At 41.8% G+C, this 144179-nt stretch overlaps 1 protein-coding gene across 1 annotated transcript; it reads left to right on the top strand.

Annotated features, from left to right (window-relative positions):
• Positions 1-105210: 105210 nt before the first annotated feature.
• On the top strand, positions 105211-106849 carry LOC147425360 (expansin-A10-like). The gene is made up of 4 exons (XM_086500738.1): positions 105211-105367; positions 105551-105692; positions 105781-106093; positions 106183-106849. Exons 2-4 carry the CDS (start codon positions 105560-105562, stop codon positions 106484-106486), a joined length of 750 nt encoding a protein of 249 aa, XP_086356864.1. The 5' UTR covers positions 105211-105367; positions 105551-105559; the 3' UTR covers positions 106487-106849.
• Positions 106850-144179: the final 37330 nt, after the last annotated feature.

The raw sequence follows: 144179 nt of genomic DNA, 5'->3' as shown, positions 1-144179 counted from the left end.
GCGATCTGAATTTTGGGTTTCTAATGGCGTAATGGTACCATGCTTGAAATTTATTTGGCACGATACAATCCGTTGATAGTAACCTCTTCTTTTTTTCTCCATCGCACGTGGTCGTGATAAGCCATTGTACTTCCACTATGGTCTGAAGATGCTCATCCATTATAAGGTGAGAAAGTATATCCACCCATATCGCTGTAGGTAGAATGCCAGTCATCTACACACACACCCATCATTCAAGTTACTTAGAACTGATAAAACATATGTTAGAACTCAAAGATTATAATTTTAATACAATTTAAATCATATCAAAATTGAAATTTTCCAATTATATATGATAAAAGGTTACATGCTACTTCGAGGAAGGTGAAAAAATACAAAAAGTTCCAATGAACCAATTTGTGGTTCCTACAATCAAGGTTCTGCCCTTGTATTTACTTACATCTTGGGTTTCAAAGTATAGAACTTTTACTTGTGCAGTGAGATTTACATCCTCTTTCTCATACCATTCTTCTCCTTGAGAGGTATCTATCGGTGGTAATGCATGAAACCAATTTACATGGGTGTGTCATTCATTGACATCATCAATACAAAACTACATACTTGGGTTCACCACCATTGCATATGCTTGAGAAAAATCCCAAACACATCTAGGCTTCTCATAGTCATCGAAAGTGATAGTGACATTGTGAGGATTGAAGTTAAGGATAGGTCCATAGACTCTACTAAGCCAATCTTGAGGTACATAATAGAATCCATTGCTGCTATTTGACTTCTTCCAGACTCGGATTATGATTTTCTCACAGAATCCATATCTTTGATTGAGCATTAGTGTATTTATACTAAATATAATTTTACAATGTGGTATATCAAGGAGTAAGCATAGATAAAAAAACATATCCTTGTACTTTGATATCGCCCTCCTAAATCTTCTCCTTGATCCATAGATGTGGGTCGACTATGTATCTATGAGGCACTTGGGTTCGGTGTTCAAGTTGTGCTTTGACACACAATTCCCATGCTACATAGGTGTTTGGAACAAGATAATCTCTAGTTCCCTTTGAAGCTCAAACCACTTTAACTCCCCAATGAACACTGAATCCAACCACATAGTTGAAAAAGAAATTCCACGTAAAATCACTTGGGACTTCATCTAGATGGTTAAAAGATCCACCTAAAAACAAGACAAGGAGAGATAAGTGTTAACTGAGTCAACGTCGTCAGTTAACAGGAGCTGCTAAAGACCAAAGACGTACGGATGCACATCAAGGATGAATACAAAGAAGCAATGAAGATTGGAGTTACACATTTTCCACGTTTTCCCAAAATGGTCACGTATTGTAAATTCCTGAATTATTTCAAGCCATTGTTATATTTTAATGTGTTACGGGATCAATGGCAGGTCCAAGCTGTAAAGAATAGGTCAATTATTGTGCATAGGTTGCAGATTCAGTAAGTGGTGGAGTCCTAAAGGCCTTGGGCGCCCGGATGTTGCATTATTTTACCCTAGGTATGTAAGGTAGTATGTAAAAGAAATTGGGGTTCTCAAGCTCATTTGTTGAGAGAACTCTTTGGTGAGAGCTCTTGAGGTCTGTGGCTATGGAGTCCTTGAGCTTCTCCTTGCTCATGAGACTTGATTAACACTCATCAATGATACATTCTCTTTCACTATGCCTCTCTCATGCTTCTTATGATTAATCGCCTATGATGCTTAGATTAATTAGATCATAACTAATTAGTGGTTAATCCCTCTCTAATCTTGCATGATTGCCCTCTTTTGTTTGTGTATGCATGTAGGTTTGATTGGAGTGTGGTGCTTGATAGATCTATATGTGTGTGCTTGCGATTAGTGTGTTGCATGATAGGATTATTGTTGTGTGCGTCTTGAAATCTTAGTGTGTGTGATTGGGTTGATTAGAGGTGAAGAGAAGTGGATGTGGAGATTTCCCTTCATTGTGGCTTATCTCCTCCATAGGCTGAGAAGCTCACCTCATAGAGTTAACCATTTGTGTTTCCATGATTAGCTCACTAATCGTGTGAGTGTTTCCATGCCCTAGCCGCGTAGCTCATCCCTCCAGATTGATAATTTTATTGTTCATTGGATATATTGCAACGATGGAGCCCCCAACAAAAGGACATGTATACCAAAACTGAGTGTATGCTCTTTATTCAAAATTTGATTTTTATGATATATTACAATGTTATTGATGTTTTGGGGTTAACTCTCTAAATACTCTTTTAACTCTCATGAGTGGATATTCCCTTAGACATCCCACACTACAATGTGGTCTGTAGTTATCTTCTAGTTTTTTTTTCCTATGATAGCTACAAGTGCTTCAAACTTCTTGGGAACCTTGGTACTCCTTAGCAACTGCGAGTGCATTGCCAAGTAGTAGTACATATCTTCTAGGCCCAGCCACATCCTCAGTTGAAGTAGTCTAAGTCTGGCAAACCAATCCCTCAAGCTATCATCAATATAGATAAAGAATTAGCAGAAATATTCTTGATGATGAGTAAGGTAACTATGGTCAACACTCTTCCAAGAAGTCGTGATTCCTGGCATTACAAAGACTTTGGTCTCGATCTCTAGGTAAAAGAGTTCTTTCGCATCCCTCCATAACCGCGTAGCCATATTGTTGAATACTATGGCCAAAACCTCGTTCCCCTTGCTAAAGCATTCACGTCACCTTAGGAGCCATTTTTTACTACAAAACAAACATTCAAAGAAATTATTTAATATAGTTATTGAACACTTCAATCACTTCATCATAACTCAAGACCACATGAACCCATACAAGAAGACAAGTCAAGTAGGTATCACCAATCAAAGTCACTCATAGATGCATCATGAATACAACATTCTTTCTCAAATAGCATGCATAAATGTGTGCATGATGCATAATTAATCCAATTAGTATCAAGCTTTAAGCTATTCCCATAACAAACCCATAACCTTAGCTCAAACCTTGAGATGTAATACCAAATTAGAGATACCCCTCCCGAGGGGTCTATGCAAAAAACACAATTTAAACTTTTATATAATTTTAGATATACAATTTCAATATACATCCGAGTTGTGAAAGCGTTTGTATAGCGGAGGAGTTCTCAGTGCTTGACCTAGCATGGGGCTTATGCGATGAGCTGGTCTACATCCAGAGGCACCTAGCGACTAGTGCTTTCTCTGAATGGATGGTATGAATGAAAGCGCACTCAAGAAAAAATAACATTGTGGAGGGTGAATATATGTATACATCACATTGCAAGGGGGGGGGGGGGGGGGGGAGAGAGAGAGAGAGAGAGAGAGAGAGAGAGAGAGAGAGAGTACTGGAGGGTGAAATAAAGTGTGTAAAGACACATGATAATGATAATAGAGAATCTTTAAATGCCACATTTAAATTAAAAATTCAATCATGATGATTAATGCAATAACAAAATCTGGGTATACCATAACATCAAAAATATAAAATGACTAGTAGAGCATTGGACCTTGTGTAGGGATCGATTGGTCTATCCATCCACTTCCACTCTACTATGAACATAGAGCATTTCAATTCACTGGGAGCGATCCAGAGTACCTCCAACCTACCTAAGCCAGAAATGGGCTGGGGCCGCTTTGTCTCACTCTATGAACTCAAGCTCTGAAAGGATCTCAAATACCAGCAGGTGGTAAGGTATCAGCACCAACTATACCAGTTTAGGCACCACACCTCTTTGATGCCCAGCATCATGTGTTCAGGCAAATCCAAGGTAAGATCCCCAATGCGTTAGCCATGTAGGTTGTTCAACCCCCGACGTGCTAACCGTGTAGATGAGCCTAATAAAAAAGAAGACCTACGAAACATCCTTGATCCAGCAAGGCCCCACATCTTCGACCCTTTTGTCTAAGGATAAGCGATGTCCTAGTCTTGTAGAGACGCTCCTATGAGAAACATAACACATGATTCCAATCACAATAGCATCCATCATATACACAAATGATCCTTTCCAAGTAGTTAGACTGTACACAGTCTCTACCCTTACATGCCCACCATAAACCATCAAAACCACTTCATGTTCCAATTCAAATCATAAACCATAATGCAATCACATCACATGGGTGAGCACTCTACCCAACTCATGGTGATGCACATCCAGTCCTGCAAAACCACTTTAGTACATATCATGGCTGCAATAATTTTAGCAGCACATCCATATCCCAAAAAACACCCAAGAGCCACACCGGCTTCCACCATCAAAAAACACAACCATAATCCATAAGGTATCTCAGCCCTTGATCATAAACCATATTCCGTACCGAACCAACTCCCACACTTGGAGTTTGACATATCCACTGCAATCAAACTGATCCCACACACATGGTTCTTAAGACATGAAAATTTTACGCATAAAATAAGTCCAACCGGAAACTAAACATGATATCAAAATCCAATTTTGATAGTACCCAATCATCCGTAAGTGTTGCACTATGATCACACCTCATAGAGCTAGTTTTGACCTAGAAGGGTAGAAAGCAATATACACATGCACATGAGACATCCACATCCATCCGTGAGATACCATACACATCATTCCATCAACATAAACATAATGCAAAACAGCCCCGTCACTTTGTTCAACCATAAACTATAACATCACCTTTATGCAAAAAACAACTTTTTTGCCATTTTTAGGTGCATGCATAACACACAAATGAAAGTATTTAATCTTAAACCAATGCATCAATCTCAGCCCTATAATATATACTAACACGTTATCACATCACTTTGCCCATATGAGACTCATGCAATAAACGGAAATACGAAAAGAAACCCACTTTATTCATATCTGTCTGTATAGTTTGAGTTGGATAACATATAAATTTATGAACATCAAAACAATTGAAATCAACTCACTAAAACAACCCATAAATCATATATGAACAGCTCATCCAACTCACAACGCCATACGGTACTCCCCCTTGATAGTATCCCTACACGCGTAGGTAACCTCGGACATGAAATAGTAGAACTAAGTAATTTTTCTCATCCGATGAATCCACATAGTGGTTCTCAAAGCAGCATGGGGTCCAAAATTTTGACAGTGCAGTGGACAGCAAGCTGTTTTTTGACCATAACTCTTAGCTCGTGCAATATTTTCACATGACACCTAGGAGAAAGAATGTTTTAAATAATGTGTTTTTATCTCTGGTTTAAATGGTTTGACCTGATTCATAGAGATTTGTGAGATATGGCCAAAACAGTGTTCCTACCGCCTACGTGACGTAAAACGATAAGCACTTTTTATGTACACATGTGACCATAAACACATTGTTTGCATAAATCAACATGCTAAACATGATGAAATGATCATGGAGCAACCTCATACACACTTTGAAATTCCATACATGCCCTCGTATATGAAAAAGCAACCACTGAGAGGGTAGCTACTTAGAAAACGACATAGAGAGAGAGAGAGAGAGAGATGATGGCTATGGAGTTTAGAGTTTCTTACCATCCTTTAAAATTGATTACAAGCTATCAAGAGGCTTATTTCTTTGCCGCAAGAGAGCGGTGATGAAACCTAAGTAGAGGTTTTCACCACGAAGTCGTTGGAGAGCTCGCACACCGTGAAAAGAGAAGAGAAGATAGTAAGCAAGTAGAGAGAGAATGTCCTTCTTCCCACAAACTAGAGAGAAGATCTTATGGAGATGGTGATGGAGAGCTTGCACCACTCCACATAATATATACGTATGTTTGTGCAATATTTAGATGCAACTATCGGCACTGAAAATTGAGGCATGCAGGTCAATTTATAGGTGTTCTGCCAAGCCAGAGTGATGCTCAAGGCAGGCAGGTAGTGCTACCTCTCCTGCTAGGAATAGTTGCATGCTTTTGGGCACTTTGCTAAAAACATGGCATAGATTTTGACAGTGGACTCTCCCACTTACCATTCAATTTTCACAGTAAAAATTGACTATCTAGCTAGCATCCCGATAACTAGTGTGATTGTGACTAGACTATGCTACATTGTGATGCCCCGAGCATGGTGGTTCTTGATGTAGTGGGAGCTTGAGGAGAGTTTTGTGTTGCCTTGTGTGAGTCATCTTATGCTTAGCAACTTGAGCCTTTTTCATGAGACCACTCAACCAACATCATAAGAGTCCACCCAATGCCATGCCTTGCTTTTAGAGATCTTCGTGACAAAAAACATGCATGAGTTCAACATTGGTGATTTGTACAATAAACAAGATTTCTAATATATATTGTACTATTTTGCAAGTATTTCTATCTAGCTTGTGTTTTCATAAAGGCATTGTGCCTTTGCTTGGGTCGGACGTTCGATGTTCGGCCACCCACTGACCACACTAACCTTATTCTTTATATACCAAAGAATAAGGAGTTCCTCACATCCTGGAGGTTTGCTCCACCCACACAGCACGGTCTTGCTTCTCCCCTTCCCCGCATGCATTGCACCACACTACGCACATAGGTATCCATGCACGGGTGCACTCACAAGTGATATTATAGCTTTGGCTTCGTTATGGTTGCAGTGTTACAAAGAAGTGAGCTTTTGGCTATGGTGATCTTGCTTTTGGTGGGAGCTTGAGTTTGGTGAGCAACCACCAGATTTGTGCTCATGGAAGCTTGAGAACATTCCCAAGCTTGAGAAGAGAGTGTACTGCAAGTGTGTATGTCTTTTTTTGCCAACCATATTCATAGGAAGAATGCAGATATGCATTTCTATAGGTCAATTTTTGGGCTCCAAAATAGTGTTTTTTGCATAATCCTTTGCATACAGAAAGATATTCTTGCAAGGTCAGAGTGTAAATTGGGGTTTTGACATAATTCAAATGCGATGGTGATGTCCATTTGGACTGATTTTGACTCTCTAAAATTTCTACAACAGTAGCCTATGGTTTTTGTATTGTTGGAGTTCTCTTCATACCATTTTTGCCGCCAGATTTTGTTTGTTGTGCATCAAGGATTCCGCACATGATTTGTTCTTAAGTGTGAGAGTTGTATTGGCAGTAGGTTTTCTCTCAAGTGGGAGTATATGATGCATATTGAATGCAAACATGGCTTATATGCATGGTCATATGTGAATATCTTCGTGAGCATTTGCCAGACACGGTTTGTATAGATTTTGTGCATGTTTTGAGTGCGGTTTAATGTGCATTTTGTTGCTCATTATTTTGAGTGGTCAATTGTTGTTGGTTATTTGGGTTTGATAGTCATTTTATTGCCAAAACTTTGGTAATTTTTTCCCATTACTTTTATGCACATGATTTGATGTAGTTTAGGCTATGATTGCAGGTTGCACTCAAGGCTTTCGTGCTATGTTTTTTGTAGATGGGAGATTAGTGCATGTATGCCTCAATACCACACTCAGTGTGTTGGCAATTAGCTCACAGGTTTTGCAATGCCTTGTGCAACATGTATAGAGCCCGTGTATTGACATTGCGGGAGCTTTATGCTCATTAATTTTGATTGAGGGATTCTTGGATTGTTTGCCATTGTGTTTGGAATTGTTTATCTCCTTGTTTTTTGGTGGCATTTTTCTCCAGCTACAGAGGATATTGTGCCTATTTTTTGTCAGGTTTTATGTGTTTTGTGATAGGTGTGTTTTAGCCAAGTTTTGGCTTGTGCCTATGCGGATGGTCATTTTGCTTGTGCTCTGATTGGTCACAATAATTTATGCATGATTGGTTCTTGGTTTTGGTAAAGGTTTTGCTCTTTATGCGATATTTTCCATAGTTTTGGTAGTAGGTTTTGATCAGTTGGTTTTCTTTTGCATTGTGTTGAGCGGTTATGCTCTTGTGGACAATGTATTTACACTTTGTGTAGGTTAATCTATAGAATTTTTGTGTGCTCAGTTATGGCATCTTATAGTGACAGTTCATCATTGAATACACACGTTGTTGTGCCAGATAGATCTTAGAGGCATAGACATGTGGTTTGCTAGCATTGTGACAGACCAGGACACATGAGGAGATGTTGTTTTAGGCGTTGGAAACATTGGAGGATTCCATTGGTTGTTGTTGAGAGTACGAGTGTGGTAGACACTCCTATTTTCGCACGTTCACATGGACATGCATGGACTTTGTCTCACAATGGGCAGCTGGACAGCAGTGCTTTATGCCAAGTTACTCCTCGCAGGGAGTGGTTTAGCACGTTTTCAGCTTTGAGACAGGATAGAGTTCATGTTGTGGGTGACAATCATTTTCACTTTGCCAGTGGGAGTATGCTTGTGCTCCATGATGTTCAATGTGTGTGATTCTCGTAGGAGTTTGATCTCCATCTTGTAGCTATGGGTGTCAAGTTCAGTTGAGTGATGAGTCTTACTTGATGAGAAGAGTTGGCTTGTGATAGAGCGTGGTGCTCGTTCTACTCTTATCTATGTTCTTGGTATTAGAGATGTCATAATCTTTGTGAATCCGTGGCCATCACAGATATTCGCAGTCTAGTCAAGTACGCTTTGCTAATGAGCAATGTGACACTTCACTATTGTGCATGCAGGGTTTGACGATAGAGATGTAGAGCAAGATAGATTTTTCAGTACAGGACTAGAGCAGTCATCAGTGGTGGTGACAGATTTTGATGATTAGCAGTTGGGGAGCAGAGCAATGAGTCACTTGTGCGAGATGGCATAGTCTCAATTACGTTACAGTCATGTCAATGAGAGACTAGACACATGTCTTTCATGGATGAGCTCTAGAGTGTTGTGCATGACATGTCTGTAGATGTAGAGTTAGAGTGTCCATGCTCTAGCGAGACACCGCAGATTGATCCTCTTAGACAGAGATGCCCCCTACCACGGACATTAGCGATATGGAGTTCTTTGATATGCTCATGCTAGAGGCTGATGAGTTGATGCTAGGACACATAGTTCTACATATGGATGAGAGGGATGTAGTCATCCCAATGTTGACCACAATGCATCCATACACAATGAGTAGTTCTAATGATGCAATGCATGCAAATAGTGCAAGGGAGGTTAGTATAACTAGGTTTGTGTAGATTTTTTCAACGTTTGGGCATCTCATGTATGACCTACTAATGTTGAGGCCTGACTTAACAGCTGCAATGGGAGCATTTGTAGCAGGGATTATCAATCGTACGGTGAATAACACTAGCATGATGCATCATGGAGCTATGCAGACCATACAGAGTTGATTTACATGTAGGCTCTAGCGTGGATACGCACGCTCGCCTATCAATAGAGCCAATATGGCTACATGTAGATCAATTAAGCAAGCTAGTGTGTGTAGGTTGAGAGAGTCTCTCGCCTATTTTCTTGTAAACACTAGTTGTTTAGCTAGTAGCACCCACTTATTGGCACATTCGCCTTTAAGTGGGAGATTGTTGGGGTAAAGGCGTTGTGCCTTTTCTCAGGGCTGGACGTTCGATGTTAGGCCGTCTAGTGACCACACTAACCTTATTTGTTACCTAGCAAAGAATAAGGATCTCCACACATCTTGAAGGTTTGCTCAACCCACACAGCATGGTCTTGCTTCTCCCCTTCTCCGCACACATTGCACCGCACCACACTACGTACACATGTATCCGTGCACAAGCGCACTCACAACTTGAACTAAAAGATGTGAAAATATACATTCCTGTGAGATTATCCACATCAAATAACCATGGATTTGAAGCACCAATGTGCAAGATACGATAAAGAAGGTTGACAGAGACAGTCATGTATAAGCTCCACCATGTCACAGATTAGAAGGTTAGGTAAGTTTTGAGAGAGAGAGAGAGAGAGAGAGAGTGCACACACACACACACATAGGGGGAGGGGGAAGAGAGAGTTGCACACACACAGGGGGAGGGGGGGAGAAGAGAGAGCTACACACACACAAGGCGGGAGAAGAGAGAGTTGCACATACACGGGGGGGGAGAGAGAGAGAGAGAGAGAGAGAGAAGAATTTGGGAGAAAACTATTCAAAATTTAAATTCGACATTTTAAGAGGAGAAAGAGAATAGAAAATGATTTGGAATGCATAGATGTAGGAAAAAAAGCTTCAGGTATTTTTTTCATATTGGTCAAGTTGAAAATGGGTCCAAATGAAAAAAAAATTATATCATTTTTTTTTGCTCTTGGTTATGCACTTTTTTTTATAATGTGATATGAAAAAGGAAAAGGGAAGATTTTGAATGTGGGGAGTTATGTCATCTCACCTTTTCTCTCATCAATCTCAAAACGGAGAGAAAGAATTTTGGAGAAAACTATTCAAAATTTGAATTCGACATTTTAGGAGGAGAAAGAGAATAGAAAATGATTTGGAATGCATAGATGTAGGAAAAGAAGCTTAAAAGGTATTTTTGGCTTTCTAAAAGAAACCCTTAGTGTTGTGTTGAGTTAGGGAGACTCCTTTCATTTCACATCACATGCTGACATGATGGAGACTTATCTGTCATTTCACATCTTAACATGTCTTTATTGTTTTAAAATGCTAAAGTGAGACTTCACCTTGCATAAATTTTAGTAAATTTTACACACACACACATGTTTTTTTTGCATTCTATTGTTTTAGAATGCTAAAGTGAAGCTTCACTTTGCATAATTATAATAAATTCTATACACACACACACATATCTATATATATATATATATATATATTAATTAGTTCTTTTTATTTCACCTTTCATTTCACAACTTCACATGGCTTTACATTTCTTGCATTTTAAGCTTGATTCCAGTAAGTGTTAACATTCGAGAAAGTCTCTTTTATTAAGCGACTACTGATCGAGTTTCTTCCTCACAAAAAAGAAAATCAGAAATACTAGCAAAAATTTTGAGATTTGCAATTTTTTTGGACGACTTTCTCACATATTTCATCGGTTTTTCTTTTGTTTACCATGGTTTGCAGTTAGCTAGTCTTGATTTTCAATCACCTCAAGACTAAGCTAAGGCAATCCTTTCCCAAACACTGATACCAATTTAATTCAACCTAACAATTTTATCACTTTCTTATTGTTTTTGAAAACCGTCGTGACCCTTTCACTTGTTTTCATATTGGTCAAGCTCAAGCTGAAAGTGGGTCCAAATGAAAAAACAATTATATCATTTTTTTTCCTCTTGGTTATGCACTTTTTTTATAATGTGACATGAAAAAGGAAAAGGGAAGATGTTGAATGCGGGGAGTTATGTCATCTCACCTTTTCTCTCATCAATCTCAAAAGGAGAAAAAGAAAATGACTTCTTAGCTCCACCTGTACTTGGGCCTTTAAAAAATGCTAGAGAAGCTTATGAAAAAGTAGCTTAATGAATGAACTTGTCCTTTTAACCATACACAATATTAAATTTAAACCCTTAAAGTTATGGATTTTTATATGGACCATGCAAAGTCCATATTTTTCTTAACGCCAAATTCTTAGTGAAGCAATTACAAAGTAAAGACAATATGAGTTAACAAATCCATCTATTATTTCAAGAGGCAAACAAAAGTTTAGAGTAAAATAACAACTTTTGCTGCAATTTTGACCATATTGTTCAACATTATAGAGAATCAAGGACCCCTTATAGTCATAGTTCATCAACCCCTAAATTGCAATAACCATGCTAGCAATGATTTTGAGAGCCATATCTACTTGCAACAGCATCCACAACAAACCTACCCATCAGTACATAATCAATAGTATTCTAATATGTGTGAAGGCAAACCAAAAGAGAGGTCCAATACCCAAAGTATAATCGAGGTGTCTTTGTATGTGGATGTTCATGGATTCATCTATGTGTTTATGCATGTTACTATGTCATTGAACACAAATAGCCACAAAGTTTTGAGGAGTGGGACATATCCACCCATAGGAATCTAACCCAATTCATTAAAGTTTCCTCCCCACCATCCCACTAGTGCTCCCATTCATATGTTTATTTTAGTCGATACTCTGCTTGAAGCATGTGTGTGTGTGTGTGTGTGTGTGTGTGTGTGTGTGTGTGTGTGTGTGTGTGTGTGTGTGTGTGTGTATGTATAAAAGACGTGTGCCAAATGTGGTGTGAGGTTGTCTCTACAAGTGTAGTCCCTTGTGATGCAATAAGTTTGCATTGGCCCAATGCAATCACTTTTGTTTCATATGCTTCAATGATGTAACCATGCAAGAGAGCTAACACATTTTTTATTTTTTATTTTGCAAAACTCTCAATTGTGAGTGAAGTATATTGATCAACCTAAAAAATTACAAGGTCTTGCCATGCTCGTGTTGAGCCATGACATCATACAGGGACCAAAATCACAACGGCTATCAGGGTAGCAAAGTCCATTGCCATGTTCTTCTGATATCTTTTAATTACCGATGGCTAGTATTTTCCCCCCTCCTAGGCATGCCAACTGTTGACAAAAAGGCACAAGTAATCCTAGCCCAATCCTCCGAGTGTTGCTTGCGTCCGAGTGTCCATATTAGCACTTTGCTTTCTTGTATAATTTCTGCGAAGCTTGCCACCTCGAAACCTCCTTCAAACACACAACGGTTCCTTGCCTGCCATATATTATGAAAGAAAAAGTACCGGACAATTTGAGTGCCGATGAGGAGGGCAGGACTACCCGAATTCTTCCCTCCAAGGAGTAGATCGGTCTTGAAGAAACCAATTTTCCATGTTCTTTGGACCCACTTGCATACTTTCCCTACTAGGCCTTTGATAGTTGGGCAATCCATAAAGAGGTGGCCTAGATCTTCACTAGCGAGCCTGCACCCCAAGCATCGATCTGACCCAGTCCCTCTCTCTTGAATCTTCACTCCCGTTGGTAGAGCACCCCAGATTACGTTCCATAAAAATACCTTCATGTGCTGCGGAACCTTAGGCTTCCAGATGTTCTCTATTACTTGCTCCCACCTTTTTTCCATATCTTGTTAAGGGGGACTAGACCAATCCTTCTTATGCATCATTGTATGATAAATGTTTTTAGGATGGGGTTTCCATAGGAGACTGCTTTCGGGCCATTTCCAGGCATTCCAGTCCACCAACTCCGAGTCACAAATCAGCATCACTATATTGTCAAGCTCTTTCATCACTTTGTGGAAGCAAGACCTCCAAGCTATTAAGTTGGTACTGGGCGACCAGAAGATCAATGGTTTTCCAACTCTTGTTGTCGCTGTCCTAGAAGTGCCCAAGTCGATTCAGACCCTTGTTATTCAGTTTCCTGGCTGTCTCTATCCAATAGGAAATTTGTGGCGGATCTGCAACTTTGGACAGCCAAGGGGACCATTGCAAAATGGAGTTCTTGAAGTACCTGGTTTCTTCCCCCCACTTTAAGACTCCTGCTACCCTATTGCATTTTCTTACCAATTCTCCTGAGCTGCCCCCCAGTCTAAGGGTAGACCATGCCGGGGCTAATAGTTTACTCCACCCCTCTCCATTTACCTCCTTTTGAGCCAAGTGTAGCCGCTTCCATCATATCTTTGATCATGACAGCCCAAACTTGATCCTGTTTAGCCAAGGAGACGGAAAATTTGGTGCAACAAGCTTCTGCATGGGCCACCGGGTTGAGAATTCCGAGGCCTCCTTGATTCACCGGCCGAGCAACTGATTCCCACCGGGCCCATTGCCAAGGCCTGGTGGATTTCGTGTTTTTTTTCCATAAAAATCTTTTTACTGGTTTTAGGAACTCTTTCCATTGACACTTAGCCATCTTCAGAAGCGGGCTAATGAAGGCCACATAAGGAATCATGAAGGCATTTATCACTTTTATCCAACTTTGGAATGGTAGAACAGCATACTCCAAATCTACTCATTTTTGTTTTGATTTTTTCAAGCACCCACTCAAATCTTTGCTTGTGAGTTACGTCCACCCCCAAGGGTGCTCCCAGATGTCTGAAGATATTCCCTTTTGTGACAATCTCCCCTGACTAGTCAGAAGGGTCAATTGAGTCATTTTCCGATAGGGAGATCACCCTTGACTTCTCAATATTGCACTTGGACCCCGAAGCTACCGAGAATATTTGTACAATCTCTAGAGATTTCCTTATGACCTGTGGGCACACCTTCAGGAAGAGGAGGGAATCGTCTGCAAAAAGTTTTGCTAGGACTTGGCTATTTTTGGATAAAGCCAGGCCTTGCAACTCCCCTCGTTCTGCACTAGCTTCAAGTGTCGTGATTAAAGGATGCGATCCTATGGCGAAAATCAAGGGGGCCAAGGGGCATCCCTGCTTGATAGACCTTTTAACCTCAAAAGATCCCACAATTCTATCATTGAATAGGATCTTAGATTGGCTTCCAGCCCCTAGTACACGTACCAGACGACATAGGCGAGGCCCAAAGCCCAGAGCTTCCACGACGGCTTCTATATATGACCATGTTATCCTATCATAAGCCTTATCCAGGTCCAACTGCATCAGAATGCACTCTTGCTTTGTGACAGTTGCGTATTCGATGCCTACCATTGCTGCCTAGATGTTATTGTAGATGGACCTTCCTTTGATGAATCCATGTTGATGGGGAGAGATGATCTTGTTTAGTAAGGGGGCAAGTCTGAGGGCTACTGCTTTAGCATTAATTTTGTATGCCACCGACATCATCGTAATAGGGCGCCAATGTTTCAGTTGAGAACAACAGATCTGCTTTGGGATGGGTTTGATAAGCCCTCTCTTTACACGTATCTCCATCGACCCTTCGACAATGGCTTTATTGTCCAACCTTGTGATTGGCCCTTGAGACCATCCCAAAATTCTCTAAGGAATTCTACCGTCATCCCATCCCAACCAGGGGACTTTTGCTTGCCAAGGGCTTGCAATGCAAGAGAGCATTCGTCTTCAGAAAATGCCCTTTCCAAGCTATTAGCGTTTGAGTGGGGAATCTTCTTCTTGACACTCTGAAGTAAGGTCCCTCTGGCTTCTTCCACTTCTTGGGACCGGATCTCTGGCTATCCAATGATTTGACTAAGATAGCTCAACATCAACCAGCCATCTCATCTTGGTTATGAACTGTTGTTCCTTTCTCATTGTAGAGCGAGTGGACGTGGCTCCGACTCTTCTTGATTTTTAAGGCCCTAAAGAATTGAGCTTGATTAGAGGCCTCCGATTGCAAGAAAGTTTCCCTGGAGAGAAGCCTTGCCTTTCCGATATCTTCTAAATGCTCATTAGCAAGGTTAGATTTGGCTTCGAGCCATCGTTTGTGCTCATCCTCAGTAGCCAACCCATTGGCTTTTTTGGAGGTAAGCAATTGTACCTCCGCAGCAAGATGCATAAGGTGTCCTTCCCTAGATTTCTTGATATGGGGGCTCGAGGTTTTGATTGCTTTCTGGATGCTCCGAGCAAAGAGGTCCCATGCATTGTGTTTGTTGATGTCGACATCTTTTTTGAGCTTACCCAGTGCTTTCTTGGTTAGATTCCTAAAAAGAGGGTTTTTGAAAAGGTGTGCACCTGTTACCAACAGCTTTTTCCCGCCTCTTGGGGTTTGCTCCTCCCCTGTATTCTTCTTAAAATGTGTGTGCAGAGGTTTGTGATCCGAAAGGCTTTTTGATGGGACTACCTTCATCTCCATCAACGGCAGAATCAATCAGCTTGGTGTGAGCAATAGCATCTGTCCAGCCCGGAGGCATTGCGGGCATACTGCAGGCTTGTATAGGTGAGACCAGGCATGCTGTTCCATGGGCCGATTTCCCATAAGTTGATCATCGCCCACTTTTCGCAAAAACTTTGCCATTTAGACCTTTCTGAGCCAGCCAAAATTCTGGAGGACCCTGTTCTATCCCTGCTCTTTTCTACCATATTGAAGTCACCAACCAACAACCACTCAGCTTCAATAGGAGTATCTCTAAGATGCATCCATAGTTTAGCTCTATCTTTTGCATTGCAAGGGCTGTACACATTCACAATAGTGAAGGGATTCCCTTCCCATCTGATTCTAATCCCCAAGATTTTGTCGGAAGGGTGGTTTAGAACCACCTTCGGCTCTAATTCTCTGTCCACAATGCTGAGAACGCCACTAAAACCATTACTTCCTTCCCCATATAATACAAGTTTCTCTCCTAAAACCTGCTTTCTCTTGCTATGGGCATCTAAGTGGTGTTCCTAGATGGCCCAGTAGTTGACTGCCTTCTCCTTTTTTATTTCCTCTCAGAATAGGGTACTCTTCTTACGGGTTTTTAACCCCTTTACGTTCCAAGATTGGATAGTGAGAGACTCCATCATTAATAAGGGGTTCATTGGGATAGCGGTACAAACTCTTCAGCATCAGAATCATTCCCCCCCCCCCCCCCCCCCCCCCCCCCCCTCCTTGGTCTCCGGAGAATTCGGGGGTTCGAAGTCAGGGGATTTCTTTTCCTGCAGGGCTGCAAAAGGATTGTGCAGCGGGACTGTGAAACCTCCTCCTTTCAAAAGGCTGGAGGATGGATTAGATCCTTTCTCCTCAAGTGTTTTCACGCCTTGAGGCACTTTGGAGTCTCTTGCCATTGCCTTCACTCTTTTGGCTCTTTTCAGACCAGGGATTTTAACAGTCGTCACCGTTGTCACTGTCATAAATTTCGGGGTATCAACGAGAGTAATGATTATATTATTATGGCATGCACCTTTGGAAATTTGTTGTATGGGAATCAATTCCTCCATAATCTTTTCCTGCATTTTTGTACCCATCATACCTTCTTTATCCTTCCCTGCATTTGCCTCTTCGTTACTACCTCCTTGCTTCTCCATCCCTTCCATCGGGGTTTTCATTTCACTGGGGGCCTGTGCTGACGAAGCTGCAGTACCTTTAGACTTCAAGGGGCAATCCTTGGCGAAGTGTCCAAAGTTGTTGTATTCAAAACATGCTCCAAAATATGTTCCAAAGTTGAGTGGAATAGTAACAAGCCCAGCACCGACATTGATAACCATGCTCTTAGGTGGCGTTTTAGACACGTCCCAACCTATACAAACCCTATTTGAGGTTCTGCCAAACCCTCTCTTGTTAGGTATAAACAAGGGAGTGCCCAGTTGACTAGCAAGCATTCTGAGATTATCCCACAGCCAGCTAGGCAGTCCCGCAAACTCAACCCAGACCGGATGAAATCCTTGTAGAGATTCAGCCGAGTCGAACACTGGCTCCCAAGGCACCACACACACTGTAGTCCTATTAAATACTAGGGGCCCTTTGTCAAGGATCTTTTCCACATCGGAGGCCTCTTTGAATCTCACTGAACAAAATCCTTTAGCTAGGTAGAAAGTACTTTCAACTGCTCCTCCATGACCAAGATTTTGAGGGCCCTGTAGCCATTAGATCATCTCAAACCTGTTCGGGATTCTTCCACTGAACCCAAATATAAGCATTAGCTTAGCTTGCCTGGCTAACTGTTTTTTGATTAGCATTGGTGGAATCGCTATAGTAATAGCCTCGGCAACCTCCACGTGATGTGGCAAGGACTATTTTTAGAGCAGAAAAGGCCCGATCTGCCAGCCCGTCTTCAACCAGCCCACTGCAATCTATTTGGGAGCAAGTTCTCTTGTTGTTGTTAGGGTCGGATGTTAACCCTCACGGCACACGGACACCCTATGATCTATAAACGTTGTATTATTTAGAGTCAGGTACCGGGCTTGTCGGACCAATAGGAAAAGGGTAAGAGTGATCGCCAATGAGAGGCGCACTCTAACTGGGACATTCAAGGGATTAGTTGGCTAAGCATGGGCGCCCAAGTGTGAATGGGGTGAGCTCATATAAAAGCCAACTAAACCTAATTTTTACTCATTCTCTCATTTGTGCAATAGAAGAGTGCTCTTGCTCCATCTCCATCTCCATCTTCTTCTTCTTCACCTCCTTGTGTGTGTGTGTGTGTGTGTGTGTGTGAGAGAGAGAGAGAGGGAGAGTGTGTGTGCGATCGAGCATTACGAAGGCACGACGGCGGCGAAGCGGTTGAGCGCGGCACGACTGCAGCTTCTTCTTCATCACGGCGAGGAATCCACCACGAAGGCGAGCATAGAGCGGTGAGTGACACACCCTTTGCTCTCTTGAGCTTGCTAGTTTAGGCTTGTTGTGTGCTTGGAGCCGTCTGCGGCTCGCACACGGTGTATCGGCAAGTCCCTTGCTTCGACAGTGCGGCAAAGAGCGCACACCGGACTCGATCATTTTGTTGACTTCCTTGAGCTCTTGTTGAAGTCTAGCCCTTGTATCCTGCAGTTTTTCGACATCTCCTTCACTCGACAGCTCTTCTGCTGAGCCTTTTCCACCATCCTTAGAGTTAGGCCCCTTGAGTATGCTAGCAAACGAGATGCCTGGTCTGCGAGCTGTAGATACACTTGATGCCTTATTTACGTTCGTACAGATGGGACCCTGAGGAACCCTGTCTTTGAGGGTTTTAACCTCGAATTTGAACCCTTGAGCTGAGCCCATTTTCTCTCTTGTTTCCACTTTCATGGTTGCAGACTTTGGCAAGTTGGAACTTTACATTTCCGTGTCATATACCGGTTTCAAGGCCAAACCGTCGCTTTCATCCATCGGCGCTGCTAACCCCATTTCAGGTGCTTTACTCGTCGCTAACATCTATGAGAATTTTACGATATCCTCGCTTATTCCTAGAGTGTCGGGTTCCATGAGTAAATGACTCACAAAAAGGAGAGAAAGAAAGACCCCCTTCCAGCAGCAATAAGCTAAGGCATAAGTTCCCAAGGAAAAAAAAAAACAACTATTAACTAGCAAGCCAAACGATTATTGTGCAGCAAGATGTAACGATTATTAACTAGGGCTAAACCACGATCATAATGCAGTAAATAATCGTGATGGCAAAAGAACAAAAACGACGTTGTTTCGTTCAGGCTCTAAAGACATTCAGTAGAGGTAGGGATGAAGGGAGACGTTGATAACTTGTGTTAGCGCTGGAGCACACACCATACACAAGCTTGAGTACAATCCCGCCTGCCTTGCCACTAGCATACACGTCTTGCTGCTCTAAATGCAGTTCGTAAAGTTACAAAAATAAAAGGTGGCATAACAATACAATGCGCAGTCCGGGTCATCTGTGCAGGTCTTACCCCCCTCTTCCGCCTTTTGCGACCTCTAAGAGCTAACACATTTTAATAATGTAACGGAAAACATGGTGAAGGTTCACATCAACATTTCCAAAAGAAAAAAATGAGAAAGAAGGCATTGTGCTAACTTGTATCCCACTTAGTATCAAACGTAGGATAATCAGAAGGGGGTGAAGGGATTCTAGGGTACGGATGCTCAGGATGAGCCATCGTCACCATGAAAAGCTATGCCTTTTCCTCTCGCACTCACTCCTTCATCCTCGCTGCTGACATCCCCAAATGTTTCCCCATTTGGGGAAAACCCCAATGGCCTTGCATAAGGCTTTGGAGAATGGGATGGCCCTTCAGGGCCAGGGAAACCTTGTTGCCTCTATGGTGTCCACGAGGCTTTCATTGCATGTCCACATTGCTCAAGTAACTCCTCTAGCCCATCCCCTTCCTAGTGCTCCAATTGCCATCACCCAACTGCTTCATGAGGGAGAAGTGCTACAACACAGATTCCAAGTACTAGAGGCCTACAATCTTTACTAAGGGAACAACTTTCAACCTCTACATCATCTTCACCACCGCCCACAGTTAATGATTCATGCCCCCATGCCTTCATTGTCCTATGGAAAAGCTATCAAAGGGCCTCATGATAGATTCAACAATCCTTTGTTTTGACCAATTCAACAATCTACTTTAGGTATGGGCTTCATGCCTCATCTGTTTCATAACAATGATTGGAATACTCATGAAGAAGAAACAAAAATTGCATGATGAGGATGTAAGGAATAACTCTCAAAGACCCTAGTTTGCCTCTACCTCTCAAGCATAGGTTAATCTTGATTTGTTTAAATCTCCAAAACACACTAATGATGCCTATCATATTTCTCATAATGGAGAACATAGTGACCCAGAAAGCTTTGGAAAGTAACCACATCAAAAACAAGATTTGAAATGTTGGCAAAGCCAACTGCTAGATAGGGTTGTTATTGGGCTCTATCATGGCCTAGACCCTCTCTTGAAGCCTTAAAGAACTGGGTCTCACTCAATTAGAAGGACCAAAATCTGATTCCACAACACATCCAATATCTTCTTAATAATTACTACCTCTTCTTTTTTGAGGATGCTAATAGTGCTTTGCAGGTGATTGCAAAAGGCTAGAGGCTCATTAACAATACTTCAATCTCATTCTTTAAGTGGCACAAGGGCTTCAATCCCAAAGGAGAAAACCCCACCAAGGCCCCTGTATGGTTTGGTTTCCTAGATTTACTAATAGAATTTTACCCCTGGCTGACCCCTGGCTGAACAACATTGAAGGAGGCTCGAGAAAGGTCATAGGACAAAAAGCTAGAGGAGGGATTAATCTCAAATGGGACCCCCAACTATTAATTGAAGTTAATTGTAATAAATCCCTTAAACTAATGGTCCCTATCAAGGAATTCTTAGGGAACCTTCTACATGAACAAAGGATTTTATATAGAAACCTACCTAATTCATGTTTTCGTTTCTTTCAACAAGGCCATTTGATTAAACATTGGCATGTCCTGAAATAGGGTCAAGCAGTAGAACAATGCATCAAATGTCATAAAATCTAATATCTAACAAATCCAAATGATTTTCTCATATTAAACTGATCATTTAATGTGGGAGAATAAACGAGAACAAGGGTTAGAATATAGACATGTGCTTATGGATCTATCTCAACACGGGGCCAATGTTAAAGGGGTCTAAATGAGAGATGGTTTGTCAAAGAGCAAGGCTAGCTAATGGAGCTTAAAGACCGTAGGGTTAACTTCATTAAAGACCTCCAATGGTTAGTGTTAAAAGTCCTTTGACCTTAGGCATTATGCTCGAGGTGGGAACCCGGCCCAAGCTTGAGGTGCTTGTCGTGCTTGCTGACTAAGGTGCTTGAGGTGATTGGCGTGCTTCCTGACTAAGGTGCTTGAGGTGCTTGGCGTGCTTGCTGACTAAGGTAATTGAGGTGCTTAATGACTATGGTGCTAAGGTGCTCCATTACTAAGGTGCTTGAGGGGTTAAGGTGTTCAAAAAGTCAAAGCACATCCCTACACAAGGGGGGGTGAGCCCTCATTGTAGGAGCTAGAGAGAGAACACACAAACCCTCACACAAGGCAAGCTTCGTCTAAAGAAACCAACTAGGACACTTGTCAAGTTCCTCTTCATGTTGCCCTCATGGTATGCCTAAAGCCTATTGGTTGGCCTCTCAAAGGGTCCAATGATAATTTAATTAATTAAATTAATTTTTTATGCATTTATCAAGTCCTCTCTCTCAAAGGCGAAAGGAGGACACTTGTCCCAAGGCTAGCATGCTTGCTTGATCTGCACTCTACATGTGATTGGCTAGGCTTGAAGGGGTCCAATGAGCGTCCATCATGAGCTAAGAGAGGGGGTCAACCAAAGCAAGGAGGGGGCTAGCTTGAGGGGTATACTCCCACACTCTCTCTCTCTCTCTCTCTCTCTCTCTCTCTCTCTCTCTCAATGTGTGAAGTGCAAAGTGCAAGAGCTCCATCTCCTTCTCCAAGCTTGTAGAGAAGTTAGAACCTACACCAACACTCTTGGCTATGAAATGCAAATCCAACCGAGAGCCATGCTCCAATGCTTAAGCTTGCCATCTTCTCCATCTTCATTACTATGCTATTAAGTATGCTAAGCAAGAAGACTGATGATAAGTGAGGAACCATTTCTTTCTCCTATGAATGTTTCTTCTTCCTCTTCCCTAACCTCATTCCCCACTATCTCTCTCCACCTTTGAAGGTGTTTGAGGCCTTGGAATTGAGGCCGGGGATGGTTCATGCTTTTTACAAAGTCTATGTTATGCCCATGATGCATGAAGCTTTTTATATTCATTGCATCACCTAGGTCACAAGGAACATAAATATTGTATATGTACCAAGTCTCTCTTGATGGGAGAATCTATAATACAAAAGCCTATTGGAGGGGGGATCGGCTCCACATAAATCCAGTCCTCAAGTGTTGTCAAGTTCTCTAAACTCTCTCTCTTGCAAAAGTATTGTTCACGCCAAGTTAATTAAGTATTTTGGTTATGTTGCTACTGCTAATTAAGTTCACCCTCTATGTTCTCAAAGTAGTCTCACAAAAATGCTCCTCTAATTCGCTTAATTCTGCTATTCTCAAAGTTCATAGGCCATTTCCATTACATCGAGTGATCCTAAGCAAGCTCCCCAAAGAAATTTCACCAAGTCAGTAGAAAAAACGCTATACTAAAGAACTGAAGAAGAAGAACTAAAACTAACTCCAAGTCCAATTATTTTGACGTTCTCTTAGAAGATGTATTTGAGCCTTACAATGTGGAAGCTAACCCTATCTACAATAAAACTAAATCCACAAAGAAATCTAAAGGTATTCCCAACCCCAATAAGGCTACTCAAGAATAAGAAGGCGCCAACTTACAGTCCAGTTGAGAAGACTAGCGAACTATCTGATTCTAATAGTGAAGAGGAATGCAGCAAAAACTTTCAACAAGGTACTCAAATGTTACAAGACTAGGCACCCTCCTTTTGTATGTAGCTAACTACAATTGGGATAGCTGGCTTAATGGTTAATTATGTGTTGTCTATTTTATTTTACTAATAGTGAGTTGATGATGATTTTTAGATTAGAATTCTAGGAGTTGAAAAGGAGATGCAGGAAAATAATAACCCTCTCGGCCATTTTATCCTTGCACAGTATTTTAGACTTTTTATTCAATACGCCACTATGGCTACTGTGAATAGCTCTAGTGAGAACTCACCCTTAGGGGACATGCGATAAGTGATGTGCTCCACTCAAGTACTAAAGTGGACTAGTTGTAAAGAGGGGCCTCGAATTTTGGTACCCAAAACTCAAATAATAAATTAAATATGAAACTCCACAAGAAGGGGTGCCGTGCAGTTTGGGGCTATGATTTTAGGGCATTCACTTGCAAGATTCTCTGCTCTTCCCTTTTTGACTATGTGAAATCATGTTGTGTACCCTTTAATTATGTCTACATCTCTTACACTTTGTCCTTGTCAATTCTTTTCTCCTTGTGTGTGTGTGTGTGTGTGTGTGTGTGTGTGTGTGTGTGTGTTGTCTAGTCTAGGTGTGTACCCTTTAATTATGTCTACATCTCTTACACTTTGTCCTTGTCAATTCTTTTCTCCTTGTGTGTGTGTGTGTGTGTGTGTGTGTGTGTGTGTGTGTGTGTGTGTGTGTGTGTGTGTGTGTGTGTTGTCTAGTCTAGGTGTGTGTGTATACCTGGAAATTGGGAGAGATGGTGAGAGGTTGACAAGGAAGGGTGCAAGCAAAGTTGGAATTGGAGGCAACCGTTATCCCCATCATCTTTCCTCAGTGGTATCAGAGCAAGGTTTTGAGTTAATTGGCAATTGATTTTCAAGTTTCAACGAGAGATTTGCAGATCGGCATCATCAGATTTGCACATTAAAGCTTAATCAAAGAATTAATTGGTAGTTTAGCCAACAATTTTTTCTTAACTACAAATGACATCAAGTATGTGCAGCAATTAATTCCGAGCAACGACTAAATTTTCTTGGATTCATGAATCTATGAGCTAGGAAAGGAGTGAAGAACAAGATCTGAAGAAAAACTAATGAGACGGACAATCCGGCCTGGCATCAAAGAGATCTGAAGGAGATTTATGGGTTGGGCTCGACATCATAAAGAAAAGAAGAAGGAGTAACAAATTTGGCTACCAACTCATTAGGAACTTGAAGTGGAAGGAGGTTAAGAATGGCTTCGATAGCCTTTAGAGAGCTTCCAAAGCTTACGAGGTCAAATACACGAGGTCAAGATCGTTTAAATGGAAGAGGGGAAGGAGAGAATTCAGGGCCATCTTAAGATTGCCCCAAGGATTAGCACCCTTAGCGATTAGGACCCTCGGCGAGTTCAATCAGTTCCTCTTCACAAGATGCCACCGCCGGAACCAATCCTTGCATGCAAAAATCTTCTCGTATTGATCTCCATCAAGCCTTGCAAGGCTAGTACCGATGGAGGTGCCCTGTAACATTGAGCATTTTCTTTTCCTTAAGGGCAAGCTGAAATGGCATGCAAAGCTTGCCATCTCCTCTTTCCCTTGAGAACGCTGTCTCTACCACTGAGTCTCACCATTGACCGTCCCTTTCACACGCTTTTAGCCTTAAAAGGCGTTGCCTCACTTAGCTTACAAGTGGTCGGTTGGCCAATGAGCACCAAATTCACCCCTTTCAAGAGACTATTCACCCCTTACAAAAGACTATTCACCCCTTTCAAGAGACTATTCAACCCCCCCCCCCCCTATCCCACTCTTGGTCCGCCTGGCTTCAGGAACAAACCACTTACTTGGCTACCGCACTTACGAAGGAATTCCTTGGCTAGCGGACACCAGCAATTCTCGGCTACACATTCTCTATATTCTCTCCGATCGCCACTACAATCTCAAAGGTAATGAATTAATCGGAGATAAATACATATATATCATTCCAATTGGAGCTCTTTCAAACTCGCCTTGTCTAAGATTCCTCAAGCTACACAGATTTCAATTACCCTCAATTTTTTCGCTCTGCATTACTCAACCAAAGATAAAACCAGATAAGGGAGATCGGACGCCAAAAATTCAATTGACTCGGATAGTACCCAAGAAAAATGGAAAATTAAGAGTATGTGTGAATCTCCAAGAAAGTGAATGCAGCTACCATTAGAGACAACTTTCCTCTTCCAATCACTGAGCATGTTTTAGAACGAGTTGCAAGAAAAGAATCTTACAGCTTTTAGATGGCTTTTTGGGATACAATCAACTTTTGGTTGACCCCAAAGATCAGCATAAAACTGCCTTTACAACTGAATGGGATATTTTTGTCTATCGGGTTATGCCTTTTGGGTTAACTAATGCTCCTACCACCTTTCAAAGATTGATGAGCCATGCTTTTAAGGAATATCTTTGAAATTTCTTGGAAGTATATATGGATGATCTATGTGCACATTCATCAATACGGGCTGAACATTTTGATCAACTAAAAAAGGTATTCAAAAAATGTAGACTTTATAGGATTTATTTAAATCCTAAAAACTACACATTTATGGGTACACAAGGAAAAATTCTTGGACATATAGTGTCTGAAAATGACATAGCTACTGATATGGATAAAATTCATGTTATTACTGAATTACCTAGACCGACAACAATCAAAGGGGTTCAAGCTTTCATGGGTCATTGTGGATATTACAGACAATTCATTTACATGTACGCTATAATTGCAAAACCTATGTACAACTTGATTACACTCTTTGAATGGACTGATGAGTGTGAAGAATCCTTCATGAAGCTTAAGCAAACTTTCACTTCAGCCCCAATATTGAAAGCACCGGATTGGAATAAGATATTTCACATACATGTAGATGCTTCCAATTTTTCCATTGGGTGTATACAAGATCAACCAAGAGACGGAAAAATGGATTTTTCTATTTCTCTTTTTCTTCTATACCGAGTCAAAAAACTTTTCCTCCCCTCCTTTCATGAGTAGTTTAGCTCTCACATGTTCTTTTTTCAACCCCGAGTCATCTGAGGTAGCTGAATGTTCTTCTAACTCATCTGTTGCATCATGGTAGAGGTTTGAAAAGACTTGTTGTGCTTTCATTAAGTCCTTGGATTTTTGAATTTTGTCTTCAATGTGAAGGGTTGAGATCATTTGTATGGGAATTATGTCATAGCCGTCCTCATTGCAAAATTGAGTAGGCATAGACATATTTACATACACATCCATTGTTGCTAAAATTTGAGTCCACTCAAATGGCTCAAACAAATGCTCCAAAAAGGATTCAAGTACATATCATCTATGCAGTCCCTTTCTAAAATACATTCTTCTCGTTTTAAGCTCCCATTTTTTGAGGCTCCACACATCCAAATAGGTGTGTCTTTGTTCAACCAATATGGAAGCTTAGTTTCAGCCGAAGAGACCGGGTCAAATTCTTGTATGGGCGTTTTCATGACATCTCTATAAGTGTGATCCTTTAGATTAACCCTTGTTATTGATCCCACTTGCTTTAAGTACAGGTAATTGTTTCCCCAATACCGAATGAGTTGTACTTGTCGCATGAAAGTTCTTCCTAAGATGATTTCATAATTGAGTTTCTTTCCAAATTCCACTATTGCAAAAGTATGCTGATAATCAATTCCATAGGAATTAACTATCACTTTTTCAAGCAGTCCTAAGGGTCTTTCGATATGTCCAATCAGCCAATTGCAATTTCATTTGAGTTTGTCTAATGGTTGGTTTTCCCCATGATTCCCATACTACTTTCGTGGCTATGGCTATGTCTGCCCCACTATCTAGTATCGCCATGGTTTCTATATTATTATATCTCACTGGAAGGGTTGTGGTTCCTTCTTTCTCTTCATAGTATTCTCCGACTTTATTTATTGGGACGGAATTTATCTCTTTGTTATCCAATTTGTATTTTAATTTTCCTAATTTTTTGCGATTAGCCCTGTTATCCCCACCTTCTCTAGAAGTTTTTGTAGATCATTCCATAAATTTGGTTTTATTTTTAATAGTTCTCCTAAGGTAAGAGTGCATTGAATGGGTGTAGACATGATTGAATGGATGTTGTCTAACTCTAGGGTATGTTCCACTCTTTTTATCTGAGTGGTTTTACACACTATGGATTCATTTTCATTATCTCCCAAGTAAGAGGGTAGTGTTTTCAAAGTCATTGGTTTAGAAATTCTTGAAGCTTCAGAGCCGCAATCCCCATACAAGGATACATCCATGTCCATATCAGGAGGTAGATTGTCTAGCCAAACTTCCTCTATAGGAGCTGACTTCAAAGTTAGGCTCCCATCATTAATCTCTCTAACTTTTTCTCATAAGTGGGCCTGGCCAGTCTTCTTCTACGAAAGAAATTCCATCTAAGGCATCTTCACTGTCAGGCACTATGAGTTTTGGCTCTTTAGTTTCAAGGTCAAATTCTACCACCACTCCAAATTTCTTGTTACTGGTTCCTACCACAAGCTCCTCAGGTTTTTCTATACTCTCGAACTTGGGTTTTTGTTTTTTGAGCATCTCTTGAGTAATTCTTACCAGATTTTGATAAGCTTCAAGCTTAGCTCCTTCCATATTTGGAGAAGGATAGTTTTTCCATTTGTTCTCCATATTTTGGCCTGCTTTAAGTCCCACTTGGTAAGCTTCCAAGGCTGTATTGATTGGCTCAAAAATTTTGTCTACCAAAATTGATCCTCTAGATTTCACCGTGGTTTCCTTGAGTTCACTTCCAGTTTCTTTCACTTTTTCCTGGAATAGTTTCTTGGCAATCTCCTAGATTTCAATCCTTTGTTTTTGTTTTCTTATCTCATACCTTTGGCTTCTTCTTCTCTTGGTCTTTTGAGAGGAAATTTTAGTATTCTCCCATCATCATAGGAGTTATGTTCCTTTTTCTTAACCTGGGCTCCGGTGATTACCTTGATTGGAACAATAGGTTCACTACTGTTTTACCCTGTTTAAAGGATTGTTTGGACAATCTTTGAGGAAGTTTCCTCCCTCTTTGCAGCATTGTGTATAGAAAGCTTCAACTAGCTTAATGTTCTTGTCAAGCTCTGGTCATTCACTTTTCCAATGATCATCTGCACCACAGCTATGACAGTTTCTAGTTCTTGGCTTAATCATGGGTCTTACCATCGGAGGTCTAACACCTTGATTAGCTACATAGTATATTGCTATAAGCTCCGGTGTAATATAAGTTGCAGGTTCTTCCATTGGTGGTGGATGTGAATTATACCACTCTCCGTCTACCATTATTGTAGATGGACTAGGCTCAACATAGGGTGTAAGAGGCACTAATGCTTGTTCAGCTATGACTCCCTCTACATGCATATACTTTATAGGCACTACATTATGTCCAGGATATGGAAGTTGTTGACCCAACACGCGTTGAGTTCTTTCCATACCCATCGGTGATCTTTGAGCTTGGGACATATTAGGCTGATATTTGTGCATGGGTTGTCCTGGTGGCCTCATAGGCACATATTGAACATTTTTGTCATACTTTGGTCAGTAATAGCACTCATTGGTCTCATGGTTGGTCCATTTACCCTCGATTGCACACCATTTTTGCGGCCTAATTGGTTGTTCATGTTGAGGTTTCCCTTGCCCAAGTCCCCTCATAGGTTCTTTTTGCATGTTATTCATCAATTTCATTCATCCTTTTGAGCATGTCTTCTATGGCTGTAAGCAGTGCTACAGCACCCGTTCCCACTTGTGCTAGTTTGGTGGATGTTGTTTTCTCACTTTGATTATCCTTAAGGACATCTTCTTCATTGAAAATATCAAAATTGTCTCCCAAGTCACTGGCATCCAATACACACTCTTCTAGGGTCATATGTTTCTTGCTATACAATATAGCATGAAGTTCTTTGTTTAGCAGTCCCTCTAGAAACAATGATACTAATCTTTCTTCTGCAGGTATTTCTAGTTCTGGGCATCTTGCAATGTATTGTTTCATTCTAGTTGCACAATCCCTAATAGACTCACCTTGTTTCTGTTGAAGCTATAGATTTGAGCTACCGTATTATGTTTGATCCCTGTTTTGGAACATGCAGCTACAAATCCTTGAGCTAATGTATTCAAGTCCATGATCAACCTTGGTGGAATGTTTTGGAACCATGTCAGTTCTTTTCCTTCCAATGTCATTCCAAATCCCTCAAATTGAGTATGAAAATCAAATATGTGTTTTGCCCTTAGCACTTCCAAAGCTTGCTAAGTCGATATATGGATCCCCAAATCCACTGTATTTTCTGACCCATTTTTGAAGATCAGCTGGTCTGACACGTCTATTTGGTTCAACTCCCGGTCTCCTTGCAATTGGTCCTGTCCCGAGTCCTTCAAACCAGTCTGTTGGAAATAGTGACTCATGTAGCCTTGAACTGGCTTTAGTGTCACCCGGTTTTCTTCGTGATGAGGTGTCATAATAATCAATATCTAATTCTCCTAAATGATTTCCTCATATTAAACTGATCATTTAATGTGGGGAATGCCAGGGGAGAAAAAGCTAAAATATTGGTTAAGCTAGCAGACCAGCCACAGTAGGGATCCAAAGGAGGGAAAATAGGGATCCAAAGGGGAGGCCATCTGCAAAAGAGCCATGTGAACCAATGGGCTAAAAAGACCCTAAGGTTTAGCCCATTAAGACTTCCAAAATGCTAAGGTTCCAAAATTCAAAGGTTGTGTCCAAAGGTCAACCCTAGGGAAAATTGGATGCTTTGTGTGTGCCCTAAAAGTCTTTGCACATCCCTACATGGGAGGGGGCGAGCCCTAAAGGTAGGGGATGAGAGAGAAAGCCACACACACACACACACACACACACACACACACACACAGAGGCTCACTTTACACAAAGGGAATGAGGTACACATGTCAGCTCCCTAGGCCAGATGCCCACAAGGTGTGCCCAATTTCTATTGGATGACCCTTGAGGTGGACCAATGAGAATTAAGCTAGAGTAAATCTAGTTTAATTAATTTAAAAACATTTAATAAAAGAAACCAATGAGAATTAAGTCTCCTAGAAGACTATTGGGTAGTCTCCCAAGGGGTCCAATGAGCATTAAGGAGCCCCATGGCTTGCCTGATTCCTATTGGCCAGGAGGCAAAGGGGTCCAATGAGAGTTTAGTTTAATTATTTATTTACCTAAAGCTCTCACAAAAGGGGAAAGGGGGACACATGTCAGAAGGCTATCACTTATGCTGCTTAATTGTAATTGGCTTGACTTGGGGAGGGCCAATGAGGCTTCAGCAAGAGCAATTAGCAAGAGGGCTCACCCAAGAGAGAGAGGGGGGCCTGATTTTTGCAAGGCATTATCACACACATACTCACACAAGCTCATGTGTGAAGAAAGAGAAGACTATATCTTCCCAAGCTTTAATGGAGAACTCATCACCTACTCCAAGCTTGTGAGATAGAAGCCTACATCAACACTCTCTTGGCATGTGGATGCAAATCCAACCAAGAGCCAAGCTTCAATGCATGCTCATCTCCTCTACCAAGCTAATTACTAAGCTAAGCTATGCTACATATGAGTGATTATGTGAGGAGATGTACATCTTTCTCGTAAGATACTCCTTCTTCCTCTCAATCTACTCTCATACCCTGCTAGCTCTCACCATCTTCGAAGGTGTGTGAGGTCTTGGGTCTGAGAACGGGGATAATTCAAGTTGTGTTTGTTAAGTGTTTTGCTTAGTGCATGAAGTTTCCATCTTCATTGCACTAGCTAGTCTTGAAGGAACACAAAGAATTGTATTGTACAATGTCTCTCTTGATGGGAGAAACCATAATACAAATCCTTTTGGAGGGGGGACCGGCTCCATGAAAATCCGGTCCTCAACTGTTGTCAATAGCTTAATTTCTCTTTCTTTTAAAAGTATTGTCGATGCTATCTAACTAGGTGTTATGCTTTTTGTTGCTCTCTCCACCCAAGCACTCTTGTAATTCTCATTAAGAATCTATTCTAATGAAATGCCCACTATGTTCATGCTAATTTCCGCTACACATAAGTTATTAGGCCATTTAATGTTACATTGGTATCAGAGCTCAAGGTTTCTCTTTTCTTGCTCAAGAAGGGAGGTCCTCAAGCTAGCTACAAATGGTTGGTATTATTAATTGCCTGTGAGTAGGTAGAATAGGGATTTTTCAGCCTTGGAGTGCGCCTGCCTTCGTGCAGTTAACGGGGCATCACCGTCAAGAGCTATGGTCTTAATAGTAGAGTCCTACGGGGCTTGCCTACGGCTTAACCACTATTGAGCTATTAGAAGCTTGATAGGAGCCGGTGATGTTTTGGTGTCGAAAGACCCTCTCTTCTATTCCTTGCAATTAATGGTATTCGAGCCGCGGGTACAGTAGCTTGAGTGCTTTTTCTAAAGGGGTAAAGAGGAGTAGCAACTAGGGCTTGAAGTGCCAAAGTACACCTAAAACGTTTACACCTAAAAGTTGTTAGAATGGCTGACAATAGTAAAGAGAGTGAAATTAATATTGATAAGTTTGATTTTACTCTAGCTTAATTCTCATTGATCCACTTCAAGGGTCATCCAATAGAAATTGGGCACACCTTGTGGGCATCTGGCCTAGGGAGCTGACATGTGTCCCTCATTCCCTTTGTGTAAAGGGAGCCTGTGTGTGTGTGTGTGTCTTGCTCTCTCATCCCCTACCTTTAGGGATCGCCCCCTCCCATGTAGGGATGTGCAAAGGCTTTTAGGGCACACACAAAGCATCCAATTTTCCCTACGGTTGACCTTTGGACACAACCTTTGAATTTTGGAACCTTAGCATTTTGGAAGTCTTAATGGGCTGAACCTTAGGGTCTTTTTAGCCCATTGTTGCACATGGCTCTTTTGCAGATGGCCCCCCCTTTGGATCCCTATTTTCCCTCCTTTGGATCCCTATTGTGGCCGGTCTGCTAGCTTAACCAATATTCTAGCTTTTTCTCCCCTAGCCTTCCCCACATTAAATGATCAGTTTAATATTGGCCTAATATCTTATGTGTAGCGGAAATTAGCATGAACATAGTGGGCATTTTATTAGAATAGATTCCTACTGAGAATCACAAGAGTGCTTGGGTGGAGAGAGCAACAAAAAGCATAACACCTAGTTAGATAGCATCGACAATACTTTCAAAAGAGAGAGAAATTAAGCTATTGACAACAGTTGAGGACCGGATTTTCATGGAGCCGGTCCCCCCTCCAAAAGGCTTTGTATTATGGTTTCTCCCATCAAGAGAGACATTGTACAATACAATTCTTTGTGTTCCTTCAAGACTAGCTAGTGCAATGAGAATTAAGCTAGAGTAAATCTAGCATTTTGGAAGTCTTAATGGGCTGAACCTTAGGGTCTTTTTATCCCATTGTTTCACATGGCTCTTTTGCAGATGGCCCCCCCTTTGGATCCCTATTTTCCCTCCTTTGGATCCCTACTGTGGCCGGTCTACTAGCTTAACCAATATTCTATCTTTTTCTCCCCTGGCCTTCCCCACATTACATGATCAGTTTAATATGAGAAAATCATTTAGGAGAATTAGATATTGATTATTATGACATTACCTCTCTCTTGAAATCATAGTCCTCCTCGAGTATGGTGTAGAGAAGATAAAGCATGTTCATGAGTCCTTTTCTTAGCAGGTAGAGGATCCCTATGTTACCCTACGACATCATTCCACAATGGATGACTAGTCCATTTGACGCTTGAGAGCCTGAGGCTGCCGCAAGCATGTCTGCACATTAGTCCTATCAGTCTTCCATAGTAGAGTGACAAGCTCTACTTGGTGTTTGGGAGACGTCCTCTCCGCAAACTTGATCTAAGCATGCATACTACTTCATTTTTGTGCACAAATAAAGAAAAAGAGAGTCTTATAGGACAAAAATTTTGTTCATTTTTAACATTTTGTAGATTTACTTACTCTTGGAAATCATTGTAAGCATTGACAAGGTTTAGGTTATCCTTTAATTGTATGCCTTGCATCCATCTAGCATCTTCAAACGGATAATTCTTAACCTTAATAAGATATCGTCGGATAGTCTTACCGCCTCTTAGTACCTTGTCTTCATGTCGGAGAATGGACTAGGGCTGCAGCACCTCTTCTTGGTCCTCGATCTCCGGTGGGTCTTCAATAGTTGGTTCTTGAGGTGGCTCTCCTTTGTAAGGCTTTATTAGGCTCACATGAAAAGCATTGTGTATGAGCCAATGATTGGGCAACTTGAGTTGATAGGCCATCTCTTTGATTGGCCTAAGACTCTGAAAGGGACCATAGTACCTTTTTGCTAGTTTAGCATAGTACTTTTGGTGACCCGTAGGATTCTTGCCCGTTGTGTGCCTTAACCGAGCCTTGGGAAACTTTAACAAGACCCAATCGTTTTCTTTCAAGGCTTGGGCTCTTCTGTGCTTGTCAGCAGCAGCCTTTTGCCTTTGCTGTGAGATAGAGATAGCATCCTTAATCTTTTGGAAAGATTATTGTAGGTCTCGGATATACTCATCTGCAGCGAAGATCTTCCCATGTACCTTAAGTAGCAAGGGACTTTTTGATCTTCCCTCAATTACCTCGAAAGGTGCTTTTCCCGTGGAAGTATGTACAGTGTTATAGTAAGCATACTCCACTAAGGGTAAGTACTTCTCCCATTGGGATCTTTGATCTACTTCCGTTACATAGGCTTTTAGTAGATCCAGAATGGTTAGGTTAGCTATTTCACTTTGGCCATGAGTTTGTAGATGATAGGCCGAAGAGAAGTTTAGCCTTGTTCCTAAATTCTCAAAGAGACCCTTCCAAAAATTACTGGTCATTCTAGGATCTCTATCCGACACTATGGACATGGGCAAGCCATGGTACTTGAAAATTTGTGAAATAAAGAGGGTTGCCATTTGATGGGCTTTGATAGTCTTTTTGACAGGTATAAAATGGGCTTGTTTACTAAACCTGTCTACTATCGTCCATATTCCCGTATTCCCATGGATAGACTATCCTTATTTGATGATAGCCACTTTTTAGGTCAACCCTACTGAAGTAGGTCGATCCTTGTAGCTTATCAAATAGGTCTTCTACCCGTGGAACGGGAAACCTATTCTTGATAGTGATCCTATTTAGTGCTCTATAGTCGACACACATACGATATGTGCCGTCTTTCTTTTGCACTAATAGCACAGGTGAGCAAAATGGAGATGAGCTTGGACTAACCATACCCTTCTCAACTAACTCATGCACTTGCCGCATAATCTCCTCTTGTTGAGCTTGAGAAACTCTATAAGGAGGTTTATTAGGCGGTGAACTTCCTGGAAGAAGTTCAATTGCATGGTCATCATTACCTCGTTTAGGAGGTAGCTCACAAGGGATGTCGTCAATATAAACATCTTGAAACCCCTTGAGAAAATTGGATAACTCTAATTCCTTTTGGTTGCTTTTATTTTCTTTTGCTAAAGCATTAGGTTCATTTTGAGAGTCTTTAACAAAAATCATGTACACGGAAATAGAGCTCTTTATTGACTTGTTGAAAGCTGGTGTATGTACAATGGGGATGGTGTTACCCATTTCCTTAGCATCTATATACATGTCTTTTTCCCTGAACTTAAAGGAGATTCTCCTTTCAGGAAATTTAACATCGGCAGCCAGGCGGTCAAACCATGGTGCCCCTAGGATTACATCCTCATGCTTGAGAGGAGAGATAAAGAAGTCCTCTTTGTCCACATAGCCTTGGACATGAAGCCTCAATTTCCCGATTAAGGGAGTGACTGAAGCTTCTTGCCCCTTGAAGGCACTGTCTGCGGGTAGGACATCTCCCATCTTGTAGGATTGTATTCCTAGCTTGGTGGCCAACTCTATAGATATAAAATTGTGAGTAGAACCAGGGTCAAAGAGAATAAAAGCATCATGTTCTCTTACGTTTCCCCAAGCATGGCATAGAGGAGAGGGTTGCCATTTGATGGGCTTTGATAGTCTTTTTGACAGGTATAAAATGAGCTTGTTTACTAAACCTGTCTACTATCGTCCATATTCCCATATTCCCATGGATAGACTTAGGCAATCCAAAGACAAAATCCATGGATATGCTCTCCCATGGTGAATTAGCGATTGGCAAGGGTTGAAGCAATCCAAGTTGCTTCCCTCTATCAAATTTTGTCTTTTGGCATACCACACATTTGGAAACATACTCTTATATGTTAACTTTCATGGTAGGCCAATAGAAATGTGTTTCAATTCCCTTTAAGGTAGACTGAATCCCTCTATGCCCCGCATAAGGTGGAGCATGAGATTCATACATTACTTTTTCACGTAGTGAGTTAGTAACGCATAGTCTATTGCCATAGAGAAGATAACCATCTTGTAAAGTAAATGGTTCTTCTTTCTTCCCTAATGGAAGGGCTGAAATCACATCTCTAAAATCGGGATCAATAGCATACTCATCTAACATCGAAGATAGATCATTGTGAGTTGCTATGGAAACCGCATTCACTCTCGGCCGTCTTGAGAGTGCATCAGCTACTTGATTATGCTTGCCAGCAATGTGAGCAATATGAAAATGAAATTGCGAAAGGAAATTTTCCCACCTCATTTTTTTGTCAGAGAGCTTGGTCTGCGTCATGAAGTACTTAAGCTTTGGTGATCCGTTCGCAGAATGAAAGGAGTCCCCAATAAATAGTGCTTCCATGAGTCTAAGGCATGTAGAACTGCAAGGAGTTCCTTTTCGTATATGCCTAGAGCTTGCTCAACAGGGTCGAGCCTTCGACTCTCATAGCCTAAGGCGTGCCCTTCTTGGAGCAAAATAGCTCCAAGACAATCACCACAAGCATCGCATTGCACCTCAAATGGTTTTGAGAGATCCGGTAGTGTAAGCACAGGTTGAGAGATAAGCTTTTCGAAAGCATTGTTCTCCTTAGCAGACCATGTATACCTAACGCTTTTCTTTGTTAGGTCATGTAATGGTCCAGCAATTTGTGAGAACTTTTCTATGAAGCGTCTATAGTATGCACACATACCTATGAACCTTCTTAGTTCATGAAGATTCCTTGGTTTAGGCCATCCTTTTATTACCTCTTAGTCAAGCCAATTACAATTAAGCAGCATAAGTGATAGCCTTCTGACATGTGTCCCCCTTTCCCCTTTTGTGACAGCTTTAGGTAATTAAATATTTAAACTAAACTCTCATATGGATCCATTTGGATGCAATCTGATAATGTGACCTAAATACTGAATCTCTTGCAAGAAAAATTCACTTTTCTTTCGATTAACATAAAGTTTATTCTCTCTTAAAACTTGAAATATTACCTGGAGGTGTTGCTTGTGTTCCTCCAATGAATTAGAGTAGATGATAATATCATCAAAGAACACTCCAGTGAAGGTTCGATGAGGCCTGAACAGCTTCTCCATCAAGCGGTTGAATGTAGTTGGTGCATTGGTCAAGCCAAAAGGCATGACAATGTATTCGTAAAGACCAAATGTAGTACGAAATGCGGTCTTTACAATGTCTTGATCAACTATCCTTATTTGATGATAGCCACTCTTTAGGTCAACCCTACTGAAGTAGGTCGATCCTTGTAGCTTATCAAATAGGTCTTCTACCCGTGGAACGGGAAACCTATTCTTGATAGTGATCCTATTTAGTGCTCTATAGTCGACACACATACGATATGTGCCGTCTTTCTTTTGCACTAATAGCACAGGTGAGAAAAATGGAGATGAGCTTGGCCTAACCATACCCTTCTCAACTAACTCATGCACTTGCCGCATAATCTCCTCTTGTTGAGCTTGAGAAACTCTATAAGGAGGATTATTAGGCGGTGAAATTCCTGGAAGAAGTTCAATTGCATGGTCATCATTACCTCGTTTAGGAGGTAGCTCACAAGGGATGTCGTCAATAAAACCATCTTGAAACCCCTTGAGAAAATTGGATAACTCTAATTCCTTTTGGTTGCTTTTATTTTCTTTTGCTAAAGCATTAGGTTCATTTTGAGAGTCTTTAAAAAAAATCATGTACACGGAAATAGAGCTCTTTATTGACTTGTTGAAAGCTGGTGTATGTACAATGGGGATGGTGTTACCCATTTCCTAAGCATCTATATACATGTCTTTTTCCCTGAACTTAAAGGAGATTCTCCTTTCAGGAAATTTAACATCGGCAGCCAGGCGGTCAAACCATGGTGCCCCTAGGATTACATCCTCATGCTTGAGAGGAGAGATAAAGAAGTCCTCTTTGTCCACATAGCCTTGGACATGAAGCCTCAATTTCCCGATTAAGGGAGTGACTGAGGCTTCTTGCCCCTTGAAGGCACTGTCTGCGGGTAGGACATCTCCCATCTCGTAGGATTGTATTCCTAGCTTGGTGGCCAACTCTATAGATATAAAATTGTGAGTAGAACCAGGGTCAAAGCGAATAAAATCATCATGTTCTCTTACCTTTCCCCAAGCATGACATAGAGGAGATCCTTTGTGGTGAGTTTGGTGAGTCTCCTCCTCTTGGATTTCAACCAACGAAGCTCTAGGAGGATCTTGGCGGTTGTTCTTTTGGGGACAAGCGCGGTACGCATGCCCTTGTTCGCTGCACTTGTCTACATATTTGTGGATAGATTCATTGGGAGAGAGCTTTAAGCTTCGCCATTCGATGACTACTTTTTCTTTGACATCGGTGGGCAAAAACTGCTTCATAATGGAAGCTCTTGATGGCCCCCCCTTTGGATCCCTATTTTCCCTCCTTTGGATCCCTACTGTGACCGATCAGCTAGCTTAACCAATATTCTATTCGATGACCCTTGAAGTGGACCAATGAGAATTAAGCTAGAGTAAATCTAGTTTAATTAATTTAAAAACATTTAATAAAAGAAACCAATGAGAATTAAGTCTCCTAGAAGACTATTGGGCAGTCTCCCAAGGGGTCCAATGAGCATTCAGGAGCCCCATGGCTTGCCTGATTCCTATTGTCCAGGAGGCAAAGGGGTCCAATGAGAGTTTAGTTTAATTATTTAATTACCTAAAGCTCTCACAAAAGGGGAAAGGGAGACACATGTCAGAAGGCTATCACTTATGCTGCTTAATTGTAATTGGCTTGACTTGGGGAGGGCCAATGAGGCTTCAGCAAGAGCAATTAGCAAGAGGGCTCGCCCAAGAGTGAGAGAGGGGCCTGATTTTTGCAAGGCATTATCACACACACACTCACACAAGCTCATGTGTGAAGAAAGAGAAGACTATCTCTTCCCCAGCTTTAATGGAGAACTCATCACCTACTCCAAGCTTGTGAGATAGAAGCCTACATCAACACTCTCTTGGCATGTGGATGCAACTCCAACCAAGATCCAAGCTTCAATGCATGCTCATCTCCTCTACCAAGCTAATTACTAAGCTAAGCTATGCTACATATGAGTGATTATGTGAGGAGATGTACATCTTTCTCGTAAGATACTCCTTCTTCCTCTCAATCTACTCTCATACCCTGCTAGCTCTCACCATCTTCGAAGGTGTGTGAGGTCTTGGGTCTGAGAACGGGGATAATTCAAGTTGTGTTTGTTAAGTGTTTTGCTTAGTGCATGAAGCTTCCATCTTCATTGCACTAGCTAGTCTTGAAGGAACACAAAGAATCGTATTGTAAAATGTCTCTCTTGATGGGAGAAACCATAATACAAAGCCTTTTGGAGGGGGGACCGGCTCCATGAAAATCCGGTCCTCAACTGTTGTCAATAGCTTAATTTCTCTCTCTTTTGAAAGTATTCTCGATGCTACCTAACTAGGTGTTATGCTTTTTGTTGCTCTCTCCACCCAAGCACTCTTGTAATTCTCATTACGAATCTATTCTAATGAAATGCCCACTATGTTCATAATAATTTCCGATACACATAAGTTATTAGGCCATTAAATGTTACATTTAAGACTTCCAAAATACTAAGGTTCCAAAATTCAAAGGTTGTGTCCAAAGGTCAACGCTAGGGAAAACTGGATGCTTTGTGTGTGCCCTAAAAGTCTTTGCACATCCCTACATGGGAGGGGGCGATCCCTAAAGGTAGGGGATGAGAGAGAAAGCCACACACACACACACACACTCCCTTTACACAAAGGGAATGAGGGACACATGTCAGCTCCCTAGGCCAGATGCCCACAAGGTGTGCCCAATTTCTATTGGATGACACTTGAAGTGGACCAATGAGAATTAAGCTAGAGTCAATCTAGTTTAATTAATTTAAAAACATTTAATAAAAGAAACCAATGAGAATTAAGTCTCCTTTCAAGAAATTTAACATCGGCAGCCATGCGGTCAAACCATGGTGCCCCTAGGATTACATCCTCATGCTTGAGAGGAGACATAAAGAAGTCCTCTTTGTCCACATAGCCTTGGACATGAAGCCTCAATTTCCCAATTAAGGGAGTGACTGAAGCTTCTACCCCTTGAAGGCACTGTCTGCGGGTAGGACATCTCCCATCTCGTAGGATTGTATTCCTAGCTTGGTGGCCAACTCTATAGATATAAAATTGTGAGTAGAACCAGGCTCAAAGAGAATAAAAGCATCATGTTCTCTTACCTTTCCCTAAGCATGGCATAGAGGAGATACTTTGTGGTGAGTTTGGTGAGTCTCCTCCTCTGGGACTTCAACCAAGGAAGCTCTAGGAGGATCTTGGCGGTTGTTCTTTTTGGCACAGGCGCGGTACGCATGCCCTTGTTCGCCGCACTTGAAACACCGGTTATCCTTACGATAATGCTCAAGCTCTTCAGGAGAGAGTTTATTCTTACCTTTGTAAACTCCCTTCTCTTTAGCTTTGTTGGAGTTGCCCTTAGGAGACTTTTGGATCAAATTGATGGCAAAAGTGAAATAGCTAACCTAACCCTTCTCAATCTACTAAAAGCCTATGTAACGGAAGTAGATCAAAGATCCCAATGGGAGAAGTACTTACCCTTAGTGGAGTATGCTTACAATAACACTGTACATACTTCCACGGGAAAAGCACCTTTCGAGGTAATTGAGGGAAGATCAAAAAGTCCCTTGCTACTTAAGGTACATGGGAAGATCTTCGCTGCAGATGAGTATAGCCGAGACCTACAAGAATCTTTCCAAAAGATTAAGGATGCTATCTCTATCTCATAGCAAAGGCAAAAGGTTGCTGCTAACAAGCACAGAAGAGCCCAAGCCTTTAAAGAAAACGATTGGGTCTTGTTAAAGTTTCCCAAGGCTCGATTAAGGCACACAACGGGCAAGAATCCTACGGGTCACCAAAAGTACTATGCTAAACTAGCAAAAAGGTACTATGGTCCCTTTCAGATTCTTAGGCCAATCAATGAGATGGCCTATCAACTCAAGTTGCCCAATCATTGGCTCATACACAATGCTTTTCATGTGAGCCTATTAAAGCCTTACAAAGGAGATCCGCCTCAAGAACCAACTATTGAAGACCCACCGGAGATCGAGGACCAAGAAGAAGTGCTGCAGCCCGAGTCCATTCTCCGACATGAAAACAAGGTACTAAGAGGCGGTAAGACTATCAGACGATATCTTATTATGTTTAAGAATTATCCTTTTGAAGATGCTAGATGGATGCAAGGCATACAATTAAAGGATAACCTAAACCTTGTCAATGCTTACAATGCTTCCCAAGAGTAAGCAAATCTACAAAATGTTAAAAATGAACAAAATTTTTGTCTTATAAAACTCTATTTTTCTTTATTTGTGCACAAAAATGAAGTAGTACGCATGCTTAGATCAAGTTTGTGGAGACGACGTCTCCCAAACACCAAGTAGAGCTTGTCACTCTACTATGGAAGACTGATACGGCTACTGTGCAGACATGCTTGCGGCAGCCTCAGGCTCTCAAGTGCCAAATGGACTAGTCATCCATTGTGGAATGATGTCGTAGGGTAACATAGGGATCCTCTACCCGCTAAGAAAAGGACTCATGAACATGCTTTAACTTCTCTATACCATAGTCGAGGACGACTATGATTTCAAGAGAGAGGTAATGTCATAATAATCAATATCTAATTGTCCTAAATGATTTTCTCATATTAAACTGATCATTTAATGTGGGGAAGGCCAGGGGAGAAAAAGCTAGAATATTGGTTAAGCTAGCAGACCGGCCATAGTAGGGATCCAAAGGAGGGAAAATAGGGATCCAAAGGGGGGGCCATCTGCAAAAGAGCCATGTGCAACAATGGGCTAAAAAGACCCTAAGGTTCAGCCCATTAAGACTTCCAAAATGCTAAGGTTCCAAAATTCAAAGGTTGTGTCCAAAGGTCAACCCTACGGAAAATTGGATGCTTTGTGTGTGCCCTAAAAGTATTTGCACATCCCTACATGGTAGGGGGTGAGCCCTAAAGGTAGGGGATGCGAGAGAAAGCCACACACACACACACACACACACAGGCTCCCTTTACACAAAGGGAATGAGGGACACATGTCAGCTCCTTAGGCCAGATGCCCACAAGGTGTGCCCAATTTCTATTGGATGACCCTTGAAGTGGACCAATGAGAATTAAGCTAGAGTAAATCTAGTTTAATTAATTTAAAAACATTTAATAAAAGAAACCAATGAGAATTAAGTCTCCTAGAAGACTATTGGGCAGTCTCCCAACGGGTCCAATGAGCATTCAGGAACCCCAAGGCTTGCCTGATTCCTATTGGCCAGGAGGCAAAGGGGTCCAATGAGAGTTTAGTTTAATTCTTTTATTACCTAAAGCTATCACAAAAGGGGAAAGGGGGACACATGTCAGAAGGCTATCACTTATGATGCTTCATTGTATTTGGCTTGACTTGGGGAGGGCCAATGAGGCTTCAGCAAGAGCAATTAGCAAGAGGGCACGCCCAAGAGAGAGAGGGGGCTGATTTTTGCAAGGCATTATCACACACACACACACACACAAGCTCATGTGTGAAGAAAGAGAAGACTATCTCTTCCCCAGCTTTAATGGAGAACTCATCACCTACTCCAAGCTTGTGAGATAGAAGCCTACATCAACACTCTCTTGGCATGTGGATGCAAATCCAACCAAGAGCCAAGCTTCAATGCATGCTCATCTCCTCTACCAAGCTAATTACTAAGCTAAGCTATGCTACATATGAGTGATTATGTGAGGAGATGTACATCTTTCTCGTAAGATACTCCTTCTTCCTCTCAATCTACTCTCATACCCTACTAGCTCTCACCATCTTCGAAGGTGTGTGAGGTCTTGGGTCTGAGAACGGGGATAATTCAAGTTGTGTTTGTTAAGTGTTTTGCTTAGTGCATGAAGTTTCCATCTTCACTGCACTATCTAGTCTTGAGGGAACACAAAGAATTGTATTGTACAATGTCTCTCTTGATGGGAGAAACCATACTACAAAGCCTTTTGGAGGGGGGACCGGCTCTATGCAAATCCGGTCCTCAACTGGTATCAATAGCTTAATTTCTTTCTCTTTTGAAAGTATTGTTCATGCTATCTAACTAGGTGTTATGCTTTTTGTTGCTCTCTCCACCCAAGCACTCTTGTAATTCTCATTAGGAATCTATTCTAATGAAATGTCCACTATGTTCATGCTAATTTCCGCTACACATAAGTTATTAGGCTGATACCAATGTAACATTTAATGGCCTAATAACTTATGTGTAGCGGAAATTAGCATGAACATAGTGGGCATTTCATTAGAATAGATTCCTAATGAGAATTACAAGAGTGCTTGGGTGGAGAGAGCAACAAAAAGCATAACACATAGTTAGATAGCATCAACAATACTTTCAAAAGAGAGAGAAATTAAGCTATTGACAACATTTGAGGACCGGATTTGCATGGAGCCGGTCCCCCCTCCAAAAGGCTTTGTATTATGGTTTCTCCCATCAAGAGAGACATTGTACAATACAATTCTTTGTGTTCCTTCAAGACTAGCCTAGTGCAATGAAGATGGAAGCTTCATGCACTAAGCAAAACACTTAACAAACACAACTTGAATTATCCCCGTTCTCATACCCAAGACCTCACACACCTTCGAAGATGGTGAGAGCTAGCAGGGTATGAGAGTAGATTGAGAGGAAGAAGGAGTATCTTACGAGAAAGATGTACATCTCCTCACATAATCACTCATATGTAGCATAGCTTAGCTTAGTAATTAGCTTGGTAGAGGAGATGAGCATGCATTGAAGCTTGGCTCTTGGTTGGATTTGCATCCACCTGCCAAGAGAGTGTTGATGTAGGCTTCTATCTCACAAGCTTGGAGTAGGTGATGAGTTCTCCATTAAAGCTTGGGAAGAGATAGTCTTCTCTTTCTTCACCATGAGATTGTGTGAGTGTGTGTGTGATAATGCCTTGCAAAAATCAGCCCCCTCTCTCTCTTGGGCGAGCCCCCTTGCTATTTGCTCTTCCTGCAGCCTCATTGGCCCTCCCCAAGTCAAGCCAATTACTATTAAGCAGCATAAGTGATAGCCTTCTGACATGTGTCCCCCTTTCCCCTTTTGTGAGAGCTTGAGGTAATTAGATAATTAAACTAAACTCTCATTGGACCCCTTTGCCTCCTGGCCAATAGGAATCAGGCAAGCCATGGGGCTCCTGAATGCTCATTGGACCCCTTGGGAGACTGCCCAATAGTCTTCTAGGAGACTTAATTCTCATTGGTTTCTTTTATTAAATGTTTTTAAATTAATTAAACTAGATTTACTCTAGCTTAATTCTCATTGGTCCACTTCAAGGGTCATCGAATAGAATATTGGTTAAGCTAGCTGATCGGTCACAGTAGGGATCCAAAGGAGGGAAAATAGGGATCCAATGGGGGGGCCATCAAGAGCTTCCATTATGAAGCAGTTTTTGGCCACCGATGTCAAAGAAAAAGTAGTCATCGAATGGCGAAGCTTAAAGCTCTCTCCCAATGAATCTATCCACAAATATGTAGACAAGTTTTGGGACGTACAACTCAAAGCCACTGTCTTCAAAAAGTTGGATTTTGGAGAGCAAAAGAAACAATTTTGTGCGGGCTTAACCGAAGAAATGGCGGAGTATGTCAACTCCTTAAGACCACGTACCATATCGGCGGTAATACACCACACTATGGTCGCCTCTCGAATCAATTTCCGAACGGGGGCAAAAAGAAATAATAAGCCCTCGGAAAACAAGGGTTCCAATGAGCCTAAGGGGATCCGGGACGGGCGTGCTTAGCGCTTGAAGGAAACCTTTAGTAGAGCCACTCGCTCTGAACATGGAGCTAATGATGTAAATGAGGGGGGTGGAGAAGTACATTCCCTATTCATGACCAACGTAGACCCTATGCCCTTAGAGAGTGTGCACGTGAATACTTCATTCACTACACCCCCTAACTCTTAAGAGCTATTCCCCTCCGAGGTCAGATTACCTGATGGTAGAAGCCTTGCTAAAGTATAAGAGGTTGAGCAATATATCATCGCGGCTAGGGAAAAGGAAATTGAGAGCTTACGCAAGGCGGAGCAACGAAGAGAGTTAAAAGCAAAATCTCCTATGTCAATATCTTTGCTAGGAGAGCAATCGAGTGCTCCAAAATTAGCGACAACTAAGGGTCAACCCATAGAGAGCCACATTGCATCTAGTTCAAAGGACACCCCTAGCACCTCAAGCCTAGATGGAGCGTTCCTAAATGAGAACTGGGAGTATGAACTACAAACGAAAACTCTAACTAACCTATAAACAGATTACACCTATCATGTAGGTTGGTTAGATGTCCTACAATCCACAATGGGTGCTACTAGTGTGGAGGATCGACAACAAAGAGTTTGTGAGGTCATCCATAGAGTCATTGAGCTAGAGAGACAGAACAAGGGGATCCACATGCCTTCAACGGGTCTCATGAGATTCTTGAATACAGGGAAGGCTAAACAACTAACCTTATCGCAAATGGAGACTCCCTCGATAAGTCCGATGGATCCCCCATATGTTGTTTTGCCAAGGGTCTCAGTGCAATCTGAGCCTACAAGTGATAGCTTTACTTTTCTAAGTCTAGCTCATCTTTCCCTTGATGACACCACGGAAACCATGCCTACCCCAATGATATTCATGCCAAGAAACACGCCATGGACCTCATTTGTTAGTAAAGCACCGCTACATGGTAGCTCAATGCCTGCAACAATACCTACAAGTGTGTACCAATCGTATACACCCATGGGGCCTCGTACTCATGTAGTCCCTACCCCTCCCATTGTTTCAACAACCTATGCTCCACAACCACAACACCCAAGTTCTTATTTCCATGGGACTCTATCGGCTAGCATTAGCATGTCACATCAGACGTCTGCTATGCCTAGGGCCACACATATGAACTTTGGGCCACCACATGGCACAACATCGTACCCAACGTGGAACCCAAGGGCTTCCTATGCACCAAGCCCAATGCCAATATTTACTCCACATGTAGTCTCTGGAGCACCTTCACCCACGATGCCTACTCACTTAGGTGACTTGGCAACATTTGCTCAAGCTATTGGTCGATCTATTGCTGAGAATATGCGTAACATGCCTGATAGAGAGCCTAGAAGTAAGGCAGTACAAATAGCCAAGCTCACACAAAAATTTACTGGAGACGGGGATGTGAGAAAGCATATCGAAGTGTTTGAACAAATATGCAATTCTCTAGGAGAATACAATGACCTGCATAAGAGTAATGCTTTAAGCCTAACCTTAAGTAGGAAGGTAGGGAATTGGTATAGAACCCTAAGGGTGGAAGAAAAAACAAATTACCCTACTCTTAGGAGATTGTTCTTGAAAGAATACATATGAGAGGGAGTGCTTTGGGGTGTAGCCTCTCAGCTCCAGAAAGCCTAACGAGAGGAAGGAGAGTCGGTGAGAGACTTTATTAGTCGCTTGAAGCATTTGAATTCTCGTTGTAATCCAAATGAGCGCTTCAATAATAATCAATTGCTTGACAGATTCATTAGGGGATTACGACATGAGGATATTTACAATGGTCTAGTCATTAGAGGTATCACCACTTGGGAAGCAATCACCACACAATGCAATCCAATTGGAGGATAATTTAATGATTCAAGGAGAAAGAGTGTCTATTGAGCCTAAATCTATTAGCTCGCAAGCATCGGGGCATCAGCCAATGACCCTAAAGTCTATTGCTAAGGAGCCAAAGATATATGAGATGACTTTAGCAGATCTCAAGGGCTATTCAAGAGAGTCTTAGAGACAATCGTGCTCCACAAAACAATCATATGTATCCAAGAAGGGAGCAACAATGGTGCTCAGTATGCTATGGACCACATAGTACCAGTGAATGCCCTACTTTTAGAGTAAAATTCAATGGGAACTGCAATGCCTGTGGGAGGTATGGTCATCAAGCTAAGGATTGCATAGTATTTAAGCACGCGATGACTAGTAGACCAACCTTAGCATGGACATACACACCTTTTGTGCCTGCATTGATGTCGGCCCCACCTCTTGAACAAACAGCACAACACATGGTCCCTATGGCCCAAAATGTTGTTCAAACAACACCCTTACCACCTCCAGTGCTAGGACTGCAACCACCACATCCGAGAATTACTTCTGTGAATCAAGTGGGTTGTGAGTCATCTATGGCTTGTTTGGAAGGCTGTGAGGAAGATATAGACCCTAATATTGCCTATGGGATGGATGCGCTTGAAGAAAGTCCACAATACTACATGGAGGACTATTGGGGACAAGTCAAACCTGTCTATCAAGTAGCTACTCTTGCGGCAAGAGGCCAAAATATCAATTACACTGCTAAGAGACCACCTCTTCAATGCTATGAGTGTGGAGGTCCGTATCAGGTGGCCGAGTGTCCTATTAGGCTACAAAAGAACGCCACACTAATGCAAACCAATCAAGCGAGCACGTCTACAATATCGATACTCATGTGTAATCGATGTGGCATAGATCATTTGATTGCCCAATGTCCAAATAATCCAAATGCACCAAAGATCACGCCATTAAACTTGATTGAGGTTACCGAGGAGCCATCACAAAGTACACATGTGGTACCAGTAAATGTACTCACACGATCGATGCTCCAAAAACAAAATTATATTTTTGAGGAAAGAGACACGGCATCAATTGCCCAATCTCAGAAAAAGAAGAAAACACGAAGGAAGAGATCGCAAAAAGCAGCGAAGTCAGACCCCAATTCAAAGACCAACATAGGGACTAGCGACGACCCCATATATATGAACGACGCTGAAGAGGATTCTGATTTAGGTGAAACCATGGAGACCAAAACGACCACTAAGATAGAAACAACAAGGAAGATCTTCATGAGCCACAATGGCCAGGATCCAAGAAGAAGATGGGAACTTATCCAAACCCTACAGAGGAGATCGAGTGAGTCAAGCAATTAAGGAGTTTGGTAGAAGATACAAAGGGATCTAGAACCAGCACCTAGGCAGATCCAGATTACAGACATCGTGTTCCCTACACAACAACAACCTCACCAAGTCCATATACCCCTAGCTATACCTAGTGTCATCCAAGAAGAAAGTGACTTAAATTCATGGGAAAGTGGGCGTACTCACTTCTTCATGGAAAGAATGTTTACAGAGGGACTACTTGATCCTATCAAAGAAATGGAGATCCCATCTTCCCCACGTCAAGGGGCTGAAGCCCAAAAGGTGCCGTTAAACATTGCCAAATTGATGGATTTCATGTCTTTAGAGGTTAGAACCACCATCATGTCCAAACTATATAAAGATCCTAAGCTAGTCTCAGCTCTTCGAGCCTTCCTCAATGGAGAACTGAAGTTTGGGCTACCACAAATTGCACAGATGGATGGAGATGGGGAGATGCCAATAGAGGGGGAACACTTAGATCCACAACCCAACCTAGATGAGAACCTTGTTATAGAAATACATGCTAACAAGTTGGGACAATACTTTGAGGGTGATGAATCCAATGCAAACATACCAATCACTACTAAGGGATTAACCGTGAAGGGAATCCTTGATGCTGGCGCTGGGGTCAGCATTGTGACTAAAAATTGATGGGAAACTATGGGAAGACCTCACCTTGCAACCACAACCATAGTAGTGAAGATGGCCAATGGGTCTATTGTTAAACCTATTGCTAGAAGATCTAAAGATCAAGGTCTTTGGAAATAAAATAAAAGTTACCTTCATTGTTATGGATTTCTCCAAGCACACTATGGCATATGAGATGATCTTAGGACGTCCTTTCATGAGGAAAGAAAAAATGGTGCATGACTGGTCTAAAAACCATGTCTACTTGCAGTTCCAAGATTCTGTTATTCAAGTAGATCTTGTAACTGGTCGAGCAGATCCTCTAGGAAATAGTGATAGCCATTTTTTGGCTCTCTGTGATGCCATAGTGAGTTATCCCCCCCTATCAAATCACTCAAACACTGTGGTTACCCTCACCCTTTCACTGTATATAGGTGCGCGTGAGTTAGGGGACTTTTCCCATATCTCCTTACTGAAATAAAAAACCCTCAATTAGCTAGGCATTGGGCTAGTTGAGCCAAAAATAAATTAAAAATATAAAAAATATAAGTATATTATGGCCCATGCATATGTAAATATTTCTTTGTATATAGGGCCTAAATAAAAGATTTTTTCATAATTATTTTGGTATTTATTTAAATATTTTTACCTAGGTGTGTGTTATTTATGCTCTGTACATTGCCTCACCATTACCACAATTTTTCTTACCATTTTTCATACTCTTTATTCCATATAGAAATATTTTCATGTACGCTTCTCTTATATTTGGTGTAACTCCACCCCAACAAAAATCCAAAAAAAACTAGTTTTATTTATGTGTATATTTTTTCACTATTGTGATTTTTCCCTTCCTACATCTATTTTGTTTTTTTTCTAAAAAATTAGAACACCAAAAATATTTATCTTTTTATGGTAGCCTCATAATGAGAGAGATTTCTTTTGACCCCTTTATATTTTTTCCACTTATATTATTTATATTTGACATGTACATATTTTTTAGACCCCTCAATATTTGATTTTCTTAGTTTTACTATTCACTTATATCATGATCTCAACAATATCTTCAATTATAGACCTACCAAATAAGGTCAAGGGTCGGTGGCATGCATACATGCACTATGGAGGGCTCACTCTTGGAGGTATTCAAAAGAATCATCCAAAGAAGGACCCCACAAGGACCTTGTGCAGTGGAAAAAAACGATCGGTTTTGCTGAATTTTTAAAGTTCACTTGCTCTCCGAATTTGAAAAGGTGATACAAACAAAAGTTGTAGCTCGTGGGCTGAACTTTTGCCTCAAATTTTTTCATATTTTTTTGAGCTACGAGCTGTGAGCTATGATTTTATTAGTGGACCCCAGTTTTCCCATGCTATGCAACCACACTCTCTCTTCCACTTTATCATTTTCCTCTTTCACACACACTTCTCCACTCATCATCCCCACCTCTCTCACCACTCCTCTCTGCACCCTACTCACCTTCTCCTCAACCTTGAAGAATAAGAGAAACCATGGTGAACTCATACCTCCCACACACAATTCCATTCCAAAATTGACCACCTAGTCTCATTTTTCCTCCTCCAAATTACCCATATCTATCAAAAAAACCACAAAATTCAGCCTCTTCTCTTAAAAGACAGCATCATGGTGGTTGATTACTCAGCTTCAATTACCTTGTCTCTCAAGGAAGGTCAAGAGTGGAGAAAAAATGTACCGTCAAAGCTAGTGGACCGTCAACAAGCGTCAAAATTGGCCCTACTCAAGACACTTGGAGCATCAACCTTGTAAGAAATCCACCTTTTCTTACCTCTTAAGAGTTTTTCTTCCTTATTTGTATCCTACATGGATACTCCCATTGTAAATATCCAATTCCATTTGTAAATTAATACTAACTCTACTAACACTAACCCACTATGAAAAGTCCTATCACCTCCATTTCTCTCCTCTCTCTTTCCCCACCAACTTCTTGATAATTCCAAGCAAAAGAAATTAGATAAATTGCTGAAAATCTAACCCAACCATGGTTAGAGGAGTAACCCTAGCCTTCAAAACTGCTATAAAAGGAGGGTGTAGCTAGCACAAAAGGGGGGAGAAGAAAGAGCACTATGCTATAGCTTGAGAAGCCAAGCTCAACCTCTTGAGAAGGAGCTCTTGAGTGGAATCTCATTGGCATTAGGCATATGTATGTGTTGTATTAGGGGTGATTAGCAAGGGAACTCTATGCCATTGTAAGAGAGAGTGATCATTAAATTGAGAGTAGAAAATCTATCATTTCTCCTACTAGTGTAAGCCCAACATTTGCTGAATCAAGGAGGGTGAATTTGGACTAAGCATGGATACCTTGTCTCCCTTCCAACGTGAAGTCATGGACAATAATGATGTGTAAGTGTCTTGGTGTTTTATTTAAGTTCTTGATAGCTTGTCTCCGGGTATTGTTATCAATTTAGCCATAAATCCCACATGCTGTAAGAGGGCGACAGGGTGGAGAGGACTCCCCTGGCCTTAAGACAGTGATTGGGGTGGCTTTTTTCTTGTGATGTGTTGTGGTCTAATTTACTCAGGCTATGTTGAACAAATACTAATCTCACTTTGATTGGTCATGACAGATTTGTAAGAAGGCATTAGTGCAACAAGCACCCCCTTCCCCCTTCTCTCTCTTTCTTAAATATATAGTTGTGTTTGCTTGATCATTGCCGATACGTTTCAAAGCAGCCCGAGCACTATCTCTCTCTCTCTCTCTCTCTCTCTCTCTCTCTCTCTCTCTCTCTCTCTCTCTCTCTCTCTCTCTCTCTCTCTCTCGTGTTTTAGTGTGTGAGAGTGTTCCATTGGTGTTAGGGTTAGTGTAAATTCCTTGCTTGTTTGTGGGTTGCTCTAACGATTCTCCTCTTTTGCGTCCTAGTTCGCTCTTAAACTAGGTGGTGCCCCTTGTGTAGTTGGGATTTGGCTGGGGGTTTGTTGTTTTGGTTTGAGTTGTGTCGTGCCCCAGCCCCATTGAGCAGCACGGGAGCCTTGAAGGGTGTCTAGAGGTTGCTCTTTTATTTGCCCGCCCCGGACCGCCTCAAATTGGTGCCCCCACTGAGGACACGCTTGTGTATGTTTTGTGAAGGCTCAACCTTTAGCATAATCAAGTAGCTTGCATGAATCACGAGAATTTGTATGATCCCTTCATTCCCATTGCAAGGCAAAAGGTACACATAATTGTTAGTACTAAGTTGCAATTTCAGCGAGTAATTCGTAGAATTTTAGGTCCTCCTAGGTTGGTAGAGATAAACGCATCAGTAAATCCTTTTATTTTGCCTCTCATTAGGTACGACCTTAGTTTGGACGTCTATATTTTTGTTTTGTTTTAAAAATTAGGTCATGCATAGACCATGGATAATGGCCCAGGAATACAGGTTTTTCCCTTTCATTTCACTCCACACATTAGAGTAAACATTGCAATTAGTAGAAAAATCCATTTTCAACAACGTATGGTATTCATGTTTGGTGCCCAAAGAGCAGGAGAAATTCTCGCGTCACCAAACCCTGTCATTCTACCTCTTAGTGATTATCATAGGTCATTTGATGTGAATATTTTTATTTTGTTGTAGAATAGATTGCAATTTAGAAAATATTATTGTGTAAATCTTTTAAAGAAAGAAAAAACACAAACGCGTCACTTTGAAATCAATTCAATGAAGAGCCAACGCCAAATGTCTGGATATCCTCTTTTCTTTGGAGAGCCTGGAGAGGATGCAGAATTATTTCTAGCGAATTTCAAGATGTCTTGCCGTATCAAGAGGATAGTAACTGATCAAGAACGTGTAGAAATGTTTGAGGTGGTCCTTAGGAAAGATGCTAGCACTTGGTTTGACTCTTTGCCTGAGGAAGTTAAAGGGAATTACACGGAAGTTTTGAATCGTTTCAAGAAATACTTCTTTGATCCCCAAAACACTCAGAAATTATGGCAAGACATTGTTTCTCATAAGCAAAAAGACTTAGATGACTACTACTTGTACAAGCAAGAGTTCCTACGTCTTTGGGCTCTAGGGATACAAAATGTTGCTAACCCCGGTGATGGTGCAGAATTTTTAAAGAAGGAGAGGTTCATAGCCGGACTCTTTCCTGACCTTAAGGTAAAAGTTGAGGCGGGTGCACCTGCTACTTTTGATGCAACGGAAACTAGGGCTGCTGAGAAGTATAGGAAACTCAAGTGCTTAAGGGGAGAGGTTCCAATAGAAGGTCTTAGACCCAAAGGTAAGTCACAAGCATCAACATCTAGGGAGCTTCCTGAGGTAACGGCTGAAGTGATTGAGAAGTTAAATGAATCTTTAAGCAGCCTGTCAATTCACCTTGCACAAGCTGTAGGTCCAAAGGGACAAGCAAAGAAGTCAGAAGAGAGAGAGCCACGAACTAGGAGAGTCTTACAATGTTGGAATTGCGGAGAGTCTGGACATGGGATGTATAATTGTCCTTGGCCACGTGGAGAGCCAGGGGGACCTAACTTGAATTACCCAGTGATGAATGCAGGAGAAGGAGCTGGTCAACAACCAAGGCTTCTACAAAGGCCAAATGGACCAAGACCACCTCCACAAGGGGTAGAAGGAGTTCCACATTTGCCAGATCCAAATGTGCATGTGGTAGAGGTGACAAATTCAAATGAGGTTGACATGGAAGCCAATGGCATTAAGCGTGGCCGAGGGAAAGGTAAAGAGAAAGAAGAAGTCACATCACAGAGTGACCAAGGACAAGGCAAAAAGGCAAAGGAAACCAAGGAAACCAAGAGGACTCGACGTCGTATCAACCTCCAAGACTTCCCTCTTGGACATGGTATGGCTCCGTACAACGTGTTGGAAGACATGAGAGGTAAGGGTCCTGATATTTCATGGCCTCAATTTCTTGCATTATGTCCACAAGTTAGGAGGGATTTAACAAGGGCAGTTAGCACTAGGAGAAAGGTAAAAGAGAGTGTGCCTGTTGTAAAAATTGCACAAGCTGAAATGAATGAGGACATTACACCGGTGCTAGACTGTTACATCAAAGGAAGATTGGTTAGGAAAGGTCTAGTGGATGGGGGTGCACAAATTTGCATCATGACAGAGGGACTCATGCAAAGACTAGGCATGCACATCCAGGAGACACCTGAAATCAAAGTCAAGATGGCAAACAATAGCAAGGCTAGGTGTGTAGGAATTTGTAAAAATGTCTTTGTAGAGGCCTTTGGCATTAAGAAAGCGGTGGATTTTTATGTTATGTCGACCAAGGGAAGTGGTTATCCATTTATCCTAGGAAGACCATGGCTAATGAAAATGCGAGCTTTGCAGGATTGGGAGAGTGGGAAATTAATTTGCAGGAATGAAAATCATAAGAAGGTTGTCTTTGACATGAAGGAGCAACGCCAAGAGGAGCTCCATGAAGAATCATCTCAAAGTGAGACGGAAGAAGGTTGGACCGATAGCACTTCAGAAGAAGAAAGTAGCGGCAGCATTACTGAAGAGGAGTCTTCCATCGAAGTCATGGGGGTAAGGTTTAAGCCAAGCAACCAAGAGACCTCTTGTCAAGGCTTGGAGGAGGTAGGTCCTCAAGAGAACGAAGGTGTTCAAGATGAAGGGATACTAGAAGGTATGCTATCAACAACACTTACAAAGGATGAAAGAGAGGAGTTCAAATGTGTGCTAAGGAAGTTTCCTAGGCTTTTTGCTAAAGACTACACTGACGTGCGTGGGGTAGATGTTGTTCAACACAAGATTGAGTTAAAGCCTGAGGCCACACCTAAAGCTCAGAAGCTACGAAGGCTAGGAGTTATAAAGGAACAGGCTCTACTCAAGGAGGTAAGAAAGCTTCTAGCAGCAGGTTTCATTTATCCAGTGGAGAATTCAGAGTGGGTCTCGCCTGTTGTTGTCACTCCTAAGAAAAATGGCAAGTGGAGGGTGTGTGTGGATTACCGTCCCCTCAATGAGGCAACAAAAAGAGATCACTTTCCCCTCCCATTCCAGGATGAGATACTAAATAAGGTAGCTGGTCATGAGAAGTACACTGTGTGCGATGGTTACTCACGTTACTTTCAAATAGGGATTGCATTGGAGGATCAATTGAAAACAACCTTTATCACTCCTTGGGGTTGTTATGCTTTTAGAGTCATGCCATTTGGTCTGACAAATGCTCCTGCAACATTCCAACGTTTCATGAACATGGTGTTTCAAGCATTCTTTGGAAAGTCAATTAGGGTGTTCATTGATGATTTCTGCATATATAGCTCAAAATCATTGCATCTACAAAGGGTAGAAGAAGGTTTAAAGAAGCTCTACGACATGGGAGGTCATCTCAACCCCGACAAGTTCCACATAGGTGAGGATGAAGTAATCTTGCTTGGTCATAAAGTTTCTTACAAAGGCATTGAAGTGGATCCTTCAAAAGCAAAGGCTCTTATTGAGCTACCATCACCCAAGAGTCTTAAGGAGGTCATCTCATTCATTCAAAAGGTGAAGTATATGTCACGCTTCATTCACTTAGCCTCGGAGTTACTTCACCCTTTGCAAAAGTTGACACAACAAGTAGAATTTGCATGGTCTGATGAGCTTCAAGAGTACTTTTGTAACATTAAAGCCATTTTGTCAGAGCTACCAACACTCATGCCTCCTTGTTGGGAGTACACATTCTTTGTTAGCTCTAGTGCTGGGAAAGAAACAATTGGTGCAGTTTTGCTACAACAAGATCCCTATAGTACCAGGATGCGGCCCATCTACTTTGCTAGTAGGGTCATGAATGCTTTAGAGAGAGGCTACACGGAGGCAGAACTCATGATGCTTTCTCTCATGTTTGCGATAAGGAAGTTTAGATCCTACTTGCTCCCAAAACCTTTTGTAATCCTCAGCGCAGAGAATTTGTTCCCTTGGGTGTCATCTCAAATGAATCTTAGTACTAGGATCTCAAAGTGGATTATGGAGTTGCAAGAGTTTCAATACTCTTTCAAGGTAGAAGATAGTGTGCGTGCACAATTCGCAGGGATTCTCACTTATAGGGTGCATGAAAAGGAGATTAAGGTGCCTGAAGTAAAGACCCTACCATTGCCACCACCAAAAAGTATTCCTAATGCTTTTACCTTGTTCTTTGATGGAGATTTTCGTCGAGCCATCATGAAAGAGAAGTTCAATCTACCAAGTTCAGCTAGCAACAATGAAGCAGAATATGACACACTACTTCATGGTTTAAAAATATGCATTGGCCATGGTATACAACTTCTCATGGTAAAAGGGGATGCACTTCTCATTGTGAAGCAGATTTTAGGCATTTGGGCATGCAAAAATGAAAGACTAAGGGCCAAAGTTCATACCATCCGTAGGCTATTTAATCAGCTTGAAGAAGTGCAACTATATCATATTCCGAGGAAACAAAATGAAGATGCCGATTTACTTGCACAACAAGCAGTTACATGTGTTGAGAGAGAAGTGCAGGTCATCATGATGGCAGCAGCTGTCAAGCAACCGAGATACCAGGGATTGGAGTCATTGGCTCCCATTATTGGCTACATTTTTTAGGGTGAGTTTCCACAAGACTTCACGAAGGCTCAGAAGAGGAGACTCATAAAGAAGGCAAGTTTCTATCTCTTCCTAGAAGGCTCCCTCTATCAAAGAGGGAAGGATCAAGTGTGCAGAAGAGTACCAACTATCGAGGAAATTTCAGCCATTCTAAAAGGTTTGCATGAAGAGGCATGTGGTGGTCATTTTGCCCAAGAATCAACTGTAAAGAAGATTTTGCTTGCGGGGTATGTTTGGCCAAGCTTGCATGTGGATGTTCAACATTGGTGTAAAAGTTGTCACAATTGTCAGATAAATGGAAATAGAAGGTTGGTGCATGGCCCGAGGCAAATAGTGCTTGCAAATGGACCCTTTGAAAAGTGGGGCATTGATGCTATGGGTCCTCTGCCTAGGACAAAAAATGGTGAACTCTACATTCTAGTGGCTGTAGACTATATGACTAGGTGGGTGGAAGCTCAAAGTGTGGCAAGAGTGAATGAGAGGACAGTTAGCAAGTTTGTGTACAATCACATTTGTTGCAGATTTGGCACACCTTTGGAGATTGTTTCTGATAATGGTCCAGGGTTTAGGAAGGGCTTGCTCACAGAAGTTTGTGAAGAGCTTCACATTCTACATCGTCATAGCACACCATACTACCCACAGTCAAATGGTTTGGTGGAGAAGGCTAACGGTGTCATTGCAGGAATCATTAGAAAGATGGTGCAAAACAAGACAAAATTATGGGATGACTTCTTGGATGGTGCCTTGTGGGCATATCGAACCACATATAGGGAAGCCACGGAGTTCACACCATTTCACTTGGTCTATGGTCAAGAGGCTTTGCAGCCTATCGAGCTCAACATTCCAACAATGCGACTTCATGGCAAAGGAGCACAAGATGATCAAGAAGTATGGATGGATCGACTTCTTACGTTAGTGGAGCTTGAGTGGAAAAGAGAAACATCATATGAGTGCTACAAGAGGAAAGCCACACAAGCGAAAGAAACGCTTGACAAGAAACTGAAGGACAAAGGCATCAATGAAGGAGATCTTGTGCTAAGGTATGACAATCGACTCGATAATCGTTTTGATGCCAAATTTGAAACAAGATGGCAGGGGCCATACATAGTCAAGAAGGCTTTCAATTCAAGTTACTATCAACTTATGGACTTGAATGGGAAAGAGCACTCCAGGAAGGTAAACGGCTATCGCTTGAAGCCTTACTTGAGTCGCCTTCTACCAAAGGATCTACCAGAGCAAAAGGCAACTATCCCATGTAAGTATTGTTCCATGAAGCATGAGTGTAACACAAACAAAAATTCCAAGGGGCCAAACAATGAGGATCTTGTCAAGGACTCTGAAGCACTCTCTTTGGAAAAGATTCTTTATGATGGTACATGAATATACCATCATCCTGGGGGAGGGCTAATGATAGCCGTTTTTCGGCTCTCTGTGATGCCATAGTGAGTTATCCCCCCCTATGAAATCACTCAAACATTGTGGTTACCCTCACCCTTTCACTGTATATAGGTGCGCGTGAGTTAGGGGACTTTTCCCATATCTCCTTACTGAAATAAAAAACCCTCAATTAGCTAGGCATTGGGCTAGTTGAGCCAAAAATAAATTAAAAATATAAAAAATATAAGTATATTATGGCCCATGCATATGTAAATATTTCTTTGTATATAGGGCCTAAATAAAAGATTTTTTCATAATTATTTTGGTATTTATTTAAATATTTTTACCTAGGTGTGTGTTATTTATGCTCTGTACATTGCCTCACCATTACCACAATTTTTCTTACCATTTTTCATACTCTTTATTCCATATAGAAATATTTTCATGTACGCTTCTCTTATATTTGGTGTAACTCCACCCCAACAAAAATCCAAAAAAAAATAGTTTTATTTATGTGTATATTTTTTCACTATTGTGATTTTTCCCTTCCTACATCTATTTTGTTTTTTTTCTAAAAAATTAGAACACCAAAAATATTTATCTTTTTATGGTAGCCTCATAATGAGAGAGATTTCTTTTGACCCCTTTATATTTTTTCCACTTATATTATTTATATTTGACATGTACATATTTTTTAGACCCCTCAATATTTGATTTTCTTAGTTTTACTATTCACTTATATCATGATCTCAACAATATCTTCAATTATAGACCTACCAAATAAGGTCAAGGGTAGGTGGCATGCATACATGCACTATGGAGGGCTCACTCTTGGAGGTATTCAAAAGAATCATCCAAAGAAGGACCCCACAAGGACCTTGTGCAGTGGAAAAAAACGATCGGTTTTGCTGAATTTTTAAAGTTCACTTGCTCTCCGAATTTGAAAAGGTGATACAAACAAAAGTTGTAGCTCGTGGGCTGAACTTTTGCCTCAAATTTTTTCATATTTTTTTGAGCTATGAGCTGTGAGCTATGATTTTATTAGTGGACCCCAGTTTTCCCATGCTATGCAGCCACACTCTCTCTTCCACTTTATCATTTTCCTCTTTCACACACACTTCTCCACTCATCATCCCCACCTCTCTCACCACTCCTCTCTGCACCCTACTCACCTTCTCCTCAACCTTGAAGAATAAGAGAAACCATGGTGAACTCATACCTCCCACACACAATTCCATTCCAAAATTGACCACCTAGTCTCATTTTTCCTCCTCCAAATTACCCATATCTATCAAAAAAACCACAAAATTCAGCCTCTTCTCTTAAAAGACAGCATCATGGTGGTTGATTACTCAGCTTCAATTACCTTGTCTCTCAAGGAAGGTCAAGAGTGGAGAAAAAATGTACCGTCAAAGCTAGTGGACCGTCAACAAGCGTCAAAATTGGCCCTACTCAAGACACTTGGAGCATCAACCTTGTAAGAAATCCACCTTTTCTTACCTCTTAAGAGTTTTTCTTCCTTATTTGTATCCTACATGGATACTCCCATTGTAAATATCCAATTCCATTTGTAAATTAATACTAACTCTACTAACACTAACCCACTATGAAAAGTCCTATCACCTCCATTTCTCTCCTCTCTCTTTCCCCACCAACTTCTTGATAATTCCAAGCAAAAGAAATTAGATAAATTGCTGAAAATCTAACCCAACCATGGTTAGAGGAGTAACCCTAGCCTTCAAAACTGCTATAAAAGGAGGGTGTAGCTAGCACAAAAGGGGGGGAGAAGAAAGAGCACTATGCTATAGCTTGAGAAGCCAAGCTCAACCTCTTGAGAAGGAGCTCTTGAGTGGAATCTCATTGGCATTAGGCATATGTATGTGTTGTATTAGGGGTGATTAGCAAGGGAACTCTATGCCATTGTAAGAGAGAGTGATCATTAAATTGAGAGTAGAAAATCTATCATTTCTCCTACTAGTGTAAGCCCAACATTTGCTGAATCAAGGAGGGTGAATTTGGACTAAGCATGGATACCTTGTCTCCCTTCCAACGTGAAGTCATGGACAATAATGATGTGTAAGTGTCTTGGTGTTTTATTTAAGTTCTTGATAGCTTGTCTCCGGGTATTGTTATCAATTTAGCCATAAATCCCACATGCTGTAAGAGGGCGACAGGGTGGAGAGGACTCCCCTGGCCTTAAGACAGTGATTGGGGTGGCTTTTTTCTTGTGATGTGTTGTGGTCTAATTTACTCAGGCTATGTTGAACAAATACTAATCTCACTTTGATTGGTCATGACAGATTTGTAAGAAGGCATTAGTGCAACAAGCACCCCCTTCCCCCTTCTCTCTCTTTCTTAAATATATAGTTGTGTTTGCTTGATCATTGCCGATACGTTTCAAAGCAGCCCGAGCACTATCTCTCTCTCTCTCTCTCTCTCTCTCTCTCTCTCTCTCTCTCTCTCTCTCTCTCTCTCTCTCTCTCTCTCTCTCGTGTTTTAGTGTGTGAGAGTGTTCCATTGGTGTTAGGGTTAGTGTAAATTCCTTGCTTGTTTGTGGGTTGCTCTAACTATTCTCCTCTTTTGCGTCCTAGTTCGCTCTTAAACTAGGTGGTGCCCCTTGTGTAGTTGGGATTTGGCTAGGGGTTTGTTGTTTTGGTTTGAGTTGTGTTGTGCCCCAGCCCCATTGAGCAGCACGGGAGCCTTGAAGGGTGTCTAGAGGTTGCTCTTTTATTTGCCCGCCTCGGACCGCCTCAATAGGTTCATAAGTGATCATAGATCTGACACCACAGTTCACTCGGCCCCATTGCAATATTGTTACACGTGTAAAGCGGACACTGATGTTGGGGAAGATTCTCCTTATATGCATGTACTACCTGGGATGACTGAGTCGGACAATGTGGATTGGGTCCACCTAGCAGCAACCATAGACACTTGGGGAAACAGGGGAACGACCTGGGTAACACATGAGGGCCCATACCCTTAGATATGCTAGAAGCAATGCATATAGCTTCTGACAAGACTCATCCTCATATAACAAAGAAAACATACAAGTGGGTCCCTAAATCTTCTTTAGCGACCATGGTTGATGCTAAAAAACAGAAGCCTTGTAAGAGACATCCTACTCACTCCAAGAAATGTAAGGAAATGTGGCGTTGGATTCCTAAACGACTATTGGAAGCCCAAGGCAACTATGAAGGAAATGATCAAATATGGGTGCCAAAACGTAGATTGTGTTTTTACCTGTCACCTGACCCATGTGAGCCCAATCTTGTGTCTCCAAAAAGAATTGAAGATCGAGGAAATAAAAAAACAGAATGTTACACACCCGCTCCACAGCTAGTTTGGGTACCGAAGAAAGAACAATTTGTTCCACCTAGCTCAAGAAGGGGGAGTCCCATGAAGCTTCTAGCTCCTCATGTAATGCATCCATAGAGGTAAAAGCTTCTCCATAGCCTCCACCTACAATAGTGGACCTCCATAAAGCTACAAAGGAATCCACACCTCCCAGTGTTCAAGAATCACCTGATGAAACACTTCAAGTTCGATCCTAGGAGAGTATCTTACCACCCTTGCAACTCGATGAGGCACCTAAGGTAATAGAAAACTAATGGCAAAAATCCTCACCTATTACCAATTGGAACAATTGGTTTCAAAAGGTGATGACATCATTCCAAAAGGTATGATCTACCCAAGAAAGGGGGGAGTGTTTGCTGACATCCATCATTCACTTGCTTCCCTCTCAATCTTCCTCCCTGACCTCTCAATTTCCAATCTTAGCGAATGTATATATAAAGTCTTATACTCACAAAAACAAAATAAAAAGTAAAAGAGCAAGAGGCATAACACAAAATCATTAAAACACATTATGCACAAGAACACAACCCTTGTAATATTTGCACTCACTACAAGAGGCTATTCATATTAGCGACGCTCACACAGCGACGCTCAAAAAAAAAAATTCCGGCGTCGCTATGAGCGTCGCAAATTTACAAAGAAATTTGCGACGCTCATAGCGACGTCGACTGGGCCAAAAAAATAACAGAGAGCGCCCAAAAACTCAGATCTCAGATCTGAGTTTTTCGGCGCCCTCAAGCAAGGAGCAGGTAACGCTCTCCCTCTCTCTCTCTCTCTCTCTCTCTCTCTTCTCCACACACACACACACACACACACACACACAAGGAGAGGAAGGAGAGCCAGGTATGCTCCTTCCCTCTCCTCACTCTCATGTTCCCTTCCCCTCTTTCTCTCTCTCTCTCTCTCTCTCTCTCTCTCTCTCACACACACACACACACACACATACACACACACACATAGTGTTTTTGAGAGAGAGAGAGAGAGAGAGAGAGAGAGAGAGAGAGAGAGAGAGTACAAACATAAACAAAAATGCACACATACATACATAAACAAAGAATGCACACACACATTGAGAGAGGAAAAGAGAGAGAGAGCATGCATAAACAAAAAACGCACACATTGAGAGAGGAAAAGAGAGAGAGAACATGCATAAACAAAAAACGCACACATTGAGAGAGGAAAAGAGAGAGAAAACATGCATAAACAAAAAAACGCACACACATTGAGAGAGAAGGAGAGAGAAACTAATTTAACGTCATAGGAAACAAATTAAAATTAAAAGACCTAAAGATCTAGCAGACGAGGAGTTGAACTCAAGACCTATTATTCAAGAGGGAAATGGCATAACCAATCTATCATACTTGGCATGGGTGATAGAAAGGTAATACCATTTATCTCTTTTTATTGGCACACACATCCACACACGCGCACACACACAAGAAGAAGAGAGTTATAACGTCGTAGGAAACTATCCTAAAAGACGTTAAAGATTCGGTTAGATGTAGACTTACGTTAAATTAGATTTAGGTTTATTTAAGTTAAATTAGATTAGATTTAGGTTTATTTTTAATTAGATTTACGTTTATTTACGCTAGATTTAGATTTACGTTATATTAGATTAGATTTAGGTCTCCATAGACTGCGATGCCTGCATGAAGCGGGTGAAGAAAGCCCTCAATGGAATATAGGGTATTGCTGCCTTCACTCATGGTGGGCTCCGTCGATCCAAAAGTACTGGTGAAATGTCTTCAGAAGATAGGGAAGAAGGTGGATCTTCAGGGCGGCAAGAGTCACTACATCCCCGACACAATGACCATCTAGACAACCTCTAGTCATTCAACAGCAACTTCAAAGTTAGTAACAAGAGCAAGAACGGTCTAAAGGGCCAATTGCTGTCGTCAGATGTGGATGGAGATGAGGCAGCGTCACCGCTGGAAGTTAACTCTCACATCTTTAGTGATGAGAATGCCAACTCTTGCCGAGTTATGTGAAAAATTATGTGTTAAATCAGTTTTAAGGTTCTTATAATCCCTGTTAGTTTAGTTCTTTGTTTTTAATATAACATAATTTACATTAGATTTAGATTTATGTTATATTAGATTAGACTTAGGTTTATTTAGGTTTATTTAGCTTTACCCACACACACACACACACACACACACACACAAGAAGAGAGTTTTAACGTCGTAGGAAACTATCCCAAAAGACGTTAAAGATTAGGTTAGATGTAGACTTACGTTAAATTAGATTTAGGTTTATTTTTAGTTAGATTTATGTTTATTTAGATTTACGCTTATTTACGTTAGATCGAGTCTATGCAAGAATTACTTACGGTTTAGGGTTTAGAGTTAGACGAACAGTGAAAAGATCTACTGTGAAAAGATGTTAAGATGTTGTGAAGTGCTACAGCTAGAGAAGAGGCAAAGGGGTTTTTTCCACTACATGCAGTATCATGTAGACGTGGGTCTGTAGATTTCTAGTACCCACAAATATAGGTATTGACCAATAAAGACGAGATTATAACCTGGTGGTTCTGATCTCCGTGCACCTCTAGACCGAGGTGTGCAGGGATTGGACATGACTAGAGAATGTGAGGTAAAGAGAGAGAGAGAGAGAGAGAGATAAGACGAAGAATGCCAATAGAATATTAAATTTGTTGTCCAGGTTATAAGATTTTTATCCTCATTATGAGTAGTGACGAGGATGTGGGATCGTCCAACCGAAACACCTATCTCTCAACGAGGGTCTTATGTCCTTGTAATCAATGCAAGCATGCTGTGCGACGGACAAGACGTGTTTCTTTGCAGCACGTTCGCGAATTTGGCGAGTTCGATCCATCTATTATAGATCGAGTTGTTGCCAATTATAACTCGTCGGACTCTGACGCTGGCCAACAAGCAGCAATCTTGCAACCCAATAGACGTGTTCGCAGGCGCTTTGGTCAAGCAGCATATGTGAGGCCACAAGATGTAGCCTCTGACATGTTTGAGAAACATTTTCCTACTACCATGCTAACCATTCAGGTGCATCTTCTTGCTCACATAGTTGATGAGGTGGAAATAGCTGGCACAGCTCATTCCAGATGGATGTTCTTCTTAGAACGTTTCATGAAAACGCTTAAGGGATATGTGCGTCAAAAGGCACGTCCGGAGGGTAGCATGGCAGAAGGTTGGTTGGTATCAGAGTCCCTAGTGTACATTGGAGAGTGGCTAGATGGATTTGATAAAGCCCGGGACACGCTATGGCGAACCATAGATCATGAGCGCATATCTGGGATTGTCATGTGCAATCTCGATTTTGAGAAGAAGATGACGGAAGATCTAGAGGCTAAAATCAACCGATTTTGCATGCTTCACAATCCAGTGATGCAAAAGTGGATTTCACAATATGAGGATGCAAAGCAAGAGCGACAAAGGGCACGAATCGAGTGGAGATGGGGAAGACGACCACCGATGCACTATCCGACGGTTCTGGAGAGCCTACCAACCTTCATGAGCTTAAGATGGTTGCACAACCAATTGAAAAGCGCACAACAATGCGGTGACGAAGTGACTGAGGAAGAGTGGGAGTACTCTAGGGGTTGCGCGACCAAGGTAAGTTTGCAATGTACGACTAGCTAGTGACTTTATTTCTAAACGTTTGAACGGCCACTCATAATCTTTGTTCGTTGTAGTATAAGTCATACACAGCAGCATGGTGTAAAGGTCGACATTTTAGGGTGGAACGAATCGACAAAAAGCGTTTTACTCAAGATTGTGGAATCATGGAAAAATTTGAACAGTCTAGTCGACGACGTTCCTCTGATGCAAATCCTGTGGTGGCGAAACTCACTTACTTCAGCACGCTGCAAGAGATTTTGAGGATCGATTACGGAGGATTTTTTGTCGACTTGTTCGACGTGCAATGGTTCAAGATAATCATGGAGGGTCGCAACGCTACTGTGCGTAGAGGAGAGTCTGGTTTTCTTGAGGTGGATTCTACTAAGAAATGGACTGACCTAAGAGACACTTTCGTACTACCCGAGCATTGTGAACAAGTAAGTATGTAAAGAGTTAACATCCCCCTTTTACAAGTTATGTGCTTGAAAGCTCTCATGTAAGTTATGTGGCTCTGGCAGGTAATATTTCATCCTACAAAGTCTACATCAAACTGGTGGTACGTCATAGAGGTAGCCCCTCGTAGTGCAAGGACGTATGAAGGCTACCATGTGCCAATCACAACGGCATCAATGGAGGAGATCAGAGAAGATGCTCAATCAGAAGCCGCTGCGGTGGTGCCAGACGAGCATCAAGATCCTACTACTCTATATGGGGTGCATGCAGAGGAGCTACAAAATGAAACAGAGGATATGTGTTTAAACGGAGAGCTCTATATAGATATAGGAAGTTATGCTGAGTTATGCGAGGATGAGAGAGAGATCTCTTAAAGCCACAAATATTGTATTTGAACAATTTTGCTCCGTGTTGTAAAAGCTCTGGCTCTCTAAGTACCTTCCATGGTGTATAACGCTCTTTTCTACTCGCGCTCACATCTTTTGATTGAAAATTCTGAGTTTTCGACTTGCCTCTTCTATCACTCAATTCATTGCGTCATTGTATTTATATGCATCATTACGTCATTGAATTTAATGGTCTTTGCGTCATTGTCTACTCTATTCATTCAATATTAAGTTTAAATATTCATGTGTTTAATGCAGATATGGATGATGAGGAGTTTCTTTCTTCTTTGTCACCGCAGCAGAGACAGTGGTACGTGGATCGTCATCGCTCTGGCGCATCATCGCGCGTTCCTACTCCATCCGCATCTCCCTCTATTTCGGAGCATTCGGCGCGCTCCGAAGCTTCGGCGTCGACGAGATGAGCTTCACACTCGTCTAGACACCGGCGCTCTAGTGGTGGCGGTGGCGGTTGTTGTGGGGATTCCACCACCGATGCCTCCACACCGCCTCGTGTTCGACGAGGCTCTTTACCCTCCCCTTCTTTGCCCGCCCCCACACCAGCCACAGCATCACCATCTACGCCAGGTTTTTCACGGCTGACTATTCCTAGCAGCTACACACCTCTACCTACTCCGCCAAGAGCCACCCCACTCGACACTCCTCGCTTCAGGGCCCAGACGCCGGTGGAGACACCTGACGTCCGTACCCCCATCGACACGCCGCTAGAGACCCCTGCCGGGACACCCAGGTTCACGCGTCACCGGCCAGAGGGCTTGCCTTACTCCGTCGACTTCAGCGGCGACATCATCATGGATGATGACGGCAAGAAGGTGATCTCGCGCATGCGTGGTCTTTGCTCTCAGCTGTTTAGACACTACATACTAAACAAATGGAGTGAAGTACCAAGTGATTTAAAAAACAGAGTCATCAGCATACTTCATGATGAGTTTTCCGTTCCAACACGGGATCAGCGCTTCAATGAAGACCTGATGAAGATTCGAATGCGCGAATACTGCAAACACAAGCGTTCCGAAGTGCAAAAAGCAATCAAGCATGGGTGGAATAGGCCAGATTGGCTGGCCAAAGAAGATTGGAAGAATGCGAAGAAAGAAGCGCGCGAGAATCCCGACAAGCGGAAGCAACAAAAGGATGCAGCCAGAGCGCGAGTAGAGGCAAGGAGCTCGCACCTCTTGGGGAGCGGTGGATGGGCATCATTTGAGGCCGATTTTGTAAGTGTTTTCGCATTGCTCTTTATGTTCGATAGTTTAGGGTTTATGAGTTTTTTAATTCTAACATAATGAATTCTTTGTATGTTTTGACAGTGGTCGATGACAGGACGTGATCCCACACCGTACGAGCGCGAGTACGCAGGCAGGAAGGGCTTAAACACCTTGATGGACATTCTCAGTTCTCGCGGCGGCATGGTTAGTATTAGGATTTACTCTTTTCTATTTTTTGTATTGTTTTATAAATGTCGTTATATGTTTATACTTACTAAAAGCTGTCTTATTGTCTTTTTTTGCAGAATCCGACAGATACGCCGCTTGGACGCGATGAGATGTCTGACTAGACGACGTCAGTTTAGCCGTAGCTAGATAGCATTAGTTTAGGGTTTCTCATAGCTTATGTATCATAAGACGGATTTTATACGTCTTTTTGAACCATGTATATTATTACATTTGTCACCGCAGTTCATTTTTCCAATCAATTCTTTATGCCTATGATGTTGTACAATTGTCATTATTACATTTGCCAATCAATTTATTTTGCCTATGATGTGTACAATTGTCAATTTTACGCTTGTCAATTTTGCAAACAATGCGTCTTGTGGGTGACTATTTTGGGTCTATTATCTACCCTTGCACTTTTTTTAAAAAGTGAATCAAGTACAATATGGTTGATGGGTGGCAGGGCATTCAATGCCCTGTCACCAAAAAAAAATTCTCTCGGGTGTCGCTATAACCGTCGCTATTTATGGCTCTGTAGCGTCGCTATGAGCGTCGCTATAGACTTCTGTGTAAACGTCGCTATGAGCGTCGCTATGAGCGTCTCTATATAGCGACGCTCTCGTAGCGACGGTTTTAGCGACGCCGGGGGTTATAAAAACCCAGTGTATTTCCGTCGCTAACAGCGTCACAAGAGCACACAACCTCTTGTAGTGACTCTAACCATCATCTATTTGTGTGTACATATATGGCTAGTACGCTAGAGTCATCCACTCCTGCCTTGGGTGAGAGGTACCCTCGTTACTTTTCACAAATATTTTACATGGTCTTTCCGGTGCTTGCCTGTGAATGGGATTTGGTAGGTATGATAGCATGTGAGAGGAATTTCGAGGAGTTAGAATGGTTGATACGTCTCTTGACCACGACTGATCCATACTTAGTAGAGAGTGTATCTCCCATTGCACAAGCCTATCCTTTTGACCATGATGACTATAGGCGTCTAGTGACCTTCTTAGTAAACATTGGTGCCTTTGATGATGAAGAAGATTCACATGATTATATGGATGGCACATAGGGTCTCACGGATGATGACTTTGTTTTTCTCAATGATGAGGATAGGGGTTTAGCCTTAGGGTTTCCCCCCAATCTCTACAATATCCTATTCCCTTGACTCTCTAGGGGGAGTGCAAATAATTAGGTTAGGGTTCCTTATGTTTTTTAATTGTGTTCAATAAGTGTTGGTACCTTTTTCCACTGATGTGCCTCCTAGAGGTATTCTTTGTGTTTCCTAGTGTGTACAAGAACGTGTTGCTGTTGTTAGGATTTGGACCTTCATGGAATCTAACTCTCGTTCACACTTCAAATCAAGCACGACCATCAACACAAACATGTGTTTCTTGTCCATTAGCATTGCCCCTTATCTTTTTTAGATCCATGTTTGTCTGCTTTAATTGTGATTGGTAGCATAATATTCAACGCATTTGCTTAGTATCAAACATTAAATTCAATGTAATTTTTGTCATAATCACTTGTCTAGGTTTAAAAATCAAGCAATTCGACTAAGCTAGTTTGACCAAGCTAGGTGTTACGGATCTTCTCTTAATACCATGGGGAATGCCTTCCTAATAATCAATGGTTACTTCGGTTCTTAATCCGATTTAGGCAACATTGTGTGAAATGTACTAGGGCTTTCTAGTGGGCTTAGTCCCTATTGACCTTTAGCTTAAGTATTATAAAGGGAGTTTCCTAATGTGATGAGCCTGGGGAGGGTAACAGTGTTATATGACCCCCCAAAGTTTCAAAATTAAAATGTTGAAAACGAACAAAAAAAAATTCAAAGTACCACAATGTAAGATTTTAAGCTGGAAGAGAAATTTCAGCTTGATTTGGTACTCCACTCACATGTATCACCTATGGTACTAGAGCCCTAGAGGTTCCCAGTGGGGGTGCTTTTCCTTGAAAAGCAAAAAACCCAAGGCATACAAAATAAGCACACACATCAAAATTGAAACAATGTGAAAAGACTTTGGGGAGTCAAAGAAAAGAAAATAAGTCAGGCGATGATTTCATGAGAATTCCTTTTATCGTAGCTTAACTACGAGGTCTTCTAGGTATAGTAGTCAGCCTTCGAACATGAAATACTTGGCTCTTGCGATTAAACAGCTTAATTGACAGAGAAAATTGAGAAGCTAACCCATGGTATTAATAGTCGATCTTTAGTGCCTTTCAATTCTTAAATTAGCGACCCCAAACTTGTTTAGTTTTTTACCTTTACAACTATTTATGCGTTTGATTATATTACAATTTAATGTTTATTGCTGACAAATGGTTTAAAATTCTGTTACCAATCAATTTGTCTGACTACAACTGCATATGCTTTTTATTACAAATGAGAATGCAATTATTGTGCCAATGTTGTTTGATTTTACAGTGACTAAACAAGGCTAAGGACATTTATCTCAAATGCTCTTCCACCTCGATGAACGAGCTTCAACTTAATAGCTTCCGAGGACGGAATCTACATCAGGAAGGGGGGCATGTTAACCCTCACAGCTCACGAACACCCTATCACCTACGACAGACGCCGTATTATTTATTTAGTAGATTCAGGACAGGGGCTTGTTGATCCAATAGAAAAAGGGGTAGAGTGATCGCCGATGAGAGGTGCACTCTAACATGAACATTCAAGGGTTAGCCTTGGCTAAGTATGAGCGCCCAAGTGTGAATCGGGCGAGTTCATATAAAAGTCACTTAAACCTAAAAATCTCTCATTCTTTCATTTGTGCAATTGAAGAGTGCTCTTGCTCCATCTCCATCTTCTTCTTCTTCATCTCCTTGTGTATGTGTGTGTTGTGTGTGTGTGTGTGTGTGTGTATGTGTGTGTGTGTGTGTGTGTGTGTGTGTGTGTGTGTGTGAGAGAGAGAGAGAGAGTGATCGAGCATTGCAATGGCAGCACGACGGCGGCGAGGTGGTTGAGCACGGCGCAGCGGCGTCTCCCTCTTCTTCGTAGCGAGAAATCCTCCACGACAACAAGCGTAGAGCGGTGAGTGACACACCATCGTTATCTTTGAGCTTACTAGTTTAGGCTAGTTGCGTGCTTGGAGCCATTTGTGGCTCGCACACAATGTATTGGCAAGTTCCTTGCATTGACACGTGTGACAGACGCGCATAGTCTAATGGTGTGGATCAGACTTATGTTCCATAGAATCCATTCGATAAACCTTTCCTAGGGTCAGTGGAAACTCAAACACCACGTTACCATTGTATACCTTTGGTATTCCTGACTCTTGTTTGATTTCCACTATCTTTGAAAGAAGCTTCGTCACGGTGTTGGGCTTCGTCATTGCATTAAAAAATGACAAAATATTATTTGTAGGTTACCTCAATAGAGTTTTGCAATGCTTGCTCTCCAAAGAGTTGTTCCTTTCTTGGACTAGTAAGGTCTATGTAGGGAATATCCACCAAGGGAGCATCCATGCCACTTGAATTTGAGACTGTGTCATCTTCGACTAGCACCATGAACTTTGTAGAGAGAGATTTTTCCACAACATAAAACTCCTCTCCCAAGTGATTGCTTGTTCTCTCCATTGGCACTGTTAACTCTTCACTCCCAGCCATGACAATTGCATTCAAAGCAATAAATGTTTGTGGTGCAACATGCTCCTGTAGATATTTAACCCCAAAGATAATCTTTCCATTGGTAAAGAGAAAAGTACTTTCAAAAGAAGGGAAGACTATAGTGCCTGACATGATAGTAGAGTAAAAAAAATAAGCAAGAGATTGAAAAGATGAGAGTGAAAGTGTTTAGAAGAGTTAAGAGCATTTTATATTGATCCTAATAGTTATTAGTAATATTTAATAATTTTTGAAATCCATATTAAAATTAATTTCTTTTTTATTGCATTCTCCTCGTGTCCGCTCTCTCTCTCTCTCTCTCTCTCTCTCTCTCTCTATATATATATATATATATATATATATATATATTGACCATTGGATAGAGAAGCTCCATGGCAACGAAACATGGAGAGACTGTCCATGGTTTTTGGACTATGCGGATGGTAATTTTTTTGAAAAAGAAGCTGAAGCATGCAACGGTATGTAATTCTTTTCTTATTCAACTAATGTGTTTAGTTTGCTATAGTGTCCTGACTTTTTTTTGGACTTGCAGTATTGCACAAGAAGGTTAAGGGGGTAAGGGCAAAATCGAAAGTGCCACCATCAATCAACCTCCCACCGATGCCATTCCCCTAGCACGACCAAAGGACGTCGAAGCCCAAACACTGCAGTGGCGTGACCTAAACAAGGTAAGAAGAGAGGATGGCCAGCCATCATTGATTTTTCAAAGTTCTCAAAGGAGTTTCAGAGCGAAAGGAGCGAGCATGAAGGTGGCGGGTCAGATTATGAGCAAGGTGATTCCGAACATCACTTGGAGTCATGGAGATCTAGTCCTTCCCAAGCTTCGAGATCTCGGGATCCCGAGCGAACCATATCCATTGCTACTAGACAAAGCAAGGACAGCCACCCAGTTTCTATTCGGCCACTCAAACCACTTGACTCCTTTCCACTAGGTAAGAAATGCTACCATAAATAAATGCTTTTTTGACAACAACAAAATTGTGGTACCTAACATTTCATCAAATTTTGCGTTTGACACAGTTTTTGACTCACTTTGACGCACAAATGGTAGAAATTATAAGCGTTGGGGTAGTCCAAGTATATCTCGCAGTACTTGTTGATCTATGCCATCTACGAAATGCTATCATGGATCCAAAGATTTCTTCTGAGTGAGTTTAAGAAACTTTGGCATCCATTTTGAACTTGATAAGCACTCACTCAATCTTGTTTTTGCATGGTATTTATGTATTGCACGAGCCTTTGAGTGATCCAACGTTTGATTGGATCTCTCTCACACTCTGACAAAATGGAGTCTGATCAGCGGCTTGGAGGGATGCGACTTGTGTGGGTAGACCTTTCCTCACATTGCAAACTTGATGCCGACATTGGTGGCATACCCCGATGAAATGCATTCTCTGTCGAGCTCGTTGCCAACGTGTTCACCTTGGATGCAGAGTTTTTACTATTAGATGGTGCAGTAGTCATGGCGTGCCGAGTAGACCACTTGGCACTCATCACCAAGGAGGTCCGCTTGCATAAGTTTTTCCATCTTCGCACTATTTTTCTCCGGATGGTGTCACACATATATGTTGTGATAGATCATGGATCCAGTAAGTTCTCAACCATTTCTCCACGAATTTCATGGTTGGTAGATATTGTTGTGTTTTTTGTTTGAAACAATACCCATATTGCAGGTCGCAACCTTATTGTTGGTCATGTTCACATGTAAAATTGAAGGCCTTCCAGTGATTCCACTAAATGATCGTCAAGTAGGAGATGTGGCAACTCACAACCATGGGCTTGAGTTTGATTGTGACATGATCCGAGAGCCACTACGGGACTTTCCATGGACTCTAGAGGCCCTTGGAGCACCATTTCTGCTTAGAGTGGAGAAGAGCAAGTTCTTTGCTCTGTAAGTTGAGGAGGACACTTTTATGCTCAATTTTTTCCATTGAACTAGTCCGCTAATGTGCCATTGGAATGTTTGCTAATGTTTGTGCTTTTGTAAACAGATGTTTGCTAATGTTTGTGCTTTTGTAAACAGATGGTTGTTAGGTACCTTCACAAAGGTTGGGGATGCAATTTTGGATAGTCTTGCAGGTTGTGGTGGCTTGGAAATGGAGTGCGAGCATCTACAACAACATTGCATCAGCATTGACCACGACAAAAAATTGTTTTTGGCACGTATTCAACGACAGCAGTGACTAATTCCTACTGGTCTGGGATGGACTCTTTATGTGGGTGAGGTATCACGTAGAGCACAGTCACAGTCACCCTCGTCTCCTTTACGACGTCGCCAAGAGTCGGTTGTGCCGTCTGCTCCTCCTCCGAGTAGACCTTCGGCCATAGTTCCAGGTTGGCCAAGCTATGGTCACAAGCTATGGTCAACCGCTCTATCGGCTACTATTTCCCACACTGCCCATGGAGCTCCCACCTACACACGCCCCAGTAGCGCAACCCCCACAAGATTTGCGGCCATCGAGAACTTAAATCCCGACTTGTATTCATTACTCCAAAACTTATTCTCTACGTAATGGCACACCAAAACTTATTGGTTGGCCATACTATGTTTTAATTTTCGCACAATCTGCTATGTGTTTGCCATTGTGTTTTGTTTTTTTCCTTGTAACTATGTTTAATTTTTGAAGGCAAGTCAATCGATGGTGGTTAATCTCTAAGTGAGTTTTTTTTCTTCGTAATATTTTAAGTGAAAATATCACGAAGGACATGGTGCAAATGAACTTTGAAGTAAAGACGCTTGGGGTTTTTTTATAAACAGCTATAAGAACACTAGTTTCATTCATTCGTGCGCAAGTCACGCTAATTAAGTATCTATTTTCTATAGTTATTCCTTTAGTTTTCTTTCATTCACATATCTACCATGCCTGGGGAAAATCGTGGACAACGTGATCAGTGTGTTCAACCCCCTCTCCGTGTTGACCCCATCAACAATGTGCACACCAATTACATTCTCAACAATGTATATGCTATGAATGTTGTATGCATATCATAGAATGCACACAACTACACGGACGCTCTCCGTGCAGTCAATGAGGCCACAAGTTCAATCTTCAACACCATTCAAAACCTTGATTTCAATGCACATCACCGAAGGGGATATTGATCAAGTTGCCGCACTAGCCAACAATGCAAATATGATTTGGGGGGAAGATGGTTTTCACACCCCACATGGGTGTGCATCCTTTGAACGACATGTGGAGGCTTGGGTAGAAGTGTGGATGACATACATCGTTATGCGAGGAATAGACAATGGAGCCAACAACAACAACTAGATCTCACCTTTCCTCTCGCTAATGTTAGAGAAATAAGGCCTTGACACCATATTAGCATATTGTTTTTTTTTTTCATATCTATCTTATTGTAGTTATTGTTTTAAGTTGTGTACCCTTTTAATATCAGTTTATGGTTTTTTTATTGCAATCTTGAAATGTCGTTCAAAATTGAATTTCATTATTATGGAGTGTTAACCATTGAAATAGATTTGTTCCAAACATTTTTTGTGCATGTATCATTGTCCGGTTGATGGCTTATCGTGTTGCACGGTGTATAGCATGATGTTTGAAAAGAGTATGTGTGCTCTGCTATGGGTATATTTTCCATGTTTGTATACAAATGTGCATGTGTATGGTGCTCACAGTTGTGACAAAATAAAGGACACGTATCACGTTGGTGGTTAATCTTGTTGTCCAACATATATCACAACATTTGAGAAGACAAGTCGCATGTATGAGTGAGAGGAGAGAGAGAGAGAGAGAGAGAGAGAGAGAGAGAGAGAGAGATTTATAAATTATGAATGTTTGATAGAGAGAGAGAGTGAGAGAGAGAAGCAGATGATGATGGAGAAGAGAATCTTGGGTGGTATAATGATAGAACCATTTACCACTTTTTTAACACACATACAACCATCGGCAAAGCACACACACACACCTGAGAGAGAGAGAGAGAGAGAGAGAGAGAGAGAGAGAGAGAGAGAGAGAGAGAGAGAGAGAGAGAGAGAGGGGGGGGGGGGGGGGGGGGGGGAAGAGGCCGATGGAGGATCAAGAGAGAGAATAAAGCTGAGAATGGAGAAAGAATCTTCTTGGAAGCTGCTCGTCGGATTCCAAAAAAGTGCTTGTCGAAAAATGCTCGCCAAAAAATTACATCCTTCTCAATCCTATGGCAACAACAACAACACACAGCAACGAAGCAACCAAAATTCTTCCAACCAACATCCTACTCAAAACTCTAATGGTAACAAAAGGTGAAGTGTTTTAAATGTTTTTAATATGGCCACTATACAGATAAGTGTCCAAATGGTCCTGCTAAAAGCAACGGCCAACCCAATGGCCAATCTAATGGAGTCAGTTGAAATCCAAACCAAAGACCTTTCAATAACAACCGCCCCAACGGTGCTACAGTTAACCTCGTCGAAGATGCTAATCCCACTGACGATAAAGTGGAAGCTAATTACGGTGAGGGATATGATCCTGAGTATGATCACGATGACAACCCATCTTCAGGTACTCATATATCTCCTCACACTTTGTTTAAAGTGCAAGGCACAGTCAAGGGTGAAAGTGTCACCATTGTTTTAGATGATGGCAGTAGCCATGATTTTATTTATGCATGATTGACACAACAACTCTCTCTATCTCTCAAATTTCTTCACCTCAGAAAGTCAAAATTGTTTTTAATATTCAGTGAAGACTTGGACATATATTTTTGGGATGCCTGCATAATGGCAAAAAATCACAGATATTGCATAATTGCTCCAAAGAAATTTATCCCCATCTATTTATTGTCAAGGACATTGTGTTAAAAGAATGCAATAGATTGGATGTTCCACTTTGGAATCTGTGGAGATTCTCCTATCTCTGGACTGGTGTTGGAACCAAAGAAATGAAGCTATCTTCAACCACATCTTTGGAGACAATTCATCTTTATTCCTGATAGATACAATAAATTATACCTCTCTTGTATCAATCACTAAGTGTAATTTAGAAGTGTCACAGATGGTAGAGCTAGAAGGATGTGATGCTGATGTACTATTCCAAGAACATGCTTTTTATGGCTCATGCTTGCTTGGATATGTAATTCTCTTATTTTTGGGGATGCATGTCTCCCCTCGAGTGAGGCACAGTTGTAACTTGACTTTTCTTTCCTGTTCTCTAGAAAAAGAAAAAAAAATGAGAAAGAAATAAAGTCATATAAGGTTGTGAAATGAAAAGACCCATTGACAAACTAAACCAAAGAAGAATTCAATTGTTCACATAAAAAAGCATGTCCAATCAGTACTAGTAGTCAATAATAAAATTTCAAATGTCCATCTAACTCTGTTCTCCACTAAGGCTTCCTTTAGAAAGCCAAATATGCTCTCCCATCATAAAACAAATACCATTGGATCTATGTACATAATAAAAGTTGACATGGATGATCAGTTTCATGATGAGATTGTGAGAGAGAGTTCTTGGTTAAAAAAATGTTGTGCTATACCAAGCCTAGGGTATTTACAAAAAGCACAGAACTATTCCTGAAAGTTTTTCTATTGAACTTCTCTTTTCAAGCTGTTATAGCGGCACCGCTTATATAGCAAAATTACCCCTCATTAATATAGAAATACATAAGGTACCCCCACGTGGAGAGAGATAATTGCGTATAAGAGAAGCTGATTTGATTGACTTGACATGACATGCCTCACACACACACATTGTGAGAGGAAACATTCGTTTTGCAAAAGAGGGGGGGGGGGGGGGGGGGGGGGGGGGGGGGGGGCTCGTTTATAAAGGACACGGGGCCAACTCGAGGGATCGACGGCGTTGGAGAGATCCACCGTCGATTAAAGCTCCAAGAGGTCAAAAAATTAGGGTTCCCAGCAGGTCGTCACGCCTTGAACCCCGGACCTCCCCCATCACACTCCTCAGCTCTATCCAACTCGCCTAACACGCATCCATGCCCATGTTGCGAGTCCGCGCGTACATAAAGTCTGCCCCCCCTGCTGCGGATATCCGACGGTCTAAAATCCGCGCGACGCCGATCACGCGCCCCTACCGTAGATCCCATGAGCGTGACCCCGTGTCACTTATAAACGAGGGGGGGGGGGGGGGGGGGGGGGGGGGGGGGGGGGGGAACTCAAAACAATTACTCGTTTTGCACCTCTGTTAGTGGAGGGGGGAGAGGGTAACTCAAAACAATTACCTCCCTCAGTGGAGACTGGCAGTGCTCGAAAAAACCTAGGTTTAGTGTAATCCCACCTACAAATTTAGAAATTTACCTCTTAATTTTATATTTGAAGATCAAAAAACCTACAAAAATTTTAAAAAATTAGTGTAATTTGGTGTAAAAACCCTCAAATTTTGTCGATTTACCTCTGTTGTTCCACTTATGTAGGTTTGCCAAATTTTTGGAAAAAAAGTTTTTTTCCAAGCACTGGTGGAGACCCTCCTATAGTTTACTTCAAGATAAAAAGTCTCCAATTCACCTTGGGCAATGGGAAATCCTTGGTCTGCAAAGTCTACTTATCAAACGCTTGGAAGTTGGCAGTGTGCTGTGACTTATATGAAGGTGTAGGTAGGTGTGAGTTTGTGTGTACGAGTAGGGTTTCCTATGGCAGAGCCAAAGGCTTTTTTGCTTTAGGTATCAACTTTCACGGAGAAGAGGTGCGGTTGGAGCAGGCTTTTGGAAAAGAAGGCTGTGGAAGCGGTGGCCTTGTTGATCCTGACCACAGAATCCAGGTATTTATAAAATACGAATTACAAAAGGACTTTAGCTACAGGGCTTTCAGCCTTTTGCCCGCGCTGCACGCTTCAAAAAATTACAGTGCCTGTACGTGAAATGGCGCGGCGCGCGCTGGTCTATTTAACCTAGAGAGAGAGTGTGTGTGTGTATATGTAGCCGAGAGAGAGAGATTCTGCGTTGTAGAGAGAAGCAGGCTAAGAGAGAGAGAGAGAGAGAGAGAGAGAGAGAGAGAGTATCCGTGCATCCCAGGGGAGAGGAACCTTGCGCGCTGACCCTTGCCGTCGCCTTCTTCAGGCGACTTGCCCATGTCGCCATTGCGGCAACAGAAAGGGACTACGACACCTGGAGGGCAACTAGAGAGAGACTAACTGGAGAGAGGATTTTCAACCTTTTGTTTCGTCGAAATTCGAGCTAATAATAATACCAGAGCGAGAAATTCGAAGCGCCTGCACGTTGCAGTGATGGCTCTAACTGAGTATCCGCCGGTGTCGATGCTAACGGCCAACGGCTGCCACTTTTTTCCCGCGCATTTCAACCAATCAATGAAGCGGTAAAGAAGGTCATACTGTCAATCAAATCCCCCTTGCTAAGAGGCGAGCCCCACATTAGCCGTAGATTCGTCCTTAAACATGGTATTTCACTTTTTGACTTGCGCCAAATGGGTAAGGCTAGTGATGCCTCCCCTTTTCTCTAATGAGGGGAGTTATTTTAAAAATAGATTTTGTATATTTTGAGATCGATTATCTTTTTATTAGCGCATGACGTTAGCAGACATTAATTTCATTTGTTGGATGAGATTCATGAATGAGATCTTCAAGATATACATCAAAAGTTGCACCCACACCCCACCATATCTTGAAGATATGACTTGTCGACACGTACAAATCTCATGCAAGTTTGGGGAAGGCAATCGGGGCATCAAATGCAGAGTTGTTAGGTGCAGTAGGAGTGGCGGGTTTTCAGACAGCGAGGAGGTGGAGAAAGGTGAGGTCGATGATGGTAGGCACAAAATTAGCAGCTCTCTTGAGGGGGTGAGAGCAGCGACAACACCGTGGGGCATAGGTAAGTGGAAGGGTGCAATGGAGGAAGCAATGTCGACTTAATGCAAGGTGAGGTTGAGCAGCAAGGGGGGGGCACCTAATCTAGCCCACGTGGTTGTCGACAGAATGGGGATGTAGGCAGCGACGACATAGTAGGGTTGAGAGATTTACGATAGTGGCCAAACGCAAGGGAGAGGAGAGAGTAGGTGAGAGTATTCAAAGAGAGAGAGGGGGAAGGCATGGCACGTGGGAGAGAGAGATGGTTCGATTAAAACCAATGATACTCTTACTGGCTCATGCAAAATAAAATTGCTACCTTGTAAGATTCCCTTCTTAGCCCCCTGCTTTGTTGCACACATGCCTCCTTCCCCTGCACCTCTTGCCTCCCAATGTGCCTACACTCGACCTCTCTCCTACTAAGCTTTACTACAACAACCTTGACATGCAAGCAACCACTACGTGAATTTATTGACCCTCTATCATAACCTGATTGCAAAACCATAAGCAAAAGGCATATCCACAATATGATTACAAAACCATAACCAAAGAGCAATTAAAACAAGCCTGACCATAACGTGAACCCAAAAGCATGATCGTAATCATAACTTCAAGTTCAACACATTAACCGTATCAGATCCCAAAACCATAAGCATAAACGTCAAAGTGTATACAATAAATACAATCACCAACATGACCATAACTACAAAAAAGCATAGATGAAAGATGCCACCCTCATGGTAATGCCTCCTAGTCGACGGCCTCTCCCTTCTCCTGAAGATGGGTCAAAAGAGCCACAAGTCCATGCTTGTATCCATACTTCTCCTCTCGACGTGTCGGAGGATGCTTCATGGCAAGTTCTTGCGAAATAAACACTTAACTATAAGATAAATATTAAGATAACGTATATATATCTAACAATTTAAAGCATATGTATAATACTTACAAACTCATTCCGAAGTGTGTCGTAGCCTCCACTCCCAAGATGTGATGATCTAGCAAACTCCAAACGTACTCTAGTTGCATCTCTCTACTGTTGAAATCTTCAAGATGGTCTTCACTACAAGAGGCTCTTCACATTAGCGACGCTCACACAGCGACGCTCAAAAAAAAAATTTCCCGGCGTCGCTATGAGCGTCGCAAATTTACAAAGAAATTTGCGACGCTCATAGCGACGCTTATAGCGACGCTCATAGCGACGCCAGCTGGGGTAAAAAAAATAACCGAGCGCGCCCAAAAACTCAGATCTCAGATCTGAGTTTTTCGGCGCCCTCAAGCAAAGAGCAGGTAACGCTCTCCCTCACTCTCTCTCTCTCTCTCTCTCTCTCTCTCTCTCTCTCTCTCTCTCTCTTTTTCTTTTACACACACACACACACACACACACACGAGGAGAGGAAGGAGCGCCAGGTATGCTCCTTCCCTCTCCTCATTCTCATGTTCCCTTCCCCTCTCTCTCTCCCTCTCTCTCACACACACACATACACACACACACACAAGAATGCACACACACATTGAGAGAGAAAAAGAGAGAGAGAGCATGCATAAACAAAAAACGCACGCATTGAGAGAGGAAAAGAGAGAGAGAACATGCATAAACAAAAAACGCACACATTGAGAGAGGAAAAGAGAAAGAAAACATGCATACGATCCAAAAAAACGCACACACATTGAGAGAGAAAGAAAGAGAAACTAAGGGAGCGTCGTAGGAAACTAATTAAAATTAAAAGACCTAAAGATCTAGCCGACGAGGAGTTGAACTGAAGACCTATTATTCAAGAGAGAAATGGCATAATCAATCTATCATACTTGGCATGGGTGATAGAAAGGTTATACCATTTATCTCTTTTTATTGGCACACACATCCACACACGCGCACACACACAGGAAGAAGAGAGTTATAACGTCGTAGGAAACTATCTTAAAAGACGTTAAAGATTAGGTTATATGTAGACTTACATTAAATTAGATTTAGGTTTATTTTTAACTAGATTTACGTTTATTTAAGCTAGATTTAGATTTACGTTATATTAGATTAGATGCGGGTCTCCATAGACTGCGATGCCTGCATGAAGCGGGTGAAGAAAGCCCTCAATGGAATATAGGGTATTGCTGCCTTCACTCATGGTGGGCTCCGTCGATCCAAAAGTACTGGTGAAATGTCTTCAGAAGATAGGGAAGAAGGTGGATCTTCAGGGCGGCAAGAGTCACTACATCCCCGACACAATGACCATCTAGACAACCTCTAGTCATTAGACTTACGTTAAATTAGATTTAGCTTTATTTTTAGTTAGATTTACGTTTATTTAGATTTACGCTTATTTACGTTAGATTGAGTCCACGCAAGAATTACTTACGGTTTAGGGTTTAGAGTTAGACGAACAGTGAAAAGATCTACTGTGAAAAGATGTTAAGATGAAGTGAAGTGCTACAGCTAGAGAAGAGGCAAAGGGATTTTGTCCACTACATGCAGTATCATGTAGACGTGGGTGTCTAGATTTCTTGTACCCACAAATATAGGTATTGACCAATAAAGACGAGATTATAACCCGGTGGTTCTGATCTCCGTGCACCTCTAGACCGAGGTGTGCGGGGATTGGACATGACTAGAGAATGTGAGGTAAAGAGAGAGAGAGAGAGAGAGAGAGAGAGAGAGAGAGAGAGAGAGAGATAAAACGAAGAATGCCAATAGAATATTAAATTTGTTGTCCAGGTTATAAGTTTTTTATCCTCATTATGAGTAGCGACGAGGATGTGGGACCGTCCAACCGAAACACCTATCTCTCAACGAGGGTCTTATGTCCTTGTAATCAATGCAAGCATGCTGTGCGACGGACAAGACGTGTTTCTTTGCAGCACGTTCGCGAATTTGGCGAGTTCAATCCATCTATTATAGATCGAGTTGTTGCCAATTATAACTCGTCGGACTCTGACGCTGGCCAACAAGCAGCAATCTTGCAACCCAATAGACGTATTCGCAGGCGCTTTGGTCAAGCAGCATATGTGAGGCCACAAGATGTAGCCTCTGATAGCTCGGGGGATGATCATGCAGAGCACATTCCCAACGAGGCAATGTTTGAGCCCGAGATTGATGAAATGATCGAGACGATCATGGATTCAGAAAGGCTTATCTATGATGATATGAAAAGTGAAGCCGATACATCATTGTATAATGGAGCACGTATGTCTAGATTGAAAGCACTCCTGGTTCTTCTCAACATGCAGGCAAAGTTTGGATGGAGTGACACTAGCGTCACAGCGCTTTTCAGGTGATCTATTACAATTAGTTTACTTTAATAGAACTCTAAATGTATAATGATCTGATAGATTTTTACACGACTGTATCATATTTTTATGTTGTGTAGATTGCTGAAAGAGCACATTCTACCAGCTGACAATGTGATGCCAGATTCCCGAGATGAAGCAAGAAAGATTTTGCGAAACTTGGGGATGGATTACAATTCTATCCACGCTTGTCCTAATGACTGCATTCTTTTCAGAGGGGAATACACAGACATGGAGAAGTGTCCGAAATGTGATTCCGAAAGATATCGAGTAGATCTCCACGGGACAAAAATTCCACAAAAGGTTTTGCGACATTTTCCTTTGCTTCCTCGCATCAAGCATTTCTTCGAATGTAAGTCCATGGCCGCCCTAGCATCATGGCATGAGGAGAATAAATCTTCGGATGGTGTGCTACGAATTCCTGCAGATTGCGCAGCGTGGAAACATATAGATGGAACATGGTCGGATTTTGCCAGGGAAGCTCAAAATTTGCGCTTAGGCCTGGCTATGGATGGCGTAAATCCATTTGGTCAAAGATCAACATCTTACAGTGTATGGCCCGTTGTCATCGTCAACTACAACATTCCCCCGTGGTTGACTACGAAGAAGGGGCACCTATGGCTAAGCTTGATTGTGCCAGGGCGATATAAAGTGGGGAATATGGATGTGTATCTTCGTCCACTATTGGAAGAGCTACAACAATTGTGGATTGGCATAGAGGTGGTGGATATGAGCCGACACACAGGACGACGGAATGCTTTGATCAGAGGTATTCTAATGTGGACCATGCATGACTATCCCGGGCTAACAGAATGCTCAGGTGATCTATTGACACTCCTCTCTCAGACACTGTAAATCTTGTTTTTCCCCATAGTTGATCTATTATCATGTGTATACATGCAGGGCTTCAAACAAGCGGATACAGAGCATGTGTCACATGTGGACCTAGACTGAATGCACGTAGGGCACCCTCACTGAAGAAGCAAATCTACGAAGGTCATCAAGCGTATCTTCCGGAGAATCATGTGTTACGCGACGGCTTTTTGGGAAGAGAGCCACCAAGGATGTCTGCACAAGCATGGTTAGAGCAGAAGGAGATGTGCGATGACGGATTGCCTCCAGGGATGAAGAGACTATCTCTATGGTACGAGTTACCATACTGGCCCCGACTCGTGATCAATCACTTGCTCGATCCAATGCACATATTCAAGAATGTGGGTAATCTACTATGGGACCATTTGACCGGCAAGAAAGATACTTTGGGAGCCAGAGTTGACCTTAGAAATGTGGATCGTATGGAGCAATATTGGCCGCAAACAGCGTCTGATGGATCGATAAAACTTCCTAAAGCACCATGGATTTTCACAGGAGCCCAAGAACGCAAAGTAAAAGAGGCCATTCGATCTTTGCGGACCCCCACTGGCGTAATGCACTCGCTCCGAACGTGTTTTACTAAAGAAGGAAAGCTTACCGGTTTGAAGTCACACGATTGGCATAAAATGTGTCAGGTACGTTCATAGTGGACTTTAATATCATTGCATAAAATGTGGACTTTAATATCATTGTTGCACATACTTTACAGTTTATTTTACCGGTTGCCATTGAGGGATGTTTGTCTCTCGACATCCGTAACACAATCTACAAACTTGCAAAGCTGGTGCAATGGATCTCACAAAAGGAGATCGACGTAGACTCCATACCATTCGCCAAACTAAATGCTGCGGAGCTTGTGTGCATGTTTGAGAAACATTTTCCTACTACAATACTAACCATTCAGGTGCATCTTCTTATTCACATAGTTGATGAGGTGGAAATAGCTGGCACAGTTCATTCCAGATGGATGTTCTTCTTAGAGCGTTTCATGAAAACGCTTAAGGGATATGTGCGTCAAAAGGCACGTCCGGAGGGTAGCATGGCAGAAGGTTGGTTGGTATCAGAGTCCCTAGTGTACATTGGAGAGTGGCTAGACGGATTTGATAAATCCCGGGACACGCTATGGCGAACCATAGATGATGAGCGCATATCTGGGATTGTCATGTGCAATCTCGGTGTTGAGAAGAAGATGACGGAAGATCTAGAGGCTAAAATCAACCGATTTTGCATGCTTCACAATCGAGTGATGCAAAAGTGGATTTCACAATATGAGGATGCAAAGCAAGAGCGACAAAGGGCACGAATCGAGTGGAGACGGGGAAGACGACCACCGATGCACTATCCAGCGGTTCTGGAGAGCCTACCAACCTTCATGAGCTTAAGATGGTTGCACAACCAATTGAAAAGCGCACAACAATGCGGTGACGAAGTGACTGAAGAAGAGTGGGAGTACTCTCGGGGTTGCGCGACCAAGGTAAGTTTGCAATGTACGACTAGCTAGTGACTTTATTTCTAAACATTTGAACGGCCACTCATAATCTTTGTTCGTTGTAGTATAAGTCATACACAGCAGCATGGTGTAAAGGTCGACATTTTAGGGTGGAACGAATCGACAAAAAGCGTTTTACTCAAGATTGTGGAATCATGGCAAAATTTGAACAGTCTAGTCGACGACGTTCCTCTGATGCAGATCCCGTGGTGGCGGAACTCACTTACTTCGGCACGCTGCAAGAGATTTTGAGGATCGATTACAGAGGATTTTTTGTCGACTTGTTCGACGTGCAATGGTTCAAGATAATCATGGAGGGTCGAAACGCTACTGTGCGTAGAGGAGAGTCTGGTTTTCTTGAGGTGGATTCTACTAAGAAATGGACTGACCTAAGAGACACTTTCGTACTACCCGAGCATTGTGAACAAGTAAGTATATAAATAGTTAACATCCCCCTTTTACAAGTTATGTGGCTCTCATGTAAGTTATGTGGCTCTGGCAGGTAGTATTTCATCCTACAAAGTCTACATCAAACTGGTGGTACGTCATAGAGGTAGCCCCTCGTAGTGCAAGGACGTATGAAGGCTACCATGTGCCAATCACAACGACATCAATGGAGGAGATCAGAGAAGATGCTCAATCAGAAGCCGCGCGGTGGTGCCAGACGAGCATCAAGATGCTACTACTCTATATGGGGTGCATGCAGAGGAGCTACAAAATGAAACAGAGGATATGTGTTTAAACGGAGAGCTCTATATAGATATAGGAAGTTATGCTGAGTTATGCGAGGATGAGAGAGAGATCTCTTAAAGCCACAAATATTGTATTTGAACAATTTTGCTCCGTGCTGTAAAAGCTCTAGCTCTCTAAGTAGCTTCCATGGTGTGTAACGCTCTTTTCTACTCGCGCTCACATCTTTTGATTGAAAATTCTGAGTTTTCGACTTGCCTCTTCTATCACTCGATTCATTGCGTCATTGTATTTATATGCGTCATTACGTCATTGTATTTAATGGTCTTTGCGTCATTGTCTACTCTATTCATTCAATAAGGAGTTTAAATATTCGTGTGTTTAATGCAGGTATGGATGATGAGGAGTTTCTTTCTTCTTTGTCACCGCAGCAGAGACAGTGGTACGTGGAGCGTCATCGCTCTGGCGCATCATCGCGCGTTCCTACACCATCCGCATCTCCCTCTCTTTCGGAGCATTCGGCGCGCTCCGAAGCTTCGGCGTCGACGAGACGAGCGTCACACTCGTCTAGACACCGGCGCTCTAGTGGTGGCGGTGGCGGTTGTTGTGGGGATTCCGCCACCGATGCCTCCACACCGCCTCGTGTTCGACGAGGCTCTTTACCCTCCCCTTCTTTGCCCGCCCCCACACCAGCCACAGCATCGCCGTCTACGCCAGGTTTTGCACGGCTGACTGTTCCTAGAAGCTACACACCTCTACCTACTCCGCCAGGAGCCACCCCACTCGACACTCCTCGCTTCGGCGCCCAGACGCCGATGGAGACACCTGACGTCCGTACCCCCATCGACACGCCGCTAGAGACCCCTGCCGGGACACCCAGGTTCACGCGTCACCGGCCAGAGGGCTTGCCTTACTCCGTCGACATCAGCGGCGGCATCATCATGGATGATGACGGCAAGAAGGTGATCTCGCGCATGCGTGGTCTTTGCTCTCAGCTGTTTAGACACTATATACTAAACAAATGGAGTGAAGTACCAAGTGATTTAAAAAACAGAGTCATCAGCATACTTCATGATGAGTTTCCCGTTCCAACACGGGATCAGCGCTTCAATGAAGACCTGATGAAGATTTGAATGCGCGAATACTGCAAACACAAGCGTTCCGAAGTGCAAAAAGCAATCAAGAATGGGTGGAATAGGCCAGATTGGCTGGCCAAAGAAGATTGGAAGAATGCGAAGAAAGCAGCGCGCGAGAATCCCGACAAGTGGAAGCAACAAAAGGATGCAGCCAGAGCGCGAGTAGAGGCAGGGAGCTCGCACCACTTGGGGAGCGGTGGATGGGCATCATTTGAGGCCGATTTTGTAAGTCTTTTCACATTGCTCTTTATGCATGTTCGATAGTTTAGGGTTTATGAGTTTTTTAGTTCTAACATAATGAAATCTTTGTATGTTTTGACAGTGGTCGATGACAGGACGTGATCCCACACCGTACGAGCGCGAGTACGCAGGCAGGAAGGGCTTAAACACCCTGATGGACATTCTCAGTTCTCGCGGCGGCATGGTTAGTATTAGGGTTTACTCTTTTTTATTTTTTGTATTGTTTTATAAATGTCGTTATATGTTTATATTTACTGAAAACTGTCTTATTGTCTTTTTTTGCAGAATCCGACAGATACGCCGCTTGGACGCGATGAGACGTCTGATTAGACGACGTCAGTTTAGCCGTAGCTAGATAGCATTAGTTCAGGGTTTCTCATAGCTTATGTATCATGAGACGGATTTTATACGTCTTTTTGAACCATGTATATTATTACATTTGTCACCGCAATTCCTTTTGCCAATCAATTCTTTATGCCTATGATGTTGTACAATTGTCATTATTACATTTGCCAATCAATTCAGTTTGTCTATGATGTGTACAATTGTCAATTTTGCAAACAATGCGTCTTGTGGGTGACTATTTTGGGTCTATTATTTACCTTTGCACTTTTTTTAAAAAGTGAATCAAGTACAATATGGTTGATGGGTGGCAGGGCATTCAATGCCCTGCCACCAAAAAAATATTCTCTCAGGCGTCGCTATAAGCGTCGCTATTTATGGCTCTGTAGCGTCGCTATATGCGTCGCTATACTCTTCTGTGAGAGCGTCGCTATGAGCGTCGCTATATAGCGACGCTCATAGCGACGCCTATAGCGACGCAGATAGCGACGCTCTCGTAGCGACGCTTTTAGCGACGGTTATAGCGATGCCGGGGGTTATAAAAACCCAGTGTATTTCCGTCGCTAAGAGCGTCACAAGAGCACATAACCTCTTGTAGTGCTTGTGTCTCTCATGCAATCTCCATCCACTCCTATGTATCCAAACATATCGGATTTGGTTCGTTGTTCTTGTACTTGTCTTTGACCTTTGATCGACGGTGTGACATCGTCGCAATTGCCACGCTCAAGATCCAGTCATTCAAGTGTGGATCGTACCCTCATTGTACCCCTCTATCGGCATGTACTCTCTATGAATGGCATCGACGATGTAATTCTTTCTCTCCTAATCCTGATCATCTCAATGCTCCATCATAGAGTGGCCAAATTGAACTGTATAGAGCTACCGAATCCTCTGTCGCATGGCCTTTTTAGCCCTATCCATGACAATAGCCCCATCCCTGGTCTTGTATACCTTGCTAGGATCATGCTCATGTGATCCCCAAGGTGTACATTGTGTGCTTGATGGTGAAGTATCTATTGAAGATAGAGGTGGATGCTCTCTTGATGGTGTGGACACATCGATATAACCGCCAGCACAACAACCACCATCTCCAGACTGACGCCTACCAGCTCGTCTCAAAGAAGAGCGACCCACCGATGTAATTGGCACACTCAATAGAGGTGTAGGGCCAGTTGGTGTAGGAGGCACACTCGTCCTAAGCGTAGGGCCAACTATACTCGGTCTAGGGAGACCATCTCCCCAAAGGGTCTGTGCATAAGCAACCTGCTCATGTGAAAACTGTGACAAAAAAGCACCCGTCTTCTCGGGTGAGATGTCGATTGAAGTGACCGGCTGGAAAACTAAAGCTAGGAAAATATGAAAATATGGTGAGTTGTCATCGGCCATGGCTACAAAACTTTATTTGATAACATAGATACAATATGTTAGTTCACATATCCGTAAAAGAACAACTTAAGCAATGCAAATAACAGAAAAAACGAAGTTGCAACACAAATCACTATATATATCCAATGTTATAGAATGATTAGAATTCGTTATAGGTAAGTGTTCAATACAACAGAGTTCTTAACAAAAATCAGTAGTCAATCTCTCATCTTCTTTGAGAGCTTATGCACCAAAGATTTCCATCTCAATCTGCACTTTTGCATCTTTGTCATTGAACTCCACTTCGACATCGCTCTTTGCATCTAGCTGCGTATCTGAGAGCTCATCTCTAGGTTCAAGTATCTGCTCACCACTGACCTCTAGCTCAAAATCCTCATATACATCATCCGCCATTTGTGTACTTTGGTCATGAAGCTCTTCGACCTCAACCTCCAATCCGCACACTTGTTTGCTTCGTGGAGCAACTTGAACAACAAAGAGCTAGTGCAGTTTTGACAAATCTTCTTCATCCTTTTCATCCCATAGTGGATCTATTATGAACACAACTTGTTCACAATGCTGCGAAAGTACAAATGTATCTCAACCATCTGTCCACACCCGCCTAGAGTTCACTTGAATTAGTCCACTCTTATCTTTGTGCACAGTTGCATTAGACCCACTAGTAATAACTTTGAGCCACTTGACATCAAAGATAAAAATATCAAACTTTCTAAAGCTAATCTTCAAGATGTCTTAGATGTAGCCAAAGTATTCAAGCTGGCAAGTATGTGTGTTCTCATCCCTAGCACTACTCCGACTTTCTTGGATGAAGCTTGTCCTAGTCCCATTATCAAAAGTGACCCTTCGTTCTTCTATCCATTGCACTCTAAAGTGTCTCCCATGCAACCACAAAGCTCCGTACTTGTGATACTAGAAGCACATAAATCAAACAATTTCAATATTACTAAATGGTCATATGGATCTACAAAAAGAAGTTGTGAAAATATTTACATGTCAGTTGCAGCCCCTCAACATCTCCTCTTCTTCTTCAGTAATCAACACTTCGTTCCTTGTTGCCTCCGAGATTGTTGCATCTAGCCACCAATTAGTAGGAAAGTATGGCAGGTTTATAGTGGCACGATTGTGCTTAAATTGCAAGCGATCTGCCAAACGCAATTGCTCTTCCTCTTTGTATCTCTCTAGACACTTTTGCATGAGTTCTAAGTTGAGAAAACAAAATCTCATAACCTATTCCCGCATTTTGATATCCATATTTCTCATGATGCCTTGTCCCTACGGCTCGTCTCATATCACCTTGGCGTTGACCTCATTAGTCCGCATTCGGGGCATCTTTGGATCAATTGAATCCAAAAACTCACTGATAGAAACAAGAGACTCATGCAAGCCATCCTTCAACCATGCTACCCTTAGGGCGAAGCTTTGACAAACGAACCCTTTTAAAGTCTTCATGAATCTCTCCAAGACGAACATCCACCTGCTATGGACTATTCCAGCAATTGCAAATTCATCAACCACATGCACAAGTAAATACATTTGGATTTAAGCATATTTGTTGGAAAATACTTCTCCACCATACACACTGCTTCGATAGAATTTAAGTGAGTTACATCCATGCTGTTTTTTCTTATCTCTTTTGATCAGATCCAACAAACCAAATCACTAATTTTATAAATTGTGCTTCTAACGTCATCTATCGGACAATCTTTTATGGCAATTGGTAAGATAACCTAAAATTTTTGCATCATTGTAAAGCAGCATACATGCAAGAGTCCACATCATCTCACCTTCTTTATCGGCGCTCTCTTGCCGTCGATATGGACGAGATGATCGAGGTTGATTCGCAATGTTGCCTTGAATGTTTTTGCCACCTTGGTTTTCAATGACAAGGTCCATGTCAAAGGACACGTAGAACATTTGTTCCATCTCAACTTCTTGGAATATGGCATCAAGTGTTGGTGGCCATGGGGTAGACTCCATCGGTGGCGGTTCATTTGATATTCGCCTTCTCTATGATGAGATTGGAGCAATATCTATTTGTGGGGATTGATCAATTGTCTCTAGACCATGAGATCGATAACGAAGATCTTTTAGTTGCTTTATAGGGAAGAGACCGTTATTGCATATGTGCTGATCACATATCTTTTGTTTTCTAATTATCTGATGCTTGAATCGCGCACAAGGACACGACATCCCATCATCCATAATTAACCTACAGATACTACAGCAAATTAAAAAATCACTCTTATCATAAACCTTAAAACAAAACGCTCTAATTTAGAGTACTTTAATTTAAAGCACACTAATGCAACATATCTTTAGAGAAGCTGGTCCTAAGCAAACCAAGAAATGGCCGAATGCTGTGTTTTTTAAGTCCGTTTGTTTTATTTCTGAAGTTCTAAGCAGACTGAAATGGCCAAATGCTTCCCTAACCCGCTTTAGAGCCGTTTGCGTTTTTTAAGCCCGTTTGCATTATTGAAGTCAATTTGTGTTATTGAAATGCATTTCTGAAGTCTATTTGTGTTATTGAAGTCAGTTTGCGTTTCTGAAGTGCACAAGCCATTTTTTAAGTCTGTTTGCGTTTTTTCTACAAGAAAATGCCACCAAATCTGTAAACACACACACACCCTATGTCATACACACACAAATGAAGAAATCTACCATAAATCTCAAAAAGAATCTTACCTTGTTGATGCAGAGGAGTATGTGAGTGGATATCCCAAGCGTGACAAGCCCCGTAGCAGCATATCTGAAGCAAGTGAGGAGGAGGAGAGCAAGAGAGATTTTGAAAAATGGGGCAAAAACGCCAACAGAACCCGCATGTTTTGTTTTTGCAGGTGACGCCATTGCAAGTGTCAGCATTTGCATCTGAATGGGCGTCGAAATCAACATCGAAATCATTATCAAAATATGCATCTAAATAAGCACCAGAAGGGAAAAAAAAAGATTTTTTCTAAAATTGGGTCTCCCTCTAGATTTACCTACACATATACCGACGCCCGCCACACCGACGTCGATAATTTGGTGTTTGTATTGAATCGAACTCTTGTAGTGTTTTGACATGTAAAACACCCCAATTTTAGTAATATATTAGTCATTGTATTGCATGTCTTCTATGATGTTGTTTCATCCTTTTTTCAAAAGATTTTCTCAAAAGCACGCCTCGTGATTTTATCGATTGTTCCTTTAGCTACACCAAACACTACAAAAACTATAGGGTAAGAGCTAAAAATTGCCAGGAAAAAGGCTCCTCATATGAGTGCCTTCAAGTTTCTAACCAAAGAGAAAAAGGATTTTCAAGTGAAAATTCAAAGTATTTGCCGATTCAATAAAATATAACTTGTAAAATTTGACCAATTTCTTCAAGTCAAGCTCAATATCTAATCGTGATTTTTCAATTTTAGCTGGTTGCAAACACACTTGAGGCCTTTTTTGGTGAACACTTCTCATATGGGATTTTGAGCCTTCTTTTTTGCAAATTTTCTACAATTTCACTGCCATGTCAACCATTGGATGGCGATGTTGGACCTCTATATTTGAGTTCTTGTGATGTGCTAGTAGAATTGGATAGCAAGCCAAAGTTTCAATCCAATAGGTATGTAGGTTTGTGCATGTACATATATGTGTTTCTAGGTATGATCCACATATGCATGATGTCAGGTTGAGAGCTAATGGATTGTCCTCTAGTGATGAGACTATGTTGCTAGGTGTCAAGCTTCAACGGGAGTATGCATGAATATGATTCAGTGAGGGATACCATTCACTATGAGAGGGGTATGAGAGTAGTGGATCGACACATGTCTAGCCATGATAGGTGGCTATGGGAGGTAGTGATTGACCTCTTGAGGTACTTGGTTGATCCTTAGGTGTTGCACATATTCTTTGATGTGCATGGAGTATTTGTACATGGTTATATAGATGTAATTGTAGACAGCATGTTTTCTACTTCCAGTCTTTGGTGGCTTCTACATAACCATAAAGTGATGGGCATAGGACGAGGTTTCTCATGGTTGCTCTTTCTTGAAGACACATTGGCCTTTGAATGGGAGGTCGTTGTCCAAGTGGTCGATTTCCCAGTGTGGACACACATACCTGCCACATATACACCATCATGTGTAGTATGTATTCAATCTTTGTTTAGTATAAGGAATAAGACTACAGGATCTGACCATTTGGGATTTGACTCAATAAATCTCTCTCTAGCCATGATAGGTGGCTATCGGAGGTAGTGATTGACCTCTTGAGGTACTTGGTTGATCCTGGTGTTGCACATATTCTTTGATGTGCATGGAGTATTTGTACATGGTTATATAGATGTAGCTGTAGACATCATGCTTTCTACTTCCAGTCTTTGGTGGCTTCTACATAACCATAAAGTGATGGGCATAGGACGAGGTTTCTCATGGTTGCTCTTTCTTGAAGACACATTGGCCTTTGAATGGGAGGTCGTTGTCCAAGTGGTCAATTTCCCAGTGTGGACACACATACCTACCACATATACACCATCATGTGTAGTATGTATTCAATCTTAGTCTAAGGAATAAGACTACAGGAGCTGACCATTTGGGATTTGACTCAATAACTCCTCCTCGGGCTAGATCTTTAAGGTCTCTTGCGATAGTTTCCTACGACGTTAAAACTCTCTTCTTTTTCTTTTCTTTTCTTTCTCTCTCTCTCTCTCTCTCTCTCTCTCTCTCTCTCCGCCCCCCATGTACACACTACGACTGCAACAAAAACATGATAAACATTGAGGCAATCACATAAGCACAACCACATCGTCTTTTTGTAGAAAATATCTATAGAATGAATAAGAATACCACTCAGCCCCTTTGCCACCTTCACGGAGTACTAAGAAAGAAGCCATCAAAAAGCAAGAGTAGAGAGATAAATACTTGCATAAAGACTATTAAATTTAAGTTTGCCTTCTTGCAAAGAGCCCCCCTTCATGCACAATATGCACCTTTCGGGCAACCTTTCAAGTTCAAGAATTTCAGCATCATATTTCACATTCTAGCTTGCTTTCCTCAAATTTGTAGGTTTTGAACAAGAATAATCATGTTCATGCTTTCCCTTAGAAGATTCCAAAAGCCCACTCTTTAGCTATATAAAGCAATGTTACTTTTTGGCATCTTAGGTAGAGTATTTTCTACTACCTTATATCAAGTATTAGAATATCATCGGTTGCATATATACTCCACTCTCATAGTGTAGAGTTTAAATTATAGTAGAGAGTTTTTCTCATAGACAAAGTAATTCTATTGAGCTCTATCAAGCTTTTGGCTCTCAAGTACTACTTCTACCACACTAGAGTAGCATTACTCGAATGGATACACTATTTGCATTTCTTTGAAGTTTGAATGAATGGCTTGTGAAAGTCTACTATAACTAGTTCACATGCAATAGATAAAGCTACCTTCATGTTATTAAAGCTTTATTGTTGATTGTCTCACTAATTGAAACACAACTTTAAGCTTTCAATTGTTCTACCATTGACAATGTAATTTTGTGTAGTCCTTCTTCCTTAATAAACTTTCCATCCCAAGAAAAATCAACATCTCTTTAAGATTTGTATCACTTCAAACAACCTTGATTTTGTCTAGATCCATTTTGTGTGTTTTGGGAGAGAGGGGAGGGGAGGGGAGGGGGGGAGGAGAGGAAGGAGAGAGAGAGAGAGAGAGAGAGAGAGAGATTGAATTAACCAATTGGGAAATGAATTAGATGATTATGCAATGAGTGCTTGCATGCACTAATATACTAACCTACCGGGAGCTTATGTACCTCCCTTAACACTAGAATGGTAACAGGACACTTTTATGTCCTTGGACACTTTTGTGTCCTATTAAGTGACCATTTTGCTTGAATTATTTGAAGAGTATGAAAATGAATTTCTAGGTGCTATATATCCACAAAGTTGCCTTATAAGCTGAAAAAAACTTAGCATTTTTTTTGGAGTATCGATCTCACCATTAACCTTACTCTTGCACAACATTTTTGAACCTAAACTGTGTGAAAAAACGGGTCCTGTTTTTGGCTTTTTTTCAAATTTTGGCAACTATACCACTCTAAACTTCATGTTTGTGAGGTTTAGATGGCTAGAGGTTAGGCCTTCATAGTTCTCAACATGTTTTGATGCTTGTAGGGAGAGCTAAGTGTTAAAATTGAAAGTTATGACCAATTTACAAGAATTGCATAATCCTGCTTTTTGGCCAAAATTAGCACTTTTATGATTTTTTTGGTGGCTTTCTTGATATCCAAATTCAATTTTGATTGTGTAAGTATAATGTATAACATAAAGCTAATCTTCCTTGAGTTTTGGGGGACCTAATATGCTATATAGCATAGTATATAATGATGGTTGAGTTTTTTGATTGCTGAAGAATACGATACATTTTAGAGTAGCAAGTATAACTTTCTCAATATTGCTAGTTTCTTAGGCCAATTGTGTGTATTTTGTAGGTAGTAACCATATCTAATCATAGACTAAAAACTTGGCTAGATATTGAGTAGTTTCTATGGGTTTCTAGAGGTCATAATGCTAAACCCAATTTTTTCATGTTTGCTGTATTTAGCACTTTATCATTGCCCCCAAGGTTCCAATTCTAAGAGATCCATTATCCTTTTGAAATGCTCCATGGCTCCTTTTGAATCCAAATGCCCAAAGGAAACTAAGAAAACATGTATATAATATCTGGATTGAGCGTGACTATAGAAACTTTGATGAATATAGGTCCGTAGAATGGCAAAAATGCAACTTTTTTGTACCTATTTTTTTTGCCCAAAAAAAAATTAGTGAGGTAAAAGCAACCATATGTTTTGGTCACCAACCCATTGAAGTTAACGTGGCATTTTATCTCATGTCCTACAAAAATCCCCAATCTTATTTATATGCAATCAACCATAAGAAATTGCTGTTTTGGGCAAAATGCACTGGTCCATCAACTTTGGAGGCTTGTAGTGACCAAGGGATGAGAAAAATTACAAGTTTCTCATTTTTTCCATATGTAGTAGTTATTGAACTATAAGCTCATGAAAGGATTTTTCAAAATGAGTGGATCTACTATGGTTTTGGAAAATTTTCCCAAAACCCTGAAAGGACACTTTTATGTCCTGTTAGGTTACCATTCTAGTGTTAACAATTTTTCTTTTCTATCCAGATTCTTGTCAAAAAAGTAAAATAAATACCTAAAGGAAATAATCAAATAAGAACACATTGGGCCATTCACTTGAGATGCTTTAACTCGAACCCCCTCTTTGTGCATTTCATAGTGGATATATGTGGGAAAACCAAGTTGATGAAGAAGCTACTATGGATACCCTAGTAGAAGGCCTTGGACCACACTACAAGAGGTTATGTGCTCTTGTGACGCTCTTAGCGACGGAAATACACTGGGTTTTTATAACCCCCGGCGTCGCTATAACCGTCGCTAAAAGCGTCGCTACGAGAGCGTCGCTATATGCGTCGCTATAGCCGTCGCTATAGGCGTCGCTATAGGCGTGGCTATATAGCGACACTCATAGCGACGCCTATAGCGACGCTTATAGCGACGCTCTCACAGAAGAGTATAGCGACGCATATAGCGACGCTACAGAGCCATAAATAGCGACGCTTATAGCGACGCCTGAGAGAATATTTTTTTGGTGGCAGGGCATTGAATGCCCTGCCACCCATCAACCATATTGTACTTGATTCACTTTTTAAAAAAAGTGCAAAGGTAAATAATAGACCCAAAATAGTCACCCACAAGACGCATTGTTTGCAAAATTGACAATTGTACACATCATAGACAAAGTGAATTGATTGGCAAATGTAATAATGACAATTGTACAACATCATAGGCATAAAGAATTGATTGGCAAAAGGAATTGCGGTGACAAATGTAATAATATACATGGTTCAAAAAGACGTATAAAATCCGTCTCATGATACATAAGCTATGAGAAACCCTAAACTAATGCTATCTAGCTACGGCTAAACTGACGTCGTCTAATCAGACGTCTCATCGCGTCCAAGCGGCGTATCTGTCGGATTCTGCAAAAAAAGACAATAAGACAGTTTTCAGTAAGTATAAACATATAACGACATTTATAAAACAATACAAAAAATAAAAAAGAGTAAACCCTAATACTAACCATGCCGCCGCGAGAACTGAGAATGTCCATCAGGGCGTTTAAGCCCTTCCTGCCTGCGTACTCGCGCTCGTACGGTGTGGGATCACGTCCTGTCATCGACCACTGTCAAAACATACAAAGATTTCATTATGTTAGAACTAAAAAACTCATAAACCCTAAACTATCGAACATGCATAAAGAGCAATGTGAAAAGACTTACAAAATCGGCCTCAAATGATGCCCATCCACCGCTCCCCAAGTGGTGCGAGCTCCCTGCCTCTACTCGCGCTCTGGCTGCATCCTTTTGTTGCTTCCACTTGTCGGGATTCTCGCGCGCTGCTTTCTTCGCATTCTTCCAATCTTCTTTGGCCAGCCAATCTGGCCTATTCCACCCATTCTTGATTGCTTTTTGCACTTCGGAACGCTTGTGTTTGCAGTATTCGCGCATTCGAATCTTCATCAGGTCTTCATTGAAGCGCTGATCCCGTGTTGGAACGGGAAACTCATCATGAAGTATGCTGATGACTCTGTTTTTTAAATCACTTGGTACTTCACTCCATTTGTTTAGTATATAGTGTCTAAACAGCTGAGAGCAAAGACCACGCATGCGCGAGATCACCTTCTTGCCGTCATCATCCATGAAGATGCCGCCGCTGATGTCGACGGAGTAAGGCAAGCCCTCTGGCCGGTGACGCGTGAACCTGGGTGTCCCGGCAGGGGTCTCTAGCGGCGTGTCGATGGGGGTACGGACGTCAGGTGTCTCCACCGGCGTCTGGGCCCCGAAGCGAGGAGTGTCGAGTGGGGTGGCTCCTGGCGGAGTAGGTAGAGGTGTGTAGCTTCTAGGAACAGTCAGCCGTGCAAAACCTGGCGTAGACGGCGATGCTGTGGCTGGTGTGGGGGCGGGCAAAGAAGGGGAGGGTAAAGAGCCTCGTCGAACACGAGGCGGTGTGGAGGCATCGGTGGCGGAATCCCCACAACAACCGCCACCGCCACCACTAGAGCGCCGGTGTCTAGACGAGTGTGACGCTTTGCAAGTTTGTAGATTGTGTTACGGATGTCGAGAGACAAACATCCCTCAATGGCAACCGGTAAAATAAACTGTAAAGTATGTGCAGCAATGATATTAAAGTCCACATTTTATGCAATGATATTAAAGTCCACTATGAACGTACCTGACACATTTTATGCCAATCGTGTGACTTCAAACCGGTAAGCTTTCCTTCTTTAGTAAAACACGTTCGGAGCGAGTGCATTACGCCAGTGGGGGTCCGCAAAGATCGAATGGCCTCTTTTACTTTGCGTTCTTGGGCTCCTGTGAAAATCCATGGTGCTTTAGGAAGTTTTATCGATCCATCAGACGCTGTTTGCGGCCAATATTGCTCCATACGATCCACATTTCTAAGGTCAACTCTGGCTCCCAAAGTATCTTTCTTGCCGGTCAAATGGTCCCATAGTAGATTACCCACATTCTTGAATATGTGCATTGGATCGAGCAAGTGATTGATCACGAGTCGAGGCCAGTATGGTAACTCGTACCATAGAGATAGTCTCTTCATCCCTGGAGGCAATCCGTCATCGCACATCTCCTTCTGCTCTAACCATGCTTGTGCAGACATCCTTGGTGGCTCTCTTCCCAAAAAGCCGTCGCGTAACACATGATTCTCCGGAAGATACGCTTGATGACCTTCGTAGATTTGCTTCTTCAGTGAGGGTGCCCTACGTGCATTCAGTCTAGGTCCACATGTGACACATGCTCTGTATCCGCTTGTTTGAAGCCCTGCATGTATACACATGATAATAGATCAACTATGGGGAAAAACAAGATTTACAGTGTCTGAGAGAGGAGTGTCAATAGATCACCTGAGCATTCTGTTAGCCCGGGATAGTCATGCATGGTCCACATTAGAATACCTCTGATCAAAGCATTCCGTCGTCCTGTGTGTCGGCTCATATCCACCACCTCTATGCCAATCCACAATTGTTGTAGCTCTTCCAATAGTGGACGAAGATACACATCCATATTCCCCACTTTATATCGCCCTGGCACAATCAAGCTTAGCCATAGGTGCCCCTTCTTCGTAGTCAACCACGGGGGAATGTTGTAGTTGACGATGACAACGGGCCATACACTGTAAGATGTTGATCTTTGACCAAATGGATTTACGCCATCCATAGCCAGGCCTAAGCGCAATTTTCGAGCTTCCCTGGCAAAATCCGACCATGTTCCATCTATATGTTTCCAGGCTGCGCAATCTACAGGAATTCGTAGCACACCATCCGAAGATTTATTCTCCTCATGCCATGATGCTAGGGCGGCCATGGACTTACATTCGAAGAAATGCTTGATGCGAGGAAGCAAAGGAAAATGTCGCAAAACCTTTTGTGGAATTTTTGTCCCGTGGAGATCTACTCGATATCTTTCGGAATCACATTTCGGACACTTCTCCATGTCTGTGTATTCCCCTCTGAAAAGAATGCAGTCATTAGGACAAGCGTGGATAGAATTGTAATCCATCCCCAAGTTTCGCAAAATCTTTCTTGCTTCATCTCGGGAATCTGGCATCACATTGTCAGCTGGTAGAATGTGCTCTTTCAGCAATCTACACAACATAAAAATATGATACAGTCGTGTAAAAATCTATCAGATCATTATACACCATGAGTTCTATTAAAGTAAACTAATTGTAATAGATCACCTGAAAAGCGCTGTGACGCTAGTGTCACTCCATCCAAACTTTGCCTGCATGTTGAGAAGAACCAGGAGTGCTTTCAATCTAGACATACGTGCTCCATTATACAATGATGTATCGGCTTCACTTTTCATATCATCATAGATAAGCCTTTCTGAATCCATGATCGTCTCGATCATTTCATCAATCTCGGGCTCAAACATTGCCTCGTTGGGAATGTGCTCTGCATGATCATCCCCCGAGCTGTCAGAGGCTACATCTTGTGGCCTCACATATGCTGCTTGACCAAAGCGCCTGCGAATACGTCTATTGGGTTGCAAGATTGCTGCTTGTTGGCCAGCGTCAGAGTCCGACGAGTTATAATTGGCAACAACTCGATCTATAATAGATGGATCGAACTCGCCAAATTCACGAACGTGCTGCAAAGAAACACGTCTTGTCCGTCGCACAGCATGCTTGCATTGATTACAAGGACATAAGACCCTCGTTGAGAGATAGGTGTTTCGGTTGGACGGTCCCACATCCTCGTCGCTACTCATAATGAGGATAAAAAACTTATAACCTAGACAACAAATTTAATATTCTATTGGCATTCTTCGTCTTATCTCTCTCTCTCTCTCTCTCTCTCTCTCTCTCTCTCTCTCTCTCTCTCTCTCTCTCTCTTTACCTCACATTCTCTAGTCATGTCCAATCCCCGCACACCTCGGTCTAGAGGTGCACGGAGATCAGAACCACCGGGTTATAATCTCGTCTTTATTGGTCAATACCTATATTTGTGGGTACAAGAAATCTAGACACCCACGTCTACATGATACTGCATGTAGTGGACAAAATCCCTTTGCCTCTTCTCTAGCTGTAGCACTTCACTTCATCTTAACATCTTTTCACAGTAGATCTTTTCACTGTTCGTCTAACTCTAAACCCTAAACCGTAAGTAATTCTTGCGTGGACTCGATCTAACGTAAATAAGCGTAAATCTAAATAAACGTAAATCTAACTAAAAATAAAGCTAAATCTAATTTAACGTAAGTCTAATGACTAGAGGTTGTCTAGATGGTCATTGTGTCGGGGATGTAGTGACTCTTGCCGCCCTGAAGATCCACCTTCTTCCCTATCTTCTGAAGACATTTCACCAGTACTTTTGGATCGACGGAGCCCACTATGAGTGAAGGCAGCAATACCCTATATTCCATTGAGGGCTTTCTTCACCCGCTTCATGCAGGCATCGCAGTCTATGGAGACCCGCATCTAATCTAATATAACATAAATCTAAATCTAGCTTAAATAAACGTAAATCTAGTTAAAAATAAACCTAAATCTAATTTAATGTAAGTCTACATATAACCTAATCTTTAACGTCTTTTAAGATAGTTTCCTACGACGTTATAACTCTCTTCTTCCTGTGTGTGTGCGCGTGTGTGGATGTGTGTGCCAATAAAAAGAGATAAATGGTATAACCTTTCTATCACCCATGCCAAGTATGATAGATTGATTATGCCATTTCTCTCTTGAATAATAGGTCTTCAGTTCAACTCCTCGTCGGCTAGATCTTTAGGTCTTTTAATTTTAATTAGTTTCCTACGACGCTCCCTTAGTTTCTCTTTCTTTCTCTCTCAATGTGTGTGCGTTTTTTTGGATCGTATGCATGTTTTCTTTCTCTTTTCCTCTCTCAATGTGTGCGTTTTTTGTTTATGCATGTTCTCTCTCTCTTTTCCTCTCTCAATGCGTGCGTTTTTTGTTTATGCATGCTCTCTCTCTCTTTTTCTCTCTCAATGTGTGTGTGCATTCTTTGTTTATGTATGTGTGTGCGTTTTTGCACTCTCTCTCGCTCTCTCTCTCTCTCTCTCTCTCTCTCTCAAAAACACTATATGTGTGTGTATGTGTGTGTGTGTGAGAGAGAGAGCGAGGGAGAGAGAAAGAGGGGAAGGGAACATGAGAATGAGGAGAGGGAAGGAGCATACCTGGCTCTCCTTCCTCTCCTCGTGTGTGTGTGTGTGTGTGTGTGTGTGTGTGTGTGTGTGTGTAAAAGAAAAAGAGAGAGAGAGAGAGAGAGTGAGGGAGAGCGTTACCTGCTCTTTGCTTGAGGGCGCCGAAAAACTCAGATCTGAGATCTGAGTTTTTGGGCGCGCTCGGTTATTTTTTTTACCCCAGCTGGCGTCGCTATGAGCGTCGCTATAAGCGTCGCTATGAGCGTCGCAAATTTCTTTGTAAATTTGCGACGCTCATAGCGACGCTTATAGCGACGCTCATAGCGACGCCGGGAATTTTTTTTTTGAACGTCGCTGTGTGAGCGTCGCTAATGTGAAGAGCCTCTTGTAGTTCCACTAGGCTTTGCTACCACTAGCCTATGAATAAAATGCCATCTTGAGCACCAATTGCCTTATATAAGTTTGAATTGTAGACCACACTACAACCAATAATCCTCATTTGTAAGTTGTGAGCACATCATGCCCAAGATTTGCAAGACAATGTACTTTTGGAACACCTCCTATCCATAATCTGGTCAACAATAATAAATTGCATGCACCTCCATAATGTTTTGTATACATGGTGTTGGTTCCTTGCTAGATGCATGTGTCCTTCGAACATTGATAACTTGTATTGTAACACATGGGTCCAAATGAATATTAGGGAGATCCTTTTGCCCCTCTCTACCACTCATAAGCATTCTCTAGACGAATCATGTTGCGATAATGACCACCTGGCTAGAAATCTAGAACAGAGGCCACTGTGGCCCGCTGCCATGTTGATCTCTGAGGTGCATGATCCATCCAAAGTTGGAAACAAATTTTTTGTCATTGTTGCCTCCGTCAGAACTGATTGCATCAAAGCCTACAAGATCGACATGGTCCATCCAAAATTGGAAACAATTTTTTTGTCATTGTTGCCTCCGTCAGAACTGACTGCATCATAGCCTACAAGATCAACATGTGCCATGTCGATCTTTGAGGTGCATGCTCCATCCAAATTTGAAAACAATTTTTTTTGTCATTGCTACCTCCGTCAAAACTGACTGCATCAAAGCCTACAATATCAACATGTGCCATCTCGATCTTTGAGGTGCATGATCCATCCAAATTTGAAAACAATTTTTTTGTCATTGCTGCCTTCGTCAGAACTGACTGCATCAAAGCCTACAAGGTCAATCTCCATTAGGCATACTTGACTACATTAGATTTCATGTCAATGTTAAGGCTTTGTGGGGGTTTCTTCATGCTCTCAATTGGCTCTACAAGTCCAATGGGATAGTCTAGTCTTCCAATGGTCTTGCCCTTCACCATGTCTAGCCACTCCACCTCCCAAAAGAATGCCATACATGCCATCTTCCAATGGAAAGCTTGCCCTCAATCCAATGTTTCAAAATGCAGCCACAAAATGCATCTTGAAGGGGCCTTGCCCTTGGTAGTCGGTAGCTCTAATGATAGTGTTTCAAGATGCTCATAGCAAGGCTCACCTTTCCCCACATGTTTCAAGACACAACTGGAACCTTGGATCAATTAAGGGGCTGCAAGTAGTAGCATTTCAAAATGCCCAAGCAACAAACCTCTTCACTAGGCTACGCGTTTCAAAACGCATTGAAAAGGTGGATAACTATGCCGATGCAAAAAATGCTACTAGTGAAGCTTCCCCTACCATATATGTTTCAAAATACAACTAGGCAGGCCTTTATCCTCTTACTATGGTCTCCTAATGTGAATGGTACAAAAATTTGATACCATGTCAAAGCTGATGATGCAAAAGTGTACAATGGGGGAGAGAATACATGAGTATTATCAATGTTACTACTTTTGGACATTAAATCAATTTTGATTCTCTTTTATTCTCAAAGACCATTCAAAAGAAACAATGTGATCAAAATTCTCCTTTACCTACTATTCTTAGAGTTTAAGTAAAAAGCACCTGCTTCTATTTTGGGTGCATGCATAAAGAGAGAAAGGGAATCCCAAAATCGTGTCTTGCATGCACCACACTTGGTAGGAATCATCTTCTTGACTCTTCACAAGGAAGACGAGTGTTCCAAAAGCATCCTGACTAGGTGATCTTGCATTTTACCCCCCTTTCAAAGCCAATGGATCATCAAAATATCCATCACAACAAAGCTGCAAACAATACGCTTTTGCCCTCGTTTATGCGAGTTTTAGGATAACTTTCCCTCTTAATCATGGCATACATTATCTTGGTTGCATAGATCATGCTCTCTTATCTTTCATATATTCATATTATTGTAATTCATTCTCCATGAGATGAATAAAGAGGCGGAAGGTGGAAGGCAAGTTCCTATAGAGGTGCACGATCATAAGAAAAACCTTGACTTTTGATCATGAATGTGAACCATGTTGATGTAGTGTTTGGGCATAAATGCTTGCATACATTAAGTATTGTAGTACATTCTAGCCATTAATACAACACACTTCATTTTATGCCCAATGGTATGCATGTGTTGCCAGGGGGAGAAGGAGATGTCCCTCCTTGTCCAATAGTTTGTATAAATGTGCTTCATCATTAACATAAATAACAAAGTAGAATATACCTTTTCTTATTTCACGCATTGTCTTATTATTTTGTATGTGTTAAAGTAATTATAAGGAACAATCCATTCACTTCTATAATCTTGCATGCTTCCTCTTCTTCTTCTTCTTCTTCCTCTATCTCTTCTAGATCTATACATGCAAAGGTAAAGTAGTGACCTAGGGAGATATATATTTTCCCAAGACTTAGTGGCCGGGGTGCCTCCCAAGTGTTTGAATAGCATGACATGGGCATGACATTGTAATTGTATCAAGAATTACACCATTTGTAAAGATCCCTTTAGGTCTTATTCTAAAAGTATGATAAACTGGAAATTTGGTTAGCTGACTGCCTCAAGATTTCATTAAGCCTAGTGTCTCTCCATGGGTTTTCCAACTATATTTATGAAGAAGAGGATGGGTCTATGTGCATACGTGTAGCTATTGCAAGTTACATCCTAGTATGTGTCCCTAATTTTGGAAAGTAGGACACATTAATTCGAATCTTGATAGATGCCCTAATGCCTTGGAGGAGAAAAAGCGTGGACCGAGCACGTGGAGGAGAGAGAGGGAGGGAGCGGAGAGACCGGTGGCGCGCCTTGAAGATTTTTTTGGCTCCTGGCGAGCGCAAAGAGAGGGGAGCAGCGCGATGCTCTAGCCGGATGCAGGCAGGGATCACAGCAAGGCGGAGGACAATCTCTCTCTCTCTCTCTCTCTCTCTCTCTCTCTCTCCCTCTCTCTCTCTCTCTCTCTCTCTCCCTCTCTCTCTCTCTCTCTCTCTGTGCAGGGCAGTGCATAGCTAAGGATGGCCATTGGAAACTCGTCGTAGCTGGCCTGTACAGCTTTTGTGAAGTCTGCATGGCATTCGACTGTGCTTATGTGGTGTACAGGTTTGTTTTCCGGATTCTAAACGGAATCGAAAAATGGAGATATGAAAAAGTAATGCATCGTGATGCAGACGAGAGCAACCCGGGAGCAGAGACGCGAAGCTGGGGGCTGGATGATGTGCGCACGACGGAAGGACTGGCGGTGGGATTCAAGCTCATTTTCACAATAGGCAGGTTGATTGAGTAGCTAATGGTGAAAGGTGTGGCCAACGGAGTGCTGTTCAACCTTGCATGCGCACACAGTTGGGAAGGTGCAAAGGGTTGAGCGTCAGCATCGTTGCAGGAATGTTTGGATATATCGCAGGGCTACAACATGGAGCGGGATACGACAGGACGGGAGCATCAGACGAGCAAGCCTACGGAACGTGTGCATCGACTCCAACCGATTGTTTGTTTCAAAACTTAAGCTCTTGTGAGAATCTTGGGCGTTAATTAATTAATGTACTGCGTCGCCGACCCAGTATATCCCATTTGACAAATCTAGTGAAGAAATACATCATAGGGCACTTATCTATTAATACATTACCATCTAGGTCATCCATCCTAAGTGGAAAGTGGCAGATAAATTCACATGGGTTTTCACATGAATCTTGTGGCCATGGCATGGGCTAGACTAGTGGAGGTGCACACTACATACATAAGATTATGTCCATTTCATGTAGAATGTGGTAGTATATTTGATTATAGAGTGGAGGACCCAGGCCATGCAGTCTGGAGCTCCATCTTTTGTCCCTATGCCTCTAAAGGAATGTGTTTATCATTCCCATGAAGGAATGGAGAGAGGAGAAAAACACAATGTGAGAAGGAGAGAATTATGTAAGAACAATAACTCAAGAGAATACTCATATTACTAGTCAATGAGGATGGTTTGGATGACTGCATAAAAATCCGGTGCCAAATTCAGGGCTAGTTATAGCATTCTAAAATCTATCAGATTATTGAAGGAATGATGCATGGCATAAAAGGTAATAAATATTCCATCACATGGATATGAAGGGCCACAATGTGAGAAGGAGAGAATTATGTAAGAACAATAACTCAAGAGAATGCTCATATTACTAGTCAATGAGGATGGTTTGGATGACTGCATAAAAATCCGGTGCCAAATTCAGGGCTAGTTATAGCATTCTAAAATCTATCAGATTATTGAAGGAATGATGCATGGCATAAAAGGTAATAAATATTCCATCACATGGATATGAAGGGCCACAATGGTTGTACATCCATGAGGTGTCTAGAATTCGACCAATTTGTGAAGACATATCTCTAGCACCTCCTATTTTAGTGTTAGATGGGTGGTTGAAAGCCACATCCTTGAAAATAATAATCTAGTCTAGGTTGATTTACGCCATCATCGTGTCAAAGTCAATGATGCAAAAGCGTAGAGCAATGGATGGAGAGAGAGAGAGAGAGAGAGAGAGAGAGAGAGAGAGAGAGAGAGAGAGAAATGCGAACGAACCAATTGGGCAATGAATTAGTGATTTACAACGGGGGCGTGGGGTCTCCTTATGGCTCCTTATATACCATCTGGCATGCCAAGATCTACAACAACCTCAAGAGATGTTGCCGTGCTTTGCAATGCTTTGAATCTACATTTACACTATTGTAGTGTACTTTTGAAAGTGCAATTTGTTTTTGTTGAGCTTCAGGTCCTGAATGCCACTATTGCAGGGTATGTCCTAAAATCATATTTCTCAGTCCTCCAACATCCTCAAGATTTGCGTATGGACCCTTCCACTATTGATCCCACCCTCAGGTCTCAAGGTTAGTGACTCCTTGGCACAACATTCTATCTTTGTCACAATCGTGGGTCGGGAGGCAACACATATTGGCCATTTATCTGCTTGCCATTACTAGCCAGAATATAAACCTGTAGCCGTCTGATGATTGCCACATCAGCTTCCATAATTCTGTGCAACCTTGTCCAATCAATTGCAGTCGCTCAGAGCACGAAATAAACGCCACATCAACTGAGGAATGAAGTTTCTCTCTATTGACGTGTCGACCTCTGACGCCTCCACTGTGTGGCCTCCCTCCCTCGATTGTGACGAACGAGAATAGTCGTGCACTGGCCATTCCCTGCAAAACGTGTTCTCACCATGGCTTCCGGCCTCTGTTGATCACCATGTGGTCGCCCGTTTTATAAGGAATGGCCACTGCACAACCATTCCCTACCCCTTCTCGTTTTTGTCATGCTTACAAGCTGGCTTTTCTTTGCTTGAGAATGACGCGCCCTTAAGCTATGGTTATTTGTCTCCCCTCAAGTTTCAAAGGTAGAGGTGCGCATATCAAAAGGCGGGATATTTTAAATAGACAACGCTGGAAATTGGGAGGTGATTGCAAGAAAATAAATGTTCGTTGGGAAAAATATTCTTGGAAAAGAAAGGTGTGTGAAAGAGGGTCATTGTCACGGGCAGGCGGGCGGGCGGTTGGGCTCACACGGGCCGTGATGGGAGGCGCGAGCGGCGAGAATTGGATGCTCCTAAGAGGAGGCGAGAGAGACACAGAGAGAGAGAGAGAGAGAGAGAGAGAGAGAGCTTTTAACACAATGCATCCGAGGAGTTTTGAGCTCAAGACGTGTTCCGCGAAGGATAGAGACCATGTTTAGGGTTGAGAGAGAGAGAGAGCGCCTTTTTGGGGTGGGGGGGCGGGGGGGCAAAAACGAGCGGGAGAGAGAGAGAGAGATTGAGACTGGTCTGAGAGATGTATGTTAGCCACGTGGCATGTACACGAGTACGTCTGGAGGGGCTGAGAGAGAGAGAGAGAGAGAGAGAGAGTGTCCGTATGGCCAACCACTCGCATGATCGGTAGGATCCCCTGTTTCCCCTGCTATATAGTTGTCGCCCACTTCTTGCCCCTTTCAAACATTACCTGCTTTGTCCGCTGGCGCGCTCTCGCTAGTGGCCCCTTGCGTCCACCCCTTCGAAGGTAACATCCCTCTGTTCTGCCCATTTATCGTTTCTGTGTCTGTGGAGAGAGAGAGAGAGAGAGAGAGAGAGAGGGAGCTGAGGCCTCACTCTCTTCTAGCTCAAAGAAAATGAGTGAGCTCACAACGAGAGAAGAGCTACCATTGGCTCCCTCCCTTTCTGATGCATGTTTTTGCCTTTGCAGTGTGCAAACATGTGCCATTCCAAGGCTTGGCCAGCAGTGCTTCTGTCTCTGCTAGCTCTTGCGAGCAGGGTGCAAGCGCAAGAAGGCTGGAGCTCAGCCCATGCGACATTCTACGGTGGGAGTGATGCGTCGGGGACGATGGGTAAGCAATCCTACTCTACTCTCTGCTTTGCTGCCGGTGAGGGTGGTAAATTTTATGCTAAGCGTGTATATGATGATGCGGTGTGCAGGCGGAGCTTGTGGCTATGGAAACTTGTATAATGCAGGCTATGGCACTAACACTGCTGCCTTGAGTACTGCATTGTTCAATGGTGGGCTTGCATGTGGCGCATGCTTTGAAGTTCGTTGTGAGGATGACCCACAATGGTGCCTACCGGGTAGCATCATAGTGACGGCAACAAATTTTTGCCCTCCAAATAGTGCACTCTCCAACACGAATGGAGGATGGTGCAACCCACCCCTCCAACACTTTGACATGGCAGAGCCTGCCTTCGAGAATATTGCAGTCTACCGAGGCGGCATTGTCCCTGTAGCATATCGGAGGTAATATAAACAATGTTGGGATGTTGCTGCTGCAGTCGTTCTGTGTGTATTTGCTCGAGTCTTTCATGTGAATGTGTTTGTGGTTACAGAGTACCATGCCAAAAGAAAGGAGGGGTGCACTATACCCTCAATGGACATGCATTCTTTAACCTTGTACTAGTAACCAATGTGGGGGGAGCAGGGGATGTGCAACAAGTGTCGGTGAAAGGGGCGAAGACGGGATGGCTTCCAATGAGCAGGAATTGGGGTCAAAATTGGCAGAGCAACGCCGACTTGAGTGGGCAGACGCTCTCTTTCAAGGTGACAACGAGCGATGGGAAGATCCTCACTGACTTCGATGTGATACCACATGATTGGCAATATGGCCAGACATATAGTGGCCTACAATTTTAGCATACATGCCCTAACATCTCATGATCCTCACTCTCCACCCCACAATTTACACACAGCAGAAGTAACATTTCTCCAATTATATAGCCTTGTTATAGATATCCCATTGCTCGCCGGAGCTGTGGTGGCATTTGTCCAAGCTGCCCGCCCCATTTATTCGGCCGCTTTTTTGTATGGGCCTTTTACATACATAGATGGATAGATCCCTTTCTCTACCAACATGTGCAGAAGTGGTAAAGCTTGCTTTGAGCTACCCGCTGCTACATCTAACCAATTCATCCATGATTCCTATTATCCTAAGGTCCTTGTAATGTTTGCTACTATTATGAAATGAAAGTTGCTATAGAAGCCCAGGCTTCTTTATTATCTCTAGTCCAGGCTACTGAGTGCGCTTGCCAAACACATTTCACCAAATCTAAAAAATAACTTCGTTAGGTTATTTAGGTCAAGATTCAAGGCATTTGCTTGAGGTTATGCACAGTTGAAGGCCGATAGGGTGCCGATCGTACGACGAGTAAACCGTTTACGTCCTTTTGTAAAGAAAGTTTAAACGTAATGCTCTAAAGGATTTGGCAGCACAATGAAAAATTCGTTGTTTAATTAAATTTCATTTGTGTAATTCTTCCAGGATAACTAGTGATAAAATCACTAGGTTTGTCCACTAGTTCCCAAGTAATTCTCCACACAGAGAGAGAGAGAGAGAGGAGAGAGAGCTAGCTCCACATCTCTAAGCTCACTCAAGTGTCCATAAGTTCTCAAGTAATCCTAGAGAGAGAGAGGGGGGGTGCTAGCTCTACATCCCTAAGCTTCTTTTTTTTCCATAAGTTTAGAAAATTAAATTAGAAAAGCATCCCTAAGCATAGGAGCCCTGCTCTTTACTTCCCATTTTAAAAACTCTACATTCTTCAGCTCTAAAGATTTGAATAAGAGTCCTATGTATGCTATCTGCATCCCACTTAATTTTGCCCCCCCCCCCCCCCCCCCCCCCCCCCCCCCTCTCTCCTTCCTTTCTGTTCTTAAAAAGTTAATACATCTTTAAGCTCTAAATCTCACTTAAGAACTCTAGAGTTATACACTCTACAAGCTCTTAACTTTAGTTTATGATCTTAACGTGCAAGGCCCTCCACACTATCTCGCATGCAAATGGGATCGACGGCCATTTAATTTTGCCCCCCCCCCCCCCCCCCCCTCTCTCTAATTTTGGTAATTTCGAGGCGTTTGGTACACAATTCGAGAAGAAAAGTAAATTCGGGCACCTGTCCTTGTGACGGCACCCACCACCCTCGTGACGGCACTCACCACCCTCCATTCGTCTTGAGGATTCCCCTTGTCCACCCCCACCGTGGATCCCATCTCTCTCCATCCGTGCCCTTTAGTGTTGAGGGGTGCAAGGCCTTCTCAAAACGAAAAGGTAACTCTTTGGGATTTGTGGAGCCACTCATCTTGCTAACTCTTTACAAGTCTCTAAAAACTCCAAACTTAGTTTATGAACTTAAATGTGCAAGACCTTCTCAAAATAAAAAGGTAAATTCTTGAGGGTTGTGGAGCCATTCATCGTGTTAACTCTTTAAGAATGTCATTTAAGACATTCCATCAATCTATAAAATCATCCAAAAAAAGATCATACCATTATTTTACAAATTTCTCATCTTAATAATTGTTTACTATCTCTATAAAACAAATCATTGATTTTTTTATAAATTAAAAAAAATTAAATTGAAACTTTATTTTTAGCCAAAAAAAAACTCTAATGTCTTGTTCTTTGGACAAGCCAAAAACTTTGTATGTAGGGTAGAGGAGCCAATAAGTGGCCGAGCCCCAACCAGAAGACACACTACCCCCCCCCCCCAGTAAGCACACAGACATGAACGAGTCGTTGGTCTATAAGAGTTGACATGTTGCCCACTCATTCGTCAAATCGAGTGTTCAACCTTGGAGCACGTCCATCTTTGTTTTGGTGATGTTGTGTCTCTAATGTGTAAGTGTCCTCAATTTGCCTCGAAAATTGTGCTAATCTGTCGAACAAAGTGTGCAGGTCCGCTCGAGGAGTTCCCATTTTTGTAGAAAACCTCTTCTTGCCGGGCATCTTTTGGGCCTCTTAGAGCCCAAAAATCCATGCATAAACGGATGCGTAGTGGTCTCCTCAATCTCATCGTCTCTATATGGGCTCCTCTACCCTAGTACGATGATGGAAGTGTGATGTAGCCTTCATAAGCGGGGTCCACATGGAGGGGAAAGAAACCGTTTCTAGTTACCCCCTCCCTTCAATAATTGCACCTCTTTCATCCTCTTACCCCTTCCACGCGGGCTTGGGCCGTGAAGGAGCTCGTGAAGATTGTGGGCATAGTCCCTTGGCTATCAAGGTGGGTTCGATAAGGAGAAGGATTCGCGGGCACGCACCCTTGCATACAGGATGAGACCGTGGTTGACCTACGTCGTTTTGCTCATGCTCAGGCTTAGCAGATGCGCAATGGCAAGGGCAGAAACTTTCGACTCTGCAAGCACCTTATATGGGCACGGTGACAAACTCTTATGCTCCCTTGATCATCGATGCTCTATGTAGTCGGCCGCCATAGCCAACAAATCCCTCCCCGCGCCCCCCCTTCTTTAATTTTTGATTTCAATGGGCACCCTAAGGGTGTCCAAAGGCCACCCTAAGGGGCCTAGCCCATGAATGAAGCACGGAAGGGACCTAGCCCACGACAGAAGCATGGAATGCATGAAATTGCATTCCGAATTGTGTAAGGAAGAAGCTAATAGGGGGTTACTATGAAGAACAACAAAAGGGAAAGCTCGATAAGGCAAAGTTGGGCAAATTTGACATGCAAGGAGAACCGAATCTAAGCAGACATCTCTCAAGTAGATGAACGATCACCATGTAACCATAAAACCTACGTCAAAGCCATGCAAGGTATATTGTTTGTGGAGAATCATGGACATGCATAGAGATGGACTTGCGATCTCACATCTTCATCATGATCCTGCATGGGAATGGATGGGAGGAGGTTGATTTGCGACCTCAAATCTTTGTAGACGTCCTACCTTAGCCACAGGGCTTGCATGGGAATGGATGAGAATTTTACCATGAGGAATTTCTTGAGACGTGACGAGACGTAAGTATCGAAGTAGAGTTTAAGAAATCAGTATTTTCGATGCAACGACACGCCTGGGTGGTAGTTTTGGTCATGCAACAAAGAGGAGCAAGGCTTCATAGGCTTACTTGGTCATAGATTTCCTTGACCAATATCTCTTCTATACGTCCTTTGTGCTATCAAGCAATGGATAATAACAAGGTTTCTAGGGGCACGGCTCCATGTGTATATGCATAGGGTGCATAATCACTCCAAAGCAAGTACACCTTGCTAAAGTGTAGGCAATCAGTACGCAAAGTGCATCGAAACCACAATAATTCCACAGGGTGATAAGGTCAGATAATATAAAGTTTTTCTTGTTTTTCTACGTTTTAGCTTTTAATTTGGAAAGGGTTCAAAGCAACGTGCTGCAACGTGCTTTGATAGAATTCATGAGAAGAAAGACTTCTAACCCATGCCTGGGTATTGCCCATTGACTTGGAATCAAGGGCATTGGCACACAGGTTTGGAGATTTGGCAGTATAGGGATATAAGCTCACATTTTATGTTTGACAACGTTGAATTGTAATGTATCCATGCCAGTCCAAATTGTGCACGACACTTATGGTATCGGCTCACTCTGTTGAGACTGTCACTCTAGCCAAGGGCTTATCATTTTATTTTTTGCTTTGCATGCATGGCGTGCCCTTACAGTGGACTTAATTCCACGTCATCATTATCTACGCTTTCGCTATAACACCAACCACTTTGTCAAGGACACATTCAGACATCGAATGTTTAAAATCATTTAATCAAACGAACTTCATTCATGGGCGAAGTGCCAAAAGTAAGTCAATCTGATATAGTTACGATCACATCCAAGGTAGGTGGGTCAAGTTGTGACTTATGTTTTTTGATGCATCTCTATTAGAGAGCATTATACAAGCAGACTGTTGTACGCTTATAGGATAAGCTATGACAGACATCGTTTGCACATAAGCATGTGCATGGAGCATACACCACAGTAGAATAAGGGATTTTCCTCAAACCGACTCTCTTTCTCTCTCTCTCTCTCTCTCTCTCTCCTAATTCTCTACAGGGTTAGTGAAATTAGGCATGATTTTACTAAAATCTTTCTATGTTGGTATGGTAAAAGAAAGAGCCACCTATTTTACAATGTCTAAGAGCCATCTGCTTGTAATCCATCAAGGATTGCTTTAAAGATCAAATAGTTCTACCCAGTTGAGTTTTCGTCGTAATGGATATGCAAGATTCTTGCCAGTAGTAATGATGGTCTGGGTGTCACTTTCGCACCACGTACTTTTAGTGCAAAGATCAAGCTGAGTTTTTGATGATCTTAGATTGGTACAGGTTTCTCTATACCATGGTGTAAGAATGAGATAAGTGTTTCAGACAACACGACTGTCCACAAGAACCCAAGGGTATACACTTCTATGTCTAGCACATATCTAAATGTGAATACGATTCCAACTTGAAAGGATCTCATGTTTTTAGGCAGTGGATGTATCTCTAGACCACAGAGTCTAGGAGTATGACCCCACTTGTGATTTACAAATCACTTTCTCTCTTACTTGTTCATCAGGATATCATGACGAGCTCGTCCCCTATTGAAACAATTACATTTATACATGATAGGGTTCTGTTTGGCACATGTTGTTAGCCACACGGTGTGCAACATGGTCTAGGAACTCATGGAGTTTGGTTTAGCCAATGTGGAACAAAGTATATGAGGGTCCCTCTTGCTTACATCGCTGAGTGTTTGCAATTACCTCCATACACAAGTACATCTCATACTTGCTAGATGTCACTTTTCTTGACATCATATTTTGAGACATATTCCACATGTGGAGAATATGAGTCACTGGGACTAAAACTGACGCCTTTTCCTTGATGATATTTCATGAAAGAGTCCCTAGGTGCTGGTCACATCCGTTTGTTCAACCATTTTGAGCACAAAGTATCAGGAACAATTTCAGTGGCAAAAAATTGCCGGGTACTAAGTACAAACTTATTGAGGTTACAAGTATGGTAGACAACATTGGCGGATGGTTGTTTACATCCCGGGGGGTCCACCTCAAAATATGTAAGTGTAGCACATGAGTTCACCCGAACGGGTTTTTTATATACCAAAGATTTATAGAATTACATGTATAAGAGGGGTTATTAAATGCAAAATAAAAAAAAAGCTACAGGTGTATGAAGGAAGAGGGGTCTTTTAATTCATGACGAAGTGTGTGTGTAGGGTTTTAAAGATACATTTTGAAGGCACGTGCTATAGGTGTTTTTGAAAGGTGGAACCCCCAGGGTTTACATATATAGCAAGGCTATGTTTTGTTAATGAAAATGCTTCATTGTTGGTACTTAGAAGTAATTGATTTTTTACATTCTATTAGGGTTCAACTTTTGTTGCAAGGCTTTCATGCAAGTACCTTTTTGAAAGTCTAGTCATAAAAATGCAGGTTCGAATAAGGTTGTGTGGACTGCATGTACACTAGGTGTTATGGGCCCTAGTGTTTAACACATGCTTGTTTGGAACAACATGCTAATCCATGGACATGATAGCTTACGATGCATATTGCACCATAGGTGCAATATTTCTATGACATTAATTGTGGATCTACCAACTACCATACGAAGGGAGAACTTGGTATAGGTGTTTGTAGAATTAATGGTCTAAATTGTGAAATTTTATTCCAATCACGTAGATTAATCCCAATTGTATTATATGGATTCCACCACATTTTGGTGAGTAACTGTGAACCCACATTTACCAGTTCTTTTTTTGGGCCTGTTTGTAAATGATTGGGGAGAAGCACTAAAGGATATACTAAGAGCATACTTTAGCGAGAAACACTAAAGAATATGCTAAGAGCATACATTAGCGAGAAGCAGCACAACTGGAACAATTATCTTTCTCGGTTGGAGTTTGTTTCTCATGATGCAAACCATATCAATAGGAAATAACCGCGGGAGAAGTGAACACATGCAACACGTTAAAGCTTTTACCAGCACCTCAAGCGTGATTAGTTGCTTATTGCATGGTTGATCATGTAAAGTGTGCTTTTTTGCTGCCTCATGTGAACAATAGGGTGGAAGACTCAGAGAGAAGGATTTCCTCCGTCCCTGTTTGAACCCAGCCTCATGCAACTTTGGATAATTTTGAAAAACCATTGAAAATACCTCAGGTTGCATCAGACAGGGCCGAGCCCAAATTCGATCATGATAGTCTTTTCGGGTCAGTGAAGTATGCCTCACGTGCGTGTTTGTGAATTTTTATAGCTAAGCATGTTGTGCTCTTCAAGGTCTCTGCGTGGAGCACCTAAACGTAACAAACGGCCTTGCGGTTTATGGCATATGAGCCACGAAAGCCCGGACTCACATGCATCAATGTGTCAATCAATGGATTTGTGGAGCCTCGCATGCGAATTGGGTGCCTCATTTACCTTGGGTCATGAATTTGTGGAGTCATCATGTGAGACGGACTCACCCTTTATCCCCACATTGTGGAAAAGTGTGATGTCTATTTAGGAAGGTGCAAAATTTATGGCTATGAGAGTTCGTGATGAGAGTCACAAACACTTTGTGAAAAAGTGTTTATGGAAGTCCCCAACCTTCTTCTTGAAGATGGATTAAAGGCATTCGTGACAGAAAAGTCAAAATTTCTGGCTATGAGAGTTCGTGATGAGAGTCACAAACACTTTGTGAAAAAGTGTTTATGGAAGTCCCCAACCTTCTTCCTGAAGATGGATTAAAGGCATTCGTGACAAAAAAGTCACAAACCCTCTTTCCTATTGTGCTTGATATTTGCTTGTTTTTGTAAGCAAATTAGTGATGAAAGGATCACAGATTCACATCCAATTTTACTTACACTTAAGTTTCAGCTATAAAACCTCACCTCTCATACAAGCACAAATCCCATTCAAAACCCAAACCTCTTTCATGGAATCTTGTAGCCTCATCCTCAATTCAATAGTCCTAACTTCAAACCGTTGAAAGGAATTCCCGAGCTTTCACCTTCACAACAACCATTTTTTTGATTTTGCAAAGATTTAGGAGTTTCCTTACTGAAGCCCACACACCATTTTTATGAAGGGAACCCCTAAGTCACTTCCTCACAAGCTCAAACACATGATAGTGGAGAGGCGGGACTGCACTACACACTCATAGAGCAACAATGAATTAAATTACACAACAGAAGGAAAAAGTTGTAGGTTTTTCCCATAAGAAGCAACTCTCTCTCTTTCCCATGGCCAAAAGTGTTGATGTGTCAATTTTTGGGCCTTGTTTCCATTTTTGACCAAAACACAATAATTTTTAGCTCATTTTTAACCCAAAAAAGACTATTTTTGATGTGAAAAATTGTGTTGGATAAATCCCTAAATTTCTAGGATCACTCACATAAGCATGAAAAAACATAAATATGCATCAATTTTCATTAATTTTTAATTTTGGATCACTTTCCATACAATTTTACGACGATAATTGTTAATTGCTATTTTCGAAAGTTTCTGTTCGCATCAATCTTTGTAGGCGAGATATGTGTGACACCATGAAGCGCATGGAATATATAAATTATTAAATCAAATTACACATGTTATCAAGTGAAAAAATACATAACGATGCCACATCCAGGGCCACAACTCCCTAGATAGGTACATACATGACAACAACCACACTAGCTGCTTTACCATATATCACAATATGTACATTCTTGCTTCTATTCCCATGTATCAAAAACCATTAAAAGTGAGGTGAATGTTTTTTTTAATAGATTGTATACATGCCACGACATGACAACATTGAGATGCGGGGGAGGGCACTCCCGTTACTAGGCCCTCTCAAACCCAACCACGTGCCCACAATGTGCCAAGACGATAGATTGAGGAGAATCATGGGTCAAGACTATGTCCCATCTATTGGGGTAAAAGCTGTGTGCCTTTTACCCCGATCGGACATGCCAAAGGCGTCTGACTACCCATTACTTGTACACACCTTATTCTTTGCTAGATAGAAGAATAAGGGACTGTCTTACACACACATTGTGGTGAGATGCTCCACCCACATCCTGTGTTCTCTCCCTCTATCATTCTCCCTTTCCTCACACACACCACATTTGTGCACTCACGATTGGTATCAGAGCTACGGCTTGGTGATGGTGAAGAGCACGATGGTGTTGAGAGCTTTGAGGCAATAGCTTACTTGCTCTTGGCGATAGAGGGATCAAGAAATCTTGAAACCTTTGTGAGAATGCAATGAGAGCTTGTGAGCTCAGTTGAGAGTGGTGTATGCTCTTATGAAAGCTCAGAAGATAGCGTGTAAATGAAGGTGGTGCCCTAAAAACTGTGTGCATAGCAGCATTGTTTTTTTTTAAAAAATTTCCCCTTGTAGATTGTAGAATTGAAAAATCTACCCTCAACCCCTCCGTTTGGACATGATCTACAACTTTGATGAAGAATTTTTTTGCAAATTCCTCACCGTTTTGTTGATATTCAGCTCAAACTGACTATATGTAAAAATTTCAAGTTTTCTGTTTTTGTGCAGTGTGTGAGTTTGATGCACTTTTGAAAGCATGAAAAGTTCTTGAAGTTGAGTTCATAAATCGGGAGTTGAAGATGCAATTTCAGCTTGTGTAATCAAAGTGGTCTCTTGAGAGACACGATTTTTTGAGCACACAGATGGAGCTTCTTTCACAGGTTTTCACACGACACTTTGAGAGTGATTTGGTGCTTTGGTTTATGGTCTTTGTGTATGGATTTTCATATGGTTATGGTGCATGGTTGATGCCCATTCTACATGCATTTTGGTGAGCACTTTTGAGCATTGTTTCTACGTTGATCAAATTTTTGGATTGCACCTATATCGGCACTTGTTTATGCATGGTCACTCCATTGAGGTACATCAAGTGCGGATTGCCATTGTATGTGAAATTGTGGATCCATTTTGGCGTTTCTACTCATTGGCATTAAGTAGTGGTTTTGGTTTATGGTTTTGAGTCCTCTTTCAAAGACTAGAGTGGTCAAGGTTTATTCCCACTTTTCCATACTTTTGGTTGAAAAATTTTGGTTAGCTTATAGTGGTCAAGAGCTTCTTCCACTTTGGCATCTTGAATGCGGTTTATGGTTGATATTTTCAGTGAGATTTTGCTCCAATTATAGAGTCAACTTTGTCGGTTTTCTGCTAGGTTTTATACGCTACGTGATAGGTGCTAGAGAGCTATTTTTGTCATGCCAAGGGCAACCCTGGGGGGTCATGGACCGACGGGCCTAACTGCTACCAAGGTGTTGATAAGGGAATATCTTATGCTAACGGCCAAGGGCCTATATAAAGGGTGGTAGGGAGGACATATTCCCAAGGAAGTTCCTTAGAGCTTTAAACTGATGTTAGAGATTTAACTTTTGTGGGCCAAAGAGGGTGTGGCTTGTTGAGTTTGCATGTTGTTGCATGCTCATGCAATAGCATGGTGGAGCCAAAGCCGAAGGGGCTATGTGCAACAACCCTTGCAAAGGAGAAGGAGGCGGACTTGATGGGTGCCAAATCATTGGCAGGCGGGCTCGTTGGGTTTGCAAGGGAAAGCCGGACCATTTCTATCACTGGCATGCAGGCAGGGAAACACTGCAACCGGCAACATCTCCCTCTCTTTCTCATGCACTGCGGCTGGCTCATCGCCATGGCCAAATCCACCCCCCTCCCCCTTCTCCTTGGCACACAAGGGCTTGAATCAGGCACAGTCTACAAGGCATCAAACCTTGGTAATTGCAAAGAATTTCAAAGATATACAAAGATTGATTCTTGAGAAATTGTGCACGATGACCAAGGGTTAAATGTGAAGCATGGATTTGTAGTCAATGCTGTGATGATCACTCACAATTTTACTCGAGCATGGCTATGCGAGGATGGTGCATGTCTTCATGGCCATATGCAAGGGCCATGAAAAGCACAATATAGAGTCGACAAGGTGCCAAGATTGAGGACAAAGTGTCTCCATAAGTGCAGATAAGAGTTGGTAGATTTTGGCAATTAAGGATATTCAGGTTGCCTATCACTAATAACCACATGCACATACAAGCAAGGCCTGTGGCATGAAAGACAATGATGCTCGACATGGCCGACTAGTTGCTTCTGTTTACAAAATTGGAGTGCTGTATTCGATGAGTTTCTAAGGGTAGTTGACAGCAAGTACATGTACGCTTTGTTTGTAAAATTATGATGGCTATTGCTTGTTCTCAAATTTGCGTACAAGCATGGCTTGTCCAAGGCATAAAAACCCAGTAGGCTAGGCATGCCGAGGTTTTTGTTTAGCAGAATTTGGCTATCTAAAGGCCAATGCTTAGTTTGAAGACCAAAATCAAGCTTAGCTTGAATACAAAATGGTCTCAATTCAAAGCACGGCTTTGAGTACACCATAGTTAATTTGCCCCCATCAAAGAGATATGCTTGTGGTTTGCATTGAGCAAGAAATTGGGGGATAGACTCAAACACTTTTTGCAAATTGTGTACAACATGTTGGAATTCCTTTCTCTTATATCCAAGGTATTTATTGGAGATTTTTGGCATATGACGAGGCATATTGGTTTATTTGACAAGATTCCAAGTACTCATTTTTTAGTTTTAGTTTTAGTTTTAGTTTTAGTTTCAAATTCCTTTTGCAATTATGATCATCCAAGGGATGCACATACGCTTCCAAATGTTGGTTTGTTTCTTGCTACAGTAAGGTTGTGACTAGATTTAAGACTTTTCATCTATTTGCATGGATTTGCGTGTAGGAATGATCATTGCTTTTACAATTGCACACGCATATTAATTATGCCAAGATGCATTGTTATTTTCCAGTTTGCAAGCATTTAAGGCAAGCATGACTTGCATTCAATTACAACAAGGCTATAAGTAGATTGAGCCACAAGAGCACGAATCCATATTTATGCATATGCATGAGGTCCAAAATCACTCGAAAGCAATTACAACTTGCCAGAGTGCATAAAACATCACTACACGAAGTACATTGAAAGCAAAATCCTAGCACAGGATGCTATGCTTTTCGTTGCCAAGGAGGGTGATGGTCACAAAAAATTTGACTTTGACAGTTCGATGATATTTGATATCTAAGCTTCACAAGTTACCTCTTTCAATATTGAGCAATATCATGGGGGAGTTTGATCTCCATCTCATAGCTCAGAGATCATGGGTGTCATGTTCATTTGAATGATAAGTCTTACTTGATGAGAACAAGTTTTCTTGTGATAGTGCAAGTCTATAGTGGTTCTTGTTTGACTCTTCTCTACATTCTTAGTGTCAGAGATACCACAGTCTCTATGAATCCATTTCCATGCAGACCTTCACAGTCTAGGCGTGTACACTTTGCTGATGAGCAGCATGACACTTAGCTCATTGTGCATGCAGCGTCTGACGAGAGACATGTAGAGCAAGACAACTCTTTGATTGCACGACTAGAGCAGTCACCAGTGGTGGTGACATATTTTGATGCTTTGCCAGTCATGGAGCAGAGTAGTGGGTCACATGTGTGAGACGACATAGTCTCAATTATGTTACAGTCATGGCAGCAATAGACTAAGAACATATCTTTTGCAGATGAGATCCAGAGTTTTGTGCATGACATGTCTGTAGATGCAAAGTTAGAGGGGTCATGCTCTAGTGAGACACAACGATTGATCCTCTCAGGACAGAGATGCCTCCAACCATGAAGATGGGCGATATGGATTTATTTGACATGCTCATGCTAGAGGCTGATATGGTGATGCCAGGACATGCGAATAGAGTCCCTATGGATGATGAGGGAGTGATGACTACCCTAAAGTCAAGATTGACATGTCCATGCGTGACTAATTTTGGTGGGGATGTAATGAGGGTTGAGATATCTACTATGGATAGATTGTCAGAGGTCATTGCACATGGTATTGATGCGATTGGCACGGATATGCTCAACAACCTTCAGGAATTTCATGTATGACCTCAATATGGGACTTTATGTAAGCAAAGAAAAACCAACATACAAGTGACAGAAGCAAAGAAAGAGAGACTCAGAGTAGAGGGAGAAAAACATGTAGACATTTGGACAAACAGTTCCCTCTATCCTCTTAATCCTAATACTAATGCCTCTCCAACATTTACAAATCCTATTGGTTTATTGAACTTTACTAGCAAGGGAGAGAATATTGCAAAGCTCTAACTGGCCAAGCTGAAGACCAAAGATGCATGCTTCATGCTCAAGCGAAGGAGATTCTGCGACTCTCTGATTTGCATTGTAGTGACCAAAAAACCATATTGCAGCACACACAAGAATCACACGTCCTACGAGAAAAGGTACATACCTTACGAAATAAAGATACAAGCTTGGGTGCTCATGTGCAAAAGAAGAAACTACGGAATCTTGAAACCTTGGAACCTTGAAACCTTGAAGGTTGGATCTGGAGATCTTAAAAAAAGAATCCAAGCACTAAGATGAGAATTTCAATCTTTCTATGTATTGGTTTGACTTATGTATTGCTTTTTTTGAAATGCTATCTATGTATTGCTTTCTTTGTAGTCATGCTATCTATCCAAACAAGGAAAACATTGATCCCATAGCCAATGTAGGAAAGTATTTGAAGCCCTTGATAAGCAGTAGTCTTGCAAAATATATAATCCATGACAAGAAGTTTAAGGTTTTGCAACGGGATGTCGTGGACCGTTTTATTTCAAAGAATGCAGTTCCTTCCATAGAGATACAAGGCACACTTGATTCACTTGGTGTGAGCAAGAGAGGGTATTTAACTATTCAACAGTCTATCTCCTCCATATTTCTGAAGAAGGGAATAAAGTCTAAGATACTACCAACATCAGGATACTACCAACAACAGGAAGTGTCTAGAAAGAGAGACTTTAGCTCAACAACACATAGAACGACTTCCTTAGTTGTCCCTTTCATATTCAAAGTACTTTTACAAAGGCCAAGGAACAACTACAACTTATGATGAGTACAATAAAATCTTCATGGACCTTACTTTGTTGCAAACTAGAATGGTAGAGATTTACAACGTCACATTTGAAGAGGTGTTCCATAGATGTGGGAGAGTGTCTTCAGGGCAAACATTGCCATAGTCCCCTCTTGCAACATTCTGTTGTGAAAGGCCAGGACTGGTGCCTTATAGGGTTTGCCAAGATATTGTGAAAGAGCTGCATCCCTTCCATGGTACTCTCAGGTGACGATGAAGAAAGTCACTCTTTTCAGCAGTCCAAGACTGCAACCAAAAAGAAGTGTTAGATTTCAAAGAGAGACATTTGGGGGGGGGGGGGGGGGGGTGGTTTGGGATTACCATGAAACTCTCATCTTGCATCCAAAGTTCATCCTTCCATAGGTCCACCGAGCGACTTCACCCTGTGCTGGGTGCTTATACCAATCCTCTACTTCTTGATTTCTTGTTGAGGTTTTAGGCTATTCTTGATTGCTTGAAAAGTGGTCTCATCAAGGAGTGTCTCCTTATACTTTTCTTCTTTCTAGAAACAAAGTTTAAGGCACTCTAGTGGGTTACTAAAGGTTTCCATTGCCTTGTCTCCTCATTAATGTCTAGAAAAACAAAGCCACTCCTCTCCTCATGGAATTTTGAGATGGTGCCCATTGCAAAGTCTTCCCTCAAATAGAAAACACTATCCTATCACCAATTCTAAATTTTGGCGCATCAGGAAGCATCAACTCAGCTTGTTTCTCATTGAATCTAGACACATCCAAGGATAGCTTGATTTTTGATGTTTTCATAGACAACTTTTTACATTGTTCAACCTCCTTTTCTTTTGCCTCAAAGCTAATAGCCTCCTCTATCTCATCCACTTTGTTGTAGTCCTTTTCCTTGTCCTCTTGTTCATATGGTGGTAGATCTTCTTCCTCCATAATTTCATCAAGATTTTTTATAAGACTAGCAAATGGTAAATTCAAATATAAAAGAAATCCAACGGACTCTTGGATTATCTTGCACTCCTTTTTGTGCACAGGGCACCACAAGGGTCTGTATGACAATTGAAATTGATTGTAATTTTTGTACGAACATCCTTTGGGATCACAATAACTTATGTGAACCACCACCACGTCATCAAGAATGACCCTACCCTTTTGGACCTCCAATTCAAACCTCTCTCTTTCATGCTTCAAGAAATCACCGTGTTGAGCCAGAATATGTAAATCAGATACATATTCCCATTCAGCTAGTGTGTCACCAAAAAAATGATAAAAACACAAAGGTGTACGGATGTAACATTTATAACTATATATTAATATATGTATCATCTTGGTTAGAACACACACACACACACACACACACACACACACACACACACACACACACACACACACACACACACACACACACACACACACACACACACACACACACACACTCATATTGACAACTGATAATGTACACATCTACGGATTCCCCTAATATTGAGAGTACCATGAACTATATCCAACCAACATATATTCTCAATTGCACATCTAAAGTTTTCCCCTTATAACATGAAGCATATCTACATTCTCTCTACCTATGGCGCACAAAGAAGCAGTCCTCAAAAGATTGTGCATCTACGTGCATGCAAGACTCTAGGGAACAACACATGCGAGTAACCAACCATCCACACTATATACACATGTGTCTCTGGCACTTTGCCAGGGCTGTGCCCCCCTAGTCCTACCCTTGGCATGACAGCGTGCCATCCGACCAATCCCCTTTCAATAATCTAAGCTAGCATTTAGTTTCACATTTTACATCAACAGACTTGCCCAGGGAGCGCATAGATGCATTCATAAACAACAAGTACATCTATGCACATCGTAAAGAAAAGGATATCATCAACTTTCCACGGTGCACGCAGAAACAATTCTTGGTGTGACCAATATTTTCCTCCTATGTGTGTGTGGATTGTGTGCCACAACACTGCTTCTCTTTGTGTGTGTGTGTGTGTGTGTGTGTGGATTGTCTACGCCACAACACTGCATCTGTGTGTGTTGATTGTCTATGCCACAACATTGCTTCTCTCTCTCTCTCTCTCTGTGTGTGTGTGTGTTTGTGTGTGTGTCATTTGTCTATGCCACAACATTGCCTCTCTCTCTCTCTCTCTCTCTCTCTCTCTCTCTCTCTCTCTCTCTCTCTCTCTCTCTCTCTCTCTCTCTCTCTCTCTCTCTCTCTCTCTCTCTCTCTCTCTCTCTCTCTCTCTCCCCCCCCCCCCCCCCACAAAATGATTGGACCGTCGGTGCCATGCACGATATTATGCCAAATTACCCCCCCCCACAAAATGATTGGACCGTCGGTGCCATGCACGATATTATGCCAAATTACCTTTTTACACGTGTCCAAATTCTAATCAAAATACGGTCATTGAATAGAGAGAGAGAGAGAGAGAGAGAGAGAGAGAGAGAGAGAGAGAGAGAGAGAGAGAGAGAGAGAGAGAGAGAGAGCAAGGGAGAGAGAAAGAGCAGCAAGGGAGAGAGCTGAGCGCTTCAACACATCATTATATGTAGCATTTACCATCCAAAACTAACAAAGATAGACAAAACGACAAAAAGAGGGGAAAAAAGGAGAGATTTCCATCACAACGCTGAAGCAAGGAAGCTATCAAGTGCAAAGAGACTTTGAGTTGTCTTTGTTTTCAACTTGGACAAAGAAGCAGGTACTGCTCTATCTTAATGCAATGTTACTTCTTCACTTTGACTGTGTTTCTTTCATGCTCCAAATACACGTACATACCATTTTGTTGAACTTGCAGACCATTTTATCTCCTAGCTATGCACAAGTGATACATAGTTCATTATAAAAGTGCCCTCACATGCCGTTGTGCAATATTAGGTATATGTTTCATTGAGAGAGAGAGAGAGAGAGAGAGAGAGAGAGAGAGATGAATTTTTTGTTTGCAATGGTCTCCACTACAAGTCTATATGGTCTTTGCCCAAAAAATAAAAAAAGGTACATAGATCGTGATCCATGTTCCACCACATCTGGACCCCAAATTTTGCTTCATGATTACTTCTAGTCTAAGTAGTCTACTCCACCACTTATTTTTTGAATTGAAAAATTGTTTGTCAAACATAAGCAAATTTTTGTGTTTGCCCTATGATTTTTGACTAACTACTGGTTTTTTGATGCTTTGGTCAACTATTTGTAGTTTTGCCATGGTGCCCTTTGCAAAAGTTGTTCCAATTGTTGTCAGTTATCTACTACTCAAATCTTTGCCTTGGATGGTCAAAAAGTACATGGATCACGATCCATGTTTGACAACATTTTGGCACAAAATTTGGTCAGTAGGATACTTAAACCATGTAGATGTCAATTCTCACCCCTTTTTGGATTTGGATAGCTAAAAGTTAAAATATTAAATTTTGGTTAAATTCTAAGGGTTTTGTGCCTTTTGCCCAATTCTTTGATTTTGAGTGTGTTTTCAATGTCAATTTTTTTGCAAAATGATATATGCAGTGATTAGATACCACCCTTGATCCAATTGTATCAGAGTTTATTCAAACAGCCACAGAGGTACATGGATCATGATCCATGTTCCTCAACCAAAGTGGATGAAACTTTCCAGATTGCTTCCTTTGGGTTTGTTTTCCCTTTTACCCATAGATTTGTGGGTTTTGATCAAGTTTTAAGCTCTGACCATCAAATTTCCTAATTTTTAGAGCTGTGGTCTCATTTGGTGAAATATGGTTTTCCACAGTTTTTGCTTTGAACTTTTTAGCCCAATTTGATAATAAAGGTTGCTACTTAGCCTACTCCTAAGTGCTGAAATGAATCTAGGAACAAAAACAACCAAACAATTCAAAATTAAAAGTGAAATGGATGATGGAATAGTACCTTCAAAGCATTGAGAAAAATGTAGAATGAAATGCTTTTAGTATCTCACTCACAACTCCATATGCCTCTCAAGGATAGATCTAACAAGTCCTCGACTTCTAGCCTCTACCAAGTACTAAACCCCGTGTCTACCTGCTTGACTACTAAAGTGTAAATCTAAATTTAAAGACAAGAAAGCTACGGCTACGACTAGGTCACTCACCACCTAAGGATCACAATCCCCAAAAATGGGCCAATGTTAGCGGGTTGTCGCGATCAAACGTCTGTAGCCATAACTACTTGACACTAACATAATGTCAATACTCAGGGAAGTGACTTAGATGGGGCATGGAGACTCTTTGAGGGTGTCAACCTCAAGAAGTGAACCTATGGAACAAAGATATCTAAAGCACTAGCAATTCTTCCATTGTCTACTCCGAAAATCTGCCTATGCCTTGTCTCACAAATCTCAATTGTCATTTCATTTGGGCACTCAAACGAAGTCGAAATGCAATGAAACTTGAGGAGGAGGTCTAGGGACACTATCCTACCAAGTCTGGTTGCATTTTGATGAGGTACCAAAATCATGATCCATCATGATTAAGGTCCTAAAAATTGTAACAAAACTATCCAAAAGGTCGCCCTATGGTCTAGGAACACTCTCCTATGGTTGAAACGTCAAAAAACAACCATTTATGCACTCAAAGCAATAGATTTAGCTCACGGACAGGGTGGCGGAAACTACAATGAAATTGCAAATGGTTACACTTAAATTAAAGAGCACAAGACAAGGAATACAATGCAATTGTTGAAAACAAATTTAAATTACCAGAGCTCAAGAAAAATTGGTTACAAGGTTCTTGAGAGTAGCCGCTCTCAGTCATACTCTTCAAACTCTCCAAAACTTTAGATAAAGATACAAAAAGTGTGTTCAAACTCTCCAAAAATTTGAGTTTTATACTTTGGGCTCATTTGGCCAGTGACCGGCTTACAAGGCTCAAATCTCATAATTAGGCATTACAACTCAGATTCACAAAAGTTGGGCTCATTAATCACTCAACTAAAAATTTAGAGTTTCTCTTATTTGCAAAGCTTTTCTTGGAAAAATAATGGGGATGACAAAATTGAAGGCTTGATGAAGAGGTGACCGACCAGGAGGGTGACCATGTGGTTCATATGCCAATAAGAGGATTTAGAGGAATGGGGTGTAGTATATGCCTTGGGATATAGTGATGCATATTGGTTGTGTTTTGGGTGTGTGTGATATTCCTCCTCTCTATCTTTTGGTGCCTCCAATGAGGAGCATATTGGTTGCTCCTAAATAAGGTGTTCGTGATCAAAGATAATGTCGGATTGTATTCCATGGGTTTTTGCTAGCAAGGAACATGTAGAACTAAGTGTCTTTAATCGTGCAAGAATGGGGCTACTTCTAGGTGGTCTTACCCTCATGAAAATGTCTTTATTTAACTTATAACAATCGTGCATAATCTGATTGACAATCGCAATGCGGTGAGTATCAAGCGTCTTCTAACTTGACACTATTATAGAGAGGGACTTATAGCAAGAATCTACCAAGGAGGGCATAGATCACCTGTTTCATTGATCTATGCCAAGGAAACTTGTCTATTCCAAATGTTACCTGAGCTGCTTTGACAATGTAGCACTCATCTTTGAGGTGTCGAACCAAGTCGCATTGATTTCCTCGTTTCTTCATAAATTGATCGAGGTGTCTTTGTTCAATATTTTTATAGATGGCAAAGGAGGTCCACTTTGTTGTGAAGCTTGGCTATTGCTGATGGTGCCCGTCCATTCCACCAAATAGATTTTCCAATCTTCACTACTCCATGGAGAGCATATACTTATCAAAGTAGACCGTTGGGCTTAAGCATCGATCATATGCAAAACTCCTAAGGATTTGGCCCTTGAATTTTACTTCTTGGGTGCTTTTGTAGATGTGTGTCCATATTGAGACTTACCTACAAGTGAAGTATGGTATGTTAGATAGTCATGTTCTAGACCTATTGAGTGCCAGCCACGCTAATGTTAATCAATACATAAATTTCTTTGAATTTTCTACGTACCATAGAAAACATGGCAAGGTTTTTTTGAGACTACTGCTACGTTTCAAAAAATCCCATTGATCACTTTAAACTCTATCATACTTTTGGGACTCTTGAGAACCTTGATGTTTGGATTGAGACTTGCATTCGGAGGTAAGACTTAAAGAAGGTAACTCGAAAAGAGAAAGATGGCTTGTCTCGCTTTGTCCTTGCTAACCTGTCGCTAAAGATCTATCTTGAATTGAGCCTTGACTGCTCAAATGTCTATATTTTACTTTGGAAGAACTTTGACTCGTTCGTCACAAATCTGTCTTTAGTGGCCTACCAAATGCAAACTTGAAAATCATTCATTTTGGGTCTTCATGGCTTTTGTCCCTTGCTTGGATCTGTTGTGATCTCAATGCATTAGGAAATTGTGGAGGTCAATTGGAGGGCCTTCTAAGAAAATAATTTTTTTTGGCGTTATCTCTCTAGAAAATAGGTATGGTAAAAGAAAAGGTGTCCTCAGTACAACCGTTCAAAAAGTGTACTTTCAAGTAGATTCTTTCCACAACGTCATAACAATCATGATGGTTGAGGGAAGGCTTGTTTTCAATTACATTTAATGCACCTCGTCATCTTGGAGAGAGATTCAATGACCTAGATTTCTTCTCTCCACAACGTTTCTTGCACTTAACATCCTAAATATCATCTACATATTGACTTGGATTCTCAATATGAGCCATTATGTAAATGAAGCAAAACCAACACACAAGTGACAAAAGCAGAGAAAGAGCGACTAAAAGCAGAGGGAGAAATACATGTACACATTTGGACACATGGTTCGCTCTATCCTATTAATCCTAAGAATAATGCCTTTCCTGCATTTACAAATCCTAGCTTGGATGCTCGTGTGCAAAAGAAGAAACTATGGAATCTTGAACCCTAGAAGGTTGGATCTGGTGGTCTTATAAAAAGAATCCAAGCACTAAGGTGAGGATTTTAATTTTTCTTTAGTATTTTAAGTATACATGCTATCTATGTATTGCTTTGACTTATGCATTACTTTCTTCGTAGACATGCTATCAATCCAGACATGGAAAACATTGATCCCATAGACAATGTAGGGAGGCAGTTGAAGCCCTTGATAAGCAATAGTCTTGTAAAATATATAATCGTTGAGTGATGATACTGAACACTATTAAAGAGCGCTGATACCACTGTAATGTGCATCGGAAGTGAATGATGCTGTATGCTCAGGATGAGTGATCACTGATTGCTCAAGGTTCCTTTTACTTAGAGGAAGGGAGAGCCTTCCTTACTTAGTTAGAGAATGTGCAATGAAAAAAAAAAGAGAGAGTGGATATTGTGAGAGAATAGCTCTAAGAGTGGTAGAGAGAGAGAGAGAGAGAGAGAGAGAGAGAGAGAGAGAGAGAGAGAGAGAGAGAGAGAGAGAGAGATGACACTAGATGGGGTCCCAAACCCCCTCTATTGCTAGAGAGGTATTTGCTCTAGATTGCACAAAGTCTGGTACAATGGTTCCAGATGATATGGTACTTGACAACGACATTGATGATGTTCACGGACGATGATGATGATGATGATGATGTTGGCGATGAGGTCAAGGCTAAGGGCTAGAATTTGAAAATGCTAGGGATGCTGATGGGATCTAGATCATGCAGAGAAGGTAATGGGTTGATATGTTGTCGATGACAATGATGATGGCTGAAAATTGAAAAAGGCTGGCTGAATTGAGGGGGGACTGAAAGTTGAAAATGGTGTCCATGTCGTAATGGAAAGATTGACCGAAACGAGACAATGCTGCTCTACTAGGGTTCTACAAGGGAAGGCCAAGGGAATCAAGGGTTGCTGCTGGATGAAAAAGTTGAAGTCAAAATGCTAGATCTTCTTGAGAAAAACGCCAGTGGAGACTAGCTATTGCGCGCACGGCTTGGTACCCCTTGGTCCTACTATGCTCCTCTGTGGTTTTTGCTTCTTCTAGTGCCCGCGCCGCCATGGGATCCTTATATATGTGCAAGAGGTTGGGTCGAGCAGACCCAAATTAGTCCCCATGATTTGGTAATTAAAAAGTTACTTATCAATAAAATGTGTCTATTAAGAGGTGGTTCACACACGATCAGGAACTGGGTTCCTATGCGGTGAAAATGCTCATGATGGGTAGTGGTTATTGTTTCTAGTGATCATGGGTTGTGCAATCAGAGGGTATGCAGCTACTCTAAATGCCTAGACATGCACTTCCAACATGCAAGCTCACAAGGTTGGCTGAACACTTCCTAGGCTACCTAAACCCTAGAAGTAGGTATAGCTTGTCCACATGCACATAGGGTTAGATGTGCACATGATAGGTTTGCAGATCCTTGTCGAAGTTGATAGGTGTAGAAAAGCCTTGAAGTGAAGGTGATGGTGCTAGACCTGAAGTGCATGGTTTACGGTGCGTGCCGATTGGAGTCCAAATGACCAAGTTATGAATCGATGAAGTTTTGCAATGGGCGAGTTCTGGTGTGTTTTGATCACATTAGTAAACATGCCATTAGGTATCTTCTTAAGCTTGCCAAGGTTTGCAGATGTGGTGTGCAGCATATGAAGCCCACTGGAAGTGACATGGTATCAGTCGGAGTTATGAATGCGGAGATATCTCTAGTTGAAGCTAGTGGATGGCACTGGTGGAGTAGAACCTCATGTTTTTTGGCGGCTTTGGTGCATACGTTCGTGGTCGCCAAGTTACCAAGATGCAACAAGGTTTGGGAAGCTTGAAGTCGGTGACATGAACTTTTAATGTGGCTTTACAGGATGCAAATCTAACATTAGGAAATTTTGGAGGTCATTTGGGAGGGCCTTCTAAGAAAATAGAATTTTTGCCGTTCTCTTTCTAGAAAATAGGTGTGGTAAAAGAAAATGTGTCCTCATACAACCATTAAAAAATCGTACTTCCAAGTTGGAACTTCACAAGCTCAAGGTGAAGTCCACACAGAAGAAGCTGGAGCTTCAAATCAGCATGGCCAGTCCTCTACAGCAGCAAAAGAGAGACGGAAGCATCGTCTTGTTGTCTATTCATTGGACTCCAACGATTCTGATGGCAACAGGGAGGATGAGAGCGACCAGGGCAAAGAAACAAACAGCCAAAAGCAGCCGTCAGAAGGCTCCGAAGAGACACAAACGGATGAAGATGCCCCATGGATTGGCGTCCAAATACAAACTTATCAGGCTCACATGTCTATTGGGGGTAAGACACTTCCTAAAGGAAGTGGACCTACACCATCACATCCGGTCGATAGTGAAGAGCACGAATCAGATGGAGAGTGGGTGGAATCCGATTATGAGGTGTTGGAAGTGCCTGTGCAGAAAAAAAAGAGAAAGAGCATTGTCTACAAGAAGAGGAAGCAAGCTGCCCCGACTCGTGCCAAAAATGCACCTCCACGTCGACCTCGGAAGGTACGAAAGCACAGCCGTGATTTTGCGGAGATTCAACACTATCAAAAGAGCACCGAACTCTTGATTCAGAGGGCCCCTTTTGCAAGGCTATGCAGGGAGGTTTTGCAATTGTACAACACTCAGTTTCGGATGGGCGCCGTGGCCATAGAGGCAGTCCAAGAGGCAGCAGAGCAATATTTAACTGGCATATTCGAGGATTCTAACCTCTGTGCCATCCATGCAAAGCGTGTAACCATTATGCCCAAGGATATGCAGCTTGCTCGCCGTTTGCGCCATGAGGAGTAGCTTGTAATTAGGCATCAACCTTTTTGTATTTACGGAACTCCAAGATTGGGAAGAATTTGAATACAAGCGTCTTTTGGTTCAATATCCCACTCTGTGCATTGTATTGGGAAGAATTTGAATATAAGCGTCTTTTATTGTATACCCCAGTGCGCAATGTATTGTTTTAATTCTGCACCATACAATGTAGCAGTGGTTCAAGTTTTGTCTACCTTCTATTGTATGTATGTAGCCATTAGCTTGTTATTGTGAAAAATTGCCTACGTTTAGCACCTTGGCTAAGTGGGCCAGGCACTTCCTGATGTATCCATGCTATGTGACTCACTATTGCATGGAAAAAACATCTACAAAGTGTTCAAAATGGCTTGGAATGCCCCCAAGTTGGCTGCCACAAGGGCGCGCATTTGGGGCATCTAGAGGCCTATGGATGGACATAATGCGCGCCCTTGTGGCAGCCTCTCCTAGTGCTTTGCTGACACTCTCCAGTGGTTTCCAGACAATTTTGACAAGCAATAAGTATGTTTTGTTTGCTTCAATGCTTTAATTAGCATAGATGCTGCTGGAATTCATCCCTCCTTAGTCCATGTCAGTCATAAACTCCAGAAAGGGCTTAGATATTGCCACAAAGTTTACTCTTGTGGTTTGTTAATACAGCTTTAGGTATCTGGGGCAAGATGGGCTTAACGTTACCTGGGTATCCATGTCTTCCTGTTTTGCAGCTGGGTATTATTGTCTTCTCACTCTGTTTTGTAACTGGATATGCTCCTATTATCCAAGAAGGATTTAGATATTGCCACAGTTTTGTGGTTTGTTAATACATCTTTAGGTATCTGGGGCAAGATGGGCTTTAGGTTACCTGGGTATCCATGTGTTTCTCTTTTGCAACTGGGTATTAATGCCTTGAAACTCTGTTTTGTACTTGGGTATGCTCTTAGATGTGTCCAAATTCATCTGCCACAAGGGCGCGCATTTGCACACTTCATCTGCTGATGGAAAGCCCTAATGCGCGCCCTTGTGGCAGCATTGTTTAGGCACTTCCAAGCCTTTTACTAGGCACATACATAACTTTGGAAGCCTAGAAATAACAAAGTATACATTTTTTAAATTTTAATGCCTGCCAAACCCTTTAGTAGTCATAGCAAAAATTATGGTGCTTCTCATACACAATGGAAGCCCAACATATAAGAAATTCAAAACCTTGCAAGAAAGAGAGTCATAGACAGCAAAAAGTAGTTTCATTAAAGAAATCAATGCTTTACATGATATCCGGCTTTTGCTTTAGGATCTTTCTAATTACAATTTTCTGGCGCTTGGCCTTTTGGGGTGGCTCCCTGTTAAGTAAAGTGGTTGTGATTTCTTGGGTGTCATTAACCCCTACAGCTTGGTTCATGCCGACATGGGCAATAAGGCGCCCACGAAAGTTTACACTGAAAGTGGATATTGCAAAATCTTTCTTTACAAGCACTACAAGGTTGGCCGTTTGGGCAAGTGTTGTTAAACACAACGCCTTGGAGAGTGAACGGAGAGCAAAAATGTTGTAGCGACCATTGGGAGAGTAGTCGGCATGGACAAACACCACGACACGAGTGGGAAGTGTGCCGAGGTAGTGAGCAAGTGCCGCTTGAGGTCCGAACGGCGTCCTCCTCCCCCCTGACCGTTGCGCCCAGGCGTCAACCTCCAGAACATCCTGTAGAACATAGGTTTTCTGAGATATGGCACAGAATTATGATATAACATTAACAAAATCATTTGTAACAATCAAATGTAAGTGAGCATCTATACCTCTTGTCTACGATCCTCCTCATCGGCATCCGGGTGCAAGTAAAGATCCACGTTTGAATTTCCCTTTGGATCAAGCAAAACAGGTGTTGCAGCAGGTGGTGGTGAATCCACTCTTGCGCGTTTAGCCAAACACATGGCTTGCACGGCCACAAACTCCTCCTCAGAGACCTTGGCCTGCTCGGCCTCTGCCACCTCGGCTTGTGCGATCGCCACTGTGCCCGCCAAAGTATTCCCCATGGGTAGTAGGAGATCATCGTCATGGGAGGTGGTGGTATCAAGCTCAAACTTTCCATGGTCATCGAGGATGGCGAAACACTCATCCATGCGAAGCTCAAAGGATTTCTCCAGATCGTGCAGAAACACAAACTCCTCCCCACCCACCACAATGGAGGAGAAGCGGGTAATCTCTACCTCAAGGATGGCATCCCGAGGGGTGGTTCCTTCTGGCGGTCCCGAGGATGAACCGACTGATGGAGAGGCCTCCAAGAGGCCTTGAATCCCTACAGGGTAGGTCAAGGCAAGCGTCCTCTCCTCTGCGGATGAGTCAATGGCCGCGGGCTTGGGGTCCTTCACATCATCCAATACCCCGCCGATCTGCAAGTGAGGTAGCACTACGTCAGGGCCTGCTGGGCACTCGTGAAGGAGGAAGATCATTATGGCCTGAACAGAGAAAAAAGTGTTTCCGATCCTTCCCTTACGCATTGCTCGCACATCATCAGCTTTAAGCCGCACATATTGTCCAGCGGGTTGTGCTATGGTGGCAAAGCGTGCAAGCCGCTGATGAAATGGCCTGTCCCCTTGGTAGATGTGGTGGAGAAGGCCTTCAGGGACCCATTGCCCTAGTCGGTTTGGTAACTCAACAATGAATCTCCCCATGCACATGGAAATGTATGAAGTAATGTGCTCAAGAGATTGAGAGTGGAGGGTCAAGGTGGTTTCCAAATCGGGTTGGGTTGTGAAAAATGCTTGAAGCTCAGGGCGATTTGCATGCCCAACCTCAGTAAGGAATGCATCTAAAGCACCAGTAGCAGCCATGTCTTCTCTTTGCGTGATTGGGTATGCTAGGTCTCTCTGCAATGCTGGGAGGAAAATGGTGAAATGAGGAGGTGGTCCTCCTTATATAGACATATTCTATCTCGAAAAAAATAAAAAATATGGAATTAAAAAATAAATTTACACCACCTTAAAACTCAAGTACAAAATCAAGTACAACACCTTAAAACTTTTCAAAATCTTTCATAAAATATCCAATATATAAACGATTAAAGTTACATCCAATTCACTTAGACAAGATGATTTCGTATGTAGCCCAATCTTTGTAAACAAGCATAGTGGCCTCCATCCGCCTTCCAATCTATACAACCAAAAATGGGCAATCAAAATACAAAAACCCAAAGAAAATAAGAAAAGGTAGCTAAGGAAGCACAAAGCAGACCTTGCGTTGTTCTAGTTTGAATCTTGCATTACCAACATCCTCGAATCCCATTATGACAAAGTGTTCCCGAAGATCGGCAAGAGTCCAATGCGGATTCACTGCAACCACCTCCACCTCGTTATTGGGCATGCGGATACGAATTTCAAAGGATTGAATCTCTTCGGTTGTCAGCTGCAAGGGTATCCATTTGCCACGTTTGTGCATCCACCTCTCATAGCTAAACCGTGCATACAAGGTGCACCTTGCTTTCAAATACCAAAGGCAAAGCTGTGTGGGGGACACATTGCACTTATAACGGTCACCATCATGCAAACCGTCAACATAGCCCCAATTGACACCTAGAATGGTGTCCATTGCATCTATGTCAACTTCTTTGCAAACAAACATTGTTGGTGTTTCTACAATCGGCAGAGAGCGGAATGCATGCACAAACAAATGAATGGGACAATGCCAACTGAGACCCACCGATCTGGTTGCCTTACCAAAATTTAGGGATCCTTGGAAATCTTGCAGCACCTTGCGCTTGAAAGAAAGCAAAGCCCAATGGTCTGGAGTTGGCCATTCTGCACTCTGCAATGAGGGTGTCTCCATGGCTTCTAACCTACCATAGCTTTGGCTTGACTTCGGCACCACGTACTTGTGGGAGTACATGAATATTCGCTGCTCGGTAAGTTTTTTCGATGAAACATTAGGAAACATAAGCTCCCCAATGTGAGCATGCACAACCATGAACGTGCCTGAGAGGCACTCAAGCGGCTGCTCCTCAACTAAGCTGGATGAAAAAACATCTTTACAAATATCCTTAGTTAAACATAATGATCACATAAACGTAAACATGACATATGCATGGGATAGCTAAACCATGAAAACTTACAATGAGGTGCAAATTGAGTAAAGCTCTCTTGAGGTGGAGCCCAGCTGCACTGTAGACGTGTTGCACGATGGCCACCATTCCGGACTTTGTTTCTTTGAATGTCAATAGCCGGCCCTTCCAATGACGTTCCAATACGCCTCGACACCGTACGCGATGAGGTCCAGCATGTGACGGTTGCATGTAGATCCATGCACCCTTCTTGAACACTTGTGGGATCCATACCCCCTCTGAGTCTTTTGTGTTGTGCAACACAATCTCCTCTATCTCTGGTTTGGGCCGTCTATGCGTGGACATGCTTGGGAAGTTGGGCTTAGGAAGGGATTTGAAAGAGTTGAGTACTGTGGAGAGAGAATGAGGAGATGAGGGGAGGGTGAGGTGAGCTGCCTATGGTGGCTTTGACAGTGGAGATAGAGAAAGAGAGGAGTGAGAGGTAGAGAGGATAGTGGAGCTGTGGGCTATGGAGTGTGGGACTGTAGAGGGTTGATGGAGGTGTGAGAGAAGGGGGATCTATGGAGAGAGAGGAAGAGAGTGGTGGAAAGCTTTTGGCTATGGCTGCCTTGATTGTAGAGAGAGAATGGGAGGAGGGAGAAGAGGGAGAGTGTGGGAGAGAAAAGTAATGAGGGAGAGAGAGAAAAGTGGATTTTGGGGGGAAAAATTGACTTTTTAAAGTTAGTTTATGTTTTGGGACAGTTTTAGAGGCAAATGGGTCAACTTTTGAACTTTTGAAAAATTTTTAATTTTTTGGGTTTTTAAGCATGCGCGTTTTTTTTTGGGGGTCCCTCCCTCTTTTATGACACCTCTCTCCTCCTATTTACCCCCCCCCCCCCCCCCCCAGCCTACCTCCCACCTCTCTCTAAGAACCAAGCATTGAAGAGGGAGACAATTAGGCTGCACCCCTACCATTCCTCCCCCTCTAGGTGATATCCCAAGAGCCTTCTCATTGGTTCTCCCTTAAGCCTTCACTAATCAAAAAGGCCCAAGGAGAGTCCATATTTTTCCTAATGACGTCCTTTTTTAGAAACATCATTAAAAAGCTTAACCGTGTAATTGTAGAGATGCCATCTCTTTTTTTGTGTGGACACAATGAGAGCTATTTAATGCCACAATGTTTGCATGTTCCCAAAAGACACTTTCTACGGTGATAAGCACAATCAATGGGTTTTAAGTATAATACAGACTCCCACAAATCTGTTAAGCTTGAAATGTGGAATTGGATGATATGGACTATGTTGTTCCATTGTGAGGACTAAAAACAAGGCACCTGCAACTGCATGACTAGCCATGTAGCCCATATCTTCCATGGCGCAACTGATTGAGGGCTTCCTTGAAGTATACAATCTGCACATGGTATTCACAAAAACAAGTGTTGTGGTCCTTCAGCTTGCATATGAAGTATGTCTTTAAACCCTCCAAAATGAGCCTCCAATGCTTATGTCCAGATGAGCCTCCAAAAACTGCATACTGAAGTCTCTCTATGAAACAGAAGTCACATTTAGAGACACCATCAAGCAATATAAATCACTTTCGGGCAATCTATAGCATTGTTAACCATTATGATGCACTCTCAAGTAGTATAAAGCATTGAGAACCATTGGATCCCATTGATAAGCACAATTTGGAAAACTTAGAATTACTTGTAAAGCTCTTGGACGCAGTTGAATGCACTACAGAGCACTCATCAACACTTGGAAATGCTTGTAACTCTCTACCGAGCTCTTTAGAGCATGATTAAGCACTATAAAGAACTCTCAAGCATGTGGAAGCATTTAGATGCACTTGGAATCACTAGGAAGAACTTTAAATCACTTAGAAGAAATTGGAAGCTTCTAGTAGTACTCAAAAGCACTTAGAATCACTTAGACTCACTTAGGCGCATTTAGAAGCACTTAGAAGCAATTAGAAGCACTTACAAGCTCTAAGAAACACTTACAAGCACTAAGAAGGACTTAAAATCACTTAAATGCACTAAGAAGCACTTAGTACCACATAGAAGCACTATAAAGCCCTAAGAAGTACAATGAAGCACTTAGAAGTTCTATGGAGATCTTGGAGGTACTTAGAATCACTTAGAATCACTCTGAAGCACTCCGAAGCACTTAGAAGCTGTAAGATCCCCCATTTTTGGGTCTCTTTTAAAAAATAAAAAAAAGATTATAGTATCTACTTCGTGAAATTTTGGTGTAGAACGCTTGTTTGGCATTGTTGTAAAGTTTTAAAGTGAAAAGCAAGGTCATTTTCATGTTCCGATAGGTCAGATAGACATTTGGTTCAGTTATAAATAAAATATTTTTTTTGTAGCTTTCTCATGCTTTTTTGTGCTTTTCGGTGCTTTTTCGCAAACAACAGGGCTAGATCCTTAATCTATGAGTCTCGGGGAAGCTACAGTTTTTGGACGCTTTTCAAACTATTTTTAGTTTTTTATGTTTTTTAGTGCTTTTATGTGAAAAATGGGGCCGCTTTCTTATTCCGGTGGACGAAGGGAACCCGTGGTTCAATTTTAGAAAAAATGTTTTTGTCGCTCTTTACACCATTTTTAGCCTTTCGTGCTTTTCGACATTTTTGAAAAGAAATGTGCTTTTTAGGATGACCTAAATATAAAAATATTATTTTTAATCTCCACGTCGGATTTAAAAACGATCACTCAGAGAAAAAACAAGATTTTTAGGAGAATTACTTTTATAAAAAACGACATCGTAAATAAGTTGGGCAGTACGAAAAAGTCATAATTATGTAGGGGCATCACGGTGCAGCATAGTCTAATCACGATTACATTAGTTGCCAAGATACTATCCAATTAGTCAAATTTAACTATCAAAATTGAATGGTAAGTGGGAGAATTGACTGCCAAAAGCAATGCCATGTTTTTAGCAAAGTTACCAAAAAGATGGGGGCTAATTTGGACCGAGAGGTAGTGCTACCTCCTGGATTTTGACTCACTTTGGCTTGGCAAAATACCTATAAATTGGCATAGAGTGCTCAGTTTTCAGTGCCGACAGTTGAATCTACTACCGGACGGCAATATGTATCTATTATACGGAGTGGTGCAAGCTCTCCATCACCATCTCCATCTCCATAAGATCTTCCCTCTCATTTGCGGGAAGAAGAAGAAGAGGAACATTCTTTCTCTACTTGCTTACTATCTTCTCTTCTCTGATCGCACTGTGCGCTCTCTCCAATGGCTTTGTGGTGAAACCCTCTACATAGCTCTCATCACCGCTCGCTTGCAGTAGGACCTATGTGCTATGTTTCTCATGGTAGTGTCCCTACAAGACTAGGATCACCTCAATCGATTAGCCTTAGACAAAAGGGTTGATGACCTGGGGCTTTGATGTGGATCGGGGGTGTTACGCAAGTCATCTTTTTTATTAGGCTCATCTACATGGTTAGTGCGTTGAGGGTTGAGTGACCTACATGGCTAACATGCCAGGGATCTTGCCTTGGCTTTGCCTAAATACCCGATGCTGGGCATCAAAGAGTTGTGGCGCCTAAATTGGTATGGTTGGTGTTGATATCCTACCACTTGCTGGTATTTGGGATCCTTTCAGAGCTCGCGTTCATGGAGCGAGGCAAAGCGGCCTTAGCCTATGCCCGGCTTAGGTAGGTTGGAGGTGTTCTGGATCGCTCCTACCAAAGTGAAATTCTCTTTGTCTGTAGTAGAGCAAAAGTGGATGGGTGGACAGGTCGATCCCTACAAATGGTTTGGTGCTCTACTAGTCATTTTATATTTTTGATGTTATGGTATACCCAGATTTTGTTAATGCATCATTACATGGTTTCCTGTTTCATTTAGATGGGGCATTAGAAGATTTTCTTTTGTCGTTCTCTCGTGTCTCTGTGCATTCTATTTCACCCTCCACTATGCTCTCTCTCTCTCTCTCTCTCTCTCTCTCTCCAATGCATTGTACACATATATTCACCCTCCATGATGTTATTTTTCTTGAGTACGCTTTCATTCATATCACCCATTCAGAGGTAGCACTAGTCGCTAGGTGCATCTGGATGCAGTCTGGCTCATGGCCTAGACTCCATGCTATGTGGGGTGATGAGAACTCCTCTCCTATGCAATCGCTTCTGCAACTTTGATGTATATTGAAAATTGTATTAAATAAATGGTGTATTTTTTGCATAGGCCCCCCAGAGAGGGGTATTTCTAACTGGTACCAGAGCCTAGGTGATATCATTTGACATCTGATGAAAATCGAGCAAGGGATAAAACGCTAGCAAAGAAAAGCAAGTAGTAAATCATTTTTATTTTTCCTTTGCAAAAACAATTTTATCTTCCTATACAATTTTTCTCTTTATACCTAGCAACCACATGTGATGTGTTTGATAGTGCCGATAGTGCCCCATTGATTCTAAAATTAAAATTGTATGGATTCTTATGTAGTCACACTTAGGGATGGCAACACCTTTGGGCTTTACTATAGCAAAGACATAGAGGCGAAAGAAATATGTTGTCTGTTGCATAGACAAGTTGGAAGATATGGGGTATTTGTGTATGATCTATGGAGAATGAAGGTGAAAAACATCATATGATCTATGGATAATGAAGGTGAAAAACATACTATGATGTGGCCTTTTGAAACCATAATATCATTACCATTTGGTGGTGTGAAAGAGACTACACAAATGTTAGCAGCAAGCTAACGTGGACACCATTTTTCGAAGTTCTCCTTGTAAAAACAATTATTATTTTGATAAATCGAGAATATTGTAACTCCTATTTTCTTGATAAACCTTGTAATTAATGAGCCGGGGCTACAAGCTTCCAAATTGTATCAGCCATTCAATTCCCAGCTTTGGTAGAACTCCAGATTATCACTTTTGACCACCCAAAAACCTTGGCTAAGGTATAAAAGCCAATTTTTGTAAGTTTTTTATAAGTTTTGGATAAGAAATACACAACGTGAGCTAACGACGGTCACTTCTCTCCTTCTCGCGCTTCCTACTCCCTCTCCGGTTGTCACATTGCGAATGCGTTTGTTGCATTGCAACCGCAGGTAAGAGCTCTACACATTGACGTAAGCCATTCAGAGTACTTCGTAGCTTTTGGCATTGCCAACCCGCGGCCTAACCCGCGGCCTAATTTCATCATAACTAGGAATTTACATGTTCAAATAAAAAACTAAGTATAGGCGGGGTATTGGGGCATCATTGCTAAGCATTTAGATGCATTCTGGGTCCAAAATGACTAGGTTAAAAATCCACTGCTGTTAATAATCGCAATTTTGGAACTTGACCTAATGTAATGGAATTGGCATATTTAATTTGAGAGTAGCGGAAATTAATGAGAGTAGTTTTGAGAAATGACTTTGTGAGCATAGAGGTGAACATAATTGAAGATAGCAACAGAATCATAGCAATTAGTTAACTTGGCATGAAGAATCTACATGTATGCTATAATTGCAAAACCCATGTATAGCTTGATTACGCACTTTGAATGGACCGAGGCATTTGAAGAATCCTTCGTGAAGCTTAAGCAGGCTCTCACCTCAGCTCCAATATTGAAAGCACCCGATTGGGATAAGGTATTCCACGTACATGTAGATGCTTCCAACTTTGCTATTGGTTGTATACTAGCCCAACCAGGAGATGGGAAAATTGACTTTCCTATTTCTTATGCTAGCGACAATTGAATATGGCAGAAAAGAATTACACCACCACTGAAAGAGAAGGACTAGGAATGATCTATGCCGTTAAAAAGTATAGACATTACCTATTGGCCAACAAGTTTGTGTTCTTTGTGGACCACCAAGCCTTGTTATGTTTGGTCAAAAAGCCATGCAGCACATGAAGAATAGTGAGATGGTTCATCATTCTTCTCGAATTTGATTTTACTGTGGTTGTTAAAAAAGGCACTACACATTAACGAGCAGATCATTTGTCCAGGATTGCTTCAGGGGAATCACCTAAAGTGGTAGATGATGATCTAACAGATGCCTATTTGTTCTCCATGGAAATGATACCTAGATAAGAGAAAAAAATCATGTCATTAATGACAATAGCTCAAGTGGATTCACCACTTCCTATCACAATTGAATTAATTGAGCAATCGACTACGTATCAATTACTAGCTGGGAGGCTAAATAAAAGAAATCGGGAAGGAATATTGCTTTTATGCATTAATCCTGAAGAAAGAGATCAATACTTAAGTCAAGCACATGTTACCATCGTAGGACTTCACTTTGCGGAAGACCAAACTGTGCAACGAATCTTAAGACTTGGAGTATTTTGGCCGACTATGAGGAGAGATGTTCGATCTTTTGTAAGAGATTTCCCTCAATGTCAGGAACAACAACCCATTCCTCATGTAACATTGTTTCAAATGTCATCTGTTCCTAAATGGAGTAACTATCTCGTTACTTACTTATCGAGCCGAACATTTCCTGAGGATATGAGTAAACGCCGTCAAAGAGCAATTGAAACGGAAGCAAGAGACTATGCTCTTATTGGAAACCAATTGTATCGGAGAGGTAAGGATCAACATTTGCGTCTTTGTGAAAATGAGAACGAGTATATTCCGATTATAGAACAAGCACATGCTGGATTAGTTGGAGGTCACTTTTCTAATGAGACCACCGCAAGAGCAATCTTGATGGCAGGCATATGGTGGCCAACACTTTTTGCAGATGCCAAAGAATATGTTCGAAGGTGTGATGCTTGTCAACGAGCAAAAATGCCAAGACGGGTAGACAGTATGTCCTTAAGACCAATGGTAGGGGCTAGAGCCTTCGCAAAATGGGGTATAGATTTTGTTGGACCGATATAGCCGCCTTCTTATAGAACCCAAGCTCAATATATCATTGTAGATACAGACTATTTGACCAAATGGGTTGAGGCTAAAGCGACTCATAGGAATGATGCCAGAACCACTGCTGCATTCTTATATGAGTATGTATTCGTAAGGTATGGACTACCAATAGAGATTGTCAGTGATCGGGGAACTCATTTCCTCAATGAGGTAATAGAGTATTTAGTTAATGAGTTTATGGTTATCCATAACAAATCATCTCCCTATCACCCACAAGCAAACGGACAGGCTGAGCATATGAAAAAAATTCTTAGCTCGGTACTGACCAAAGTGGTTAGTTCAGGAAGGACCGACTGGGAAATGAATCTCCATGCAGCTCTATGGGCTTATCAAGTTTCATTCAAAACTGCTTTAAATGCTACACCCTTTAACCTTGTTTATGGTCTTGATGCCATACTGCCAATAGAATTTCTATTGCCAACCTTAAGGGTAGCACAGACTCTTGAGTGGACTAGACATGAATTGTCGGAAAGACTTGAAAATTTGGAAAATCTAGATGAGCAAAGGCTAACTGCTGTAGCTCATATCTATGCACAAAAGAGGAAACAAAAACAGTTTTTTGATTCCCACTTAATCACCAAAATTTCAAGAAAGGGGACTTAGTTCTAGTCTATTCTTTTAAGCAACACATTCCCAAGTTTAAGAAAAAGGGAAATGGACCATTTATCATTCAAGATGTATCTCCAAGTGGAGCAGTAAAATTGTCAACCATTGATGGTGAACCAATGGCTAATTGGATTAGTGGATGTCATTTAAAGAAATACAATTTGCCACTAACCAATGAATTGCTAGAAAGAATGCATGCAGCCAAACAAAGGAAGATGAAGCGACAACAGGTTATTGATGAAGCCCAAGAGTAAGTTAGAATTCGAGTACTCAAGCGTAAAGTTGCTCTCAGGAATCAATAGATATCGATTCCCATCAACACTTTGGAAATAGATGATCGACAATGGGAATTACCTAAAGATTGTGGATAAACCAAATCAGATCTGGGTGCCTAAAATTTCAAAAGAGAAACAGAAGACGGTTCCAAGGATTCAAGCACAGAATCGACCATCTGTGCACAAGGAACCTAATATGAAAAAGGTTTGGAAGAAAAAAGAGCACTTATCTTCTCCACACAACGTGAAACCAATCAAACAGAGGCGAGTTAAGTCTAAACAGACTCTCAAGAACCATGCAGCAAGCAGACCGAGCTACCAATGGTGGCGAGAAAAAGCTCGACAACCGTCCAAAATGCTCCCCACAGTTCAAGCAATTAGCGTGCTTAAACACCCTGATGATAGTATCAAACAGAGAGCACAAAGGCTACAGGATTTGCTCTTTGGAAGACATCAACAACAAACCTCGACATCGGAAACCCTTGAGTTACTTACTCAAGACCCAACTCTTGCACAGCATGTTGAGTTGAATTGCATTGATCTTCATATCATGGTAGAGCCAATCACGGTTATGCATAGACACAATTGTTCAACCCATGCACACAAGTCGTCCCGAAGAACGCCATCTAGGAGGGGTGGAAGGATACTACTAGATACTAAGTAATTAAGGGCAATGTTTGAAGAGGGAGGAAAAAAGTTTCATGTTAACGTGTGATTTTTTGCAAAACTACCTAATAATGCCCTTATAATTCATCAACAAGGGAAAATTCACTAATAATATCTTCCCGATGAGTGTAAATAGTATATATACTATTAGAAAATCATAAAAGATAGTCCTTTTTGCGTATTTTTCATCATTTTTGCTGAAAAGGAGGCTCAAAAATGGAGAAATCCAACAAAAAACAATGAAGATGTGTTTTTCAAAGGATTTTCTTAATTACTGGATTTTCACCTTGCTTTTTAGAGCATTTTTCTATTTTCTTTGATTTTTCAAATAAAAAGGTCAAAAATTAATAATAAATAGCAGGAAAGCTTAGATGGAAAAATGGAAGACACGATGGTGATTAGAAAAAAAAGGCGGACAAGTACAAAAATTTTCAATGAAATCAGAAGATGGAAGTGGGAAGCCTAAATTAGGCGGCCAGATCTATTTCTGCAAAATTCTTGCAGAAATAGCTACAGGAATCCGATTTGGGAAATTTTCGAGCCTAACATAGATTTCACGGCCTAATAGGACTAACGAGGGAATCTGAGGAAATTTGGTTCGGGAAGTCCAGGTATAGATATCCAGCTTAGGCTAAAACCACCTCATTTCCACTTGGAGCTTTGCAGAGAGAGCATTTCGGCTTCTTTCGCGCGTCATTTCCGGAGTCCACAGTTGACCTTTTACAGCGCTGTCTCACACGAGACATGAGGGTTAAGTTCCTTACTAATCAATGATCCATTTTGTATGGCCGGTAGCTAGTCTAAAGCCCTAGAAAAAACCCTAGAAGCTAAGCAGTGTACGAAGACCTACGACCTAAAAGTGACCATAGCGGCCTGCCAGCTTGACCAAATCTGATGGAATTTGAACCATAGCATGCCCTAACATAATAGAACTATTTCATACCATCAAATGATCATTCGGCTGGGGTCAAGGGGGTCCTCAGTAGAGAATTATGGTTTTTTGAGACATGCCAGAATTCCGACCTGACCCCACAGATGGCTTGCTAATGAGGATCATATACAATGTATATGATTGGTTTGGAGAAATCCATCGAGTAAAGCCCTCGAAAAGCGGAAAACGGCTTGAAGGTTACAAAGTGTCAAATTCAACATACGAGGCCAAACTGACTCCAAATGAGCCAGGATTGGACAGGTAGCTTCACGATGATGCTACGGACAGTTCCAAAGCCTCAAAGTTGACCGACCAACCCAACAGACAGAGTAGTCACAAAAGACGGTGATTTCAGAGTCAATAGAGCATAAAGTGATGCCGGCATGACCAAACTTGACTAAATTCAATTTTTGACTTGTATTAGGTGTATGAAACATGTTTAGGCCAAAATTTATGAGAATTGCAAAGTTTTTGTCACTGTTGTAAATAATCGTGATTATTTACTTTTACAACATTTTTGCATGGAAATCGTCAAATCACCTCACCTATCATGTGTCCACACCTATCACATGCCAAAAATCAAGTATGAGCCAAAATGACCACCCATTACTTGCAAAAATGCCAAAAAACGCAAAGAAGTCTCTGAAAGCCAAAATTTGGGTTATGAACATCTTTTCTTGATCCAAATCACCTCATAATTCATAACCAAGGTTTATAGCATGCCTAGAACCAGTCTATGCCAAAAAATATCATGTTGGGAAGAAAAGTTAATAATCGCGATTATTTACTTTTTGGCCAAAATGGGGCAATTTTGAAAAGTTGTTATCATACATCCACAATACATGATGTGATATCTCAAATTTCCTTCATATCTACTGTTTCAGAGACCTAAAGCCAAAATTTGGTACCATTTCCACCCTGTACATCCAAATGAGCCCAAATTTCCCTCAGAGCATGTGATTGGCACTCACTTTAAGCTTATAAAGCCAAAATTGCAAAAAAGTTGAAAATTTTCCCAGTTGTAAATAATTGCGATTATTTACTTTGGTTATAAATTTTTGTTTTGACCATACAGTTTTGTTCCTTGCATGATTTTATGCATGTGTGCTTGTTCAAAAATTGATTTGAAGCAATTTGGACCAGATTATCAGCATTTCAGTCTAAAAGGACATTCTGGAGAAAAATCGGACAACTCCGCTAACTTTGCACTCTATTCACTGAACAGGAGCAATGCAGGCCGCGGAGAAGGCCAAGAAGAGGTTAAGTCAAAAGGAAAAACTGCAAGAACTGCCACCGTATCAACTGGACCCCGCGTCAGTAAAGGCAGCAAAGGCATCTTATCTTTCTAAGGAGCAGTTAGAAGAACACCACACCACGGTCTTCACGGGAAGATTTAAGAGTGAAGAAGGGCATTTGGTGGAGTTGCAGATCTTGCCCAAAGAGGTTTATAATGTCGCAGCAAAGCCAGAAACCAAAGAGGCTAACCGCAGGTTGGGACTCCGACACTTCTATGAATAGGAGCCCTGCGGAGTAGACTTTCAGAAGGCTTATGAGCTTCTGCCCACCATCAAGGAAGACGGAACTGCTCAAATCTCAGATAACCAAGGAAATAAGGTAGAGGTTGTGATTACAAAGGAAA

The sequence above is a fragment of the Adiantum capillus-veneris genome, chromosome 25 (assembly GCF_014529385.1).
Source record: "Adiantum capillus-veneris isolate H3 chromosome 25, ASM1452938v2, whole genome shotgun sequence".
In the NCBI taxonomy this organism is placed as follows: domain Eukaryota; kingdom Viridiplantae; phylum Streptophyta; class Polypodiopsida; order Polypodiales; family Pteridaceae; genus Adiantum; species Adiantum capillus-veneris.
The sequence above is the reverse complement of the archived record's forward strand: the minus strand, read 5'-3'. Positions and strand labels throughout refer to the sequence as shown.

Excerpts from the sequence above, each read along its gene's own strand:
- LOC147425360 (XM_086500738.1), top strand. The coding sequence starts at position 105,560 with ATGTGCCATTCCAAGGCTTGGCCAGCAGTGCTTCTGTCTCTGCTAGCT. Across the intron at positions 105,693-105,780 it reads TGATGCGTCGGGGACGATGG|GCGGAGCTTGTGGCTATGGA; the intron begins GTAAGCAATCCT and ends TGCGGTGTGCAG. Across the intron at positions 106,094-106,182 it reads GTCCCTGTAGCATATCGGAG|AGTACCATGCCAAAAGAAAG; the intron begins GTAATATAAACA and ends TTGTGGTTACAG.